Source organism: Panthera onca, chromosome B1 (genome assembly GCF_046562875.1).
Source record: "Panthera onca isolate mPanOnc1 chromosome B1, mPanOnc1 haplotype 2, whole genome shotgun sequence".
In the NCBI taxonomy this organism is placed as follows: Eukaryota; Metazoa; Chordata; class Mammalia; order Carnivora; family Felidae; genus Panthera; species Panthera onca.
This window is the reverse complement of record NC_138342.1, coordinates 112,928,819-113,072,997: the sequence shown is the minus strand read 5'-3', so window position 1 is coordinate 113,072,997 and position 144,179 is coordinate 112,928,819. Positions and strand designations below refer to the sequence as shown.

The window sequence follows — 144,179 nt, the reverse complement described above, 5'->3', positions numbered from 1 at the left end:
CCTGGAGTTTTTTTCTTTAGGCTGACCCTGTAAAAGGTAATTTAGTATTTTTCCTGAAAGAAAACTGGTTGGGAGAAATAGGCAGCATTGTAACTTTACAAATGCTAATCTTCACATGAATCTTAAGATTAGAGGTTAAAAGTAAGGTAAAATATGAATAATACTAATATTAAGCGTACAGACATTCTTTTCTCTCTTATGTCTTGCCCAAATGAAGATAGACAAATTCAATGAAAGTCTAAAGGAAAAAACGATTTATGTTGAGTTCATGTCATATACCAAAATCAGCATATTTTTTTAGAAGCCCAAATTCAAGGTTCAGTTTCAAGCGAATATTGTATCTTCAAGACTTTTTATGGGAAATATAAACACTTTTTAATTTAATTTTTTTCTTTTTCTTGATTGACCTAAAAATATCACTGTTATTATGAACAATTGAGGTAAAATTTCTTCTTTTCTTTTCTTTTACTTTGTGCTCTTTAAATCCCCAGTTCATGTCAATGACAAAGGCTATCAGCAAAGGCAATAGGAGGAAACATATTAAAAAATGTCTGCATGTTCAAAGACTAATGCAAATCACAAGAGAAACTTGTTCTAAGAAATATATGACTATAACCTGATTTAATCATCAGAAGTAAGTCATATCCCTAGGTAATATGCTTTTAAATATACAATATGGAAATACCAGAAAATAGCAGACATGATAAAACCAAAGACATGTAGGACTAATGAAAAAAACGGTGCTTCCCATGCTTTATAGGTAAATTCCATACTATAATGAAAATAAGTGATACCTTCTTTAAAAGTACATTTGAACATGCTACCATTCAGATAGTGTTATGACAGCTGAGGGTATTACTAAGCTTATTTTATAAAAATTGTAAATTATTACAGTTAAATGAAATAATAATTATGATAAAATAGTCTTCTGATTCACAGTTCAATGGCTGGAGAAGGGACTGTTAGAGCTAAAGTCTTAAGGGCTTGATTTCTAATGACAAAGAGCATTATCTGCCATCAGTACACAAGCTTCAGCAATTTGTACATGGTCTAGACCCTTCGAGGTAGCAAAAAAATATCTTAAGAAGTTTATAGTATATTCCAGATTGTGTTTAGCATATCTCCAAAGTGTAAATATTTTTGGCTTTCTATAAAGAGTAAATATTTTAGGGGCGCCTGGGTGGCTCAGTCGGTTGAGCGGCCGACTTCAGCTCAGGTCATGATCTCGCGGTCCGTGAGTTCGAGCCCCGCATCGGTCTCTGGGCTGATGGCTCAGAGCCTGGAGCCTGCTTCCGATTCTGTGTCTCCCTCTCTCTCTACCCCTCCCCCGTTCATGCTCTGTCTCTCTCTGTCTCAAAAATAAATAAACGTTAAAAAAAATAAAAATAAAAGAGTAAATATTTTAGGTTTTGCAGGCTCTGTGATCTTCTGTCTCAGCTACTCAACTGTAATAACGTGAGTAGAAATTCTTCTTAGACACTACATAGCTGAGTAAGTGTAGCTGTGTTCAAATTAAACTTCACTTAGCAAATGGTGAAATTTTTGAGATTTTTGTTCATTAGTGTACAGAAATACAAGTGCTTTTGGCATATTAATCTTGTATCTTGATGTCTTAATGAATTCAATGATTAGTCCTAGTAATTACATCGTAGACTCCTGATGATTTTATGTGGAAACAACATGCCATCTTCAAATAAATCTACTTCTTCTTCTCTTATCTTTGTGTCATTATTTCTTCCTTTATTTCTATTCTTGGCTTTCTGCAATGGCGAAGACCTCCATAGAATTGGTGAGAATGGGCATTTTTTTTCTTATTCCCAACTTGACAGAAAGCGTTCAAATCTTCAATAATAAGTTGGATGTCAGTCCCAGGTTTTTCATAAATGTCCTTTATAAGGTTGAGGACATTTCCTTCTACTACTAAATTGTTGCAAGTTTTAATTTTGAAGGAGTGTCAAATTTTATAAAATATTTTTTTCTCATATACTGAAATTTAATTGGTACTTTCTCTTCTTTTTTCTGTTAATATGGCAAACTATATCAATTGATTTTACGAAGTTAAAGCGATCCTGTATTCCTGTGACAAAACTTATTAGCTGTGATGCATTATCCTTTTTAAACATTACTGAATTCAATTTTCTAAATATTATAACTTAATTTTACATATAAGTTCATACAGGCATCTAAGTTTCTAGTATCACTACATTTTAATATATTTCTGTGTGTTTAGAAGTATTTTCTCCTTCTCTATATTGTGAAAAAGTTTATGTAAGATTGGTAATATTCTTCCATAAATGTTTGAAAGAATTTACCAGGGATACCACCTGGTCCTGAAGTTTTCTTGTTTGGAAGGTTTATGGAAATAGATTCAACTTATTTACTACACGCAGGATTATTCAGATTTTTGTCCTTTGTTCCACTTTAGCTTGGGCAAGTAGCATTTTCCAAGAAAGTTGCTCATCTCATGTAAGTTGTTGAAGTTGTTGGCAGAAAATTATTCATTATCGTGTCTTTTCCTGTATATGCTTGTACCACTTGTGATGATAACCATGCTTTCATTTCTGATATTGGAAAAAAAAAACAATGCAAATGAAAACCACAATTAAGCTACTCCACATCCACCCAAATGACTAAAATTAAAATAAACTGAGAACATGAAGTGTTGGCAAATACATAGAACAGGGAGAACTTCCATATATTCCTAATGGGATTCAAAAATACTAAACCATTTTGGAGCAAAATTGATAACTTTGTAACAAAATTACACATATATCTACCCTATGACTCAGCAGTTTTAATCCTAGGGAGTTGATCAGAAGAAATGAAAGCAAAAGTCATAAAAACTTGTATGAGAATGCTCATAGTCCTTTCATAATGCCAAATAACTCGAAACAGGCTCAATGTCCATTAATAGGAAATTTAACAAACTATATTATACAATTATAATTATATATCATATTCATACAATTATATCATACATTGTGTGTATGCTTTGTCTCTCTCTGTCTCAAAAATAAATAAACATTAAAAAAATAAAAATAAATACATACAATTATACAATTATACATTTATACAATTATATATCATATTCATACAATTATATATTTTTATTTGAGAGTAAAAAGAGAGTGACCTACCCATACACTCAACAATATGGAAGAATTTCAAAAATATTACGCTAAACGGAAGAAGCCAATAAAAAAATGTACATACTGCATGGTCATTCTACTTTCATGGACTTCTAGAACAAGATGATTGAACATATAGTGGAAAGTAACCATAATAGCATTTACCTCGGGGTGTGGCAAAGATTCAGTAGAAAAGGATAAGAAGCAACTTTTGGGTGATGATTATATTCTATATATTGTTCACATGCTGTGTTAAGTAGATGCATGGAAAAACTCAGCGAATGTGCATTAAAATGGGTGTAATTTGTTTTATATCAATTTTATATCATAAGAAAAACAAATTTCAAAACCTATTTAACAATATACATTCTGACACATTAAAGAGAAAGTATTTGCAATTTATTTTGAAATGCACCGGGAAAAACATGTTTGGTCAACGAGTGGGTAGAGGGAAGGATACATGGATCAATGAGTGACAAATCAAATATAATACAACAATAATGATAGAATTTAGGTGGTGGGTATACAGAGTACCTCTGAAAAATTATTTCAAATGTGAAAATATCTAAAATCAAATGGTAAAATGTAATAAAATATTATATGATTGACCATATCTTATGATTTCAGCTAGTTCTCACAGCCTGGGATTTTTTTGTTCTCCTTCAAGAATTGTTAGATTCAGTGGGTTGGAGGTAGAAGGTGTTGAATTACTAACATCAGAGTAATAGAAACTGCTGTGCAGTTTGCTCAAGCAAGGCATCTTGTAACTGGAGCTTATTTTTGTTTTTATGGCAGGATACACAGCATGAAGTCTCATTTTCACAAATGTAAAGTCAGTAGATATTTATTGTCCTGTGTAACAGAATCACTCCTGATTTGATGAAAATTGTATTACTCCTCTCGCCTATTGATATGTATTGGTATATGAAAGACAGGATGTATTTGAATATGCATTAGGGAGCTGCTACTGAAACAAATTGAATAAAATCATGATCTCTTTCTCTTTGACAATTAATTTTATCGGAACCTCTTTGAAAGTTTAGAGACTATTGTAAGTTTCATCTTCTGGCATGAAAATGTATCAAAGGTCCTCGAGGAAAATTTCCCCTAAAGGAAGCTGCCATCTGGGCTGATGATCTGCACTAACACCAAGGGCTTAAGGTTTTGTGGCTATCCGATCTCAGGCACAATAGAGGGACAAACCTGGAATCTCCAGGCTTAATTACCTGGCAAAATGCCCTGCTTTGAGGATAAGGTTAAGTATGTGAAGGTGAACTAAAATTGCTCTAACTTTGGAACATGGTGCAAAGTTGCAAATTATGAAATGAAACAGAGCTATGAAGGTTGTGTCAGGATTCTTGGGAAAGGGTTTTCCACAGCGATGCAGTGAAACAGCAGCCAAATGATATGTTCTGGCGGACCGACCACTAGTGATATTCATTTACCCGCCTCCTATCTGTTGTCAGGAAGATGGGCCAATACCTTTGACTTGACATTCATGCTCTTGGATCTCCAATCATTTAAGATGGGGTGGGAGGGACCTGTTATGCTCCTTGCTAATAAAAACACCTAGGACTCTAGCAATTATTTGGAAAATAAAAGTGATAGGGTTATATTTGCAACTTCAAGTGATAAAGCAGTTTGTCTCAGTCATAAAACAAATATTTAGTAGTTTTCTTCCTCTGGTCTTATGTTCTGCAGTTATCTATCTATTTAGTATCAAATCAAATCATTACTTTTAAGAATTAGGGAGTGAGAAATTTAAAAGAAAAAAAAACATTAATTCTGTGTATGCTTACATAATAAGCAATTATAATTTTGTAGCATACGATTTACTTCTTTGAATAGTTTCTTATACATTGCCATTTCAATAAGGTGCAGGATTAATGCACAAAGACAATCGTAACAGTAAAATGAGAGAATACTGAAGCACCTTTATTGGAATGAAGATTATCCCAGGAAAAGAAATGGAGTTTTATTTTGGAGCACCTGTTACCACCTACTGGAAAAGTAGTCTGGATTAAATTAGGTACCCTGTTGGAAACTCAGTTTTCTCATCTGTCATGTGAGAATAATAATGATTGCAATAAACTGTTAAAGTTAGAAGTAAATTTAATTTGAAATGCTCTTTAAATTTAAAAAATAGCACACATATGAGATAATTATGTAAAATGTGAAATAAAAAGAGGGTTGTTAAAAATTACTACATGATCATGAGCTCAGAATCAAATGTGATTTTTCACTTGTTTACACTCTAGAATGAATGGGATTCAGCGATGGGGGTATATTTTCTGTATCTAGAATCATACTATAGGAAGTTTTGGTAATAAAGATGTATTCTTCACAATGTATTTTGTTAAGATTTCATTTTTAAAAAGTCAAGAATTAGTTTAATTTTAATGTATTTTGTTTTCCTGAAATCCCTCAGGAGGTTCCAACATTACTACAGCCCCTTTGAATGTCACAGCAAAAGAAAAAAAAAAAGGCGGGGGGGGAGGGGAATCATTGTAGTCTACAGTAATATTTGAATGAAATCACAAAGGGGAGAAATTTTATAAAAATTTAAAGAAAAACCACTCCCCAAAATTAAATGCCTAAAAATAAATCTGCCTTGTTTTTAAAAAATAACATTATATTACATGACAAACCAAATATATGTTCTTGTTTCTTTTAACTTCACAAGTTAAGATTGTATCCCATGTGGTATAAAAGACCTAGGTATGAAAAAAAATTTTCAGACGTTTTCGTAGAAAAATTGGAATTAGAAGATGGGAGATAGGAGGCTTTATGAAGTCATCTCAGGAACATTTCAGTGCCTTTGCAATTGTTCCTTTATTATCACAGGACTTCCAGGCATTTTCCAACCCAGAAGTTAAATGTTCTACCTGGAAAAGTGTATAAAAATCTTTAACTTCCATATATAAAACATTCATTTCAAAGAGTTTATAGGGCTATGGACCAGATGCTGCAATAGAACTGTCCTTGATGGCTGTAGTTTCATTCCTCCTTGCTTGCTGTGGCTCACCTACTTGTCAACTGAGAGAGTTACCTGGTGCCAGTTTTGGAGTTTCATCCCACCTCTCTTATAGTCCCAAAAAGCTTTCATTTATTTCAAGAAATGATAGCCTCTTACTAAAATAAATACGAATAACGTAATTTCCAAATTCATCTAATAATTATAGATCAATACTATATTATCCATTTAGACCATTCCCTGATTTTATAGGTTACTTATTTTATCAAATATATATTTGCCTTTGAATTTCCTTTCTAACACAGAGAAGTTGAATGAGATAAAATGAGTTAAATGTCACAGTTTGAGTATAGAAATGGAAACGATAAAAGAGACTTTTACTTTTCTTTTAATATATTTCCCTTCTCTAAGAGGAATTCCTCCTGAGGTTTCAGAAGCTCCATATTGTCTGGTATTTGTAAACAAATGGGAATTAAATGCCAGCTCCATGCCACATTATATTAGCTGAAAGTAAAGTCAGTTTAATTTTTTTCCAATTGAGTTCAATCTTTGCGACCCTTTGTCCTTCAGTTTTAACAAGGAGAATGTAGTTTGTTTAGATCAGAAAAAAAAAAAAAATTTCAGAGAAACTTAAGAACACCAGAAAAGTAGCAGACCCCCCCTATTCATTGAGCTGATACACTAACTCAGAATGATCTAAACTGATAGCTTTCTAATAGCTTGCTTGCCTTATTACAACTAGAGAAAAGGAAAAAAAGAAAGAAAGAAAGAAAAGGCTATGTATCATATATCCTCACAGCTAAGAGAGCCAATTTATGTGAAATAGAGCTGTAATGTAGCTTTCTTGGAGATTGTGGAAACAATGGTCACAACCAAGACTTCAAATTTCAAATCCAAAAATGGTAACTTGTGCTTATCACAATTAAAAAGGAAAGATATAAAACATATTATGTGAAACTGAAAAGCCACACATTGATTGCAACCATATGGTACAAGTTTTATGACCTAATAACACTATGTTTACTTGAAAGGATACTGATTTTTAAAATAAAAGATCTTTAGTGGATTAATATCCCATCTCATTTCAAAAGTTGTAAAAGATAACATGTGATGTATGTTACAATTGTTAATGTCATTATATAATAATTGTGAATTTATAACGTGAGCATGAGAGGTTGAGTGGTGATTAAAAGGTGCTCTAGTAATAAAACTTATTAGAGATTCAAAAGTGATGTAATTGTACACAAATCAATTTTAAAAACTGTATCAAAACTAAAAAAAAAATTCCTAAATTATATTATATGGTTACAAATTTTAGCAACAACCCAACGCGTATAATAATTATGTTGGCCAAATCTTAATATGAACAGTGGTAAGGATTCTGACTTTCTCTTTCTTCAATAACTTAACTGCTGGAAATTTTGAGTAAGACTATCAAAAGCAGGAATATTTTCTAATAACTGGAATTCCCTGCAACATACAGTCTTATCACGCATAATCCCATACAGTGTCTAATATAAACATCTGGAATCTACTCTCATCACGTCCCAAATATTTACAATCTTGTTTCTTTGCATTAAAATGTCACTTACAGTTTTAAAAACCTCCTTTGCAAGAGTAGTAGTATAAGTATTTTACCTTTGAGGATGTAAAGGATAAGAAAGATTAAACAATTTTTAAAAGTCCCATGGTTACTAAGTTTCAGAATTGTAACTAAATTCAAGTTCAAATTCCCGGTGCCTGTTACACAGATGTCCTTACTCTGAACATCTATACCAGTTTGTTTCTACTTTTTTTGCCTTTGCTTAAAGAATGAGGACATTTTGGAAACAGTCTTGAATTTTGATATGTCTTGGCTCCAACTTTTTATTTTACATGAATTAACTGAGGGTTAAATGGCTGAGTGACTGACAGCTGTTAACGTCTCTTTCTTCTTTCATTGTATGTTCATTTTCTTACTTATTGAACAAAATCCCTTAATCGTAAACATTTTATAAGTAATAATAATAACTATCGAGCAAATAGAAAATTTGGCAAATTAAAAAAAAAACATGTTATAGAAATATTTCCAAGAGGTGATGCAATCTATAAAATAAGTGAAGAGATTAGATTTACTCATCAAAATATAGAAAGTTACATATCAGAAAAATTTTTATTGAATTTAATGGAATATGTATATGTATATACGGTATATGGTATATTATGGTCCATGGTTATGTGTGGTATATAGAAAATACATATGTAAAAGATGAAGATACAGCGAAGTTCAAAATAAGTAAATGGAAAATATACTTAGAATTACTAAAAAATTACTAAAAAAAAAAAATCAACCAGTTATAGTATTCAAGCAGTTAGCTCTTCAATCCTTTTCTGCTATTTACCCTAGCAAAACTACAGAAATCAGAAAGCACTTTATATATGAATAACTAGTAACCACACATACACAGACACACACACACACAACTCTGAGACATCCCTGGGGATACAGAAGACTGTTCTGATCTGGCCCGTGTGTGGCAGAGTGGGCTGTGGGAACTCGATGCAGCCTTTGTCAGCAGGAATACAGAGGCAGTCGTCACAGGATGGTTCAAAGAAATTTTGCTTTAATTTCTCCCTGTCATTGCACAGAGACAATTATTGCTTGTTTCTTTACCCCAGAAATCTGCAACTGTAGCCCACCTATTGGTGTTTGGGAAGAAACTTGTAGACTATATGGGAGTCTTGCTGGGAAAAGAAATTGAATAAAATAAGATCAGGTTGGAACAACACATTCTGAGCATCTTTGTTTTGCCCCCAACGTTGGTTTTCAACAACCGTATCTTTCCAACACTCTTTCTTATCTAAGAATTTAAATGTGAGAGATCATGACCTGAGCTGAAGTTGAACACTTCACCGACTGAGCCACCCAGGGGCTCGTGATCCACTAATATAGATCCTTAAAGTGTCTATATTTTTTCTCATCAATTCCCAAGGGTCTGGAAATTATGGTTATATTGGAATAAGAATGTTAATTTCAGGCAACCATAGGGCCAAATGTGGCACACAGCGGTGTTTGGAGAGTCCTCAGCACTTCAGACATTAGTTTAAACCTTGTTAGCCTCCACCACTCTTTAGTGTCTTGCACCTGTCTGTTCTTCTCCCCCTCCAGCCACTCCCCCCCCCCAACTGATGTATTAGTAATTGTCACTTGTATATATTTGACTTAATGACTTCTGCAAGATGGGATTGAATGGTGCCCCCACTGAAATTCATGTTTGCCTGGAACCTGTGAATGTGACCTTACTGGGAAAGAAGATCTTTGCAAATAGAATCAAGTTAAAATGAGCTCATACTAGATTAGGATGGGCCTAAACCAATGACTGATGTCCTCATAAGAAGAGGGAAATTTAGACACAGACATACATAGTGGGATAACAGTCATGTAAAGGAGGCAGAGATTGGGGTTATGTTACCACAAGCTAGGGAGGGCCAAGAACTTATCGCAGTCACCAAAAGCTAGAAAAGGGGCATGGAACAGATTTCTTTAGAACCTGCAGATGGAACCAACCTTGCTGACATTTTGACTTAGAACTCTAGCCTCCAGAACTGTGAGAGGATGAGCCTTTTGTTTTAAACCAGCATGTTTTGGTAATTTGATGTTGAAGCCCTAGGAAACTAATACAAAGGTATTTAATTTGATTGTCACTTGACAATCTTTAAATTTTTTTAATGATTATTTGTTTTTGAAGGAGAGATAGACAGAGTGTGAGTGGGGGAGGGGCAGAGAGAGAGACACACACACACAGAATCTGAAGCAGGAAATATAACTAATACAAAACAGAAAAATTGTTTATTAGTGATTCGTGAAAAGTAGGCATAAATCCAAAAAAAAAAACATTTTATTTACCTATTTACATTCTTCTTCTTTCTCAGCATATACAAGCAATATTTAAACTACTATATTTAACTTAATTGAGAAGGTTGATATTCGTTTTTTAAAATCACTGGGATAAACTTATTTTATAAAAATATTATATTTGGTTTATTTAAAACTATTTAAATAAATGGTATAACATATAAAGTTGACTTACATGATTTGATACCAATCATTTAACAGAAATATTAGATGTATAATTTTTTTTTTTTTTTAATTTTAATTTTTTTTTTTTTTCAACGTTTATTTATTTTTGGGACAGAGAGAGACAGAGCATGAACGGGGGAGGGACAGAGAGAGAGGGAGACACAGAATCGGAAACAGGCTCCAGGCTCTGAGCCATCAGCCCAGAGCCTGACGCGGGGCTCGAACTCACGGACCGTGAGATCGTGACCTGGCTGAAGTCGGACGCTTAACCGACTGCGCCACCCAGGCGCCCCTAGATGTATAATTTTTAAATTACCAAAAATATGTAAAAATTGAATAATATACATCCCAGTTAATTTCTACACCCATTCCTTCATTCATTTATTCATTTTCCTCTCACCAATTTCTTATTTAGTGCCTATAATGAGATGCACAGTTGTGAAATGAAAAGAGCATCTATATAAAGTCAGATAGATGCTTTCTATTTGAACTTCCTTCTGATCATCTGTAAGCATGGGAAAAGCTCACTCTTTGGCTTAAAAATGAAATGACTTATATCAAAGAATTTAGCAGAGTTCAAGGCATGTGGTAGGCATCTATGAAAATTTAGTAACTATTAGTCATTATTATATGTCTGTGCAAAGCCCCATGATCTCTTCTGGCCTAATGGATTTGCTTTATTTTTTATTTTTTTTTTTAAAAAACGTTTTATTTATTTTTGAGACAGAGAGAGACAGAGCTTGAACGGGAGAGGGGCAGAGAGAGAGGGAGACACAGAATCGGAAGCAGGCTCCAGGCTCTGAGCCATCAGCCCAGAGCCCGATGCGGGGCTCCAACCCACAAACCGGGAGATGGTGACCTGAGCCGAAGTCAGATGCTCAACCGACTGAGCCACCCAGGCACCCCTATCACTTGACAATCTTTAAAATAAGCAATTAGATGAAGTGTTCAATGTATTTAAAAGCATCGAGTTTGATGTGGATTAATGTGGATTGATCCACAAACCTTTTCTGAATTTCACTCTGTTACAATGTCATATTCCCCAAATTATAAGAATAAGAGTATATTTAGAACAAAATATATGGCTATTGCACAGAGAGGAGTAAGCATAAGAAATATTTTGCTGCCTAGATTTATGTATTTTTAAGTTAAAAACACCTATGAGTATTATCATTATCAGAGGTAGAGTTTAGCATTTGATGGTTTCTAAGATAACTGATTACTCTGTACCTTATTATTTTCTGACCAGATTGAATATGGATCTCTTCTAGTGCAAGCCGGTCTCTGTTCTGGTAACATTCGGGCTGTGGACAGCCATCCCACGGCCTACTCCCCATTAGCACCTTTAATGATTCCAAATTTGTGGTAGAGACTCTCAGTTTTTCCCTAATATACATCCTTAGATTCTTTCTTGGACAGTGAACCCTCAGTAACTAACCAGAACAAGGAGCCCTGAAGCGAAAGGTGGTCACATGACCACATTGTAGTGAGTGAGAAATAAGCAGAATTGTTGTCCATGAAATTTAGGAAGTGTTCTTGAAGTGAGCCACTGCCTTTTCTTCTCATTATCCTTCTCCTTTTTTTAAAAAAATCCTTCCTTCATGTTACTTTTTAAGAGATATTAGAGCAAGTGTTCAAAGAGTCTTGAATCATGAAGTAAAGTCATCTACTTTGAGATGCAACTGTTAGATTTTGGGGGACAAGAGTTTGAGCATGGTTTAGGCTGGTTCTCTGTTCAGGGTCACACAGGGTTGTAAATAAAGATGCCAGCCAGGACTGTGGTCTGTTCTGATGCCAGAGATCTTCAAAGCCCATGTTGTGTTGGCAAAATTCAGTTCCTAGTAGTTGCAGGACTGATGTACTCAGCCACTGGTGTCTGCCCACCTTCGTTACAAAATGGGCGTTTGCTCCTTTGAGGCTAAAAAGACAATGTCTCTGCTGCTTTAAGTCTCTAATTTAGGGAAAGCCTGACTTCTCTTTTAAAAGGTCCAACTGAATAAGTCAGGCCCACCAAAGATACGTTTCCTTTTACCCCTAACTCAAGATCTACTGATTAGGAACCTAAATGGCACCTGTAAAATCCCTTTATATTTTCCATATTCTGTGGGTTAGAATAATGTCACGATTTTTGTCTACTCAAGAGGATTATATACGGTGTGTAGAGTAGGGGGTAAAATTCTTGGGGGTCATGTTAGAATTCGGCCTACCATACTGGCAATTTTGTGAAACCACAAAATAAATTGTGAGAATAACCCCAAAGTGCTAAAACTCGCCTGTACTCTACACAAGAAAGAAATTGATGTCTTACTCATTCTGCTGCTATTTGTGTTTTGAACTTTTGCGGTCAAATCTAATTCTAATGAAGACAGCAACTATTCTCCCACACTTTGATAGAGAGAAAAGATAACAACACCATCTTTTGTCCCTTCCTACCACGTTCATCTCGAATTCTCCCTTCTGTGACTTTGCTAGCTGTTTGTGGGACAATCCATCTGAGTTAGATAATTCATATGTAGATTTTTTTTTCTGTTGGCTATGGAACTAATTATTATTTTGAAATTAGCTTCATGAAAATATTTTATAATTTGTCCCGTCTTGGCTATAAGTCATGAAAAATTGGCATTTTGCCCAAAATACTTGGGAAAAAAATATTTACATTACATTTTCCCTGTCCTCCTCCAGTTTTTTTTTCTTACTTTAGTTCCCATCAGTAAAGAACAAGATTGTTGGCCACAATATATGTAAAGCATGAGTCTAGAATATTATTTGGGGAAAGGGGAGTTCTAGTTTATCTCTTCTTTCAATACTTCTTTCAATACTTAGACTAATACATTATTTAAATCACAAAAAGTAAAATAAAGAAGGATTATAGGAGGTAGAATAAACCTGAAATTTCTTAATCTCCCAGAAGTTTTTTTTGAGTATCTTTCTTCTGCTTATGGTGGAGTAGGATAGGCAGTCTTCCTATTTCTTCTATCCCCATGGCCACTTCTAGGACCAACTGCTGATACTTTTTTAACTCCCTCAGTTTATCTAGAAGCTGAAGTGTGAACTGAATTTTCAGATATTTCAGGACTTGTCATTATGCATGCTATCTCTGAGAAATCCTCATTCATGGGCTTCAGTTTCTCTGAAATCCAGTTTATAAGAAGACATTTGCTTTAAATTTAAAAGTGTAAATAAAAATACTTGACTAAGACATATACACAAATTGACAGGTATACATACATCATTCTGTTGCATCTATAGCCTTCACAAGTCCCACATTTTGATAGCAAGATTCCCAGGAAATGGCCTAATGTATTCCATCACATCATGAAAAGAATAAGTAAGTATGATTTGGGAAAATTGGAATAATTGTTCCTACCCACAGACTCTTTGAGAAACATGAAACAATGCTTTTGGAAAATGAAGTTCTATATAATAAAAAATGCTCATTTGGGTTTTACAAACCAAGAGAAACTTGAACTCCTCAATGAATTACGTCACATGAGTTCTGACAGAACTCATTAGATACTATCTAATTATAGTAGTTTCAGTATTAATAAACTGCCCATAAATTTGTTTGTATTCAAAGTTTTTTTAATCTTCATTTAGCTTATTTGAATATCAATTCAAGTTTATTTCAAAATTTCCTTTAAGACATTGACTATCTAGGGGTGTTTTGGTGACTCAGTTGGTTGAGCATCTGACTCTTGATTTCTGCTCAGGTTGTGATCCCAGTGTCATGGGATTGAGCCCTGCATCGGGCTCTGCACCAAGCATGGAGCCTTTGGAGATTCTATCTCCCTCTGCTCCTCTCCCCAATCCATGCTCTCTCACTCTGTCTCTAAAATAAAATTTAAAAAAAAAGTTATTGAGTAGCAAAATTTAAACAGAATTTAAAAGGCAGGGCAAAGTCCAGGAAAGTGAGATGATATAAAACCTAGAGTACATGGATTTAATTCTACTTTCAAACTTAAATACACTTAGGAATTCTATAATTTTCTAATAAGTTCCTGGGATCCATAAAATTAAAAGTATGTATACATTTACTTTGTATTCAATTATTACATATATATTATCTATGAAACTGTAAAGTATGCCCACCCTTACACATACATTCACAAACTACGTCAGCTGGAGTTCCATCAAGAAAGTAGGGTCACAATGGGTATTAGAAAATAAGGAAATTATTATATAAATTAGATCTTACACAATTGTTGGAAAACTGAAGAATTAAAGGACAGGAAGAGATCTGAAACACAGTCACTAAATGGCCCTGATATAAATGAAAATGTCAGAGTTTGCAGAAAGCTACTAGAGTGGAACCACAAGTTGTCTAATCTACACAACTGGAATCTACTCCCAAACCACAAGTTTTTGGCTCTCTACTGCTCCTGTCTGTGTGTTGCCTCCTAAGCATCTAGTAGATGAGCAGGGCCAGAAACTGATGAGGAGAGCTGGTCACGGAGCAGAATGACAAAACACGGCAACTCTGTACTTGTCCCTTGCTGCCTAAGATGATGACAACTTTCAAAGTGCAATGGTTTTTGTCTCACTTTCTTCCCAGTCTCACACAAATATTGCTTGGGTTTCTTATGTGGAACTATAAAAGAAAGGAAATTCTTGGAAGTATTGTGTATTTAAATTGACATGATAAAAAAAAATTACCTACTCTCCCTGTAGCTGCCACATTTCAGGATTAAAGCTGCCTTGATTTCAATTGTATAAATTGTGAGCCTATGGAAATCAGCTAGTCTGACTCTCTGATTGGATAGATGAGGAAACAGAGGGCCTGGAAGAATAAGTTAATTTCCCAAGGACACACAGAGTTAATGTTTAAACAAGTTCATTATTTTAACTCCCAGTCCAAGGTCCTTCCTTTTGTAACACGACAATGATAACTTTCTTCACTTAGGAATAGGACTCTAGATTACATTCAGCGTCATTGTGAAACTGATGGAGAAAAAGACAGTAGTAAATAAGGTATTTTGCAGATTGTGGGCAATGTCAATTACACAGCTAATGTCTGTGTAAATTTTCCTATTAGCTTCTTTATCTTCTAGAAGACAATGTAAAATACCCTCTTTTCTTCTATCAAGCTTCCATTTATAACAGACCATTACTAGAATTTTCTTTTAAATCCTTTTAAGGTATCTCATCGTTTTATATTATCCTTGTCCATATTGTACTCTATGAATTATTAGAGATTAATGCATCTTTATTTTGAGTGACCAGCCATGCCCAATGGTTTCCAATATGAAGTCATTCTTTTCCCCTGGTATAATAATGAATTTACATTATAATTAACAGCAAAGAATTCCTTTTTATGCCATATAATGATGCCTTCTTTTAGCTTTGCTTTTCAGACAGTACACAATAAATCACAGGGGGAAAATCTTTATTTTTAATATTCACATTTATGTGTTTAATGGAAATTATTGAATTTTTCAAGTACTTGTTCGAATAGGAGAGAAATATTTGTGCACTATTATTTTATTTTGGTCTAATAGAATGCAGTGTTTGGCTGATATTGGAGTGTTAATAATTAGCACCTCTATTGGAAGTCAGCTCCTAGTTTTCAGCAGCTATGTTTCCCAAGTGAATGGAGAATTATACAGTTTTATTAAAGAAGAGCCTTTCCTTTGAATACGATTTTAAGAAAATCTTCAAAGGAACAAATTTAAAGCCTCAAATCAGAGCACAGCACTAATTAGTGTGTAACAATGATTTAGGCAGAGAGCACCAGGCCTTGTTAATTTTCCAGGCCCATTCTGTAGTCTCTTTGCTGTATATTTCTTTTGATGAGTCAATTTCATCTAGGTGCAGCTTTTTATATTTTAACGACTGTCATAACACTTCTAAAGTTTTAGAAAATGGTACATACTGATGCTGAAATCTGGCAATTATCTTCTAAGTCTGCATTCCAGCAACTAATTTTATGGCTCAGGTTAAAATGCTTAATTCAGTTTCAAGTATTTTGCATTTATAATAATGCTTTAAGTGGCATGTCTTTGAATAAAATAATGTAACTACCTATTTGTTTATGTAGCCTTCACACTTAGAAATAAAAATGTGCATCAGTCATCAATTATAAATCAAGTTACTTAAGATTCAAAGGTGTCAAGAACATAAGTTCTCTTGATCACATTTCATCTTGCAATGTCTTTTAGGAATTACAAAAGTTAAAATATCAGCTTCATAATTTTAAAATGTTGTGTACTACAAATGAGTTATCAGAATAAATTGTTTTCTTCATTTAGTAAATAGTGAAGTATTGATCTGAGAATGTCATGGGAAATTAGAAAATAGTAACACCAAAATGCCATATAGCTATGATTTATGATTTCAACAACATGAAGGAGGAATTGACTACTATTCAAGTAAATAGCAAGATTCATTGACTCAGATTTTCATAGTGACTAAGGCTAAATTGGGAATCAATGTTTGTATCAAGAAAACATATATCTTTCTATGGATAAAAATATGTCAATATATCCTGCCATCCTGTTATCACCTATTATGAGAATTCAATGTCTGTACCATGATAGATATTTTACAATTTAAAAGCCATCCACTGCAGCCTCTAACTCTCAGTCTTTGCATCGTTAATGATGGAGCACTAGATTATCTCAATCAAAAATTGGTATTTGTATCAAATAAAAATGAATCATAACTACGGTCTACTTCAGAACTGTTGAAGGACCCAAACTGCCTTCTATAGTACCCTCAAGAAGACCTCATTATAAAAACCACAGCACCAAGACAGAGAGTATTATGCTAAGCAAAAAAGTCAGTAAGAGAAAGACAAATACCACATGATTTCATTCGTATGTGATATATAAGAAACAAACAGATGAACATAGGGGGAAAAGAGAAAGGCAAACCAGGAAACAGACTCAACTATAAAGAACTGATGGGGTCAAATAGGTGATGGGGATTAAGGAGTGCATTTGTGGTGATGAGCACTGGGTGTTGTATGGAATTGTGGAATCATTATAGACCTGAAACTAATATTACACTGTATGCTAACTGAAATTTATTTATCTTTTTAATGGTTATTTATTTTTGAGAGAGTCAGAGACAGAATGCGAGTGGGTGAGGGGCAGAGAGAGGGAGACACAGAATCTGAAACAGACTCCAGGCTGTGAGCTGTCAGCACACAGCCTGACGCGGGGCTCGAACTCACAAGCTGTGAGAACATGACCTAAGCCGAAGTCAGACACTCAACCAACTGAGCCACCCACGTGCCCCATACTAACTGAAATTTAAATAAAACTTGCAAAAAAAAACCACAGCACCATTTCAAACAAATGTACACCCAACTTAGAAAGTAGGTGAGATCAATGGCTATATTACTAAATAAAGTAAGAAAATGTTGTCTAAGGAGTTAAGTACTAAAGAATTATGGGTGGGACATGTTAGAAAACATAATTTATACAATTTTTAACAATTATGTTAATTTATAGGCCAACTTACCTACATGTTTGATTCAAATTTTACACGATCCCACCCTCTTCATAACTTTTCCCAACTCCTCTTTGCCCAATTTCTTTGCTAGTTTTTGCTGGTTTGTTTTTCAATTCCATTTGTGATTGTTTCCATTTTAAATTGGATCAATATGCTTGTCTTTTATGGACTGGTCACATGACTTTCAAAAAGCATACTGTTAAACTATAGCTAGACTCAAATACTTTATGAAATGTTTATCGGGCACTTGTTATTGCAAGGCTCATAAATAAGACACTCAAAACAACACATGATGATGTTACAGTTGGCATACTAGAAACAAGAACAGTGGCAGCCACCACACAGAGAATCAACAGCATTTAGTGAGGATGCTTTGGGAACTACCAGGAATAGGAGAGAGGCAGTAAGGATACAGTTGAGTAATAAACATTAATGGTATCCTGTCTTTTGTCAACAGCGTACTGCTTTAAAGAAAATGTGAACACACGTCCTTGTGATAAAATAATGGTAACGTACAATGTTATTCCAAAATGCTGATCAGTACATTGTCCACATATAATTGATTCTTAAATGTATATATTTAGTGTCCTCACAAAACTAGTTGAACTACTGAGTTGAAAACAAATTCAATAAGATTGTGGTTTATTCTTGTTCATATCAAATACAAAACAGGAATAGGACTGAAGGGGCAAGAAAAATATTAGAATAGACTCTAGTGTTTGACGTAGTATTGAACTGCAAGATATATCTGCTTCAACACTAATATAAGTAAAGTTTGTTGTATTAAAGTTGTTTACAGAAACACAAAACAGAACCAACAAGATGTGTTTGCATGCATGTGTGTGTGTGTGTGTGTGTGTGTGTGTGTGTGATCTAGACAGAGAGAGACAGAGACGGAGAGATTTTGAAGAATTGGCTCATGTGACTATGGAGGCTTGGCAAGTCTAAAATCTAATAGGGTAGAACCACAGGCTGGAGACTCAGGGAAGAGTTGCAATTCAGGTTCAAAGGTAGTTTGCTGTCAGAATTCCTCCTTGCTCAGGGACAGAGGTCAGCGTTTTTCTATTAAAGTCTTCAGCTGGTTGGGTGAGGCCCACCTACATAATGGAGGGCAATCTATTTTATTAAAAGTCCACTGATTTAAATACTGATCTCATTCAAAAAAGACTCGCACAAAAATATCTAAAATAATGTTTGACCAAATATTTGGGAATTGTGGCCTAGCCAAGTTAACACAGAAAATTAACCATAGCTTACATGTCACTGAATTTATGCATTGTAAGGCACAATAAAACTCTTTTTAATGGTTCAATAAAAGCATTTAATTTGAAAAAGTAGCCATCATTATTTGATATGTCAAAGGTAAAAAATGGAAGATAAAATAAACCCACTAAAAATTTTGTGAATCAAATGTCATTAAGTATAAAATTTATGTATTTTTTTAGAATTAAAATATTTAGGGGCGCCTGGGTGGCTCAGTCGGTTAAGCGTCCGACTTCGGCTCAGGTCATGATCTCACGGCTGGTGAGTTCGAGCCCCACGTTGGGCTCTGTGCTGGCAGCTCGAGCCTGGAGACTGTTTCAGATTCTGTGTCTCCCTCTCTCTCTCTGCCCTTGCCCCATTCATCCTCTGTCTCTCTCTGTCTCAAAAGTAAATAAACGTTAAAAAAATAAATAAATAAAATAAAATATTTACCATGAAATTTATACAATATCATTAGACTATAATCTAAAGCTTATCATATAGACAGATATACATTTTTAACTATCTATTGAATTCATCAGACTTCATGTGGAAACAAGTTCTTGTTTTAAAAATGGTAGCTGAAATCTAAGAGTAATAATATTAAAAGTAACATGTATTTTCTTTTCTTATGAAATTCATTTAAATTTCAATTTTTTCCACGTGGCTAAATTATAAATTAAACGAATTAGAATTAGCCCAATGATAAGAAATAGGGAATAAAAGCAGAGCAGCACCAAAGTAGGCGTGCCCTATGCAGAGTCATAGGGCATCATATAGGATATAGCATAGGATAACCAGGGTTATAAGATACCATAAAATGTTTAGTGTCTCCAGTTCTTATTAAAATATAAAAAGTATTAAGTTGTGTTTTCATAATTTTATTCTGTCTTAATAAAATACAGTTTTAAATACAAAATGTTAAAGTATTTTAATTAACATCGTTTTCATTCACAATTAAAAATCCAACACTGTAAACAATTTATTCTGAAAGGTGACACGTGAGCCATATGTCCCAGACACAATCATTAATCCAAATACTCTTAAAGAGATCTACCAAATACGAGGTACTCTTCTAGGGACGAGGGAGAGGTGCCAGATAATTCAGAGCCAGTAGCCGCTCTTATCGGAAACACAGGCAATTAACAAATAACATACCACCACTTTATAATCACAAGTGTGCTAAGTAGCAGCGAAGAAAGGACACGCTTACTGGATTAAAGTAATTTACTGAGTTTAAGGACCCTCCAAACTTTGTGTGTCCATTCTGTATTCCACAAGAGGATGCAGCTTTGTGCCTTTGAAATGTCCCCTTCTAATTTCTTACTGTGCCGAAATAAGAGATGAGTTTCTTTCAAGCTTTTCAGGGGCCAGGAAATTACAGTTGTGTTTGTCAGGGTAAGCTATAGACTGGTAAATATACAAATTCATATAGCATTAAGACACCTTTTTTTTTTAATATTTAGGTAAAATTAGAGGCAAAAGATAGAAATAAGAAAACCCACTTTTAGGGATTGTTAGATTATGGATAGACTGGAGGAAAGAGTATGAGAAGGAGCAAAGCAATGTTAGTGAGTTATTTTCTCCCTAACATATAACGTAAAGAATATTTTTGCGGGGTGGCACATGAGACATATTTTGTGCAAGACACTCTGATAAAATTCATTATGGTTATGTTTGCAAATATTTCATCCCAAATAAAGACAACACGATAAAATTAGGCAACTCCGAAATTCAAGTCTTTTTCTGGTCAATTGATTTGCCTTTAGTTATTAAAGCTTTTTTTCCTACACATGAAACTTAGCAAGTTACTTGAGTTTTATTATAGTTTCTCAATAATTAGCTCAAGACTCCATGGAAAACCACATAAACTCTGGAATATTGCTCCAAATCCAGTATCATTAATCAATGTACTAGAGAATAATTTTCCAAGCAAAAAGTAGAAAAAAGCAAAGCAACACAAAATAGAAACAACTTCTACTCGATAAATAATAAAAGGATAAATACAAGATAGATGGGTGGATGGATAGGTAGGTATGTAAGTGGGTAGGTGGAAATGCTGATGATTTTCATTCATTAACAATGAGGTACTGACATACCTTTGTTCCCACATTTTACCTGGTTGTCTCTTCAAATATGTCCACTATTTTGTCATCTCCTACTCTCATCACTGTCCATTATTAATTCCTTACTTCCCTTTTACCCTGAGAGTGAATGATATCCCATTCATGTTCTTTTTCTATCCTTAAGAAACGATAAGAGGACAAAGCAACAAACTAAGGATCTGCCTGTGGTAAAGTCAAATTAGAATGATCATAGTACTGAGGTACCTGGGTGACTCAGTGGGTTAAGCATCTGGCTGTAGCTCAGGTCATAATCTCACTGTTCTCTTGAGTTCTAGCCCAGCACTGGCCTCTGCACCTCACTGATGACGCAGAGCCTGCATGCAATTCTCTCTCTCTCCCTTTCACTCTAATTCTCTCTCTGCCCCTCTCAATCTGATTCTTTCTCTCTCCTTGTCACTCTGTCCCTTCTGTGTATTCTCTCTCTCTCTCTCTCTCTCTCTCTCTCTCTCTCTCTCTTTCTCTGAAAAAAAAGAAAAAAACAATTTAAAAAGGAATGATCATAGCACAGCAGGTGGGAGATGTTAGTGTGAGCTCCCATTCGGGATGTTGGGAAGCACTTAGTTATTTTTAAGTCTTTCTCACTCAATCTTTGATGTAAAAAGGGCCTGTCAATTACTGTGAATGTTTCATTTTACTTCTACTGTTGGCACATGGTATCTTAATTTTTTGCCTAAGCATAATGACTCTCAGCACAGGAATTCCAAAAACACTCCAAGGGAGTGTTTATTGGTAAAAATTACAGTAGAAAAGCACTATCTTCTCATCCATTGATGCTACGTTCTGTGAATGGAAACTTTCATAATTTCTATTTCAGTACCAGGATTCCAAAAGGACAGCATGAGGCAAGGGATGATAATGCTATTTAATTTTGGGGTGATTATTACTAAATGAAACTACTGGTAAAGAAAATGCTATTACCCAGGATGAAGAAAAAGAACACTGTGAGTCTGAAATGATAGAACAAATCAGAAGAATTGGAACAAGTGCACCTACAATTACATTTGGAAAACTCACCTGCACAGAAGTCTGTAGCTTTGCTAGTAAATCTGCTCCCTCTTCAGTTCAATTTCACAAAATTTGAGACATAGGACTACCTGATGGTGCCTTTACACTAAAATATGTCACAAGATGTATAGGACAGCAATATGTCGATAGGCCATACAAATGCAGAAGCATTCCATAGTTAACCTCATTTTATTTCTTAGAGAACGTTTGCCGTGGCAGAGAAATTCTCAGTATGCTTTGAACACAGAGGCACGGGAATTGCATGCAGCATTTGTCCCTCCCACCCAAGATTCAGAGCTGCAAGAATCCTTGGAGAAGAACTCTCTAAAATCCAATATAAATTTAGACTCTAAACTGTAGCACAATATGTCATTGTAAATTATTTAAAACTTCTAGTAAATTCAGTGCAGTGTGCATTCACATCTGTCTTTATAAATAACGTGTTTTTTCTTCATGTACTGGATTATGAAAGCCATAACCAGTTCATCATGAGCAACCCCGTCCTTCTTTCTGACATATTATTCAGCTATATTATTTTGCAAAGATCAGCTTACATATCACCCAGAAATATTCAGGCCCTGGAGATAATATTAGCAAGAAAACATTCCATTAGCAAATCCTGCCCATTCGCATGCAGACATTCTACATTCAACATGTTAAAACTTGTTTACATCAGAATATATTCTCATCTTTCCTAAAACAGTAATTCTTGCACAGTTTTCCAAAACATTTAGATTGCTGACCTGGAAGTGCTCCTCAGCATAAGATTCGTCGATGGTAAAATAATTCTGTATTTGTGTCCTGGCCATGCTTCAAGGATGACGATTAATTAGGTTGTATGATCAGTTTAGTGACAGTCTTAGGACAAAACAAAAGTCTAGAAAATTGTCTTGATTTTAAACTTTTCTCATTGGGCCCAGTTCTGAAAATGTGTTGTCTTTGTAGAGAAAATAAATATTTCAACCTGTTGTCTGATGTGTGAACTTTGAATGTTAGCCAGACACTAAAGCACATAACGAAGCGAGTGACCTTTTCATTCTTCAATGATAGCTGCGTATAATCCCAGATCTCCAGGGTACATGTTTGGTACAGAGAGTTGTAGATAATCACCTTGCTTACCACGTGTCAGCGTGTGACTGGTTTGGGAAAAGCAGCAACCTTTTTTAAATCTAATCCACTAATCAGTGAAATATAGATCTGTGTTGAAAAGTGATTCATATTCTTAGTAAAATGAAATGAATTCAATAAAATGTAAATTCATACTGGTCTCAATTATATGGTACCTCACTTGCATGGCTGTATGTCTATGAGTCACCCCTATGATGTAAATAATGCATATGGCCTGTGCATTTTCAGACTTCCTAATTTTTTCTGGAAGATACTTTCTATTACTAATATTACGGTCAGATAAGCATTATAGTTGCATACCGTAAGTATTTTATGTTTCCTGTTTTTCTCAAAGCAGAGTTACTAATGAGTGATTTTCTGTCATTGTTTGAGTCTTTCTTAAACTTTCCAAAATTTAAACTATGACATATAACAGACTTTCATTTTATTAAGAAATATTTTCCCTCAAACTTCTAATTTATGTTCCTGCAATTTTAAGACACAGTAGCAATATATACTTAAGATAATAGTAAAATGTTAGCGAGAATTACCTCATATCACTGGTTATGATTATGTTATTTGAATGATTCAATCTAACCATTTTTCTAAATTAAAAACTGAAACATGTAATCAAAGATCAATAAATATAATTCAAATTTAATTCTGCTGTCACTGAATTACATTCAAGCCTTGTCTATAGTGTTAAATTATAAAGTTATCTAATGGATTCTTCTAGGCAGGCATTAACTGTATTAAAAATATGTCTTATGTGTGTATCACTTCTTTACTAATGAAAATCCCAGTGTAAGTAGACAACTCTTATCATTGCTAAGAAATGAAAATTGGTGTTACTCCAAGTTGTTTACTCCTTGGGCTATTTACTACTGACACATATTCTATATTTTCATATGGAAATGTGCTTATTTGCATGGTATATTGGAATAATTTGATAACAATTAGGGATTGATCATAAAGTAAATCTGTCCTGAAATATTATTATAGTGTTATAATAATAGCAGAAGAATCTAGTGGGAAATTCTCTGGTAGAATACTATAGTCAAAGAAAAATTTCCTGCATATTATATGAGATCTAAAGATATAATTATGTGCATATGTGATAGTCTCCTACATTCTGAGGATGATTCTTTATGTTTCTTTGTTATTGAGTAGTCTGCATATGCTTTTGAGTATGATATCTATTGGTACTCATAATAGCAGCATGTGGCAATTGGGGAAGCATTATTTGTCTTTTCCAGATTGGGAGAAAAAAATGGGCTAAGATAATAAAGGGACATGTTCCATGTGACAGAATTAATAATTTGTGAAGCCGGAGTAGGACATGGACCACCAGACTCCGATAAGAAAACTTTTCTACCAAACACTTTTGGGTTTTTTTGGGGTGTTTATTCACTTTTGAGAGAGAAAGACAGACAGACAGGGAGAAGGGAGGGGCAGAGAGAGACAGAGACACAGAATCTGAAGCAGGCTCCAGGCTCTGAGCCATCAGGACAGACCCCAATGTGGGACTCGAGCCCATGAACTGGGAGATCAAAACCTGACCCTAACTCAGACGCTTAACCAACTGAGCCACCAAGGTGCCCCTCTACCAAAGACTTCTGCTGTCCTGATGTACATCCACAGAAAACTGCCAAACCTGAAATTCAATCTTTATTTCACTTTGCTGTTAACCATTGACAACTACCTTGTGATTTACCCATTTGAGGAGGTTATGTCTGGCTCAAGCTAATAGCTGCTGCAAGGTAACATACAGCAATCTCTAAGATATGACATCTCTACATGAGACTCCATGAAACTCCAAATGCCAGTTTGAAAAGTGCTAGTATCTACATGACAGTTGCATAAACACACACACACACGCACATACATATCATTCATTTGTTAAGCAAACAGTCATAAAGACAAGAAATGCATTTTCCTTTAATGAAATACCTAAAGGAAGAAAGTATATGATTGCATAAATAAATTGCCAGGAATAGACCCAAAGTGGAAGAAAAAAAAAAAAAATCAAGAGTAGAAATGATCAGATAGACAAAGACATCAACTGCAGGAAAAGATTCAACTCTTATTCTTCACATTCCGTTTCTCTTCCTTTTGTTTCCTTTCTTCCTATCTTTAAGAAGAATTATACCAGACTCTTTGCTTCTCTTCTGTCAGCTTTGAAAGTTTTGACTTGTCTTCTCTTGTTGTCAAAGGTATCTCAGTTTTCCTTTGCATTACTCCTCTAGTTTCTCAGAATTGGACTCTTCATGTCCCTGAATCTTGTACTGATTTACTTCCTTTTTCAACTAGCCTCCTTCCTTAAACTGCAAAGAAGAGAATGAGAGAATCTGAGAGAATCAATGCAAGTTATCCCTTGCACAACTAGGAATTTCTAATACCACCATATGCAGACTCATGCTGCAACAAAAGCTTTAATCGTGAGTAATAAATGATGAGACAAGGTGGTTCTATCCCCAACAGGACAATTCTCAAGTTAGAAAAATAGTAATAAAACTCAGCAGCCTCATAGACAGTAGATTTATGCTTTATAGCTGTTAAAGCCCCACACTTAACCAGCCGGTGGGGCAGAATCATTCCCATGGATCATAAATCACTGGCTTTTCTACAGTACTCGGTGTTCACCTTCATGTTACTACTAAGACAAATGCTACCTTGCAGTTCAAGGAAATTTGCATCATGTGGTAGAATTATATGAATTGCCAATCCAGTTCTCCTGAGTGCCTGCAGATTGTCATAAAATAACAAAAGCAATACGATATTATGGAATAGCTGCTCACAGCACTACTCTTGATGGTGAGCCAAAGTACTGGAGAGCTTTAGAGTTAGGTCCTAAAAACACATTTGAGCAAGATACGGCTATTTGAAAAGCTTGTGTTCATTTTTCTACAGAACAAATGAAGCATAAAATTTGTGGAAACAACATCAAGCAGTGTTTTCCACCTAGTTCCCAGGAATTTCTAGTAGTCAGACTACAGAAAAATCACCAAAATTATAAGAGACCACTGGCTTTAGGAAAGAAATCATTACCAAATCTCTTCTCCTTAGAAAAAAAAAGTAGAACTAAAATCTGCTTGTTATAGATATCAGCAACCCAGAATAAGTGCGGTAAAATGAGAAGAGTGAGAAACAGAGGTCCACCCTCCCCTGCGTTTTGCTACAACGTCCGTTCAAGGATAGTCTTATGAGAATCAGTCTCTACCCCCATGTTGCCCCAAGAATCCATTGTATAACTAGAATGGTTCCACAGTCTATGAATGAAGACACTAACACTTTTTTCTGATACATGTAAGCAGCTCATTTTACATAAAATGTGATAAGATGAAGTAAACCAAAACTATCAATAAGCATTTAAAAATGTTGCTGCTAAATACACACCATGCTTTCATTAGAGTGAGCGATATTGGGATAATGCTAAAATATTGAGACACAGAAATTATTGACCATTTGCACTTAAAGTGAACATGCATAAAATTCTAATAGATTTTAATATTCAGAAAGAATTACACAGAAAACAGTAGGTCGAGTACCTCTAAGTCTGAGATAGAAAGCCTCATTTGTCATATAGTCTTTAGTAGCATTTACTATTTCGATCATTCGAAAGGTAAGTGAAGGCAGTTTAAATGCAAAAGGCAAAATATGGTCTCCTAGAAAGTGAATAAATAGAAATAAAAGGAAATATAGAATGAAAAGAAGTGATCACAAAAAAAAAAAAAAAAAAAAATGCCCCAAGTCTGAAAATAAAAGAATTTGGCCTGAGAAAGCCCTCTAATTGCCAAGCAGAGAAAAACGAAAAAAAGTAAAAGAGCAAAGAGTACCTATTAATAAAAATCTGTTCCTTTGAGAGCAGGTAGCCACAGGGCTCTGAGAATAGCATCTAAAAATAATAAGGGGCAGTTGGGTGGCTCAGTCTGTTAAGCTTCTGACTCTTCATCTTGGCTCAGGTCATGATCTCACCAGTTCCTGAGACTGAGCCCCGCATCAGGCTCCACGCTGACAATGCAGAGCCTGCCTGAGATTCTCTGTCTCCCTCTCTCTCTGTCCCTCCCCTGCTCATGCTCTCTCTCTCAAAAATAAAATAAACAGTAAAAAAACAAAATAATAATGGGTACATGATACAGTGTATGATAACATTTGTGACAAATGAAAGGAAAATGCTCCTGTATTAGTAAAAAGGGAAGAAAAGGATTTCTCCCATAAAAACTTAAGTGACTGCTATGTTAGGCATCATTCGAAACACTAGAGCTATCCCTGTGCATAAAAGACAAAAAGCCATTTCTTTATGACACCTTGTCACTTGTATTCTAAGTGAAGGAAAAGGGACCTGAACCAAAAAATATATAATTCAAGGTGATAAAAGGAATCAAGAAAATAAATCTGCAGAGACGGATAAGGATTGATAAGGGTACAGTAATTGGAGAGGAGAGTTCATAATTCCAGAATTGGGAAACTTAGAAAAAAATCTGCAGAGCAAAATCACTGCTCCAAGTGTGAAGCAAGTTCAACATGGCATGATGGTGGATTGTCAGAACCCTAAGTTCATCATCTGAGCAACAAATGTGCGTTTATAAAGCAGTCACACGTAGAGGCAATTCCAATAGAAAAAAAAAAAGTGCTTTTTGTGGTGGCATTGATATTACTGTGTGATAGTGGGAAAACAGTTCCCTTAATTGTAAAGGGGGATTTGGATTTTACTATCTGAAGTGCGGTCTATCTAAAAATTCTGTGCTATTGCTAAAAACTCAAGTTTAAAAAGCCCTTAAGTTGAACCACATAAAATCGTGTAAAATATGGCTATCTGCATATAGACATGTTCATTAAAACACCATTTGTAATTACAGAAAAAATGAAAAAATATGCACTCCCAATACACTGGATTGTTTAAAAAATGTTGTTTCCAGTTAATGACATATTTAAGCAGTCTTAGAAAGACTGAGAAACATTCCACACTGTATGTTTAAATAAAACAAAAATCAATTAAAATGTAATATAATACTATCTTATACTGGAAATACAGAAAAGTATTAGTAGTAGTCCAAGAGAAGTTTGCATGTTGTATAAGGTTTATATGGCTTATTTAATTTTCTTCACCATGTGCAATTGTTAGTTTTGAAACTTTTTTAAATAATTGAAAAATGGAATTGTGTGTACTAAAATAAAAGACACCAAGGCGTCTTAAATTTTTTTAAAAGTTTGATAAAAATATGAGAATATTATTTCAATTGTAGGAAATGACAAGGAAAACCATGCAGTTTATACTGGGAATATACAGACAAAACTATTGGTTGCAAAGATCTCTGAAGACGATTTTCTAATCAGGCTTAGAGAAAAAAGAAAGACATATGAAAAAGAATATTAGCTTTTTATCTTATTTCTGTACTTTAACTGTTATTTAATGAGAATATAATGTTTCTATAAAATAATAGTAAGTGGAGAATATATATGTATGCTTATACATGTATGAATAATTGGAATATATATATACATACATATATATATACACGTACATATATAAGTATACATAGATATATTTGACATTTTAAGAGCATTTAATTCTGCATTAGGAAGTTAAGCATATTGAGGGCACATGGGGGGGCTCAGTCAGTTAACCGTCCGACTTTGGCTCAGGTCATGATCTCACAGTTTGTGGTTTTGAGCCCGCATCAGGCTCTGTGCTGACAGCTGAAAGCCTGGAGCCTGCTTTGGATTCTGTGTCCTTCTCTCTCTCTGCCCCTTCCTCTCTCACACCGTGTCTCTCTCTGGCTCACAAAAATGAATAAAAAACACTTAATTAAAAAAAAATAAGCATACTGGCATTTTACCCCTTAATTTATAGTGAATCTGTGTTTGATCCATTTGTAAGGAGGATATATTGCATAACAAATAGTTTAATAGAAATATCTATGGGTAATATAAATCTGGTTAGCCATCTCCAAATAAGCTAGGTAAAAATGTTCAGACACTTAAGTTTCTTAGAAAAACCCAGTATCTATCAGTAATTTGGGGGGAACTTTTCACATATTTGCATGAGTGAGTGTTCTTCACTGCAGTTTATTATGCTATAGATTATTGTAGCTGAAGAATGCTAAAATTTTAATTTATCTTAGCACTGGTCTGTTCAGCCTACAATGTCATCTCTAAAATACATGGACAGATACTGAGAATCAATTTAAACTATTATAAAATGAGGTAGATATGCAAAAATACACGTGAGAGGAAAAGGTAGCCAGTCCATTGGTCTCCAAAACTGAGGGCGTGTATTGAGAAAGGTAGACACTATGCAGAGCAGTGACCTTCTTCCCCTCTGAATGCGAAATGATGATGAAATACATTTTTGGTTATTTGGGTCACTGTATTTCGGACCCCTTTCATAGAGTAGATTTGCTGACAGTTTTGCTAATAAATCCGTAAGCAAAGGCATAGTTGCCAGTGTTATCAGAAAAGAGGAGAGGGACAGCATGTTTCCTGAACTAAGGCCTAAACTGGGATAATTCAGAAATAAAGAGATATTTTTACTAAGATTTTAACCTTCGGTTTGAAAAGCAATGTCCACATCAACTAAGAAGTTGAATTTCTCCTTGTTCTTGGTCTTCCATACATTCTTTCAAAACTTTTACCCAAATTTAATGTGATACAGAAAACACTTAATTCAAACTAATTGCTTATGAAATCCAGAAAGCACGACTCTGACACAATAAACTTGAAAAATTAGCAACTGGTCATGCATGGGCTCCAAAGAATTGCATATTTTTCTCTGGTTCTTTAGTAATGATATTTAAAAGTAATACAATGTATTAATCTTTTACACACAATTCAGTGCACTTCCTTGTTCACTTTAATGACAAATATGACATTAGCTAAAATTATAAAATTTTACTAATTTAAAGTTGTTCATGATGCATACAGACTCAAAGAAATCTCCTGAAGTAGAAATACAAATCACTTTACATTGGTTGGTAATAGTAGTAAAATTTTCCATTTAAAAATATTTAGCTGATGATTCATGTACCATTCCATACTCCAAGGTTCATTTTGTATTTTCTAACTTCTGTTTCTGAGCAAAAATTGAATGAGAAAATTATCTAACGTTTAAATTTTCACACAAAAAAATATGTTTTGCTGTGTAAAACTCAGGGCAAATGTCTATAGGTATGTGCTAGAAAAATTGGTAATTTGTAAGTGAAAACTAAAATAGAGTCTATACAATCAAGACAATTAGTGCCAACTGATGATCAATTATATAAGACAACCAAGCAGCGACTGGGTGGCTCAGTCGGTTAAGTGTTGGACTTCAGCTCAGGTCATGATTTCACAGTGAGTTCAAGCCCCCCAGTGATAGGTGGTGGGGATAAGCTAAGAAGATCCCAGGCTTCAGGAAATCACCTCTGTAGGACCCACAGGCGTCTTGCACCTGCCAGCCACCATCATCTCTTACCTGAACTAGTTTAACAGTAGTCTAACTGATCTCCTCTTCGGTTTTGTCCACCTAGAGCTATAACAGCATTTCTACCTACCAAGGGAAATAATTCTTATGAAGCAGAATTGAAGCTTTTTAAAGCATAAAACCAAAGTCTTCCTAAGGCTTCTCATTGCAACTCAAATAACATCCTAACCCTATAGGTCAGTCCAAATGTTCCCACTTTATAAGGCCCGGCCATCATTTCTGACTTCATCTAATTCTATAATGTCCTGCCACCCCCAAATCACTGTTTCTCATTCTCCAAAACATGTGAAACTCATTCCTTTTACAGGGCTTCTTATAGTTGCTAATCTAATCTGTTTCAGAGTCCACATGACCACCCCTTTCTGTATATATAAAATAATATATAGTCCACTTTACACACACACACACACACACACACACACACACACATATATATTTAATTCCAATGTCATTCACAATGTTGTGATTCCAGCCACACCATTCTAAACACTATCTTTCTTTATCACATTATGAGTTTTATCTTTTAATTTAATACTTATGTGTACCTGAATTATCTAATTTATTTTTCAATGATTATTATACATCTGCTCTAAAGAAGGGTCTCCCTTATTATCATTGACATAATTCATTGATGGGAAGAAAGTAGACACACGTATTTGTGAACTGGCTGGCTGATGAATGTCATCTCTGCTTTCTCTGTATCTCCTATCTGAAACTCCTATTAGACCAATGAATATTGGAATTGTTGGATATTTCCACTATTCCTCTTAACTTGTCCTTTCTACTTCCTACCTATCTCTCTTTAACTCTCTGTGCTAGGGAAATTTTCTTATTATCTTCCAGCTCACAAATTTGACCTTAATTAGGGTCTTTTTTCCTATTTAACTTATTAATATGCTTTGTTAAGGGGAGGGAGATTATATTTTACTTTTAAAGGAACAGGTACGGTAGACTGTGAATGTTGTTTTTCCAGCTTATCCATCTAATAAGCACTCATTCTGAATCAGGAACTCACCATCACTGGCTGTGGTTTCTTGTGGTACCTTTCAGCAGACCAGGTGCCCTAGCAGCATAGAAAGATTGCCAAGGAATGGGATTTAGCTTGATGACTCTCCCATTCTCACCTTGATTTTTCCTTCATTGTCCTGGTCCTCTTTCTCTGCTTTCATGCCATCTCCACCAACCACTTAACACTGATCTTGATGTTTGAGTTTGACACATGATCTAGTATTTCTTGGCTCTTAACCTCAGCTTTACTGTGGGTACCTTTATTTATCCCCTTGACTTGGTACATTTTTGAGAACTCTTAGCTAAACTGGTTCTGGAAACATTTCCTCTTTCTATTTGTCCATATTGTCAACTCTTAATATCCAGATATGGTAGAAGATGCAAAGAGAACACCACTGATGAGCCCTCAAAGAGCTTGTGGTGTAGGGGGGACATGAGCCACATGCCTGACCATCACTGCAAAGTCAAGAGAATTCTGTGTGACAGGAGAGGTATAGGTAAAGGGCTATAGGGAACAGAAATCCAACCCATGTTAATTCCCCTTCAGAATAAATTTGGTTATGAATAAATTTTTAAAAAGTATAAAAGAACAGGCATGACTTCTTTTTCACAGCATCCATTTCTGTTTAATAGATAGATACCATTTCCACTATTTATAATCTTTATAAACTTTATAGTAAATTTATCACATTACTATTAAATTCTTTTCTATTTGCTTTTTGAGTCCTATTTCTTTGGATACCAGATTGTGCTGTTGCATTTAGTGTCTCCTAAATGTTTGCTGATTCTTTAGATTACTGGCTTGACTGGTTTATTCAGTTTTTTATCATAATTATTATTAATTTACTTAAGTAATTAAGGTGGCATTAAATATATCAATGACAAACAATTTAGAAGTTAAAGAGTCAGATAGACATGTTTTCAGGGAGAGTTCCATATTTTCAGTAAGACAGTGAATAAATAACCCATTACATGAGAGGAAATATAAATGAGAGTTTCCAAAAAATACTCAGTTTAAAATAGATACCTTGTGGTTGTCCCAATCATTTCATGTAATATGAATGAAATGCTTGCTACATGAAGGCCGTGGAGTCTGATGTTTGATAAGGAAAATAACTTCATAAAACAGATGATCTGATCTATTCATTATGGGTCTGCCCATGAAATTAGCAGATATAAAAGTAAATTTTTGTTTATGATGTACTGTATTCCAAGAACATTGCCCAGCAAAAACAAAAAAAAAAATTAACTTGTCATGTTCCTCTATTATTTTACTTTACACTTCATTTGTTTCTGTTACATAGCCTTGTACTTTATTATTACTCATTGTTACTAACAGGCACATTCAATTTGGTTCCAATAAGAGTTTCTGTCATCTATTAAACTATGAAACTAATGACTGTAACATGTAACAGGTTTAATTACCTATATTGATTCTAAAGTGTTTATCTCCTTGTTTGTTCCTTAAAAATAATCCAGTTAACTCTATTTATAATTTATTGATGAGTTAATCGAGTTAATCTTGCAAAAGGAAATCTTTCTATGTCTACAAGTGACCTGTTAAATATCATTCATGTTACTTTAACTTTCAATGCACATAACATTATTTCACATTTAAAACAACATTCAACCTCATTCTCTCTGTTGACCTTCAGCATTCTTATAACAGTGAATAACAAAATATTAGCTAGATATCTTATTAAACCTCCTCAAAATTTGTGTGGCGATTTCTACAATAATCACTTAAGGCATATTATCAATTACTCTTTCTATTTCTCTTTCTCTCTGTCACACATACACACATACACACACACACACACACACACACACACACACACACACACACTTAAGTAAAGTATGGCTTTTGTTACTTTCCCATTCCTCAATGTATCTATTTTAATCATCTGAATATTCCAGGTGAAATTCTTATTAGACTTTACTAGATCTCACTGTCTTTAATCATACACCTGAAAAGGCAGTTTGGTTTTACTTTTTAGAGAGGGTGCATTTGATAACAAATAAGTATTTACTTAATGAATTGACTGCTTGAAAGCTTATCATCAATCTGTGCCCACTTAAAGCAGAAAAGCTTCTTCATGTCATTCCCAATTCACTTTAAAACCACATGTGTTTTTCCTTCCATCTTTTACTTGATTTACTAGCTCTACATAGTTGTGCTTTAGATCAGTGGAATATTGGTAAACTGATTAAATTAACTCTCTGAACACACACACATCCGTCCTTACAACTTCTGCTTCCCTCCATGTTTACTACCAGTACCTTATGCCAGGTCCCCATTTTGTCTCCTGGGTTTTTGCCATAGCCTCAAATATCTGAGTAGTCTCTCCATCAGGCCTTGCTTACTGCTAATACCAGTAACATTGTATCTCTTTACTGGATCTACACAAGGGAGTATTCTCCATTGGAAAACTTTACCTCATTTGACCTTTTTAACCTCTTCAATTTTATCTGGTGCCATTCTTCCCCTCTTTCTCAATGTTTACACTGAAGGCCCACTGACCTTCTTTCCCTTTTTCTTAGGAGCTCTTTCTCTCTCTGCTTTCTTTCCTCAACCACACTCAGAGTTTTCAGGTATGGTCTTCCCTGGTATTCCTTCTGGCTTCTCATCCCACCAACCCTTCCTCAAATTAAATGTTACTTCCTTGAAAATGCCTTTTATTGACTCCATACAAAATTAGATCTTCTACTGTAATGTCTTATAACACTTTTAGTTTTGTTTCAGAGCAGATAATTTGTAATCTTTGCAATCATGCATTTGTTAAAGAGTATTTGTCATTTTTGTTCATTAATTTGCAAGTTTCCTGAGGTCACAGAGCATGTATGTTTGATTAAATCATTGATACAGGGCTTGGTGTAGATCTTCTGTCATACAGGCACAATGAATATTTTATTCTAAATGAACAAATTTTCTCTTCTAAATTAAATAAGGATATAATATAATATCAATATACATATATAAATATAAATAAATATAAATATATGTATATATATATGGTATATCAAATTTTAAATACGTATCACATTTTAATACCCTTTCCATTTACTTTGGGTAAATATTCCAGAAATTCTGGTACTGAACCCTCTCCATAGATGCTTTTAGATATTTATCCCCAAACTGAAACTATATATTCCTTTTGTGGACAAAGTAATATTGTGTTTTTTTTATATTTTGAATCTAAATGCAGTTAGGCAATTGACCCTGATTTAAACAGAATACAAACTGAAAAAAAATTGTGTTTCATTGTTTCCCAAGTTTTCCTTATATGGAGATATATTTTTAAATATCATTTTAAATGATGTTCAATGAAAAACTGAGTGAGCAGAAAAAGGAAAACTTTTTTTTCTTATACTAGAAAAAAGGGGTATTTGTTTTTCCTATCAGTTTTGAAATAAAAATAAAAATCTCTGGAAAATAATGCATATTTTATTTATCATCTTGACTGGTCCCATATTTACTAAATATAATTGCAGGGTAATATCTCTTGTTAATTTTTATTATTCATGTAAACATATTAAAGTGTGATGATGAGACTAATTTCAAGTTTTGTCAAAAGACAATGTCCACTTAGGGCTCTTATTTTATCTAACCTGGGAAATCCAAAAATATATAAATCAAAATATTAACATTGTATCAATATCATCTAAATTGTTAGTAGCTAGTAACTGGCAATATGTCAAAGTTATCAAAAACCCCTGATTCCATAGCTGATCAATAGTTCAGTAAACCTAAATAAACTTCTCCATTCTGGGGCTTATAAAAAACTGGGTTCTTCAGCCATGATTGTGGAAAACCAACGGGCTGATATCACTCTCATTAGCATAGTTACTTGACTCACTATATCTCAGAGTCTAATTTAAAATGATTGTTATGGATTTCTGCCACTACCCATTTCAGAATTTAGGTATCACTGTATGCGATCGCTAAGTCTGAAACACTATACGTGTACATAAAAACAAAATTTAATCCCAAATTTAAAATAAAATATGGGTAACATTCTTAAATTTACATGCACATTCTGAAGAGAAAGTAATAAATATACAAAGCAAATATTGAATTGTCTTGAGAGTAGGTAACCTTTTACTTTGTAACTCCCCAGCGTGTAGTCCATTGATGTTGATAGTAATCAGTTACTTGTTTCTTAACTTTTAGTGTGTAATGAAGGCATGATTCCTCGCAGTGTGCCAAGACTACAGATCTTGTAAAATCTGCTGCTCAGATGAGATTTGTCTTTGGGGTAATTTTTGAACCAAATAGTTATAAAATGTAAAAATGTAGTTTTAATATTTGTTTAGCTATGACTGCTGATTAGAGATGATAATCATTCTTATCCTTGACTAAAAAAAAAAAAAAAAAAACTGTGGTCAGAGTACTGAAGGAATAGGAGCCTTCAGAGGACCACAGAATTATTTGGAAATTGTAACCATATGCATAAAATGAATATTGAAGTATTCTTTTAAATGTATTATGTAACACAATAGAACACTTTATCAATGTAATTATTTTTAAATGTTTATTTATTTATTTTGAGAGAAAGATGGAGTGGGGGAGGGGCAGAGAGAGAGAGAGAGAGAGAGAGAGAAGGGGAATCCTAAGCAGGCTTCACAACCTCAGTGCAGAGTCTGAGGTGGGGCTCTGTCTCATGCACAGATCATGAGAGCTGAAATCAAGAGTTGAACCCTTAACCAACTCAACCACCCAGGAGTCCCTCAAGGTAATTCTTTCTCAATGTGGGAAATGTTCTATGTATAATGAAACATATTTATAGCAATAAACCAAATGTCTTTCTGTTAGTTTTTTAGGATATGTTGATTTTGTAAATAAAGAAATAAAGAATTTCAGGGGTGTTTTTGTCTGAAAATATGCATAAAAACTCAGAGGAAAAAAAGTTATTTAATCGGGAGCTGGTAAGAATTTTCCTTTCATTTTTTTTTAGAAAATATGCTTACATGAGCAGAAGATTAGTTTATCATACAAAATGTGTTATCCAACAGTTATATGTATGACAACATTAACTTTGCACTTCTAGTTACTGATTTGTATTTTTTACCACAATTTTAGGTATTTGTTTTAATTTACATTATTTTTTCATACACTTTTAAATGAAGAACACGGAATTCTAACCATTATAAGACAATGATGAGTACACTTACTTTCATTTTGAATAGCTTCAGGAGACAACATATATCGTGAAACTTATATATTATAAATATTAAATTATTATAAATACTAATGTTTCATTATTAAGTATAAGAGAATAATATTGGGTTTACTATGCTTAAAAAACGTTTACAGTTCACAATTTTGTAAAAATGCCTTTCAATTCAGAGTTAACCACATTGGCAATAAAATATTGAGTGTTCAAATTTTGCACGAATAACAAGGAATCACCAAAATTGAAGTCTCTGTAATATTCTTGATTAATACTGACTTATACTCTTAGAAATGTCATTCCTAAATTATTCAAAACATTATTCAATACATTTCAATTTTCAGAAGTCTTTGAATCGTTTCTCGTCTTGGTCATTCATATTCATTCAGATCACTGACATTTTATGAGAACTCACTATGTTTCAGATACTGTCTGGGTGCTGGGGAAACTGAAGAAACAGAGAAGAGAATCGAAATACCCACCTCGTCAAAGAGGAGACAGAAAATTAGCAGATAAATAGATACATGTAAAAGGAAATATCAGTTACAGATTTAAAAATATAAGTTAAACATATCCAAAGTGACTGGGCTTTGCATTTTAGATAGTATAGTATCTTCAGGAAAGGTTTTAAGAACAGATGATAGTTGAGCTGAAACCAGTATGAAGAAGGCAGTGGACAAAGGGGACAGTGATTGTGGAGGTCTAGATATAGGTGTGTACTTGACGTGTTCAAGAAACTGAGAGGGGGTCAGTGTGCCCAAAGCGTGAGGAAATGGAGAGGGATATTGGTAAGAAAGAAGGTCTAAGGTGAGCCAGGATTCAGGTTATGGAATTTATAGAACAGAATAAGGAATCTGAATCCTATTCTACACGGAGATGGAGAAGGATGGAGAGCATTGTATGATAACATAATTCTGTTTCCATTTAAAAACTGAAATCGGGTAAACAGGAAGCCGGAAGACCAACCAGTTGATTGGTATTGAGGTGCCTTGGCAAGAGACAGTGGTGGCTTTAACTTGGTGCTTGCTAATAGTGAAGGTGGTGCTAAAAATTATGTTGACATAGATTTGAAAAGTAGAACAACAGAACTAACTGATGGATTAGGCATAGGGTTACAGGGAAAAAAGAGGCATCAAAGATTTTTTTTTCAGCCTGCTCATTCAAACATTTCATAGTAAAATGTATCCTATTGTTCCCTTCAAGTATAAAAAATTGTTAGTTTATGAAGGTATGTGGAATAAAACAATTGATATATTTACAGTATTTGCATTTCTCCATTAATTTGCACATTCATAAAATATATTCTATTTCAGCCAAAAACTGCTTCACCTGACAGAAAGCAAAAGGATAAAGTCTGCCAACAGACCACCAGCGCCATAGCAGAGTGAGAAATCACTAGTTCCTGTTCTCATGAGACATCAACAGGCATTTTTAGTTTGCGAAGCTTTTTCAGTCTCCCATACAAAAATAAATACAAGAGATGAAACGAGGCTTGAATACTTTCATTGGGAATTTCCAGCATATTAAAATGTAAATATTTTTCTTGTGTCAACATTTTTCTTTTAATGCTCACACAGGTTTATTCGTTATTATAAGCTGACAAAAATTTATGAAAATTCTCAGTCGCTCTGGTCAAATCCAATTGCCTCCCGTCGCTAATTCAGCTGGCCCTCTGCACAATTGGTCTTAATACTGCCAACTTCAATCATGGCAAGGAGAAAAAGAATATATTAAAGTTGTAGACAGGGTGAGCTATTTTAATAAGAAGATGCTATCTCAGCCTTTTCACTTATTAATACCTCCGCCTAATAGAATTTCCATCATGATTGTTCAAAGTGATATTTATTTTTTTCTAGATAATCCCTTTCAAAATTTAAAATTACAAAAATAAGAAGGAAACTGATTAGTGCATGATTATGAAAGGTAATTTTTCAACTAAAAGAGCTCTCTAAAGCTAACAAAGATTCAAATAAACTTGTACCAGAGATTGACCAAGCAGGCACTCCCACATACCATTTATTTGATTTATTTTGTCATGAAAATGGAAAGGTAGTCCTTGCTAAGCTTAATTGAATAACATAGATCAGAATAGTATATCCTTGATACATTTATGATTTTTGTAGAGCCAACCGATTTTACATATAACTCCTCTACATGAAATATGACATAAGTAGCATCACAGTGACTGTTTTAGGTCACAAATTTGAAATGTCTTTCCATTATATCATTTCTAAGCCATTTCTCTCTGTGTCTGTGTTTGATTGGGTGAAAGTCACATCAGAATGTTTGGCTATAAAACTAAACCTAACTCCACTAGTGTCTTTCAGAGTAGTGTCATCAATCTTTTAAAAGGTGAATATGACCTGATGATAATGTATCATGCTAAAGACAAGATTTTAAGCCTTACATGGTCTACTTCAGCAAGAAATGACTTATTAACTGGCACTGCAATTGAGATTATTCATCAGCATCTTTAATTCAAACAGCGACTAGTTTTTCTCAAAGTTAAGAGTTGGAGAAATTAACTGTAGACTACCATTGACAAAATTAAAAAAAAAAGTGGGATAAAAAATATGTTGTTTGGTTTTTGGATTTTTTTTTTGCGTTTTTTTGGAGGGGTCGTTTGTTTATGTTTGTTTGTTTTTTATAGAAAACAACATTTTCCTAAGTTTTGAGTACTGGAAATTAAGTTTATTTCTAAAAATAATTCAATTTTAGTATCTTTAAGCTATTCAACAACAACAAAAACCAGAATAATTCTGTTTATTTCAGTGTAAAATATTCTGTTGCTTAATTTAGTTATAAAGGAAATAAAAGATGAGCAGATTATATATACTGCATATTAGAAGAGAAATATCTATTACTCATACATGAAATACTTATAAACTTAGCACATAATACTTTATCAAATGCCAAATGAGCACCACTTTTTTTTAAATTACATTTATTTATTTTTGAGAGACAGGATGAGACAGAGCACGAACAGGCGAGGGGCAGAGAGAGAAGGAGACACAGAATCTGAAGCACGCTCCAGGCTCTGAGCAAGAGTTCAGCACAGAGCCCAACGTGGGGTTCGAACCCACCAACTGTGAGATCATGACCTGAACCAAAGTCAGACACTTAACTGACTGAGCCACCCAGGCACCCCAAATGAACACTGCTTTTTTATGTAGAAGTCTTTCTTCACCAGATTATCTCTCAAGAGTTTAAGGTTATTTTTAACTCAGAACTCTCTGCCACCTAATTCATAGAATCAATCACTCTTTGACTTGATACTTTGCTTTATTCCAGGTGATACAGGTAGGGTACTCTAGTACCTCTCTGACAAGAAAAACACTGATGTTCATATATTAAGATATAATATTTCCCATATTACTATTGGTGATATTGTGGGTTTTAGTTCCCATTATAATACAATGAAAAATCAAACTGGCTACTATTTATATTCAGCAAGAGCCACAACACCTTTAAAAAGCAAACAAACTAGAATGTAAGGTTTTCAGAAGGAGGTGGTGTCAGGAACATATGAGGAAGTTACTTGCTTTGATCTAAATATGCCTCCAATATAATTCATATCAGTATCAGTTTTCTCCTTCTCTTGTTTGGATTTTCCTTGTAATAAACTATCCAAACATCTATGGATTTTCCATAGATGAGAAGAAAACTCAGACAAGCACTAAAAGGAAATAAATAAGACCTTTCTTCAAGCACTAGGATTTCAAAAGTTTGAGATATTTTTATTGGTATCCTGACTTAACTGTTTATAGTACTAATTCCAAATTATAGTAATAAATTCCAAAATTTAATTAGGAATGCAAAAAAAATAGCTAAGATTTTATTCTTCTCATCGATATTTATTTCCTCAATCATTTCAATATTAATCTTTTTTTCTGTGAAACTGACGATGAAAGTATATATAGTTTTTTGAAGTTTGTCTCCTGTACCAAGTTGCAAAGTAGAATGTTGCTGTGGGCAAAAAAAAAAAAAAAAAGTGTTAGTTTTGATATTTGCTTGATGTACTGGTTACTACAAGGAAGTAATATTCCAAAATATTATCTTATTGTTTTATTTCTTTAGACATAAAACAAAAGTTAATATTGCTATTGAAGAATATACTTTCTTTACTTAAAGACTGAGCACAGGGTACCTGGGTGGCTCAGTCGGTCAAGTGTCCAACTCTTGATTTTGGCTCAGGTCATGATCTCATGGTTTTCAAGATCAAGCCCCACCTTAGGATTCTCATTCTCTCTCTCTCTATCTTTCTCTCTCTCTCTTTGCCCATCCCCCATGCGCTCTCTCTCTCTCTCTCTCTCTCTCAAAATAAGTATATACATTTTTAAAAAGAAACTGAGCACACACAATAAAATCAAGTATTCTGAAGTATTAACATTTGCAGGTATTAATTAGTTATCTATATTTATTCACATGATAATAATTCTTAGGTTAACCCTGAAAAAATACCAAAACGAAGGTAAATATGTCCAACTTTATAAGCTTGATCAATTTTTTATCACATTTTCTTTGATTTTGTCTTTTTCTACCCTCAAAACATCATTTTAACATTTAACTTGCCAACTAATGCGCATATTTGCATAAACCTATACTTAACATTTATTCTATAGGTCCCTAGACAAAAATCTAGGTTAGCTTAAAAGGTCAAAAATGTAAGATTTGTAAATGTTACGATAGTAATCCTGCTGGTTCACAGGAATGATATATTAGACTACAGTAATTGTGCTATAGACAGGAAATGTCCCCTCCCTGAAAGTAATAAAATAAGTCAGGGTCTAGCCGCTTTGATAATAGGAATTTAAGCCACTAAAATATGTTTTGTGGTATCAAGAAAACCTAATCTTTCTTTTAAAATCATTCTTAGTTTCACACTGATGTTGTCTGTTACAGGAAGCTATGCTTCCATTTCCTCTCGATGAGAATATTTGTGTATGCTTTAAGTAATTTTAAATAAGACACCCTCTTAAAAAAAGTGATAGTTTATACTAAATTAATAAGAAAAGTGATTTTTTTTTCCATATAGAAGTATGGAGATGAACCGATGTCAAACTTCCTACATCTATGATTTTTAAAATTTGGGTTTATAGCTTTTTTTTTTAGATATTTATTACTGAAATTTTACTTTTGATTCATATATTGTATTATACATTTTGGCTTCTGTATTACTAATTTATGTACTGTATTTAATTTTAATATTGATTACTAAATGCTCAATTGCATTTGTTTTTCCTATTTCTGCTTCTGCCAATGATGAATTTGAATTCTAAACTGAATATTGTATGAAAACCAACTAAATGAAAGTGCTAAAGGTGAATGTATCCACATGTTCTTTGGTGGGGAGTATTCATTCATTCAGAAGAGGAAAGGGATGCTATACGAAGGAAGTTCCTTATGTGTGTGTGTGTGTGTGTGTTTGTGTGTGTGTGTGTCTGTTGATCTGGGACCAAGTGCAGTTGGAGCTGTGAGAAAGCAGTCAGAGGCAAAGCTGGAAAGAACAGTCTTTCTGGTTGAGGGAACCTGAAAACTGAAGGTAAAAAAACTATGGTTTCTGGAAGAACCTGTTAGCATCCTGTAGGGAAAAAAAAAAAAAAAAAAAGATCCAGGGAAAGGATAGTTACATTTTGTCTAGTAAAATTTCTGACTGACTCCTGGGCCAAGTATAAACACAAAAGAATGAAACCATGTGAGGCATTATAGCTCAATAAACAGAGTTTATAGGAGAAGGTCCACCAAGATAATTGTTACTGAAACAAAAGAAATACACACATTGAAAAAAATAACAAAATAAAAATCTCCACACTTCATAATATTCAGGATAAAATTCCAAACTTCTCACACGTTACAAGAATTGTTAAGATGAAATTTATTTTGAAAAGAAAAGAAATCAACTGAGATCAAACTTAACACGGCCCAGATGTTGGTACTGGCCATCAAGGATTTTAAAGGGGTTATTATACTTTGCCTCACTGGAGCCAAACAAAATATATTTGCAATGATGGTAAAGATCAGAGGTATCATTAGAGAAAAAGAGATAATAAAGTGAACTAAATGCAAATTCTAGAACTTAAAATCACAAATTCCAAAATTAAAAACAAAATGTATTAGATTTAATAACTACAAGGAATTGATAGAGAAATTAGTAAATGAAATGGAAGACAAGCCAGTAGAAATCATCCAATGAAAAATGAAATGACTAGACATTCAGGAACCTGTGGAATAACATGAAAAAGTTGATATATATGTAACTGTAATTGTAACATGTAATCTAGAAGGGGAGGAGAAAGAGAATGCTAAAGAAAAATATTTGAAACAAGAAGGTGCCAAAATATCCAAAACTTGGTGGATGAAATACAATGAACATCAAACTGAAAAACATTAGGAAAAAATGCTATGCTGCAGCACAATATAATCAGATGTTAGAAGCCAGGGATACAAAGTAAGCCTTGAAAGTAATAGGAGAAAAACACATTAAATACTGGTAGCAACGATCTAATTAACAGCTGACTTCTCAGCAGAAACAATAGAGACCAAAACCAAAATCAAAACCAAGAGTTGAAGAACTCTCTTAACTTGCTAAAAGAAAAAAAAAATCCTGTAAATCTAAAATTTTGAAACTAGTGAAAATACCCTTTCAGAATAATGGCTAAATAAAGGCATTTTCAAATGAAAGAAAACAGAATTTTTGCCAGCCAAACTGTACATCAAGAAAAGAGAAAATAAATTCTTCAGAAAGAAGGGAATTGATGCCAAATGAAAACCTGAATCTTTGGGAAAAGATGAAATGAATCAAAATTGGTAAGTATTAAGGTAAAGGCAAACGACTTTTTTGTCTTTAATTGCTTTATAATTCATGTAACTTATCAAAACAAAATAATATATTGTCTTCTACAGTGCATGTTGCATGAAGTCGTGATACGTATACCTATAGTTTAAAGGTTGAGGTTGTGATACAAGCATTTATGGTGACAGTATTTCTCTATTTTACATTAAATAGTACAATACTAACTGGACATTGATTGCAAAAAAAGTACAAATAAGAAGAGCTAAAAACCCACAGAAAACTGAACCTGAATTGCTCCCAAACGTTCAAATAAAGAAAAATCAGGAAAGAAGAAATAAAAAAAACAAAATCAGAGGAAGAGACATGGTAAGCAAAGAGTAAAAAGATTCAAATTCAACTATAAGAGTAGTTACATTAAACATTGTAAAAGAAAGATATTGTTAGAATAGACCAATACTAAAGAAAAACACAAACAAAACAGCAACAACTCTGTGTGGCCTACAAGAGATAAACGTTAAAGATAAATTTAGACACAGAAAGGCTAAAATTATATGGATAGAGCAAGATAGGACATGCAAAACTAATGATCATACTGTGGGGATGGTAATATTAGTATACGTAAAAGAGACTCAAAGCAAGTTTGGTACCAGCATGAAGAAGGAAGGATAGCTATGATGACAGGAAGTCATTTAATTAGACACCAACCATAAATCTGTATGCTCCTATAATAGAACTTCAGAATACATGAAGCAAAAATGGACAAAATTAAAGAGAGGAATGAACAAGTTTTTAATAATAAGTAGGATTTTAACATTCTTCCTGAGCAGTTTGTAGAAAAACAAGAATAAAGCAAGACAGAAAATTCAAACACCACCACCAAGGAACTTGACTTAGTTGATATTTATAGAATGTTGTGTCTAACAAGAGCATAATCATTACCCTTTGAGGAGCAAATGTTATATTACCAATATAGATCATGCAGGGACCATATATCTGGTTTTAATAAATTCTAAAAATTAAATAACTTCTCCTACTCTCTTTTCCTTTATCTTTCATGACCACTCCCCTCAATAAATCTTTTGCATAGCTAACCCCATTCAAGAGAGGCAATACCTTCAGTCCTGCAAGAAAGCAAGAGGTAAGATAGAAGTTTGGGATTTGGCTCTCTCTCTCTGTCTGGCAGGCAAAGAGTACCCATACAAAATTTTATTGTACTATTGCAGTTTCTGGCACTGATGGCCAGATTGCTGAAGATTTCACAGGGTTTGGCTTGGAGAAATGTGCTGAATGCCCTTGCTGATGCAGTGATTTGGACATTTAAAAGTTACGGGAAAAACACTGCTTACATAAACGGTAAAGTTGTAATTGGCACCTTCTGTAATGAGAAATGGAGTGCACTGAACAGATAATTAAGAGGCAGTTTGTAAGGTGAACTTTATCTCCTGCAGTGGGAAAGCAGACACAATTCAATAGACCACCAAAACTCTGATAGAACTGTAGAGACCCAGACATTAAAATCCTCAGACTAGTCTATTATGCTAAGGTCAGGGCCCTGAGTAGGAAAAGCAGACAGCATGACATATAGGGTGGGGACACCTAGGCAAATGTCTCCAAAGATTTTGGTTCTGTAAGACTCTCTTGAGCCCTGTGACTTTCATGGGTGGCCCTTCTCTCCCTAGTTAGAACTATCGCTCCTTCTCTTCTAGATAGCAACAGCTGTTCCTTCACAAACTTCCATATCCTCCTCTGGCTTATTTGCCAATTTCAATGGTTAGATCCTGTTATAACCACTGGAATATGCTAAAGTCTGTTAAGAGAGAAAAGAAATTTTACACCTTAGACGTGCTACAGAAATTAACTAACATGTACCGGTAGGAGTTTAAGATGTATTCCTGGGGGTTGAATAAGAGTATGATTGATTCAAGGGGCTACATAAAAGGTTGGATGATAACTAAGAAATTTTGTTACTTGGGAGTCCTTTCTCAGGTTATATAAATTAACTTCCTGTCAAGGACACTGAGGTATAGGATATACTCCTTGTTAGGGTAGCTCTTAGAATGCAATGCTTCATGCTGAGTGATGTGACTGGCAATTGCTTTGACAGGCAATAAAGGAAAGGTAGGGAAGCTGAGGAAAATGGACATATTGGAATTTCCAATTGTAAAGGAAGAATGGAAGAGCAGGAGATTAAAATTGGTTGCCTTGATAAGAAGTCACCATCTCTTGCTCAATTCCAGGACCCAGCCCAGTTTTCTGATTTGGAACCCATTGACTGAAATGGTTGCAGGGTCCCTAGAAGAATTATTCACTGTGGTATACACTGTGATGTTTCCCCAGTATTATATCCTGTCTTGTTTCCCCAGTTCTTCTCCCAAAGTACTAGTGGTCATTTACCTAGGTGAATACACACCAGGAAAAAGAAATATCCAAACATTTTGGTCACTAAAGGGCACAAATACTAGTTGATATTAAAACTAGGAGAACTGAAGTATCCTCATGGCTCTACTTTTAGGGGGAGGGCTTGTTGAGGCCATGTAATAAATGGAGTCTTGGCTAGAGTTCAGCTTACCGCAGCTTCACTGTGTTTGCAAACCCACCCAGGGGTCATTTCCCTAGTCTCTGAATCTATAATTGGGATTGCATAACAACCACGTTGGGTCCTTTACCTGTTGGATAAAAGCTAATGTGGAGAGGAGGAGAGGCTGGGTGACTCAGTCCGTTGAGCATTAGACTCAGGCTCAGGTCATGATCTCATGGCTCATGAGTTCAAGCCCCACATCAGGGTTTTTACTGTCAGTGAGGAGCATGCTTTAGATACTCTGCCCCCCTCTCTCTCTACCCCTTCCCTGCTCACACTCTTTCTCTCAAGAATAAATATACATTAATTTTTTTTAAAGCTAACATGGAGGGAAAAGACAAATGGAAGCCTCTGATATTGCCCTTCTGTTCAAGATGGTAAATAATGTAAACATTTAATAAAACATTAATTATGTATTCATAAACATATATCTCCCACGATGAGGAGAATGGTAGAACTGATTTCTGCCATCTCCTGAATGGAGCCAAAGGATGCAGGGTTGAAGATCGCTACATGTTTACATTTAAAATTCCCCTTCACACACACACACACACACACACACACACACACACCACACACACAACAATGAATTTTAGAGAATACTGTAGACTGCTAAAGCAGATTAATATGTCCCCGGTACATTATATGCAGTTGCTCATTTCTCTAATGTGTTTGTTCTTTTCTATTCATAAGAAAAAATAGAACCAGAGAGAATTAGCATTAGAACTAAAAATAATATTATTTACAGTTTGCCCTATATGGCCAGACTGGTTGGTTTGGGGTCTAGAAGGAACAGGGTGGTAAGAATGAAGACAAGGAGATGTGGGCTAAAGGCATGTAGACAGATATTTATACGAACCAGAAAGCATCCACCATGAAAGAGGCACTAAACATCCAAAATGACTTGCACAGCTGACCCTGCTCTTCCTTGGTTATTAGCCACCACAGAACAAGACAATGGACATATAAATGGTCTTGCCACAGTGCAAAGATGGAATCTACATATGTAGTGAACTACATAGACTTTCACTTACGAAGGTTTGCCTATGTAGCTTACCTACCTACTTACCTTTCCAGATACTGGTGCCTCAGAATGTCCAACTTGCCAGTAACAGAGACCTGCACTGAGTCCTAAGACACCAACAAGCCCATTGGTAGCAAACTGCTAAATTGGGACCCTTTCATCCTATACGGTCAGTGAATTTTCCTCACAAGGAAAGATACATACTCTGGGTATAGATTTTCTAGGCTATGTGCAGAACCTCAGCAAGTACCAACATACTGATGCTGACAAAAGACCTGATCTACAGGTATGAAATCCCACATAATATAGCACCCAGTGAGGACCAAATTCATAGATAAGGAGGTGTGGAATTGGTCCCATGACCATGCGCTCTGCAGAATAATCAACCTTTTTGAACACTGGAATAGCCTAGTAAGGGCACAGCTAAAGGAACAATTTAGAAGAAATGCTCTGAGAGAATGTGTATCATTCTCCAGTATGTAGAATATATAAAAATCAGAGACCTCTATATGGAGCTGTTTCCCCAAAGGAAGAATACATGGGATTAAGTACTAATCAGTGGAAACAAGAGTGGCCCCAGATGCATCCCTCCCACTGAACCATGGAGGACTTTTTGCTTCTTGACCCAAAACTCAGGGGTTGGCTATTTTATTCCACAAAGAGGTCACATTCTTTAAGGGAATGCCATAAGGATTTCTTTGAACTCAAAGATATCACCACTGCAGGAACATTTGGACTTCTAGTTTTCCAGAAACAGCAGGTGAAAAATAATCACCATCTTAGGGAGAGTAATTGGCCCTGATCAAAAGACGAAGATTGTACTGTTTTTTTGTAAACGGCAACTAAGAGAAATATAAAACACAAGTTATCTATTTGGATGCCCCTTGGTCTACCTTTGCCTGTTTATAATGGTAAATAAATGGGCATGCACGATAACCAGGCCCAAGAAAGCAGTATGATAACCAAAGGGAACAGGGATCTGAGTCATGCTTTCTAGGAAGCTACAAAGACCTGCCAGCATGATAGATAAAGATGAAGAGGTACCAGAATGCATTAGGAACTAGAGAATGAGCTATTTGCTGTCACCTCAAGAGTGAGTAGTATAGGGGCTGTAATTTATTCTACAAACTTCACTTTGCTCAGCTTCTCCTCAGGGAGAGAGACTCACAGGGTCTATGGAAGAGCTTCTCACAGAACCTGCATGAATTACTTGTATCTTTTTCATGAAAACTATAGACTCTGATACCCATGGAGTGTTCTACTCACATCTCTTTCAAGAGAACCTTGATGTGAAGAGTATCCTTGACCGATGGTCTTGGCTCCATTGGTGTTCACTCAGGGACCGCTCAAAGACAAGGCACAGCCAGGGTAGCAGTCCTGGCCCATTCCTAACACAGGATTACTCTGATGGGGAAACCCTTTGCTATGACTGAAGCTTTCTCAGAACCATGCTGTGTCAGAGGGTCTTCCTATCCCATTCTTTCTCTTTTTTCTCTTTTCACAGCTGTCAAAGTTGCACTGTGGTCTGGAGATTTTCCCAGCCGATTTCTGTCCCCTCCTCATCTTTTATCCTTCACAGACAATTCCATAGCAAATCCTTTGTGCAACAAATCCCATCTTGGTGTCTGGTTTTAGGAGGACCCAAACTGACATAATCCATATAATTGAAATGCTTTCTGGCCATACTGTTTGAGAAAATACAAAACACAAATGACCGATATCAGAAATGAAAGTGGAAGTCACTACAGATCATAAAGACTTCAAAAGGATAGTAATGGAATATTTTGTGTGTTTTTCCAAGAAAGAGGGAAGTTTACTGATTAAAAAAAAATCTGACTTTGACTCAGGCAGTCCTACAGGTGGCAAAGATATAGTAATAATTCCTAGCACAAAGGGGTTAATGAATTGGGTCTTAAATAAAGATAATATAATTTTGCTATTTCCATATGAACAGATAGATTTGGAATTTTTTTTTTAAATATAGGAAGTGTGGGGGCGCCTGGGTGGCTCAGTCGTTGAGCGGCCGACTTCGGCTCAGGTCATGATCTTGCGTCAGTGAGTTCGAGCCCCGCGTCGGGCTCTGTGCTGACAGCTCAGAGCCTGGAGCCTGTTTCAGATTCTGTGTCTCCCTCTCTCTGACCCTCCCCCGTTCATGCTCTGTCTCTCTCTGTCTCAAAAATGAATAAATGTTAAAAAAAAATTAAAAAAAAAAAAAGTTTTAAATATAGGAAGTGTGAAAATATAATATTTCAAAATAATTTTTGAGAAGAGCCATGTCATCTTAATAACTTTATTTATTTTTTAAAGTTATCTTTAATTAAAAAAGGAATCACTCAGAAATGTTTTCAAAATCTCTGTTAACCCCATGTGATTTGTCATTTTTCAGATTGTACTTAATCTCAAAACCCTCCACTCTGGCATCATGGATGTAGGGTAAGAAAAATAAATTAATATTGGAAATTAAATAATAATCAGAGAACTTAGTAACTGAGATTACCTCTTCAATTATGATTAGGAATAAAATCAGACGTTAAATTGCTTAGTGATCTTTCTAAAAGCAGGATATATGGGTTTAGCCAAATTTCTATGAACTAGAGGATTTTTTTTTCTTAATATGGAAGAAGTGCCTCCACAGGTGATTTAATGAAATAATGTATCTTTTTTATGAGTGCCAGAAAAGTGATTTGAGCAGGAGTATGTCCATATTTGTAAGAATGTCCATATATTTCCTTGATTCAATAAAGTAATATTGAGAAATCGGGAAAGTGATTACTATTATGGTCAAATAAACACTTGAATATAGACAAACAGTTATTTAAATATTTATAGAAGTTTAATTTTTGCAATTTCAAGTCCTCCAAAATTTCTGCCTAGATTCATCTTTGTTTAAGAAAAAAAAAAATCTCTTTAAAGGTTAGATTTAGAAATGCATATTAGATTCTTGTGCTTTTAAAACACTACTATTTCTCCTCTACTAGGTTCTTGCCCCAGGCAAAAACCAACGCCTAACACAAATATTGAAAAAGAAGAAGAAAAAAAGAAACCTCAAGAGACACAATAAGATATCTTAGGATTTTAACAATCAAAAAGGCAAAGGTCATATGGGTTATTTGAAAACTCCTTTGAGGGAAAAATTGATCCATTCCTTTAATGTTCTCCACAACAAGGATTAATTCTCTTTGAGTACTTTAAATAATATAAGGGAAAACCCATTAAGGAAAGGAGACTCAATTCACTGCTCTGACCCCCTGATCCATCTGAGAACTTTCAAAACCAATCCCAGACTAATATATTCTCTATTGATTTTGATTTTTATATTATCTTAAACCCAGAGAGAATTTATTTCCTTCTAAAAATATAGTTTAAAATGATCAAATAATACTCTATCCCCAAAGTTGCTACCAAGAAACACTCCAAACACTAGCAAAAAGTTCAAAGTAGAGGCAGGATGCATACAGTAGGGAATAAGAGGAATATAAATTGAAATTTTACCAATTCACTAGTCATAATTTATTATTTCAAGGTGATTAATATTAAACAAGTTAGACTTTAATAAATTTGCAAATAATAAAACATCTGGTTTTATAACATTATAGTTTATATGTAACATAATATAAATATATATCATATATTGATAAAGCACTTTGTAGCTTGCAAATGACATTATCAAATATAATCCACACAGCAATGATGTGATTAGGCTTTGCTGTTAAATTGCACTTAATAGTTTGTAAAAGCAGTCTGTGGGCGAGCGGGAAACCTCGGGGGTTACCACTGGGAGGCGGGGCTGGGGCAGTGGGCCAGCCTCCTTATGGCTCTGTTGAGCCCCCTCTGGACTCCGGTATTGGAGGCACTGACAATGACTGGTAGCCTCCAGCCTTGCAAAGGTGTGTTCTAGGTCATTGGTTTCTAAGTGTTCAGTTGGATTCATTGGACTGGGCAATAAAGGGGAAAAATGACAAAAATCCCATGAAATGACTATCCTACTCATTATTTATGATGTGTTCCCTGATGCATGCAAAGAGCTTTAAGATGCAGGTGAGCAGTTAGTGTCTTCCCCAGCAGATGTAGCTGAAAGAATTGACACAATTATTACAATGTTGCCTACGAGTGTCAATGCGATAGAAGATTATTCTGGAGCAAATGAAATTCTAAAAAAAAAGTGAAGAAAGGCTCACTTTCAATAGATTGCAGTACTATCGATGCCACAGTTTCAAGAGAATTGGCCAAAGAAGTTGAGAAAATGGGAGCAGTTTTCATGGACGTCCCTATTCCTGGTAGTGTGGGGGCTGCTCTGTCTGGAAACCTCCTATTTTTGGTGGAGAAGTCAAAGATGAATTTGCTGCTACAAAGAGTTGCTGCGGTGCACGGACTCCAATATGGAGTACTGTGGAGCTGTTAGGACTGGGCAGGCTGCAAAGATCTGCAACAACATGATCGCTATTATATGATTTCAACTGATGAAGCTATGAAACTTGGAATCAGGTTAGGGCTTGACCCAAGACTACTGGTTAAAATCCTAAATATGAGCTTATGATGGGGTTGGTCAGGCAACATAATCCTCTACCTGGGATGATGGATGGAGTTCCGTCTGCCAATAAGTATCAGGGTGGATTTGGAGCAACACTCCTAGCTAAGGATCTGGGGTTAGCACAAGACTGCCACCAGCACAAAGAGCCCCATCCTTCTGGGTAGTCAAACCCATCCAAACTAGAGGATGATGTGTGCCAAGCATTACTCAAGAAAAGACTATTCAGACCTTTCTAGTTTCTATCAGAGGAGACCTTCTGAGTTTGCCCTTTGGCTGTGGGTACTGTTGGCAACAAAACTCTATCTTGGGCCCTCCTTATAGCTCACCCCACAAGTGAATGGGTTTAGTCAAAGGTCACCTGTCTGCCTTTGATTATCTAGGTCCCAGTAAACCCTAGAATTTTTCACCCATTTTTAACTGCTTGTTCTTTTTTATCTATTTTAGCAAATGTGTATTATCTGATTTTTTTTTTTTTTTTTTTTTTTGTTCTGCAAGCCGCTGATGGTCTCTGTTAACAAGCTGACTGACCTTTTTCAAAAGTTTGATCCCTGAGCATCTTCAACTAAATCGTGTCATGCTTTAATCAGGATGTTATTTACCTCACTTTACAAATAAGAGCAAATATTTTTTTTAACAGGATGAAATCTATCTTTTTAAAATTTATTTAAGTTTTTTGGGGCGCCTGGGTGGCTCGGTCGGTTAAGCGTCCGACTTGGGCTCAGGTCATGATCTCACAGTCCGTGAGTTCGAGCCCCGCGTCGGGCTCTGTGCTGACAGCTCAGGGCCTGGAGCCTGTTTCAGATTCTGTGTCTCCCTCTCTCTCTGCCCCTCCCCTGTTCATGCTCTGTCTCTCTCTGTCTCAAAAATAAATAAACGTTAAAAAAAAAATTTATTTAAGTTTTTTCATTTATTTTGAGAGACAGAACCAGCCGGGGAGGGACGGAAGAGAGAAGGGGACAGAGGATCTGAAATGGGCTGTGTGTTGACAGCAGAGAGCCCAATGTGGGGCTTGAACTCATGAACCATGAGATCATGACCTGGGCCGACGTCTGACCTTAAATGACCCAGGAGTCCCCAGGATGAAACCGATCTAAAAGAAAGTGGTGTGAAGAAAGGAGTCAGAAAAAGGGGAAGTATAGTGAATTAAAACCGGTGCTCCTCAGGAAATTTGTCCTATCGACCAAGTGGTGGTATTCTTGCATTATATGATGTCTTCAAGATCATTCATCTTGTAGCATGTTAACATCACTCCATTCTTTTTTATTGCTAACCAATATCTAATTCTATTAATGTATATTATGTTTATTCATCAGTTGATGGGCATTTGTTTTTACTTTTTGACTATCAAAAATAATCCTGCTATCATATCCGTGAATAAGTGTTTGAGTGAACATATGTTTTTAGCTGATTCAGTGTTTTCAATGTTTTTCAATGTGTTTGTCAGATTTTGATATCAGAGTAGTGCTGAACTTATAAAAATTAGTTAAGAAGTATTTTTCTTCTTCTGTTTTCGGAAATAGATGGTGTGGAATTGGTATTATATCTTCCTTAAATGGTAGAAGTCACTAATGAAACTGTGCAGAATTAGAATTTTCTGTGTTGGGATACTTTAAACTATGAATTCAGTTTTGGTTGATTATGTCAAGCAATTGGTTATAGAGTTGTTAGTGTTTCTTTCTTATCTTCTTAACATCCCTGGGATCTGTAGGGAAATCCCCTGTTTGATTCCTGACATGAATAATTTGTGTTTTCTCTCTTTTTTTAATAAGTCTACCTAGAGGTATTTCAATTTATCAATTATTTTGAACAACTAATTTTGGTTCTATTATTTTTCCTCTATTTTTTTCTCCTCAATCTCATTGATTTCTTTTCTTACTGTCTTTCTTCTTGTTTTTCACTTAATGTCTTTTTTTTCTAGTTTCTTAAGGTGGAAGCTTAAATGATGGATTTGATACCTTTTTTCTTCTCTAAAATAAGCATTTAATGCCATACAGTAGTCCCTTCTTATCCACAGGGGGACATATTCCAAGACTTTCAGTGGAGGCCTTAAACCATGGATAGTACCAAATCCTATTATTTGCTGTTTGTTTGTTTGTTTGTTTTTTTCACTATAAATACATACTGATCAAAGTTTCATTTATAAATTAGTCACAGTACTCTGAGTTTCCTGGATCTGTGGTTTGTTTTCTACTATTAACATTGGAAAATTCTCAGCCATTTTACCTTAAATATATTGTTTGTTTGTTTCTTCTCTATCTGGTATTCCCATTTTGCATATGCTATACCCTTTGAAATTGTCCAACATTTTTTGGATATTCTGTTACACATCCCCCCTTTTTTCATTATTTCTTTTTTCTTTCCTTTTTAATTTGGAATGTTTTCATTAACATATATTCAACCTTAATTACTCTTTCCTTCACTCTTTGCAGTCTCTTCACAATCCCACAAAAAGCATTCTTCATTTCTGTTACAATATTTTTATTTCTACCATTTCTTTTTTATTCTTTCTTAGAGTCGCTTATACTACCTGTCTCTTTTTTTTCCATGTTTTCCACTTTTTACATTAGAGTCCTTAGCATATTACTCAGAGTTATTTTAAATCCCCAGCTGACAATTTCAAAATCCTTGTCATATCTGATTCTGTTGCTTGCTTTGTCTATTCAGATTGTGATTTTTGCCTTCAGCATGCCTTGTGAGTTTTGTTGAAAGCTGGTCATGATGTATCAGGTGAGAGAACTGAGGTAAATAGCCCCTATTGATGAAATGTGGGGAAAAGAGGAAGCATTCTAGAATTCTGAGCAGGACTCAGCCCAATAGTGAGCCTGTGCTCCTGGGCTGTGTGCTTCACAAATGCTTCTCAGCTTTATTTAGACTTAAGTAAGAACAGAGGATGAGTGATGGCTAGAATTAGATATTTCCATTATTCTAAGGTTGGTTAGGTAAAATAGTTTCTCCTTTCTTGAAGGGTCTAAAAAATTCTGGGCAATTACAAAATGGTTAGTTTTCATTTGGCTATGCCAGAGCAAGAAAGAAGCTTTCTCTTAGCTTCACCTTGAGAATATGGTAAGACTGCTTGAGGTAAAACTCACAAAAATGTGAGGCATCCCCTAAGGCTCAGCCTCTAGGAACTTTTATCTCTCAAGCTACTATATGGCTAGTCTCCAGCAGTTAGTTAACCTTTGAATGTTTCTTTCAGTTCTGGTTCTAGAAATGTTTTCTGTTCCTGGTAAGTTACGATTCTCTGTATCTGCCTGTCCCTCCAGTTTTGGGGACAGCCATTTGTTTCGTGGTGGCAATCTTCTGATGGAACTAAGAGTCACTGATTTCAGTTTGTTCCCTATTCTTCTGGTGAGAACAGGAGTGAAGACTTCGGCTCTTCACATGTCAGACCTGAGACTGGTTCTATACTTTAACAAAAAAAAAATGTTACAAATCCCTGAATGATGCAATGTGAAGAGTTCTTTCTTTGTTAGCAATTTGCAGGTGATTCACATAGTTGAGTAACCAAAAGCTGTGTGTTTAAGGCCACCAGAGAGTTTCCTTGTTTTACGATGAATCTCAATATTGTACAGAGTGTACATTTGTTTCTGGTCAGTACAGAGCATCAACTGCAAATTTCTCAGGATTCTTTTTCTTCACACGAAAATAGTGTGTCTTTATGTTTTTTAATTATTCTCAGCTCCTTCGTTACTCTGGGATATGAGTGCCAGAGCCTACTCACATACCATTTGTAATCAATTCTTTTCCTATAAATAAGGGGGTTTTACCTTTACCTTTGGGTTAACTCTGATATGAAACTCCAGGTGACCAATCAATTTCATCCTATACCCGGCTTGACCATCATTTGACTTGATGGGTCTCCATCATACACTTGGACTTTTAGATATGCTGAGTTTGTGTTTTAGGGTTCTTTCCTTTTTTTTAGAGGAAAATTTTAAAAAGAGGCAAAAGTCCTCTTTCTCTAAAGTTCTACACCAACATAAATATTATTTCTTAGTTTAGACTCACAAGTATCAAGACTCTTGTTACTGCATGGCCATCTCTGTATCAACTATATATTACAGTATTATTGTATTATGATGAACATAGGCTGATACAACTACAAAAGGTAAGTCCAGACATCTGTGTGTAGGAGAGAAAGTATTAATTGAAAATGAAGTCTTTTCAGTGGGAAATACGAAATTAGGGGCCTTCTGAGACATGATAACTATCTTTAGTCCAGAGAGAAAAGAAAAAAAAACAAAACAAAACACCTATGATCTCTAAAATAAAAGATAAGTGAGATGTGATTCAAAACCTGTATATATATATATATATATATATATATATATGTATCTTTATTTTTCTTCAATATTATATATATATATATCTTTATTTTTCTGCAATATTTAAACTTATATGGAAAGTTCTAGTATGTTTCATATGTGCTAAACAACTTAAATGAGCCAGGATTTGGATGTTGGTTTTCCCAGAGCACTGTTGAACATGTTTATGCATCTTTGAATGCCACATTTGATGTCAGTGGCAAGGGAACATGTAATTCTGTGCCATAGAATGAAGGTCACTTGATCAGTTGCCTTCTTCTCACTCACATCCTCAGAGCTGCACCTTACAGCATGGAACATTTGACAGCCCAGACACTTTCCCAAACTAAAAAACAAAACAAAACAACAAAAACTTGTAATACTTCACAAAACATGGTTCACAAATTGTTTTTGTTCATATCATATGGATGGTTTTAAAAATGTCCATTTCCACATCCTACTTAAGATATATTGCATAAGAGTCTTTGGTCTTTGAGAAACTGCATTTGAAAAAGTTCTAATTTAGAATGAATCCTAAAGTACTTTTTCTTCTAAGAACAATGTCAAGTTTAGGGATAATTCTGCAGCAGTCATCCTCCCTCGATATTGAGTATTATTCTTTCATGGGTAATACTGTGGAATGTTTTGGTACAACCTCTTGCCTTAACAAAATTATCTTTAGTATATTTACATTATTTATGAACTATTGTGGAATATTTTTAAAAATTTCACAGGAGGATGCTATATGTAACTTTAGGTATTTTTTCCCCATCTAGAACAACTTGTCTACATGGTAAGCAATCTATGCTTATTTTTAACTCTGAAGTAGAAGCTTTTAATTCTTTAATGCATGAGCTAAATCTATGAAATCAGTTCCTTCTTTAAGATGTATTGCAGTTCATAAATCTAAATAGTATGAACTTTGTTAAGATTTACACATACTCTAAGTTATTATTCCATCATATTGAATGCTTGGATAATTAAGTATTTATTTGGGGGACAAGGAAGAGAAGATTTAACTGGAGAGAAGGAAATAGGGCAACTCCATTATAACTTGATAAAAAAAATGTATTTTATTAAGAAAGATGCATACTAATAGATATTTTGGGTGATTATTTTTGTTCTTATGACACTATGCCAAACTCTATCATATGTAGGTTCACTCTCATTTACCTATAGATGTGGTATGTATAGATGATGGTAATTGTCTGGGTCCCCAACATTATAAGTTAGCAGTAAAAGGAGCCGAAGAAATAAACACCATAACAAGAAAACTTAAGTGAATCAATCATGTATAATATTCTGCAATATCAGGTTGTAAATTACATCAGCACACTTCTAGCCCACATGTGAACCAATATCAATGATCTTGACAGCTTTTATATTGTTTGCTGGAAATATACTGGAATATTGAATGACTAAACGCCTACAGATCAGGTGACGAATCTAGTGACCTCTGGAATTTTATGAATGCTTTAATTCGGTGAGGATGTGTCCTCCAGTTATCTTCTTTTGCTAAGACACAATGCTGTTGTCATTTTTTTTTAATATGGAGGGGAGAGAAGATATGAATTCAATGGAAATGGACTGACAAACATGTACAAACTTCTGAGCAGGCTTCCATAGGTAAATAATTCATTACATGTAGAAATACAGAATTTATTTGTTTATTTATTTATTTATTTATTATCTTTTAAAGTTTATTTATTTATTTTGAGAGAGACAGCACAGGAAGGGCAGAGACTTGGAGAGAGTCCCAAGCAGGTTCCATGAAGTCAGCACAGAGCCCGATGGTGGGGCTCAAACTAATGAACCATGAGGTGGTGCCCTGAGCCAAAGTCAAGAGCCAGACACTTAACTGACTGAGCCAACCAGGCACCCCCAGAATTTATTTTTTGCACACTTAATACCCATATACTTTCCTCAGAGCATATGTCTTTGCAACATATACCTAGATGGAAATATAGCGAACATTTTTCTATGAGAAGTAGACTTATCTGTATGTTGACCTTTTTCTCCATGGTATTTCAAGGGAAGGTCAGTGGTCTTCGACCAAGGACACAGGAGAAGCAGAAAACCGCTTGAGCAACATGGGATAGGTAAGCTATGTAAGTTTAATCATTCCACTGGTAACACTTGACACATAAATATATATAAATATGATGAACTGAGGGCCACGAGGGTGGCTCAGTCATTTAAGCATCAGACTCTTGAATTTGGCTCCGATCATGATCTCCTGTTTGGTGACATCAAGTCCCGCATCAGGCTCTGCACTGAGAGCACTGGAGCCTGCTCTCTTCCTGTCCCTTACCCACTTATGTCTGTGCCCTCTCTCTCTCTCTCTCTCTTTCTCAAAATAAATAAATAAACATTAAATCTGTTCCAACATCTATGTTTTCCATAGTCAAGTTCCAAATGAATATGATATTATTTTTATTGTATAGAATTAAATGATATTTTTGGTATTTAATTTGGATACAATGTATTCTGTAATGAAGTAATAAAAGTATAAGAAATACATGCTTATATCAGTGAGTAAAACCCTCATTCTGAGGTATTTAAAGTAAAAAATTAAAGGTAAAATTTTACTGACAAAGAGGTAACATATCTCTCATTCTTATTTGTTCTCAACTTAATATCTATCAGTTCATATGATTATGTTGATTTGAATTTTTATTTCAGTGCTGTATTGAAAGTCATTGGATAGTGGTGCCTGGGTGGCTCAGTTGGTTAAGCATCCGACTTCGGCTCAGCTCATGATCTCACCGTCCGTGAGTTCAAGCCTCTCGTCCAGCAATGTGCTGACAGCTCAGTGCTTGGAGCCTGCTTCAAATTCTATGTCTCCTCCTCTCTCTTCCCCTTCCATGCTCATGCTCTGTTCTCTCTGTCTCTCAGTAATAAATAAATGTTAAAATAATTTTTTAAAAAAGAAAGTCATTGGATATATTATATCCATATATATACATATATAAATAATATCCAAAATATTATATATTTTTATAATACTTTAAAAATTGGTAATGGAATTTAGAATTGTTAATAAGTAAATCAGCTGGCAACTTACTTTCTTCTTTTCCAAATACATAAAATCTTAATGAATAGAACCTGGTTCCTGAATGTCTTTCAGTTGCTTTTAGCCTTGCCACTTCTTTATCTGATAAATTATCCTATTTAAATAAGCGTTCATTGAATTAAGTTAAAATATACTTTGTTCTGTATTTTAAAAGTCTTCCCAAGTACGGCTTCCTGGTAACTGCTTAAGGTTTCTTTTGGAATATTGAAAAGACTCAGCTTGTTCCTGCTTAGAAAAGGTTTGCTAAAAAATATAATTCAAAAGAGGCGTTCTAATAGTTCATTGATATTGATACAGCTTGTGCTTCAGCAATACTGCATAGAAATGAAATTAAAATCATAAAAGCAGAAAAAGACATGCAGATGCGTTACGAACGGCAACGTACAGGAAGCAGAGCGACCCACAATCAACTTTCATTACTTTCTCATTTTTCTCTTTTATGCACAGTCAACAGTGCTTTCCTTCTCTTTTATTTATTCTGCCATTTACTTCAATGTTAACCCAAATCTCCCTTGAGTACTTTCCCCTTACTTTTTATTTCATATTCTCAATTCTTCTGAAGTTATTTACAATTATGAAAGTATATGAAGCAGTCTTTCCGGCACATATTTTTTTGTTTGTTTGGACTGTTATATATGAAGAAAATGGAGGCTTTTTTTTTTCTGTGTGTGTGTATGTGTGTGTGTGTGTGTGTGTGTGTGTGTGTTTTAATAAATATCTTGGATCTAGCAACTGAATCAAAACTATATGCAATTTTACATTAATGGATATGGAGGGTTAGAACAGAGAAACAATGCACGAATACACAATTTATACAAAGTGTAATAGGAGATATATGAACTGAGTAATGTAGTCACAGCAGTGCCTAGAATATTGCCTAAAAGGAAGAAGGTGCTTTATTAATATGTGTTACAAAGTTAAGTTGTGAACTAGTTCTTAGATGTTTCCTTTTAGTAAGATATTTTATTATAATTAATATACATAAAATTATTATATCCTTATCCCGTTTCCTCTTTTGAATGATCCATGTGCATTTGAAAAGAAGTTGTATTGTCATCCAAATGCAGAGTCATAATGCATCCATAGAATTTACCTTATTGATCATATTCTTTATATATTAAAAGATTATAAACTATTACTTACAATTTAACAACTTGATTTATCTTAGGCTAAGATTGATATATTGAATTAACCTATTTTTATTGTTCTTCTGTTAACTTCTTGTCAATTTTATCCGTGGTGTTTTTCGAAGATGGTGATTGTCTTATGGTTAATGGATATTTATCCATGCCATATCCTCACTTTGGAAATTGTGCTAATATATTATGAAGGGTCTTTTGTCTTGATTTTGTTGCGGAGAATTTTACCTTTTTAGGTACCGATACCTATTTCATTTTCAGGTCCTGATCCCTATTTCATTTTGGATTGTATTCATCTGGTATACCTTTTTGTCTTTCCTTCATTTTAGTATCTTTTTATTTTAGGTATATACCTTCTAGAAACATACACAAGGATTTTCCTTTGCAAGTCATTCTGAAATTATTTGTCTTTGAAAAGAGAAAAAATCCCATTTACATTTGGGGGCAGAATCTTTTATTCAGTCTCATATCTGCCATCACTTTATTTCATTATTCTTTGTGTCACACTTAATATGATATTTTTCACATACTGGTCTATTTCTATTGACATTTTTTGTCTGTTTTGTTTTGGTAGTTTGGAAACTTTACAATTTTTTTTTTCTAGCGTTCACCTTTTTCCTAATTGCCTGGAGACAATTCTTCATGGAGTTTCTGCAAGTCTGCATAAGCTTTTGTTAACTACTTTTTCAGGACATTTGTATTGCAAACAGCCTTGGAAGACTGAGATAGTGACTATCTCCAGGAAAGAGAACATATTTGTTTTCTGAGCAAGAAAATAAAGATGATGTCTCCAGCTGCGGCCAAGTTTAGGCAAATTTTCTACCAGCCCACATTAAAAGATGTAAGCTTCTTAAATTTGGGGTTCCTCAGCTGTGACACGAACCTACTGTAAGAGCAACATCCACCTGTGCCCTTCTCAACATCACCCCCTTGGGACCTGGCAGTAGGGAAGTGAAGGGAATGAGAATAGTGTCCTATTCTCTCCGTCAGGGGTGGCTTGTCTACTGCTAGCTCCTATGAAACTGGCAGCCTGACTTGTTAGCTTGCAGGTAGGATAAAATTTCAAGTGTACATAGTTTTTGACGTTAATACATATATTTCCTTTCATCTACCTTTACGTTACTTCCGTTCAGATGACCATCTCCTCAATGTCTTTTGCCTGCTATCTATTAGCCATAGGCAATCATAAGCTGCTTCTACTTTCTTCTTTTTCTTTTCTGTTTTTCTCCAGTTTATATCATTACTTTTTTGTCAAAGCAAATGACATTTTATAACAGTCTTCCATCTTTAGCCCCTTCCTGTATTAGTAATAAATTTATAAGCAGACCTGTTCAACTTTCACCAAGTGTACTTTTGCCCAAATGTGACTAAGTGAGCTCATGTAATGTTGATGAAGAACAAATGGGGAACATAACTAAAGCCACATGTAGCCTGAGGATGATTTGGGGACTTTCTGAAATAAGAATATTGGCAAATGTGCCATGGAATTCTTTAAACTGATGAGACTGGAAAGCAGGTTGTAAACTAATATATTTTTTAAGTTTATTTTAGTTTTTTGAGAGAGAGAGAGAGAGAGTAAAAGAGAGAGAAGGGGAAAGAGAGAAAACAGGGAAAGGGCAGACAGAGGGAGACACAGAATCTGAAGCAGGCTCCAGGCTCTGAGCTGTCAGCACAGAGCCTGACATGGAGCTGGAACCCATGAACCCTGAGATCATGACCTGAGCCGAAGTCGGATGCTTAACTGACTAAGCCACCCAGGTGCCCCTAAAGTAATATTTTTGATTTAAGTCAAGACGGAGTACAATATCCTTCTTTTCTACCACTTATATCCCTGAATCACAGCTTGTCTCGAGTCATAGAACAATGATGATATACCTAAAGAGTCAGAGGTTTAAAAACTGAATTCTTTCATGGCTGTGGATCCAAAATAAGTTTAAGAAGCTAGCACTGTAGATGAGGGCAAGACCATAAGATATGTTACAAGTTTTTTCATGCTGTCATTCAATTTCTTCCTAATACTTGCATTGTTACATGAAATGTACGGTGTCCTCATAATTTTAAATTTGAATTAAAAGGTATCCTGTAATAGCTTTATGTTTAAAGAATCACATTCTAAAAAGTATAAATGTGTACTTAAATAAGAAAACTGAGGGGCGCCTGGGTGGCGCAGTCGGTTAAGCGTCCGACTTCAGCCAGGTCACGATCTCACGGTCCGTGAGTTCGAGCCCCGCGTCAGGCTCTGGGCTGATGGCTCAGAGCCTGGAGCCTGTTTCCGATTCTGTGTCTCCCTCTCTCTCTGTCCCTCCCCCGTTCATGCTCTGTCTCTCTCTGTCGCAAAAATAAATAAACGTTGAAAAAAAAAAAAATTTAAAAAAAAAAAAAAAAAAAAAGAAAACTGATTCCATTTTTTGAAGTTATATAGAATGTTATTTATTAATCCTGGCAATGTTTATTCTATCCCTTTTTCTTTTCTCTCCAACTACTCTGTCTTCTTTTGACAGATTAGAGGGAACCCAATTATAAGACAGAGGGCTTTATTCTTTGATGGGATAAGTATGATTATTGAGAAAATGAACTGTAGTAAAAGGTACTTCTTTTAAATAAGGCCATGAAAATTACCAAGACTGTGTGGATGATTGGCCATTCTACACTGTAGCAGAATGAATGAAATATAAACTATATTTCCTGGGAAACGGAAACTATACTTGCTTTCTTTAGCCAACAACAAACATCTCTGAAATTAGAACATTTGAAATTCAACCATATATGTTTCCATTTGATTTGCCAGTTTGTTTTTCTTTTTTAAATTTTTATTTATTTATTTTGAGAGAGACAGAGACAGCATGAGGGAAAGGGGCAGAGAGAGGGGGAGAGAGAGAATCCCAAGCAGGCTCCATGCCTGCCCAAAGTGGGTTTGGAACTCAGGAACTGTGAGATCATGACCTGAGCCGAAATCAAGAGTTGGGTGATTAGCCTACTGAACCACCCAGGCGACCCTGATTTGCCACCTTAAACCTACAAGAAATAAATTATTGTGTTTTATTTACCTAATTTATTAACTTCGCTACTGAGCAAGGAAATGGGAATCTGTACATACTCAGGATCTATTTGTTCATCGCCACAGACTGAAACACTGTGACTTTTAGTCACACTTGAGAGTGCTTGCTCAGGGCCCAAGCTTGCTGTTTCCCTTTAATAGAGAAGGAGGTGTCATTCATCATTATGTGAGGTGGAGCTGGGGTCAAAAGATTTCCAAATAAATCCCGAATGGCAGTCAATTAGTCATTACTTTCACAGCTTGTCCATACATCTCTTGTTAAGTGAATGTTTATACACTTACCCTCCCTAAAGGCCTACCAGTAACTTTATGAAACATGGTGACATAGAGCTGTGACACAGCCCTGTTACAAACTCTGTCTCCAAAAGCAGTTAATCACAGGATGCCATGAGCTCAACAAAACCTCAGCACAATACCGTGAAGATCTGCTGTGATTGTTTCCGCTATAAATCTTGTGAATGTCTTTTACTTTACCAAACAAACTATTAATAAATTCAACTTGCAGTAAGGAAAACACATATGAAACAGTGTATTTCATGATGGCTTTTGAGTAGTGTCTTAAATCAGACTCTGAAGTAATAATTACTATTTTTTTTAAATCTTACATTTGCGAGTAGAATATCATGTTTGCCCACTGTTTGTTAGAAGCCCAGCATTACATAAATGTCAGCCATCTGATACCAGAAACAAACATTGTTAGAACTCCCAAAGCATCAGAGAAATAAGGAGTAAGTATATAACTTTCTTCTGCTATTAAGTAGCAATTACTCGAGTCTCTCTGGAACAGAGTAAGAATGGATTCCTGGCTGTGGCTACAAACTAAAACCAATTAATTATTTCACTTCTTTTGGTGTTAATTTTACTGTATTGAATATATGCATTTTCATAAATAATAGTTATACACTTTGGAGAAGTTACTTTAATATATTTTATGTTACCTGAATGAAGTTCAAAAAAATACTTAGTCACTTTCAAAAACTTACATCTCATTTTGTAGTAAAGAAAGTAAAATAAATTCGACTCAGATATTTCTAAAAATTCTACAGGGAAATAATTACATTAGTCATTGTAAATGCTAATTGCAAGCAGGTGTCACTCTATAATATAAATAAAGTACTGTTATAGTTATCATAATAGCCTATGCCACACATCCTAGAATGAATATTTTGTAGTAGGTAGTGACAACCATGATAAAAGGATCAGATAATATTCATAAGGGACATGTCATAGAAAAAGAAAAAAAAACAAACTAAAGTTTCAGCTAAATTGATTTGCTTCTCTTTGTCTTTCTCTGTTTCCTTTTCTATTTTTAGGAATATTTGGAAGCATATTTGTTTTTGTCTAGAGATGTGAATCATTTGGATTTCACATCTCTGTGCTGAGTTTGATGGCTTCTTAATAGTTCACAAGTACATATAAACCTAATACATAATTCACAAAATAAAAGCAATCAGTAGTTTAATGGTATATGTTATTGGAATTGACAAGCTTTGGTTTTGCCTGTATAGAACTAAATACATGATTCTCATCATTCTCTTTCTTGAACCCTTGAATTCTTGTTTTTATAAATATGAATGAAATTACTGCTCACTAATTTACTCTGGAAATAAAAGAACTTGCAGCAAAGGAGAACCAGCCACTGCACAGGTTGACTTCCAATGCATTCAAAATGACTACATTTAAGGACTACCAGATAGATCACTCCGTATCTACATGTGTGGAAGCATTCTTCAATTAGATAAATGCTAATTTTGTCACCAGATATAATTTTGATGCAAAAGTTAGTATTGTCGTTGAAACAGGAATACTATGTTATGTAATTTATTTCTAAGAAATTTATTTTTTTAATTTATTTATTTTGAGAGAGAGAGCACATGAGCAGGGAAGGGGCACAGAGAGAGAGAAGCCCAAGCCTACTCCTTGTTGACAGCACAGAGCCCAGTGCAGGGCTCGATCTCACGAGCCATGAGATCAGGACCTGAGGCAAAACCAAGAGTTGGACACTTACCCGACTGAGTCACTCAGGCACCCCTATCCCGAATAAATTTAAATCAAACCTAGTACAATATAGCAGTTTAATAAATGTCTAGTAATAATAGATGAATTATGTTTGTACCAGCTGTGGTTCTGTTGTCTCTGAAAATGTATCCAAATAATATAAGTGGAAAGACTCACTAGAAATTCTTCATTTAATATATTATATTATATATTATTACTTTGAAGTGATTTGAGGATTGTTTCCACCTGTTTATGAGCTTATGTACAGCATCATATATGTTTTCAAAGTTAATATTTTCAATCCTTTATTTTATTTTTTTGTTATGTTATTGTTTTGATCACAAACATTTATGGATATGTGTGTAAATTAATGTTTATATCCAAGTTAGTGCTAAAACAAATATTTTAAATAGCTTTTCTTGTGTGTGTAGAAAGTGTAAGAAAGCAAAAATCTAAGTAATATATATAGATACAAATGGAAATGTGAGTAATATAGACATCCTATCACTCACATCCCAACTTCTTTTAATGCTAGCCTTCACTTACTTAAAAATGCATATGAGAAAGCTATAAATATGAGGGAATGTATTATCTGCTAATTTTTTATTATTGTGGTTGGAATGACAAATAGTAAAGTTATTTTCCTCGGAAATAATTTGTGCAAAATATATCATTAAAGAAATCTCCTTTAGACCAATGAACTATTTAAAAAGATTCTGCTCATTCATACATTTTTATTTAAAGAATTTCTCCTTGGATTATACCAGAATATGAAAAATTGACAAATTAAATAATATCTTTTAGAATGTGGTATAGTCATTATTAAGGTCATATATATATATATATATATATATATATATATATGTGTGTGTGTATATATATATATATATATATAAAATCATCAGTAAGGTCATTAGTAATGTCATATATAGAGTCATTAGTAAGGCTATATGTGTGTGTGTGTATATATATATATGTGTGTGTGTGTGTGTGTATTTTTAGATTAATTAGGCCTTGTGGTACTGTTTCTCAGAGAAATTTAGTTTTATGTGTTTTTTTCTTACAAAATAGTATTTCTGAACATGATTAAACTAAACTGTTAAAATATGTTCACTGATAGCTTAGTCAGCTTAAATAATATGAATAATATATTTTTATCTGCTATACTTATTTTGTAATGGGACTAAATGTTTACATACCATAATTGGGCTTCCTATGCAACTAAGGAAGAATCATGGCAGAAACCATTAGTTATCCCCTAATATTTTCTTACTTTCTATTATAAAAACAGAAAATTTAACTGGATACACTGTTATTCAGTATAAGGACAACTACTTTCCTTGCAGCTAGATATACTCCCATGAGTAAATTCTGACAAAACAGATATAAACGTAAGTGTTTTACAGAAGCTTTCTTGAACACTTCTTTAGATTATACATCTGATGCTGTCACTTTCACATCTTTTTGTTTCTCCTTCATCCACCTCAGGACACAGCTTCCACCTTGAACCAAGAGAATGAGAGTAGACTGGTAAATTTAAAGGAGTCTGGATCCATCAGACTTGGATTTGTGCCTCCGAAGTTTACATGAGGGAAATAAATTTCTATCTTTGGTATGCCTCCCTTATTTTAGATTTTTCTATTATCCATAGCCAAATCCTATGTAATACAGGAAAGAAAGGACCAGGTTATAAATACACTTGAAAGAGTGAGGAGACATCTCTTGTCATTGCAATTCTCTTAAAGAATTATGTAATTACTTAAGAGCTACACATTGAAGATAGATCTGACAGAAGCCTACTTTTGTTTGGCGCATGAGGTAACAATATTACTTATATTTTAAAATGTTGTAGAAAAGAAAAACAAAATCAAAGAGAATACTTGAGAGAGACTGTATGTGGCCTGGAAAATCTACTAGCCTATCTGGTCCTTTGCAGTAAAATTAGGCACCCCAAATATTGATTTTCCTCTAATTCTCTATGACTTTCACCTTTATATTTATTATTTCCTTTTATTGAGCAGCCTTGAACCAACACATTTCGTATTTCCTATTCCAATCATTACATATGTTATGTTGACTATTTGGCATTAAATGAAAAATGTCTTTATATTTTGAATGTCTGTCTACAGATTCATAGAGTTAGACTATTTAGTTGTCATTCACATATTTAGACATCTAGACATTGTGGTTAAATATGATCTCCTAAATAGAAATTTGAAACTCTTTCATCCGACTTTTAGTGTTGTTATCTTGGATTAGGTGCTGTGATAATGACTGACTTCACCCATTGTAGATCATTACATTAGTTAAACCTTTGAAATCCGTGGTGCCTCTGTCTTTTCATCACATGATTAACACCTCCATGTCCAATACTAGCCTATTTTTTTACCATTAAGGTTAAACTTTGAAGGCAAAATAATGGTATTCTTGTAAAGGAAGATCTTGACAAATAATGTTAAAACAGTGTTTTATTGATTAGGGCCAAAAAACACAGTTTAGAGTTGTCATATTAGACTTCCAGCAGCTGTATTTTGAAAGGAAATAAAAACTATACAAGCACATGAGAGAACAAACAGGATATTTATCATAAGTGATGGTTGACTTTATGTATAGACTTTGTTAGACTATGGTGACCAGTAGTTTGGTCATACATTTGTCTCGATATTTCTGTATTTTTTAGATGTGATTAATTTTAAAAATCAGATGAGTTTAAGCAAAGGAGATTACCCTCCATAATCTGCATGAGTCTCATTCAATCAGCTGCAGATATACAGTGCAAAGTCAGATTTTTCAAAGAAGGAATTCTGCCTCCAGACTACAACATAGAAATTTTGCCTGTTTCCAACCTTTTGTTTCAAAAATATAACATCAAATCTTACCTGAATCTCCAGCCTGCCAGCTTGCCTGCCAGATTTCAGATTTGTCAACCCACACAATGGCATGAACCAATTCCTTAAAATAAAGCTCTCTCTCTCTCTCCTCGCTATTATATATATATATATATATATATATATATATATATATATATCTTTCTAGCTCATATATATATTTGGTTCTATTCCTCTGGAGGAACAGATGTACATTATAATAGCAAATATGAACAAAATTATGAAAAATAATAAGCACTGACTGACATGGTTAAGTGGAGGATGGAGTCATTAAAAAAATTGCTACTTCTTACAAGAGTTGATATGCTAGATTGAAGAAGGTGGACACTACCTTTTAAGCTAAGTGATTGACTAATGGATCTTAAGTAAATGAGATTCCATTTAGACAGATACCTGTAGTTCTTATGCGAAGAGACTTGATAAACAGAAGTCTTTAGAAAAGGGAATTAGTTGACATGTTCTTGCAAACAGTGCCAGCAAAGGGTGATGAGTACCTGTGCTACGTCAGTGATAATACAGATGAAAAGAGGACATGGAAATGAGTCATATTTCCTAATAAAATTGATAGAAGCTATAATACAGAGAGTAAACAATGAACAGTAAGGCAATAAGTTCATATTTATAAATATATTCTTAACTGTAAATAGGCTAAATTCTCACTCAAAAAACATAGTGACTGAATGTATGTTAAAAAAAATAAGACCCACTTATATGCTGCCTACGAGAGACCTATTTTAGTTGTGAGATCGCACACAGACTGAAAGTGAAGAATGGAAAAAAGATATTGCATGCCAATGAAATCCAAAAGAGAGCTGGAGGAGCTATACTTAATGCCAGACAAAATAGCCTTTGAAACAGGTTGTATAAGAGACAAAGATTAGTGTTACATAATACTAAAGGGGTAAATCCAATGAGAGGATATTACCAGTTATAGATATTTATGTACTCACCACAGAAGCATCTAAAATATGTAAAGAAAATGTTAACAGATATAAAAGGAGAAAAAGACAGCAGTGCAATAATAACAGGAAATTTTTAAGGACGATTCTTATATCAATGGATAGATCATCCAGAGATAAAATTAATAAGGAGACACTGGCCTTAAATAACAGATTAGGTTGGATAGAGTTAACAGACATATACAGACTATGCCATTCGGTATGTGTGCTGCCAAAGCAAGCACATAGAATATTCCATTCAAAGGCAACACAATACACATTCTTCTCAAGTGCAGATGAAACATTTTCCAGGTTAGATCATATGTTAGACAACAAAATAAGTTAATAAGTTTAAAAGGACGAAAATTTTATTAAACATTCTTTCCAATCACAATGATACGAAATCACAAATTAATTACCTGAAGAAAACTGGAAAGTTCAAAAATATGTGGAGATTAAACAACATGTTACTGAACAACCAATGATTCAAGGAAGAAGTCAAAAGAGAAATTAAAAAAAAAAATGCCTTGAGAAAAATGAAAATGGAAACATACCCTTCCAAAACTTGGAATGCAAGATAAACATTTCTAAGAGGGACGTTCATAACAATAAATGCCTACCTCAAGAATAAGGGGAAGTCTGAAATAAACAACTTAATTTGCACCTTAAGGAACTAGACAGAAAAGAACAAACAAAGCTCAAAGTTAGTAGAAGAAAAGAAATAACAAAGAATAGATGAGAAATAAATAAAATAGAGACTAAAACGGCAATAAAAAAGATCAAAGAGGCTAATAGCTCATTCTTTAAAAACATAAACAGGGACACCTGGGTGACTCAGAGGGTTAAGCACCTGACTCTTTGTTTCGGCCCAGGTCATGATCTCATGGTTCACGAGTTTGAGCCCACACCAGGCTCTGTGCTGATGGTGTGGAGTATGCTGTGGATTCTCTCTCTCCCTCTCTCTCTGTCCCTCCCCTGCTCATGGTCTCTCTCTCTCTCTCAAAATAAATAAATAAACTTAAAAAAATAAAAATAATACATAAATAAATAAAAACATAAACAAAAATAAAAAACATAAAAAGTAAAAATGAAAAAGCTTCTGAACAACAAAGGAAACCATAAGCAAAATGAAAAGGTAACCTATGAAATGTGAGAAATTATTTCTTACCATTTATATATCTGATAAGGGACTAATACCCAAAACATACAAATCAACAGAAAAAAAAAAATCCAATTTAAAAACGGGCAGAGGATCTAAACATTTTCCCAAAGAAAACATACAGATGACCAAAAGGTACATGAAAAGATGTTCAACATCATTAATCATCAGGGAAATGCAGATCAAAGCCATAATGAAATACCACTTCACATGGAATAGAATGGCTATTATCAAGACAAGAAGTAAAAAGTGTTGGTGTGGTGTGAAGAAAAGGGAATGCTTATGCACTGCTGGTGGGAATGTCAATTGGTGCAGCAACAATGCATAACACTATGAAACTTCCTCAAAAAATGAAAAATAGAATTGCCATATGATCCAGTAATTCCACGTCTCAGGATTTATCCAAAGAAAATAAAACCATGAACTCAAAAAGACATTCACTCCCCAGTTCTCATTGCAGCATTATTTACAATCGATAAGATAGGGAAACAACCTAAGTGTGCATTTGCCCATTTACGGACGGATGAATAAATTGCAGTATATATACATGGTAGATGTGAATATATATTATACACACAAATACATAAAATGGAATCTTTTAAGCCATAAAAAATGAAATCTTGATATTTATAACAACATGAATAGACCTCGAGGGCATTATGCAAAGTGAAATAAACCAGACAGACAAAGACAAATACAATTTCTCTTACATATGTGAAATCTAAAAAAAATAAATAAATAAACACAAAACCAAAAACAAATGTAAAAACCAGCTCTCACACAACAGAAAACAGATTGGTGGTTGCCAGAGTCAGGAAGTAGGAGGGTGAGAGAAATCTGGGAAGGAGGTCAAAAGAGAGAGAGAGACAGAGGAGAGGAGAGAGAGGTAGAAAGGCAGTGAATTTAGACAACTGTTTCACAAAGTTTAGTGAAAGGAGAAGAAAATGTGACATTTACTAGACTTCCCTGAGTCTGTTTTCTCATCTACAAAATATGTCTATAACACAAAATGCAGTTCTATTCTATCCATGAAGCTATTATCATCAATATCATAATTGTTCTGGCTCAGTCTGCAATAGAAGTGAACCACCCAACCACTCAATACTTGCTCAGAGACAGTGCGCTTCTCTTTCAGAATTTACTGCCTTGGTAACAACTTCTGCTCTGTAAGTCATATGTTGTTAATCCAGGGTCAGAAAGAAAGTGGCCATGACATTTTCTATTACTTTTTCTTACTTTTTTTTTACTTCACATAATAAAGATACTCTCTTCACCGAAGGAAGGAAAGAAGAAAGAAAGAAAGAAAGAAAGAAAGAAAGAAAGAAAGAGGAGAGAAGAATGAAGGGAGGGAGGGAGGAGGGGAGGAAGGAAAAAGAAAAGTGGCAGTGAAGGAATTGAATACTCATTTAGCACAAAGCAGTCTAGGCATGTTAACTTCAAAAGATTCATAGCCATTCAGATAATATTATTTCAGAAGAAAAAAATCACTCATACCATTATATTCATACTGTTGTTTTTAATGATATCATTTTATAATTTTTCTTTATAATTAATTTTCCATCTATTTTGATTAGATAAATAATAGCTGTAAACAATAGGGTTTATACTCACTGGTGTTTCTACATAGTTAAGAAAACAATTTGAATCAACTCTAGGGTATAAGAGAAATGCATTCCTTTATAAGAGATCTAAATACTGTACAAGTTTGAGGAACATTGGACTAGGCCAAGTCATTCCTCACTATCCTGCCATGAAAAAAAAAAAAATGGCAAGTCTGGTAACTTAGAAGTTGCATTAGGTAAGACAAAAAGAGGGATTATTCTATTCTAGTGTTACCGGGTGGACTGGGGAGACCCCTGTCCCAAGGCTTTTTCCCAGCCAGTCCCAAAGATGTTACAGAAGGCTCTTGTCTCTTCAGGAGAAAGAATTTGAGGACAGACACAACACAGCATATGAGGAACATAAGCAGGGGTTTATTAAAGTGAATGTACATTCTTGAGATGTGTTAGTAGGTGAGCTCTGAGAAAGAGAGAGGGAGAGAGAGAGAAAGAGGGAGACAGAGAAAGAGCTAGGAAGAGAGAGCTCTGCCCAGGGGTCCTTATCTTTTATTAACAGTTGTTAACTAGGAGGTGGAATATTCATTGTTTAAGGTGGGGATATCTTGGAAGCAAGGTTTCAAGCCTTTTCTGCCTTACTTGGTCACATTCTGGCCTGTCTGGTTTGATCCAGATTCTTGTGGTTTGTTTCTGGAGTGCTGGCAAGACAAGTTTTTAACTTTCCCAATAGCTAATCCTGACTCTCCCTTTGTTGGTTGGCCTCTAGGCATCCTATTAAAACCTAACTAACTGCCTCCTCTAACACTAGCACTGGCACAGGACTGGATAATGTGTCTCCAAATAAAAGGAAGAGAAAATTGGGGTGCCTGGGTGGTTCAGTCAGTTAAGCATCCAACTTCTGCTTAGGTCATGATTTTGCAGTTCGTGGGTTCGAGCCCTGCATGGGGCTCTGTGATGACAGCTCAGAGCCCGGAGCCTGCTTCAGATTCTGTGTCTCCCTCTTTCTCTGTTCCTCCCCTGCTCATACTCTGTCTCTCTCTTTCTCAAAAATAAATAAAGATTTAATTTTTTTTAAAGAGAAAATTTAGAAAAGAACATGACAACTTTATTTTTCGTTCAGTGTTTAGATGTCATTAGAAATTAGAGATAGAGAATACAAATACAGTAAACATTTAAATACATTAAACATTTAAATACAATAAACATTTAAAAGAATACAGTAAACATTTAAAAGATTATGGCAACAAGATTTAGCAAATAGTTTTAGTGTATGGGTTAAAAGAGGGGCAAGTCAAAATGTCCATGATTGTTTAGATAACTGGTGTGTTATCAACTGAGATAAAGAACACAAATGGAGGAATAGATTTATTTATTAATTTTTTTAGGAATAGATTTAATAAGAGAAGATGAGTTCAAATTTGAAAATTTTCAATTTGAGTTTTTTTGTGGAATATTTATCGAGAAGATATATAATAGATACTTAAGTCAGGAAGAAGTTTGGACTAAATAATAGAAATATCTTAGTCTTTCCTTTATCAGTCAGTAGTGAGACAAAAGAGAGTGAAATATCCCTTGTTTATGTCCCTGTAAACAAGAACAATGGGATCACAATAGTCACCTGAGAATGGAGGGTAAATGGAGGGTTTCTTTTTAAGTTTATTTAGAGAGAGAGAGAGAGAGAGAGAGAGAGAGAGAGAGAGAATTCCAAGCAGTCTCCACATTCTCAGCTGGGAGTCCGATGCAGTGCTCTAACTCTGAAACCCTGAGATCATGACCTGAGCTGAAGTTAAAGGTCAGATGCTTAACCCCCAGCCACCAGGACCCAGGAGAATGGAATTTTTTGAAGGAAGAAGACGAAGAAGACAAAGAAGGAGGAGGAGGAGGAGGAGGATGAGAAGGAGGAGGAGGAGGAGTAGAAGGAGAAGAAGAAGAAGAAGAAGAAGAAGAAGAAGAAGAAGAAGAAGAAGAAGAAGAAAACAGAGAAGGTATAGGTGGAGTAAAAGGAGATAATAGAAGGAATAGCAATAAATGTATAGGGAAAAAAGAGTGTTAAGAAAAGCGGGAAAGAGGAGAGTAATCACTGATACCTATGGCAAGAAAAAGGTAGATAAACATTGAATGTGGCAACAGACATCAGCCTCAGAGAGAAAAGTCAGAGTAGCTTTTTGTCAATGAAAACCCTGTTCCATTTTTTGTGAGAAGTGAATTTAGACAATTCTTTCAAGAAATTTAGTAAAGAAGATGGAGAGAGATGTCAGACAGTAGCTGTTAGGAGACATGGAATGAAATGAGGCTTTTGGTTTTATTTCATTTGTTCAGAGTGAAGTCCTGTATAAAAGAAGATAAGTGGAAGAGACAGAAGATTAATGCCCAGTTAGATGTACTGGCCTTGAAACAGAGAATATTACCTCATTTTAGGAATGGATAAAAAAAATAAAGATGAATGGTGGTGCAAATAAATTTGAAGGTATATTGATTTTTTTAGAATGCATGTATCAAATGATTTCAAATTTCTCAAAGAAGTATTTATATGAGCCATCCAATCTAAGGTTTTCAGGCATTTAAAAATGCCCAGGAGAAATAATGAAGATATAAATTTGGAAAGTATATAACTTATTTTTAATAACCATTAGTCATCCATATTTAGTAACATACTAGATTATATTGTACTAGTGAATGAAAGAGTGTTAAGAAAATGTGGCTTGTTTGCTGTAGTGAAAGGGGGGACGAAGGAAAGGCAAGCATGAAAATTGACTCTTGCTGCAAAAACCGAGTAGCTGATGGAAGAAAAGAATCCGTTGTTCTCCCCACATGGTTTTGTTTTATTGACATTCACCCCAGAAATCATTGACAAAATAGTAGTGTCCCTTGAGCCTTGACATTAAATCAAGGAAACCATAAATAGAATACATTTACAATTTTAAAAAGCCATTGTAGCATATACATTCATCCTTTAAGTTTTAGATAACGTTTGTATCGCTGAGGTAGAGTATAGTGAAGTATACCCCAAGAAAATACAGTTTGGGAAACTTGAAGATTACTCAAGCTTGAGAGGTTCTTGCCTGTGAAAACGTGTGTCCATGGACGAGACAGGGAATACAAAGCACACCTACATTCGTTAAGTTTTCCAAGTAAAGGAAAAACAGCAATGCCTGAGTAACAGATATTGATATTGTAGGCATTTAATTGACATGCAATGACTTTGCATATTATTGAATACCAGAATTGGCTCTTACCCTAAATAAATATGTGAAGCCCCTAAAACTTTTATGTTTATCCCTTCATGTTTATCTCCATGATCTTCAAGAGCCAACACTTCCTATTTCATAGACAGTAATAATGAGCTTCGGTTACTGCTAAATTGACTGTGGCAACCATGGACATGTTCCACATGGATATCCCTGCAAAAGGAAACTGCTATAAGGATTGTAATCAGCTGGCAATCGCAGTGACAATACTTTTAGAATCTGCCACAGTCTTTTAGCCCAAGAACACACTCCTCCTGGAGAGTTTGAGCTAATGACTGGGTGAGGTGCTGTGCTAAGGCCCTTGTTTCTGCTCAACACAGAGCTTCTCCAATAGACCATCTTCTCTGGGGTTCCCTCTTGGCATGAGTGAGAATTTCTCAAAATTGCATCAGTAGCTCTTCCTACTCAATATTTCTTGTGTACCTCTGTATTTTCATAGATATCAAACCTGCATCACAGATTTGTAGATTCTTCCTACTAGGACTCCCTTTCTCCTTTGTCTTCACAGACTTTATGCCCAATGAATCTCTTCCACTTCTAACTTAATCTTAGTGTCTGCTTCTCAGTAGAATTGGACTGATACATTGACTCTCATTTTATAAATGGTAAAAGTTGACACAGTTTGAAATGCAGTCTTTTCTGTTTGTACATTATCAAAGGTAAATGTGGAGAGCGATAATCACACAAATAAGTACATCAATGTATCATTGCTGCGGTAACATATTACCAGAAAACCTTAGTGACACAAACAACACAGATTTATTCTCTTAAAATTCTGGAGGTAAGAAGTCCAAACAGAGTTTTCTGGAGTTAATATTAATGTATAAGCAGGGATGTTTTCTTCTGGGGGGTTCCAGGGAAGAATCTATTTCCTTGTCTTTTTTAACTTCTATCGGCCATCCCTATTGGCTTATAGTAATTTCTTCTGTCTTCAGTGCACATGGCTCCAATTTCTGCTTCCTTGCCTTTACCATTATAGTCAAATCTCCCTCTTCCTCCCTCTCACAAGGACATCGGTCTGTAATTACACATAGAGCCAACCTAGATAATCCACCCTAATCTCCCCATCGCAAAATCCTTAATTTAATCATGTATTCAAAGTCCCTTTAGCCACATAAGGTATGTTCACAAGTTTCCAGGATTAAGATGTTAATATGTGGAGGTGGGTGGGGAACATTACTCAGTTTATCATGCCAAAGAAGTTATTTTCCTAGGAAGATTTAGTTTAGTAAATTTGAAATTTTAGGATTAGGCCCCAATTAAAGATAATTTATACTTCTGAGGTTCTTATCTATGACTATGAGCATCCATGGATAAGAAAGATAGTGAAGCATAGCTACTTTGCTAAGATCTCAAATGGAGGAGAAAAGCAATTCAGATGCAATGAGTGTTAACGTTGTAGACATTTGAGCAATGGTATACAAACTACAATTTTGAAAAGTGTCCTCTACTGGTGTAACTTTATTTACTTTTTTTTACTATTTCAAAAATTAACTATTAAATTAAAAATTGTGAAAATTTCTTAAAGCAATTATAAAGCTCTTTGCTATTTACACAATGTTGTTCGAATACTTACAAATAACTGTATTTTAACTGAAATTTTGTGAAAGTTAAGTTTCTCATGACTGGCAGTACCTACAAAATAAATGTAAAGCAGAGGAAAGTCCATGACACGAAGAACTGAGGTAAAAAACAAATAATTTCAGGGGTGCCTGGGTAGCTCATTTGGTTAAACGTCTGACTCTTGATTTTGGTTCAAGTCATGATCTCACGATTCATGAGTTCAAGTCCCATGTCAGGCTCTGCACTGAAAGCACACAGCTTTCTTGGGATACTGTCTCTCTCTCCCCCTTCCACTTCCCCACTTGTACTCTCTCTCTGAAAATAAATAAATAAACTTAAAAAAAAAGAAGCAAATGATTTTAGGTATGAACATTTTGAAATTTACCTGTTTAGCAGTTAATTTATATATTCATATACATAAATCTCCAGGAAATTATTTTGACATATTCATAATTATTGGCAGCAGAGGGATTGGTAGTGATAATTACAGCTTCTTTCCTCTCCCACCCTCTCACTGGAATATCATCACTTTTCCCCTGATTTCAACTGAAAATAAGCTAGACTAAATAGCTAGATATTAGCATCTGTTCTGATTAAATGATTTTCAAGAAGACCCTACAGAAGTTATTGAAATCATGTGCAGTTGAAATCAAGGATTCAATAATATGTTCATCTTTGTGAAGAAAACAAACAGACTAACAAAAACTATTCTTTCATATCCAATGCCTGGATTTTGAATAGGGACCCAAACTGAGTTTTTCAAATAAGCTTAGCCAGATGCTTCAAGGATTAGAACAGACCACTTTCTTGTTTTGTTTTGTTTTGTTTTATTGGTTGACATTTACTAACATAAAATGACTACTGAATTAACAGGTATGTGAACATTGTATGGAGACATGAAATCTGCTTGTTGTTTCACAGACTAATCCCTTTTCTCGTGTGCTCAGTAACATAATAGGCCATAGTTCATAGGTATGCAATACCAGCTAGCATTGTATAGATGGAATCAATAGTATAATCCTATTAAATTCTACAAAACCGTTTACTTTATGGTATAAAAGGGAATCGTGATTGATTTCTAAAATAAATAGTAGTTTTATATTCAACTCAGACCAGAATAAACTTTAAAGCTGCAACTTTCTCTTTGTGAGACCATTGTTTTTCTTTTATTTTTCTAGCTTTTAGAAATAAATGTTACCTATGTAGCCTAACTAAAAGACATTGAATTCTGCTTGTCTGTCCGCTTAAAATTGCCTTGGCTTTGCACCAACTCCTAGAGAAGTGAATGTTTGCTTTTAAGTTAGCCACTTACTTTAGAACATCCCCGGTTAAAAACAATAACATTTAGAAAATGGCAGTGTTTCACTTTTTCTAACATTTTTTTCCCTTAAGTCCAGAATTATTATACATTTTTATAAATTCAAAATTAATCATCAGCCAGTACGCATTGTTGTAGGAATACCTGTATTTGCGTTCAGCTGCTTTTCTGATTACTCAATTTCCCGTGTTAAATAGTTGATTCCGTGCCACATGCAATTTTAAATATTTTTATTGTTCCCCTGCCTACAAATGCATTTACTATGGATGCCATATTCCTAACATTTACCAGCTTCTTTCCCATGTGATTAAAATCTCAAGCTGATTTTAACACATCACTTGGAAGGATATGATAGTATCCTTAAACATCCCTTAAATATCATGAAATTCTGGAAGCATTAAATGCAAATTTCTCCAAGTAGAATTGCATGCAGTGAAATAAGCCCATTCATTCATACTATGGAGAAATCTAGTTGTGTCCATAGCAAAATAGACACAATAGTTTATAATCTTAACATTCTGTCTACTGTCTCATGATCCAAAGAAGTTTTTCCAATTGTATTTTCAGCTTAAACTTGATGCCTTCAGAGCTCAACCTGAAGGACATGAAGTTCATTTAATTCAATTTCGTCAAAGACAGTTCAAATGCATGGAAAGAGACAGCAATCTGTGTTGGCTCAAACTGGTAGGCTAAGTATACGTATTTTCTTTCTTGTTAGAAATGAAAAGGATGGGGGCGCCTGGGTGGCTCAATTGGTTGAGCATCCGACTTCAGCTCAGGTCACGATCTCACGGTTCGTGAGTTCAAGCCCCGCGTCAGGCTCTGGGCTGATGGCTCAGAGCTCAGAGCCTGGAGCCTGCTTCCCATTCTGTGTCTCCCTCTCTCTCTCCCCTCCCCCATTCATGCTCTGTCTCTCTCTGTCTCAAAAATAAATAAACATTAAAAAAAATTAAAAAAAAAAGAAATGAAAAGGATGATTTAGGAGCACATTAAAAAAATAAATAAAAGTGCTGAAGAAGAGGTTATGTGATAGACCAGGAATTATAAAGAAATGTTTGCAAGGCAAAGGCAGATAGATTTAAACCAAGAGAAGAAATCTCATGGCACAGAAATACCATCTGCAAAAGATGGGAACAGGTCTCGAAGTATACCAACACTAGACAGGAATAATGAAAACATTAGAACTAAAAGTATAACCCAATGCCATGTTATATACCAGGCACATTCTTAAAAAAAAAAAAAAAAGTGGAATGGGAATGTTAAAGGTCATGCAAATATACACTAACTCAATAAACTATCAGAAGCTAAATTGTATAGTATCTAAGTATATAAAATATTTTTAAGTAAAAAGGAAAACAAAACAGAAGGAACATACCTGTAGGAAATGATCATAATTCTATGTCCATGAGAGATAAAACGGTTAAATACAACATCATAAAATATTTTGGAAGTGTAAAAATATAAAATATTTGATAAATTTAATAAAGCTGATATATACCGTTTTAGTGCATGTGATATGCTAATAAAACATCAAAAAGAAAAAAAAACTGAAGAATTTACAAAATAAAAAGCAATATCATCTATAATATTAACACAATGAAATAAAGGTAAAAATTAAAATATTTTTCTAAACTACTTAATAAAAACATTCTTATTTATAACATAATTAGAAATAGAGAAAATAGCATAATACACAACACAATTGTTAGGTTCAAAACTTAGTACAACTTAAAAAGTATAAACATTATCAATGTCAAAGAAGAAAAACATATTTTCTTTATAAAGGCAAGAAATTAGAACAAAAAAAGGAAATCTAATCTAAGGTTCAAATGCTATTCATTCAATATTCATTCATAATTCTTCAAATAAATCATGTACACAGTATATGATCAAATGTAGGTGCATATACACATTGACTAGAATTAAAAAAGAAGTTCCATACGGTGATTGGTAATGAAATGAATATCAAACTTATGAGTATATTTACATAAAGTGTAGTAGTTTTTTTTTTTTTTTTAATCTAAATAAACTAATAGTTTAGGCAATTTGGAGTTTGCCACTCTAGATCTATTTGACTGGAAATAAGATGAAAGTGATAGATTGTAACCACATCGAGGGCAGGGTCTGTTTGTTTCACTGCTCCAGGAGATAGATTTCTATGGTAACCTATGGGAATGAGTATGTCTTGCCCAACTCTGGAGTGCCATTCACAAAAATTGTAAGGTGGACATCTGGATCAGGGCCACGTAGCTGCCGTGGATACCACAGGGTATCCACAGCAGCCAAGAATCCATGTAATTGTATCCAAACAAGATCACTTCAAACAATGTAGCCTGCGCCTCCACTCTTCAGTGGATTCCACAAGTGATTCCCCACTTCTATGTCACTGTCAAATTTGGGTGTATTAGAACATTATAAGAGAACTTTAGCACCTGTATTTTATTTCCATTCAGTAAACAAGCAGGTAATTTTTCTGTATGCACAAGTAATACCTCCAAAGAACCTCGAGTATTTACTGTGGTAGAGGACTGTGACAGGTCACATCACCCCCTTGGACTTCCTTTCACATTTGCCAGATAAGATATTAACTAAACTTTAAAGTTTTCTATTCAGATTCTTTAAGCTGTATGGGTATGTAAGGAACCATATAGGAAGCTAACCAGTTAGCCATCCCGACTTCTTGCTAGTCCCCCTTATCCAACCTCAGCTACCATGACCTCCACTGAACACACCCTGGGTGACTCAGAAACCATCAGACAGCCTGGACTCTCCAAATATTCTGTTAATATACTTGTTGTGTCAATAAAGATTTTGACATGTTTTCTCAATAGACATGTTTTGCTCTTTAGTTAGTTAGCTACTTATTTATTTAGCTATTTAGTTAGTTAATAAATTTTTCTTATATTTAGTATATTATTTTATTTATTTTTTTTAGAGAGAGAGACCAAGAGGGGGGTGGGGCATGCGTGAGCAAGGGAGGGGAAGAGGAGGAGAGAGAGAAAATCTTAAGCATGTGGAGCATGACACGGGCTAGATCTTATGACACGTGAGATCAGTACCTAAGCTGAAATCCCACTGAACCATCCAAGTGCCATTATATTTAGTATTTTAAATGGAAAAGACAGTTTTCCTCTTTTACAACTAAAAACACAGGTTTAATAGCATGGAATAATTCAATTTTTATTTTTATGTTAAAAGCGGGAACCCGTTTAATCCTAAGTAATATTGAAAGCTATGTTTTCAATTGCCTTTTCAAATTATCCTAAGGCACTCAGTCTATTCAAATTTTCAACTTGTTTCTTGTGTATCCATCAAATACATTGTTCAGTTAGGGGTTAGTTCAGGAATGCAAGAGTGGCTTCAGGAAGTCTATTAACACACTCCAACACATCTTAGGAGTCATTCAATAATGGTTTTGAAAAAAAATTTTATAAAATTCAACAAATATTCATAATAGACTTTTTATAATTTACAAAGACTTTACAAAAATATTTTATTAAATGTGAAAGCACTAAAACAAATTCAATTAACATCAGGAAATAAACAGGATGTCTGCGTCTCACCATTATTTTTATACTTTTATTTTAAATATAATTCCATATATACAGAAAAATCACAAGATAATTGCAAAGGATTTCCATTAATGCTCACAGAGATTCATCATTTGTTCACATTTTGCTACATTTACTTTGTCACCCTCTCTCTATATATATTTGTGAGTAAAATACAAGGAAGCTACTTCAGTATTACGTTACATACAATCTATGTTCAAATGTTGCCACATTTTCCAATAATATCTTCTATAGCAATTTTTTCTGTCATTTATTCCACTCAGATCATGCATTCATCACTTTAATCTGTAGGAATTCTCTGGTCTTTTTTGTCTTTATGGTACTGACATTGAACAGGGTATCAGAGTTCAAGCATTGCTGTGCAGTATGTCCCATAATTTGGGTTCACTATTATTGTTCAATACATTTAATGCAGTACTCAATGCAGTGAGAAAATTAAATTAAGAATATGCATATATATTTGAAAAGATGGTACTTTTGCTCATGACTTGTTATATACTTAAAAACAAAATTTTAAACACTAGTAGAATAAAGAAAGTTGATGGGATTGCTAGATAAGAAGAACGTTTAAAATCCAAACTTTATTGTACCAATAAACATCTAAGGTGAAAGAGAAAATATTTTATTCAAAATGTCAACAAGACATAAAATGATTAGGAGTTTAACAAGAGAGACAACCAAATTTATGTTTTTAATTTCAAGTATAAAACATTTGAATAAATGAAAAAATAATATATTATTGCATGAGAAGACATACTATGTTAGTAAATTCTTAGTAAAATTATTGTCCCTACAGAATTTGTTTTGGAATTTGATTAAACATTTTCAAGGCTAAGTGAAAAACTGTGTATTGAAATATATTAAAGATTACATATTTAAATATACTAAAAGATGAAGGAGAAGAATGGTGTAGACTAATTTGTTTCAATATAAGTTCAAATCAATATAAAAACTGGAGTGAATTTACTGCATTATTTCAAAGTATAGTTATAGAGCTATTGATAAGAAAATAATGTATTTAAATGGTGCTTAAATAACTAGCTAGCTAAAGAAAAGTATAGCGTACTTATATTTAAAATATATGTTAAATAGTTTAAAGGCTTAAAATGGTAAAAGCAAAAACAAATATTTTAAAATAAAATCTGGAAACCTTACACAAATAACCAAATGAAAAGATTTCTTTAATTTAGACTGGAAATTAATAAATATTAAAAAATAAACATTTATCTATGAAAAACATTCTAGCAAAGATACATTATGCAAGTAGACAAATCATAAATTTCAGAAAATTCCAATGCACATGGCTAAAAGTCATATATGTGTTACACAAACTGCTCCTTCAAGCAAACAAGAAAATGGTATGCAATTTGAATGAAAATGGGTAAACACTATGAATATCCAGTTGAAAGAAAATCAAATCCAAATGGCTAAATAAATAAATAAATAATAAATAAATAAATAAATAAATAAGCAAAGAAGCACTGTCTGGAACTCTTTGGTAAGGATCACCTTAAGTTTCCCAAACTTCAGAAAGGTAACATAATTTCACCTAAAACTCAAAAAAGGGACCACATAGGTTTATTTGAATAAAGATAATAAACAGTCTCATTATCACCAGATTTTCATAGTTTTTCACAAACTTTGTTTTGCACATACCATTTGTCCTTCATTCAATATATTGCAGTTTTTTTAATTCTTTTTTTTTTTTTTTTTTTGAGATTGATAGAGAGACCGTGTGAGCAGGGGAGGGACAGAGAAAGAGGCAGACACAGAATCTGAAGCAGGCTCCAGGCTCTGAGCTGTCAGCACAGAGCCCGATGCGGAGCTCGAACCTCCCAAACATGAGATCGTGACCTGAGCCCACATTGGACGCTTAACCAACCGACTGAGCCACCCAGGTTCCCCTTTAATTCATTCTTAAAAGCAAATTAATCCTAATGTACTCATATTCCAACAATAAATCTAGCATAAAACTATTTGATTCACTATCAATCAAATTTCTCTCATCTTGTTTGAAGAAAGTATCTTGACTATAAAAAGGATAATTAAATAACAGAATACCCCATGTCTGCAATCTATTATCAAGTAAGAAAAAATAATGGTAAGTATAGTCATTTATAAAGTTATATACATGGAAGGGTGAAAGAGGGAGAGAGGGAGAGGAAGCACTCATACTGGGGGAAAATGTTAATGATTGAGTGAGTGTCAGTAATGGGTATATAGACATTCTTTGAATGATTTCTGAAGTTCCTCCGTAAGGTTGAAGTCAATCATTTCTAAATGAGAAATTAAAACAAACAAAAAAAGAATGTTCCTGTCAATATTTGTTCACTTTTCTGTATCTATGGAATATGCATAACTAAATATTTTATGTATTCAGCTATGTTTGGTCATCCAAAAATTAAAAATAGGCCTATAGTAGATTTATTGTTAATTGTGCTGAATTGCATCTTCTATGACAAAATTAATATCAGTTTATTTATTATTAGATCATTTTAACTTTTATTTTTTTCATTTTGCCATATCCGTATATGTCAGTGGGAACATTTTATATCAATGAAACCATTTATTTTTATAGTAAACTGAAAGCCAAGGCAAATCACAGACAACACTCTGGCAATTTAATTAGAGACATAACAATTGTATTATCTTTTAGAGTCAAAAGCAGCATTTCCTTCCTGAGAAGAAAGCGAGCTTACGAAACTAAATTTCATAGACATAAGCTTGATCAAGCAATCTCTGAATATTTGTGTTCAGTAATAAATTTCCAAAATTATCATCACAAGTGTGTTACACAGTTATTCCACATAACAGATCTCTCAGATGTTTGTTTGAATGTTTTCCCATGGCAATTTCCTCTGATTCTTTCCAAGACATCATCTAAAGAGACATTTCTTTGCAAGCGTGAACTATCACTTCATATTCACCGTCTATTTGCCCTTGATGGAACATTGAAGCTCTTCATTATGCTCCAGGCTTAGAAAGAAAAACTAGACCACATAGCTTTATTTGGATAAAAATCATAAACAACCTCATTATCATTAGAACTTCATAAAGTGACTATAGGTGTTGAAATAACGGATTTTGTTATGTTCCCTTTCAGAAGTCACTTGAAAAAAATGTTATTTCCTTTCTCTTCAGAATGAAGTAACTGATGAAATATTGAAAAGTACTTCAATTTCATCTCAACTCTGTAGAAGATGGCTCAAAAATTATTTTGAATATTATTGAGCTTTGTCAAGTTAATGAGCAAAACTAATTTTATTTATGTACGGACAGAACTTTGTAGTATTTAAGCATATTTTCAAATGATCTGCACACTATTTTTCTAACACTGGCAAGGCGAATATTTCTTGCAATACCTAACAATTTATAATCCAAAGTAAAATTTCAAGAGCAGTATTTTGAAATATCTAACTAGTTCAGCTATGCAGCACATTTGACATAGGTAATCATTTCTTAAATTCAAGTTTCTTTGTTTTAAGTTTATTTATTTATTTTGAGCGAGAGGAAGAAAGAGAGAGAGAGAGAGAGAGAGAGAGACAGAGAGAGAGAGTGGGGGAGGAGCAGAGAGAGAGGGAGAGAGAGAGAATCTCAGTGCAGGCTCTGCACTGTCAGCATGGAATCCAATGCAGGCTTGAACTCACAAACCTCAAGATCATGACCTGAGCTGAAATCAGATGCTTAACCAACTGAGCCACCTAGGTGCCCTTTAAATTCAAATTTCAAATAAAACTCTCTGTCATTATTTTAAGTAATATAGGCAAAATGAAAAATCAAACTACCCTTCATACTACCATTTCCATTTCTATAAATTTATTCTGAAGATATATTGCACTTTTAAGAAATTGTTTACATTCAATTTAATTCATTTTGTGTTATTTATAAGAGAAAATTAATTGAAATGAGGTAAATAATTACCAGTGGCCTGGTTATTAAATAAGACCTATCTGTTCCATGGAATATTGTTTCACATCTAATAAAACAATGGATATCAAAACTAATATAAAATTATTTCCACTGTATACTATTAGATTCAACAAGTAAGACACAGATTTGTGTGTAAAGTATGTTAGCTTCCTAATAACTGTATAAAATGAAGGGAAGAAATATATATGGATATATTATTTTTTCATCTATTGTTTGTATATGTGTATATATGTACATAAATATAAGGCAATAAATATGTAATATATTGATAGTATGTATAGCCTTGTAGAGTCCTGAAATACCAAAGGAAGAATCATGAATAATTGTCATCTATGGGTAGGAGACTTGAGTGAGGGAAGGATGGGAGGAAGGTATGGGAGAAAGACCCTTCACCTGTTATATCTTAAATAGTATAGATGAATTGCTCAATCAAGAAAGAAGTTATGAATATATATGTGTAAAATAGATACAGTTAAAAAAATTGTCTCTTATTTTATTCTTTTTCCTATTTCTATAGAAAGGGAGAGAGTCTTACAGATAGAAATATTATTGCATCACGAAATTACTCATGTATGAAATTGCCAACATATTACTTACTTATGAGCATGACGAATATGGTCTTTGCTGTCTAATGGGCCCAAGTTCTAAGAAATATTACCATATACTCAAAAGTCATCGTGAAATATACAAATAATGAATGTGATGAAATTAATTTGACACAGTGGATACGCAAATATCTATAAAATAAATATAAAATACTTATACACACAGTACATTTTGGGTTTTGTTTAATGTTTAATATAATTAAACATATTTTCAAAGTTGAAGCTTAATACATGGTTATTTAAGATACCTCACTGCTGAAGAACTGATCAGGCATTGATTTTGATAAATAAGAGAAATAAAAGGAAATTACTCTTTAATGCATCCTAAATTGTATATGAACTTACAGTAAATATATTTTCCATAGTACTATGCAGAATTAGAGGATATACAGTGATTTCTTTTATGTCTGGAGAACTTAGATCCTTAAGGTCTCGGGGTTGTCTCAGTGTGGGGGAATATCTGGAGTAAATTTGTTATATTCCTGTTCATTGATTCTATCTCCCAAAATCACGCATTTGAAATCAATCTTTCTCCCCAACCAGTGCTGGTCTATTACCAGAAAGATGCTTATCAGTAAAGTCAGTTATACAATCTTGAAAAACATGTAAGATTATTATTTTTAAAAATACATAGATCTATTTTACTCATTTAACTATTTTTGCTTACAATATTTGGAATATCCCACTTTGCTTTTTGTTGTTGTTGTTTTGTCCATGAAAATAATATTTATAGGTAATGTAGAGCCTCTGTGTTTACCTCTGTGTTTGATTTTTATTTTCTTAAGATTTTTATAAAAATCACTTAAAAATTTAGTGTTAAATGTGCGTGTCTATGTGTTATTGAATAAAATATCAGAAAGCATTTTAGTATTTTTTGCACTATCTTATAAAAATAAGATATTTTTCTTTTGCTTCACCTCTTTTTTACCTGTCTTTTATTCTCAAACTTTATTTTTTTTTCCACTTTCAGTCTCCATCCAAAAAGAGTCACAGAGGTCTATAAGGGGCTCCCTTCTCTTTCCTGTCGGCATACCTCATGTCACCTGTCTCTGTGCAACCTCAATCAATCTCATGGATTTATGTAACATCTATATATTGAGAACTTTCACATGTATAGATCTTCAACACAGGTATTCACCAGGAACTTCCTAGATGCGCATATTACCATCTTTGGAAAGCTATTGGCGTCCCAAACTTAGTACCTCTAACTCTGAACTTTGTTTTCTCTAAAATCTCATGCTGTCCCTACCAGCCTGCATCATCAAAATAAGACACCAACACTCATTTAAGTAAAAAATCTAAGTTTTCATCTTAATTATTATAAGAGAAAAATTGCCTTGGGCCAATTTTATGGGCATGGGAGACTTTATTCAAGACTATTGGAACAGAGAGATTGAACTAAATCCTATTGAAACAAATGATGAGACAGGTTTTAAGCACTGGGATGAGTTAGTGGAAAGGTGTTGGACGAAGTTGATGGGAAGTTGGTCAATATGTTTTGGCCATCTGTGTTTGCTACTTAGTGCTTATCAAACTTAAGCTCCTACCCTCCCACAAACGCTGGAAAATAAGCACGCTATCCTTCCTCATATTTATATTTCAAAGATTCCAGATTGCTGAATTCTCTAAGTCCCTCCTTCAAATGTTTAGTCCAAATACCATCATTCTACATTGGTGCGATAACCTCCAGTTCTAGTTCTTGTCCCTTTTGTTCTACTCTAACAATCCATATTAATACGTACTCCATTTTAGCATCATGTATCTGATCAGGTCATCCTCCTAGGCAACACACTTCAGTCCCATCAGCCACAAAGTAGAGATCAATTACTTTGCCATGACTTTCAATGCTCAGCATGCTCTGGCCCAGCTTTACCACTCCAGCTTCAACTCACTTCTCACCCTTTGCTCGAACCCTCAAGCCTTTCTAGTCATAAACACACAAACTCATATCTGTCTTAAGATCTTACTTCTAGTTATTCCTACTTCCTAGAACTCTCCTTCCTTTTATCTTGGCAAGTGTAGTTGGTTCCTCTTTGTCAGTCAGATCTCAGGTTGAATGTTGCTTTCTTAGAAGGTCTTCTCTGACCTTCCAATATTTATTGGCTAATTAGTATTTTGGATTTTGTGAATCAAAAAGTAATATTTGAATAATCCACACAGCATTATGTTCATCAATGTTTTTCCTCAAAACTATACATTTAAAAAATATATATATTGATATAAATATATACATATAAATAAATATAAATATATATAAATATATATATGTATTTAATGTTCTGTTTTTCCTCAATAGAATAGAATTTTAAGAAGAGCAGGATTCTTGTCTATCTTGCCCATTGCCAAATCCTCATGACAAAACAAAAGCAAACAAAAGTATATGCCATGTTAGCTACAATTAAATATTTGTTTAAAAATGAATAAAAATAAATACATATAATATTTTAGGAATAATTTTGTTCAGATCTCACCTTTAACAAAATAAAACAAGGAGGAATGGGGTTAGTGTTATACTCTAGGTCAACCACATAGCGGAGCCAGTGTGAAGAGAGTCTTCTGCTGGCCAGTCCAGGATTATGTATTTATATGTGGTATTTTTCTGTGGCCTATTTTGATGATTAAAAGCCACTAAATAAAACAAAAACAAAAACAAAACAAAACAAAACAAAACAAAACAAAACAAAAACTTCTTTCCTCTTGAAGTGAAACTCAACTTTTGGAAAGACTTCACATGTAATTAGATATTATTCTCTCAGTAGAGATAAGAGAGAAGAGATAATGATTTACCTTCTTAATACATTAGCAGGGACTGATTTATCCAATTAACCCACAGCAAAAAGCCTAAAGGAAAAAGAGTCAGGGAAGTTTTGTTGATATAATATTTCCTAGGAGATAAAATGCTGTGGTAAGGGCTACATGTTTCTCAGGAAATCTGAGGTTCTAAATCTGAAAAGAAACGTCTCCAGATAATACTGATAGGAAGATAGGGGCAAATTATTCTCTTATTCGATGTACTTCTGGATATGGTTGTGGTATCTGGTATAAAAGGTCACATCTAATATAATAGTAAGTAGTAATAATTATGGTAATAACTACCATTTTCAAGCATCTCTTAGTAGCTAGTCTTTATGCAATTAGTGCAGTTTGTTAAATGTGTGCTTTTAGCTACATAGCAAGAAACCTAATGTTATTTTAAATATAAGAAATAGGAGAATGAATCCAGAGAGAGTAAATAAGAGTATAAAATAATGCAATTACTTGAGTGATGGATTTGGATTTTGATCCAAAGTCTTTCTGGCTTAATACTGCTTTCTATAAAAGTATATATTACTTTAATTAAAATATATTATTTATCATAATTTTAAGACAATATTTGGATTAATTCTTGGTGTCTGGATGACCTAAGAAAGTAGAGCTTAGTTCTGTGATATCCATGTGAACTTTCAAGAATGTGAAATAGGACAGCCCCAGATTCATACTGACATCTAAACTCACACCTACTATGGTTTTAAGCTATTTCAATTCTCTTTTCTTCATTAATACTATAAAATTTGATAAAAGCCTGCACATGAAAAGACTTTTCCAAGAACTGAGTGAAAATTACTTAGGTAGAGACCACATGTGTTCAATAATTGATAGTATTATTGTTAAAATTGCTTGTAATAAAAACCCAGGTTATGTTATATAATATACCAGACACATAAAATATACTGGGTATCACGTGAGTTCAGAATATTGATTTTGTAACATTTTTTTCACAAATCCTTTTAGAGTTGATACAAAATAGAGTACTTTATGAAATAATGAAATTTGAAAGTCAGAAAAGTATAATAGAAAAAGTGTTCTTGTTTTAATCACAATTTCCAAACAGTTATTAAGTGGTGCTGTTCAGTTGTTATGCAATCATAAAACATATTGGTTCTTTATACAGAAAGTGTACATTTTGGAGCAATTCCTGTACTGTTATGATTGCAAAATTTTGGAGACTACTCCTGTTACAATTAATAAGTTGCATGATTTTTTACAAGGTACTTATTTTCAACTTTCTTATAGAAACGGTGAAATAAACTGAGGCAGTAAAGTGTAATGAAATTAACAAAAACTTGATTTTTTTATATTTCAAATCCTAGTTTTTCTAGGTTTTAAAATGCAATTTTATCCATATTACCCATGAAATTTGTGAATATTACTAAACCACTCATTTTCTTCATCTGTATAGGATGCATGAAAAGTTCCAGGAACTAAATGTAATAAGATATGTAAAAACCTTGCATATTGGTTCACAAAAAACTAAGTATAATAAATATAAATTATTATTAAATAATAATTAAATTGTTACCAAGTATCATATTTTCAGAATTCTATGTGTCCATATCAGTTTACTTTCCAGAAGAGATGCATTAGATTTTTAAAAATTTGCCTTGCAAGTAAAATGCAACTGATTACTATCTATGTTCATGAAAAATATTTACCATTTGTACTGGACAATAAATACAATAAATTAAACCTTGTTGATTTATTAATATATTTATATTTATATTTATATTTATATTTATATTTATATTTCTCCCCACTTACACAAAATATAGGAAAGATAAACTAAATTTGGAAAACTTAACCTCTATGATATTTAAGTGTATTTTTGAAATCTTAGAACTGGATTTCCATATAAATCAACTGAGTATGTAGGACTATGTTAAATATATGATCTTATAAAAGCATACAACTTTATCACATTTGTTTATCTAAATATACACTTTTATATGTGTACATATATATTTACAAATTTGGACATAACAATTAAACATGAATAAATTGTATTAGCATTAAAATAATTTGGGGCAAATTAAATCTTTCCTATTGAAACAGCAGGTACAGAGTCAATTATAATTCTTCATAAATATAGCATTAACAAAGAATAAGCTTCTAAAGATAATACGTTTGTCATAGAAAAAAAGATTGAAAAATTGTATTAATATAAGCAAAACAGCATGAAGAAAGCCATGTTATATTAAAAATCATTTACATAACTGATGTATTTTAAATATGAGGAACAGTTTTGGTGTATAGTAAGAGGTACAAAGTTTTCCATCAAGATTTGTATAAAATCATCTTTGCAGCCGTGCAGATTTGAATGTTTAGAACTGAGACACATGTTTGATCTGCTAATTCTATTTTCAAATACACTTTTTAAGTAAGTTTAAAATAGCTCTGTCCCTGTTACTTGAACATAGAAATTATTATCATAGGCATGTATTGACAATATCCGATGTAACTGGATTCTTATCTTTTATTTTTAGAAGATCTAATTACAACATTGGCTGACAGCCTCTTCTAATCACAAGTTCATATAATTGAACAAAGCTAATTGAAGGTACCACACCATGTCAGTATGCTGGCTAATATAAAGAGGTTGAGACCCCATAAAAATTAAGTTGACTAATTCAAAGTGTCACTATGTTATTAATCAAAATCCAGATGATTTCCTTACAAGTATAAAATTAAGCTACTTTTGTTTCTTTTTAATCTCATAAAAAATATGCCTCAAAATAATGTTTGTAGAATGTAGTAGAATTAACTTTCAGATCTCTTTACTTTCTGCATAATCAATAAAGTAATTTGATTATTGCTGGTATTCAACAACAAATTGTTTATGATTGATGAATAAAACAATGCTGTGCACATTTGCAATCTAAATGATACATTGTTGGCATGATTTTCCCCCCAATATACAAATGTGAATTGCTTTTTATATATATTTCTCAAAAAGAGTATTTTTAAAATAGTATTCAAGAGCTGTTATTACACAAACCTACTAACTTTTTGTTAAATTTCTGTAATGAGTTCCTAACTGCATACAAATAATTAGTGGGAGCTCTCTTGACTGAGCCTTAACATCTAATCCTAGTATTCTTTCATTTTCAATGAGAAATCTCAGATTACTCAGACTGAAATGTGAATTTGGTCTTAGAGGAAGGAAGTACATTTCTGCATTAGAAAATCTTTCTCCAGTAAGTCATTATTTTTCCATAGGTCTGTTTAATATAGTCATTATCCATGTTGGTTACAAATAGACTCTTTCCAATTAATAAATCTCATAGATTTTAAATTGCCCTAACAAATTCTATGGAATTATTTTTTTTAATTTTTCAGGAGGGAAAGAAATCTTTGAAGAGATGAAGCTTATTTCATTTTATACTTCATGGACAGAAAACTGCAAATCATTCACATTATGTATGTGTCAGATAAGTTTTAAATTGTCTCTGTCCTTTTTGAAGTTTTCTAGAGAGATCTGAATTGGATTTTGAATAGAATAACACGTGATTTTAAGAATAATGTGTGTGTTTATTGACTGACTCATTTCACTTAGCATAATACTCTTTAGTTCCATCCATGTTATGGCAAATGGCAAGATTTCATTGAGTTACTCAATGTTAATTGCTTCATTTAACTACTTGCTAAAAAAATTTTTTGTTTTAGGAAAACGTCTCTCAGGTTATCCTGAAGATTATTTGTCTTCAAAAATGTTTAAATATAGCATTTTGAAAGAAGGAGAAGAAAGTTTATCTTGTATGGAGCCTTAATCTGGTAAAAGCTTTCTAAGGCAGACCTCAGCAAACTGGGCAGAGTTTGAGTCAGAATTCTAGTTTTACCAAAAAAAAAAAAAAATGTATTGCTATTTAAGAACTAAGATAGAAGCGTAGTTAAAAAGTCACATAAAACTATGGAAAAATAAGAAGAAATATTACACACAGTTAACATGTCAATAAGTACAGTATACTTAGACACAAATGGACACTAAATCTATTTTTATAGAACTCCAAATTAGTTAGTATATCAAAAGACATGACAAGTAATATAATTCCAGTTCACTGGAGATTGGTTAGAAAAAGATTTTTTGTATTTGCTTATAATGAAAAAATGAAAAAGAATGAGTTGTTTTGTATATACCATAAATGATTACTAATTCTAGATGTCCAAAGAATTCCAATTAATTTGTTATTATAAAGATTAAATAGTTGTATGACAAATAGGCTCTCTGTTTCTTAAATAAGTTTACAACAAACTCTGATAACATTTGATAAGTATTTTTTAATATCTACAATGAGATTAAAAAAATAAACAAACCTGCCATAAAGCTCCTGATGGATCTCCTAATACAGCTCAGTAACAGAGACTGTTACGGGTTGAACTGTATCCCACAAAATTCATTTGTTGAAATCTCAATACTAGTAGCTCAGAGCGTAACCTCATTTGGAGATAGGGTCTTTACAGAGGTATTAAAATTAAGATGAGGTCGTTAGGGTGGATAATAATCCAATATGACTAGTGTCTTTATAAAAAGATGAAATTTAGAGACAGGTAGGCATTCAAGGAGAACACTATGTGAACATGAAGATGGACATCAACAAGCCAAAGTGAGACACTTGGAATAGATCCTTCCCTTTACAGACCATCAGAAAGAACCAACCATGCTAACACCTTGATTTTGAACTTCTAGTCTCCAGAACTAGAGGACAATTGATTTCTATTGTTTAAGCCAACACAAGTTGTTTGTGGTACTTTGTTACAATAACACTATCAAACTAATACAGAAATAGAATCTTAAAATACAAAACAGTAAAATACTTAGTATATCAGATGGTCATGATTTAATATAGAATGTATCACTCAGCATATCTTGATGCTTATCTTATAAATTTCTCTCCACCTCTTGAGGACAGAGCAGTTATCAGATTGCTCCTCAAATTGCTCTAAATTTTTTTGCCATTCTTTTCCCCCTCTACTAGTTGTACTTCTATAATGGTCCTCATTCTTATTTCAATAGTCATGTTTCTATATCTTTTTTTTATTAATTTTTTTTAACGTTTATTTATTTTTTGAGAGACAGAGCATGAGCTGGGAAGGGGACAGAGAGAGAGGGGGAGTCACAGATTCCGAAGCAGGCTTCAGACTCCAAGCTGTCAGCACAGAGCCCGATGTGCGGCTTGAGCCCATGAACTGTGAGATCATGACCTGAGCCGAAGTCGGCTGCCCAACCAAATGAGCCACCCAGGCACCCCTCTATATCTTTTTTTTAACAGAAATTTGTGAATGGCTGAAGACATATACTATGTGTAATGTTACCTTTTAATCTTTTTTTGAGCTTAGTAGGCTCTATTACCATAATATATATTTAACATTTGTATAATAAATTTATTTGTTCCTACAAAACCAGCAGACCTCTTTTTTCAGCTACACCCCCATCTCATCATATGAAATCATGCCTCCATTTATATAATTTTTTTAAATCTTACAATATAAAGTTAATTTAAATACTATTTAATATACCCTCAAAATGCTAAATCATGATTTCAATAAAATGCACAAAGCTTAGATTTTTATTTATAGGAATAATAAATTATCTTCCAAGTCCATTAATATACTTCTAATTACTCTAATATCATGATTTACATATGATTAAATTTAAAAGTAGGTGATTCAAAGTCACTCTTTAGGCATTTTAACCAATATTTGGATGGTAGACGTCGTCTACTTAAATGTACAGTTCATCCTTCTCTTTTTCCTCCAAAAAAGCTCTGAATTTGGTTCAAGAATTCAGGCAATACCTCTGCAATCCACTATAGGGAATATTTATCTGAGATAACCATATTCCACTACTTTTATAGAGATTCTTGGATTTGTTCAGCAATTTACCCAACAAGTACTTGTTGTACCCTTAACTGTGTGCTTGGCACAGGGATACAGCAAATAACCCCAGCCTCATGGAGCTTACATTCAGATGGGAGAGAAGACAATAAACAAAACAAGCAAGTATCTTACTCATCATTAATACATGAGGATATCTTCTACTAAAAAATAAATAAAGCAGAATATTAGGATAGGAAATGTAGGTGGAACCAGCTGTTTTGCAACTGTAGATGAGTCATGAATGGCCAGGGAAGGCCTCTGTAAGAAGGGAACATTTGAATAAGACCTGAAGAGGTGAGGTACAAATCATGTGGATAATAAGAGGCCAATGACTCTAGACAGATAGCATTCCTAGGCAGAGCTTTCCTTACATGTTCAAGAAAGAACATGGTGGCAGAAGTGAGGGTCAGAGTGGTAAAAGATGCGGCCCTAGGGTAATGTTGGGCAAAGAAGCAAGCGGTATTTGAGTAGGGCTTTGCAAAACCTCTTAAAAACTTTGTTTTGCAGATGAACATAGGGAAAGGCAGGAAAAAGAGAGGGGGGCAAACTATAGAGAACAAACTGAGGATTGCTGGAGGAGAGGTGGTCAGGGGATGGGCTAAATGAGTGATGGAGGGCACTTGTTTTGTTGAGCAGTGGGTGTTATGTGTAAGCAATGATTTCTACTCATGAAACCAATATTACACCATATGTTAACTAACTAAAATGTAAGTAAAAACTTGAAACTAAATAATGAATAAATGAATGGATGAATGGATGAAAGGATGAATGAATGAATGAATGAATAGCTTTGTTTTATTGTTTTTTGTTTTAAATGTGTCAGGAATCCTCTGGAGGGCATGGAGCAGAGGACCTATGTGGCCTGCTTTTGGTTTTTAACAAGTTCACTCTGGCTGCTGTGTTAATGATAGACTAAAGAGGTAGAGAATAGAAGCAGAGAAACCAGGTGAAGATATTAATGGTTAGGATGGGAGCAACAACATAAGAAGTGAGGAAAAATGGTAAATTCTGGACTTTTTAAAAGGTTAGTATCAATGTGATTTGCCAAAGGAGCAGAAGTGGATAGTGACTGAAAAAGATGTATCACTGATAACTCTGAATTATTTTACATCTACAGCTAGAAAAATGAAGTTGGAATTCATTGAGATAGAAATAGGAAATTAGCTGATATTGTGGTGAATCAGGTAATCAATTGGAAAAATAAAGTTTGATACGATTATCAGCCATAGAAGTGGAGATGTCTAGTAGGAAACTGGTATGCAAATCTAGATTAGAGGAAGAGTCAAAATTTGAAAGTCATTGGTGTATGGAAGTATATTTAAAACCATGATGCTAGGTAACTTTACCTATTGAGTGTGCGTAGAGAGAAAATAAAAAACATCCAAGAGCTGAGTTCTTGACACTCTTATTAGAAGTCAAAGAGATGAAGAAAAAACAGCAAAGACTAAGAAAGAATGGCTTCAGTGACAGAAGGAAAACCAGGAGAGTGTGGTATATTAGAAGTCAGGGGGAGAAAATTCTTTCATGGTGAAGGAGTCACTAAACATTGTTTCGTATATCCCTTAGCATAGAAATATCCCAATTCTCTAGATGTAGCTTTGCCAAGATCATTAATGTCAAAATAGAAATGGTTTCATGGTCGGGTAAGAGACTGACTATAATGGCTTCAAGGGTAGTTGATAGGAGTAACATCAGAGACAGTGTTAATACAGATGACTACTTTAGGAAATTTATGTAAGGAGAAAATGTGGTAGTTAGAGATATTTAGGGAGTTGAAAAAAGAAGGAAGAAGCGTTTTGTTTTGTTTTGTTTTGTTTTTTGCTTTGTTTTCAGATGTGAAAAGCAATTGCTATTGGGAAAGATCTAGAGAACCTACAAGGATGATGGAGGAAAACAGGCAATGCCATATGGGATCATGTCACTGTGTAGGTGAAAAAGGTTAAGATCTAGTATATACATAAAGGACTTGTCCTTAGTTAGGAGTAGAGATGATTCAACCATAATACAAATATTAAAGACATATTATACCAGTACAGGTGGTCAATGTGGGAGAAAAGTTTGCATACCTCTTTATCAAATAGAAAATATATATTGATCTCTGTTCCTGGTTCCTGGTATGGAACTCCTAAAACTGTTGTAAATTTCTAAGTGATAAGAGCACTAGGAGCATCTTCTGTTCTAATGAGTAAACTCTGGATGGCTCCTAGGTAGGGGCTGATCACCAGAAAGAGCTATAAATAAAACTTCATAATTTTCACTCCCACTCTACTGTCTCCACTTCTCAAAGAGGGGAGAGGAGCTGGAAATGGAATTAGAAATTGACCACGTCCACATAAAAAAGTTTCCATAAAAATCCCAACAGTACGGGGTTAGGAGAGGTCCCAGAGATAGAATATGACTACATACTGAAAGGGTGATGCACTTCAAATTCTGCTCTTGGGAATCTCTGAGAACTTACCCTGTGTATCTTTTCATTTGGCTGTTCATCTGTATCTTTTACCATATTATGTAATAAACTGGGAAATGTAAGTAAGTGTTTCCCTGCATTCTGTGAGCTGCTCTAATAATTATCAGATACAATAGGGAGGGGGTCATAAGAATCTCTGACTTGTAGCCATGTTGGACAGAAGCTGTGGGTAACCTGAGGACCTACTACTTACAACTGGCATATGAAGTGGACAAACTGATGTTTTAATCTATGGACTCTGACACTGTCTTTACATAGGCAGTGTTAGAATGATGTTAAATTATAGGACACCCAGTTGTTATTGCAGAATTTCTTGGTTTATGGGGAAAAAAACCCAGACATGTGGTAAAAAATAAGGGTTCGGTGTAAAAATAAAAGAGAAACACAAGAGGAAAACTGCATTGAGTTTTCTCTCTTACACTTTTTTGGCTTTCTCATTGAAGATGGAGCAGGATCGTCAGCTAGGGGAGTAAATTATGACTGCTGAGGAGCTTTAACTAAAGAGTTAAAGCTAAAAGAGTAAAGAGATTTTATTCAAGTAATATTTAGTTCAAAGTTACATTTTTAGTGTTATTTGGGTTTTATCTAGCCACATCCTCTTACCAGATACAAGGGTAAAGAGTAGGTTGAAAAATGGTCTTTAACAAGACCTATGTTATGTTCAAGAAAATAAAAGAGATAGAAAGGCAACAGGTAAGAACATAACACAGAATTAAGAGTTTGCTTGGAACATGAGATTGGAAAGGAGATAAGGAAGAATATGTAGGAAGTGATAGACAATGGAAAACGGCAGGATTAATGGATGGAATGTTCTTTGAGGAGGTGCTAGTGAGACTGAAGTAATATTTGTGTTAGAATACTAGGGCAAACAAGCTTAAACCGTTGGAGGTAATGGTCAGAAATTGAAATATTCTACACTGGAATGATGAAAATGACAAGTTGAAGGTTAAGATGATGGCAGTCTATAGACAACATGGGTATCTAGGAAACATGGTGGTGTGGTCAGAGCCCCTATTATCAAAGCATAGTTTAAAATAGCCAAAGCTAGGGGTGCCTGGGTGGCTCAGTCAGTTGAGCATCCAAATCTTGGTTTCGGCTCAGGTCATGATCTCCTGGTTCGTGAGTTTGAGCCCCAGCACTGAGCCTGTTTTGGATTCTCTCCTTGCCCCTCCCCTACTTGCTTTCTCTCCTTCTCTCAAAATAAATAAATAAACATTAAAAAAGTAAACAAATAAAAAATAATATAGCCAAAGCTAGAAGTACACCAACCACAAAAAATATGTCAAATATTAAAATTTTGTGATAAAGTTGTTCATAAAGCCCTCATCTTAACTTTTTGTGGTCTGTAGAATTTTTAACTGTTCATATTTTCATCTGTGAGATAGAAATCACTTTCTTTTTTTCTTCTAGTTCAGTATAATCATGATTTATCAATTTTACTTGTTTTGGGGAAAAAAACAACATCTTTCTAGTTCTCTTTGCTGTACAGTATTTTATTAACTATGCAATTTTCTATTTTATTTTCTTTCTTCTAATTTCTCCATGTAAAATTTGCCAAACTTTTTCCACTTTCTTGAGGAAAATATTTAATTTTTAATAGGTTTCAGAAGAATTATTAAGGCACAGCCTTTTAAGATTTTCTGTTTCGTAAAATAGATAAATGGAATATTTTGTTAAAAGCTATGCTTTTACACATTTTTAAATATTTTGAATATTTTCTTAAATTGGCCTGCCAAAGGGACAATGCTTTTCATGTGTCTTAAAAGTACCATGTGAATCTACTGAAAAAAATAAAAATATATGCCAGTCTGATAAACCCAAATGGAATCTTATCTTTAATTTATTTGCTTGCTTTCAGGTTCAATATTTATTATATTACTGCAATTGTATATCTTCTTGTAAAATATTTTCTTTTCCTTTGCACCATTATCCTTTGAGTTGTTCATTATTTTACTGATTTGGAAGGCATTTTTATGTGTAAGAAAATTATTTTCTTTTCTTTTTTATAATTGTTTTTAATTTTTATTTATTTTTGAGAGAGACAGAGACAGAGTGTGAACAGGGGAGGGGCAGAGAGAGAGGGAGACACAGAATCCAAAGCAGGCTCCAGGCTCTTTGCTGTCAGACCAGAGCCCAGCTCGGGACTCGAACCCACCATCAGTGAAATCACAACCTGAGCCAAAGGCAGTTGCCTAACCAAGTAAGCCTCCTAGGTGCCCCTCATTTTATTTTTTATCAAGTAACCTAAAATTTAGATATTATTTATCTTTTCAGTTATTCTTAGAGATAACTTGTCTATACTCTAAATTATATAAATAGGAACCTATAGGTTTATGATAAAATTTTATAGATTTTAAAACATTTAAATTTTTAATTTGATTATGTGTTATGTCAATTACATGGTTGTATTGTCCCAATTAAATGTCCCATTTTTTTATGGATGTTCCTTTTCTGGTAAATGGAGTGAAAAGTTGGAAGATGGTTATTAATTTGGAGAGAAGGCAGATGAAGAAAAACTATCTTTCTAAAAGTTAAAACTTCTATGAGTGTTCTGCCTTGTTCAGATCTGGAATCAGTGTTATATATTATTGTATCTGTATCTCTGTTATGGACACAATTCATTGACTAGTATTATGTATTTACTATTACTCTCTGAGAATAAAAATAATAACAGTAAAACCTGAACACAATCATTTATTATTTATAAGCTGGGAACTGTAGATACTACAGTTTAAAATGAAAGTTCAGAAATTAATGAATGACAAATATCTTAGTCAATGCTAATTTTAAAAAGTATAAGGTCTATGTGATTTGATTAAATTTTTGCTGGTTTGTTTTTTTGTTTTTATAAAATCTACCTTCTAAATGTTTAACCGAATTTATTTTTAAGTATATTAATTTAATATATACTTAGACTATTATATAATTGTTTACTACCTAAATTATTTTTATATGTTCTTCAGGTTGTCTGCTAGGGCATTATTAAGTTACTCCACATTTATGGGCAACTCACACTATTGAATTATACAAGGGGGAAAAAAAACATATGAAACAAACAGCTGAGATAATCTTATTTTAAAAAAGGAGACTGTATTTGTTTAGGGCAGACTAGACTTTCAAAACTCTGAGTTTTATCAATTGCATTGTCTGCAATTTGTGAAAATCATATTATAACAAAAGCAGGAACAATTTTTTTCAGACAAGTACTGTGCATTGAAAACTTTTTCATGAATCTAAGGGTCAGTTGGTAATCCCCAAACTAAGCAGAGAACGATCTTCATGTATAAATTTAAAATTGTCCCTATATTACATATATTATTTTACTGCATTCCATATGCACCAATTAAATTGCAAATAACTTTTGCATAACTTTGCAATAATCTCAACATGAAAAAAATGTGGGACTGGGTCTAAATCTTAAGTAACAAGAATGAATTTTTTTTTTAATTTTTTTTTTTAACATTTGTTTATTTTTGAGACAGAGAGAGACAGAGCATGAACGGGGGAGGGTCAGAGAGAGAGGGAGACACAGAATCGGAAGCAGGCTCCAGGCTCTGAGCTGTCAGCACAGAGCCCGATGCGGGGCTCGAACCCATGAACCATGAAATCATGACCTGAACTGAAGTCAGATGCTTAACCGACTGAGCCACCCAGATGCCCTCTCCCATCCTTTTAATGATTATTTTGAGCTGGTTCATTGTTTCCTTCCCTCACCATAGTCAATAACACAGAAAATGGTCATACAAATTTAATATCACACATTCCAAACTCCAAGTCTTCCCATTACGTTAAGTTGCCATAGTAAACAGTTACCATATCTATCTCCTTCTCTGTCACAGTTGCCATCGCACTAATACAGGTCATTCATTCTCTCAAAACCCAGATAGTGAGTACCAGCTACGTACTGGATACTTCTTAAGTGTTTTAGGCCTATCACTGACCCATGTAGACAAAAATCCTCACACCTCTAGAATTTATATTTTAGCAGGAGAAAAGACGATAAACAATACATAGAATAATAATGGGTAAAATATATTACATAGAAGAGATGGCTTGCCTGTGAATCAGGAATGAATGACAAGGAGTTACAGTTATAAGTTTAGCAGTCAGGATAGGCCACAGTGGGGTGACTGACACTTGAGAAAAGACTTGGAAGATATGAGGAAGTTAATATGGAGATACCTGATGGAAGTGCATTCCAAGCATTAGGAAGAGCATTCCCAGCCACAAGACTGAAGAGTCTCTGATACGCTGAAGAAAAAAATAGAGGTCAATGTTCTTAGAATGGAATGCACAGAAGTGGTCAGGGTTTGGGATTAATTATGTAGGACCTAGAAGGCCATTGCCAAACCTTGAATTTTACTGTGCTGTGAGAATACAATATGGAAGGTCAGAGATGGAGGCAGGTAGACCAATAAGGGAGAATCTTCAAATAATCAAAATGAGTTTCTGTTGCTCAGAGGGCGTCAGCAGTAGAATGTAAAATGCCATCAGATTCTGGATGTATCTTGAACATAAGTTCAAAGGATATGTAATTGTGAGAAAAAAGAAGATCTAAATTATTATTATTAAAAAAGAAAGAAAGAAAGAAAGAAAGAAAGAAAGAAAGAAAAGAGGTTAGAGTGGGAGAGAGAGCCAAAGCCTAAGAGACTCTTAAAAACTGAGAACAAACTGAGGGTTGATGGGGGTGGGAGGGAGGGGAGGGGAGGTGATGGGCATTGAAGAGGGCATCTTTTGGGATGAGCACTGGGTGTTGTATGGAAACTAATTTGACAATAAATTTCATATAATAAAAAAAAGATCTATTCAAATGCAAAAATTAAAAAAAATAATTTTTTTTTTTGAGCAACAAGATGGATTCAGTATCAACTCCAATGGAAAACTGCATCTGCAGAAGATTTTAACCAGACTGTGGACAGACCATACCAGAGCTCAGATTTTGACATGTTGAGTATTAGATAGGTCGGCAGGTGGATATAGAAGTCTGAAGTTCAGGACAAATGTCTGGACAGATGTGATTTAAGATCAGACAAGATCACTTTGAAAGTGAAAGTAGACAGAAAAAGAAAAAGAGAAGAGGAATAAGGCTTGTGCCCAGGGCGTTTCCTCATTATTTTCCACTCAAATTGTTGGGAAACTCCTAACTCTTGTGCATAACTTAAATTCTGATATTATGTAGTATGATACCTCTACTTCTATTATAGTTATTTTTCTACAACTCAAGTATTATTTCACATCTCCCACTCTGAAAGAAGAAAAATACAAAAGTTTTACCTTGATACACAGGTGCTTAAGAATTTGAGTCATAATCGAGCACCTAGGTGGCTCAATCAGTTAAGCGTCCTACTTTAGCTCAGGTCACAATACTGCGGTTCTTGTGTTTGAGGCCCACTGTCAGGCTCTGTGCTGACAGCTCAGAGCCTAGAGCCTCCTTCAGGTTCTGTGTGTGTGTCTCTCTCTCTCTTTGCCTCTCCCCGGCCCGCACTCTGTCCCTGTCTCTGTGTCTCTCAGAAAATGAATAAACATTAAGAAAAAAAGAAGAGGGGTGCCTCGGTGGCTCAGTCAGGTAGGCCTCCGACTCTTGGTTTTGGCTCAGGTCATGATCCCACAATTTCATGAGTCTGAGCCCTGCATCAGACTCTGCTGGAGGCATGGAGCCTGCTTGGGATTCTCTCTCTCTCCTTCCCTCTCTCTCTGACCCTGCCTCATTCACACTGCCTCTGTCTCTCTCAAAAATACATAAACTGAAAAAAAAAAAAAAAAAACATTAAATAAAGTAAAAAAAAGAATTTGAGCGATACTATTCGATCTTCTTCTTCCTTTTTCATACCATGCCCTATATCTCGGTCATATCACACTGCCCGTCAACCACATCACCAAATGTTTTCCTAATCTTACTTCTTCTTTTTATTCTCTTTGAAATGTTCTTTGTATGGGTTCACACTTCTTAATTATAATTTAAGACTTACCACTCTTATATAGGTTTTCCTGATCATGGCATAGAAATGTGTGCTTACCTCCTCTATACTCCTATATTACTTAGATGCAGTATCTTAGGAAAAAGTTGTATGTCTATGTTCATCATTACCCTGAGGATTTCTTGAAGACAAACTGTACAGCCCATTTTAATCGAAAATAGTGCACTTAATAGAATGCGCATGGACTGAATGAGTAAAAGAATGGCATGGGTCAATAAGAAAACATTAAATTACTTGGGTATGTATCAACAGTCAGTTTTAAAATTGCACATAAATTGGTTACAAATATATCTACTTATTTTGGGTACATGGTGTGATAGAAAATATCACAAATACTTATTACTAGATATGTGTTCATTTTATTGAATACTCCCTTTATACAATATATTTTATTAGATCTCTGTGTAGTGAATCAGCCAAAAGTAATGTGAAGATGTGCTTATGCTGGAAGAATTATTTGATAAGAGATATAACATATAAGAGAAACTGATAGAGTGAAGAACACATTTTTTAAATATCAAAATTAAAAGGAACATAGAGAAATTCAAATTAATGGAAGGATTCAATATAAAAAGCAACATAACATCAGTCTATGTCAACAAGAGTCATTAATATAAAGTTATTTTCATCTAGGCTGTTTCTAAAATGATAAAATGAAATTTATCATTTGAAAAACAATGGCATAAACAATAATTTCTTTCTGACTGGGGATATTGTTTTCAAATTGTTTCTGATTAACCATGGTGGGATCGTTTGAACAGACCAAAACAATCAATTCATTTGACAAGACCTATGAGTACCATACAGTATTGGGAATGCATTCTGATATTCTCAAAATGTAAAAGGATATAGTAGTGTTGCAAGGCCTTGAGACGAGTTGTTTCCTGTTTAACATTTTTATGTGCTGTGTCCTACAAAAACATAAAATAATTTATCAAGAAAAAGTGGCAGTGATATATTACACTCAGGGACCACAAGTGCCTTTCAAAATATTTTGGGTTTTTTTTTCCTTTTTTGAGAATTATGACTGAGTTGTTATTGCATCAAATTTATTGCATTGCATAAAGTTAATGTTTGAGTTTTAATAAGTGGCAGAATATTGGTTGATTATTTTTTAGAAGTCTTAGGCAGATCTTATCACTTTCCTTCCTTTCTCTCTATTCTCTCTCTTTCATTGCTCCCTCCTCCTTCCTTCCATGACTCATTTCACCAAATACATACTGAATATATAATTTAGTATGCTGTTGGATAGTTATATGAGTGAAATAGATAACACAGTCCTGCTTTGGTTAGTTTATAATATGGTGAAGATAAGGCATAAATATAAATAGCATAAAATAAAGATTTAAAAATAAAATAAATTTAAAACTTAAAATAAGATAAAAGTCATATGGGTAGTTACATAGCAAAGGACACAGGACAAAATATTTAAATTGCTATCAATTTCTGAGAATGGAGAGATCAACGAAGAATTAAATAGCCAGGAAAGTCTATGGGGTGCCTGGGTGGGTCAGTCAGTTAAGCGTCAGACTTTGGCTCAGGGCATGATCTCACCGTCTGTGAGTTCAAGCCCCATGCCAGGCTCTGTGCCAAGAGCTCAGAGCCTGGAGACTGCTTCAAATTCTGTATCTACCTCTCTCTGCCCCTTCCCCACTCACGCTCTGTCTCTCTCTGTCAAAAATAAAATAAAAACATTAAAAAATTTTAAATAGTCAAGAAAGTCTTCGTGAATGATGTAAGAATTGTAAAGGCACTTGAATAATCATGGTTTCTGTATGAAAAGAAAGTATATCAGATAAAAAGCGGTTTAGGTATATGTAATCTTAATACAGTGATATTAGGGATTAATAAAGAGGGCTTTACTAAAATTCCTTCATTAGACTGCAGCAATAATTCAAGTATAAAGTGACAGTAGACTTTCTGTAGAGATTAAAAAAAAAGTCAGATTATTCACGGTAAGTAAGTTAATGAAAGGCAACAGGTTTAAACAATTTTGGCTTATGGGTGAGGGCAAAAGTGTCCAATAAAAGTTTTCTTTTCTTTTGTAAGTGAATCAAATCAATTAAGTTTTGAAGAAAGGGAGACAAACTTTATATATTTCAGTTGAAAATAAGATATGTTACAGAAGAATAAAGTAAATAAGAGACCAAGGGTTTTCTTTGTTATTGTTGTGTATATTTTAAAATAGTTCAATAAAATATAGAGTCTAAAACAGCATTCAAAATGGGTATTCCAAAGAAGAAATTAGAGAAAGATTAATTCAGTAAAATATCCCTGCCTAGTATAAAGATGTTTTCCTATTTCATGACATTTTAAAGTTTTATTTAATTACATCTAAGACTTTGAAACTGTGTTTCCTAATTTGGCCTGTCATGTTTTGATGTGCTCTAAATCTATTTATTTGTATGTCCCATTGCCTAAAATATCTAGCACTTAAGTTAACCTAACTTAACTGATCCCTAACATATGCTTAATTGGAGTTGTAGTGTCTAATGTGCTATTGCTTTGGTATTACTGCTTGCAGTTCAATTTTTCTTAACGTTTATTTAATTATTTTGAGACAGATACAGAGAGAATGAGTGGGAGAGAGGCAGAGAGAAAGGGAGGGAGAGAATTCCAAACATTCCTGCAGAGCCTGATGCAGGGCTCAAACTCACAAAATGTGAGATCATGACCTGAGCTAAAATCAAGAGTTGGACATTGAACCTACTGAGCCACCCAGGCACCTCAGCTTGCAATTCAATTAAGTTTATTGGTCATTTAAGTTAATCTCAAAATGAAAAAAATATATATATCACAACAGAAACCAATTTCTAATATATAGGATATACTTCACAATGGTGATTAAGGCAGATTTCTAAAAGCTCAGAGCAGAATCTCAATTGTCAGGAAATTGATGTTCTACTTAGGAAACTAAAGAAGCAAAAACCAGGAACATGTGTATGATCATACAGTATAACTATATACATCTGTAATTATTTTAATCTTCTCTTTAAATATTCATTTGGAAAATTCCAATATGTTTGTCTTTTGTGATCCATTGATAATATATGCTTATGAATGAGGTATATATCCCAAAATATATCTTTTCATATTTTCTTTTTTTAATGTTTACTTATTTATTTTTGAGAGAGAGAGAGAGAGAGAGTATAAGTGTGAATGAGTGGAGGAGAGGCAGAAAGAGACAGAGAGAGAGAGAGAGAAAGAGAGAGAGAGAGAGAGAGAGAGAGAGAGAGAGAAAATCCCAAGCAAGCTCTGTGCTATGAGTGTGGAGCCAGATGTGGGTGTCAATCCCACAAACCCTGAGATCATGTCCCCAGCTGAAATCGAGAGTTGGAGACTCAACTGACTGAGCCACCCAGGCTCCCCCATCTCAGATTTTCAAAGTGATTTCAGACAGAAGAATTCTACCTACAGTAGATATATTTGTGACAAAGAAATTTGTCTTAGTTACTTGAATAGTTATTCCCAAGATTCAGATTCCTTTTCCAAACTATTTCTGTGCAAATTGCTTAATAATATATTATGCATCGTTCTTTCCTATAGAGCCTAATATTTTTGAAGGAGATCATCCAAATAAATCCAAACTCAATAATAAAATCCATCCAAAATCCATTGTACCTGTTATTGGTTGTCCAAAAATGTTGTGTTGATAATTCATTAAAATATTGCACTTTGTCCTTCTTTTCATCATATGTTCAGTGAATTTAGTTGGTTTGTAGCATAATGAATACCTGTTTTTTTCTATATGTATTTTATGTAATGTAAACATTTCACAAACTTTGCTATTGTGCATTAACTTGCAGCTACACTTGATGTCCACTAAGTAAAACACTTGATGCTAAATTTCAAGAGACATAGTGATCCTTTTTCACAAATCTTCTCTTAGATTCCTTTAATAAAGTCATATTCAGTATTTTTATGAAAAAATATAAAAAGTATTCTACCATATATTTTTGATACCCAAATATTTTGCATTACTTGAAAAGTTAAATTTTTTTAATTTAAATATATACAGATAAAATAGCAGTAATTGGCTGAGACTTTTAAGCAATTTTAAACTCATTTAATCATACTATATTCTATATATCCTCATTAGAAAGGTACTCAATAAAACAATTATCAATATAATATTCCATCTATGACTTACAACTTAATACCTAATCAGAAGTTGGAGTGTTGATTTTCTAAACAATAAAAAACGAAACATTTCATTATTACTTACAAAACTAATTTTTTCTCTGAAACGAATACTCTATTGTATTAATACAAAAATCTGTATTAAGATTTTTGACACTGAAATATAAGGCTTACTCCTGCTCCCAGTCCAAGTCCCAAGTCCCTATCATACTCTTAGAAAACTGGTAGCCAATGGGGTGCCTGGGTGGATCAGTTGGTTGAGCTTCCAACTTCAGCTCAGGTCATGATCTTACGGTTTGTAAGTTCAAGCCCTGCGTCGGTCTCTGTGCTGACAGCTCAGAGCCTGGAGCCTGCTTCGGATTCTGTCTCCTTCTCTCTGCCCCTCCCCACTTCTGCTCTGTTTCTCTGTCTCTCAAAAATAAATAAATGTAAATAAGAAAAAAAAAAAAAGAAAGAAAGCTGGTAGCCAAGCAGATATTTATCCCAATATGATTAGATGATTTTTTTCTCTGAAGGAATTGTCAAAGGAAAAAAAAAAAAAAAAAAAAATTTAAACTGATCTTTAGAAATCTCCAAATAAAATCTCACTCCATGTTGGGTCCTCTTTTATGGACCAAATATTTATGTCGCCTCCAAATTTATATGTAAAAACCCCAATCCCCTGGATGGCTATATTCAGAGATGAGGAAGTAATTAAGGTTGAATAAAATAAAGGTGGGTCTTTATCCAATAGAATTAGTATCATTATAAAAAAAAGACACCAGAGAGCGCTCTTTCTCTCTCTCCACAGGTGTGCAGTAGGGAGAGGCCATGTGAGGACATCGCAAAAAGGAACCATCTGCAAGTGTAGAAGAAAGTTTACACCAGAAATCAAATCAGTAAAATCTTGATCTTGAACTTACACCTTCCAGAACTCTGAGAAAATACATTTCTGTCATTTGAGCCATCCAGTTTATTGGAGCTTTTTATGGCAGCCTGAGCTGCCTAATATATCCATTCTCTAAAGGTATGCTACCCTGTTTGAGAATCCATGGTACATGGGAAAAAAAAACAAAAAACAAAAACAAAGTAACAAAAAAATACATCTGTGTGTTTTTTTTTTTTTTTTAAGCATCCTCTGTAAATGCAAATCAGGATTCACCAGCCATGTGAAAGATCCTCTGAAATGAAAGACACTAAAGGAACCTATAAAAATAATGTTACAGAAAGAGAGCAATGTAGGGGACAAAAATGAAAACATAATATAAAAATTAAATAATAATTGCTATCTTCAGAGAGATAAAAAGATGAGATATAAATGGTACAATAAGAAACATGCAACAAATAAGAGAAATGCACTTGGAACTTAAAAAAACATAATAAAATTAATGTAAAAATGGAAAGATTGGAAGGTAAATTTCAGGTGACACCCAAGGTAAAACAAAAAGACAAACATCTAAAAATTAAGAAAACTATGTAAGAATGTTTGAGAATGATCATCTGAGTAATAGGCAAAGAAGTAGAAAAAGTAGAAGGAAGGAGAAGGGGATGTGGAGGGGGAAGGAAGAGAAAACCCTCGAAATTGGAGAGGAGAACATTACGTTAGGAGTAATAAAAGAAAATTTCCAAAATTAAGAGAGAAGCCTTTACACAACAAATTACAAACTTGTATGCAGCTTCCTGAATGGCTAATGAAAAATAAGCCATCGCTTCATGAAATTTTCAACACTCCTGAGTAGAGTGCAGAGTATAAACAGAGAGAAAGCAAGAGAGAGAGAGAGAGCCTACACAAATGTATCAAGCATCAAAATCCCATTAACTTTCATATAACTAAGACAACTGAGACAGTGCGTTAATTCCCTCATTCTTCTGAGGAAAAATGATTCCTAAAATAGTATTCTAATTCCAACCAAAATGTCATTTGAGAAACGGAAAAATTAATCTTTGAAGTGATTACTTTCAAAATATTTACCTGTTTTGCATGCTTTCTTGGGAAGCACAGGAAGGTATTTTTGATCAAACTAAGAGAATGAACTAAGAAAAAGGAGAATAGGGAGTTTAAGAAACAGGTCAATTGCAGAGGAGAGGCAGACATAGTTCTTGGTATGACAGTGAGAGAAAAAGCTGCAACTGCCATTTCCATGGCAAGTGTGGTAGTCCATACTTGAGTAGAGAAAGGGTGGGTTCCAGGAGAGTTACATATAATGGTGAGCTGGTGAATGTTGGTCAACCAGCATTCAAGAAAAATAAAGAAAAGTCCCATCCTGTAGCATTTGCTATTTTTTCTGTTGTAAATACTCCTACCAGGGTTGAAAACGTGACATGACTGACCACTGATCTGGGAAGAGATTCACACGATCAATTCTCAAGAACTGGTTCACAACAGCTTCAGTACACTGCTTGTATTCACAGAAAAAAATAATGCTGAGCAAATAATTTATCTTGTATCCTGGATAGTTAAATAAAGTGTTTTATATTCCATCAGACTATTTGAAAATTAATTAATTATGGACATATAGGAAACTAAACAAAAGGGAAAATAGGGCAGCTGCAATCTCCAGGAAGGCCAACAAATATATTAACAACCCAAGGGAGGAAATGAAATATAGTTATTGATTTAAACAAAAACTGTGACGATTGTGTAAGTGGGAATGCAAAAAGAAAGTTAAGACTGAAGAATGTAAATATTTTAAATCTTTATCTTTCTAGTCAAAAATCAATGGATAATACCTAAAATAAAAAATAATGGAAATATTTAAAAACATAAAAAGGCATTATAAGAAACAGCCCAAATAATGAGAAGTAGTCAACTCTAGGGAATAAAAGGCAGGACAAGAAATGTGTTTCTCTCTTATAATCCTGTGGTGCGGTTTGTTTGAGCTTTTAATCTACGTATATATATGATTCAATTAAACTTAAATTTAAAATTGGATAAACACCACTCTATCTTGTGTTTTAAAAATATGACTCTGCTCTGTGTTAAATAATGTTCTTTCACTTCAAAGTATTAATCCGATTCGTTTTAATGTATAAAAATATGGAATCAAGAATTTAATAGAGGTGGCCATGTTCCTTAATACTAGTGAAATGGTACTGTCTAATACATTCCTAATATGATGATAATACTATGCAGACTTTCTCTGCAGTACTTTTGTAACATCTGGCCCTGTCTGTTCCAACTGTTACTGATCTGTAGCTGGGGAAACAGTCTCCAGTTGAATGGCCAATGCTAATTTTGCCTTTCTGCCTTCTCTTGACTCCTGCTCTCACTCCCTTTCCTTTCAATGGGTAAGTAGAGTTCTTCTAGATTTCTAGCTATTTTCTACTCTGTTTTTTTAAGAAGGAAATTTATAAACTGTCTCTCAATGTCATTCTTATTTGGGCTCTTTGGCAATTTATCCAGTATAATTCCTTTAATTGTGAGCATTTGAAACTCATTTTTTGCTAGTTTCCTGATCCAGTACATTTTATATATATATATATATATATATATATATATATATATATATATATATATATATATATAATTTTTTAATGTTTATTTTTGAGAGAGAGAGGGAGAGAGTGTGAGTGGGGGTGGGGTAAGGGCAGAGAAGGACTGAGACAGAATCTGAAGCAGGCTTCAGTCTCTGAACTGGCAGCACAGAGCTGGCCTCAGGGCTCGAACCCACGAACTGTGAGATCATGACCTGGGCCTAATTTGGAGGCTTAACCCCACTGAGTCACCCAGGTACCCCTGTTTTTTAATATTTCTTTGTACATTTCAATTAGTAACTGAGGATAGTTTTGGGAATGAAGGGACAGTTATTCTATCATAATTTCTGTTGCTTTTACATTGGTTCATAATAAAATAGAAAAACCAACAAATTAAAAAAATAATAAAATAAAATATTCAAATAAAAATCTTTTGTCTCTACAAGCCATATATTATAATAATGTGAATTACTTTGTGACTAAATTAGAACCATATTTTAGTACCCTAGTCTATAGTAGACAAGAAATGTTGGCTTATATTTTGATACAGTAAAAATTGTGTCTCAAGAAAACCTGCAACAATAAAGCAAAATCACTTGATAGTCTTTCTTTCCTATAATTTTACTTGTGTACAACTTTATTGCCCTTTTTAATATTGACTGTGTGCCATAGATAACATTATCTTTTATTTATACTCAATTTATTCCATAATTCTTATGATTTTACATATTTTCACTTATTTATGAGCAAATTGTATTTTTTCTTTTTAAGAAAGTCACTTTCAATGCCATATTTCGTTAATATGTTCATCTAATCCCCTAATATTTTAATCATATGCCATTTTGGTTATAATATATAGGTTAAACATTTGACATAACATTTTATATTTGAAAGTTTCAGGGAAAAAATCTTTTACATAAATTGTTAAAAATTCAGCAAAATTCATCTTTAAAAAATACTGATATCATAGAAGTTAAGTTGATTTATTCATTTATCAACAAACATCACTCAAGTAGCTCCAATATGCCTATATCATTCCAGGAATTTGCAATAGAGTAGCGAACGAAATAGGTAAAGGCCTTATTCTCAGTAAGCTCACAGTTAATACTGTATTGATAAAACATATGTATCATATTTGGGTTGCATTAATGTACCTTAAATTATTTTTTCCCATTTATCCCACTTAAAAAAAAATAGTTGATTTGTAATTCTGTGAGGTCTCACTAATTATAAAGTTTTGTTTGTAGCTCAATGCTAAGAACTACTCAACCTGTCTAATATTAATTATCACTTGAGGTAATGTAATTCAGACATGTTTACTTTTCAGTATATGACAATTGGCATTGGTTTCAGTGTTCTAGTTAACTCAGAGGACATTTATTATATATTTTACTTCATTGGATGAATCCCAGTTATGTCTCATATACATAATGTAAAAGAAAGTTTAACCCAGGGGGATTTTTTTTTAATTACTTTAGCCTCCTACACAGTGTGACCAATGGCATTCTGCAATAACTATATTTTTTTTAAACCTGGACCTCAATTATAAAAAAGAACATTTGACAAAGTCAAGATTTATATTTGCCATAGATATTATTCAAGATTTTAAGAAAATAACTCAGGGATTTCAAGGAAGTTCTAACTTCGTTATTGTTACATAGCACAATGGTTTACTGCGTGATGCACAAATTTGGCTAAATTTATCTAGAACTATGTATTTTGCCAAAATAATGACATGATATCTGAGCAGCTGTCTATGTTCTATAGGGAACTTTTCCCTGTGGACGTAAATTGTTGCTTTATATTATATGTAACATATAAATAAATGTAATAGGAGTCACAATGACTTAGTAGCCAGCAGAACACAAAAAGGTGCTAGATCTGATATCAGAAATATAGTTCCACTGACCTTGCCCAGTAACTCAGCTTGAGTTGTCATAGAATTTATGGAATGAGATGCCTGGTTAAAAAATCTCTGAAGTAATCATGATTGACTCTAAGAGTCTAAGATTATATATTACAGATAGACCTGGATATACATATGACTAAAGCATTAGGAGTATAATCTGAAATAGCAATGTCTCTTCTAAGATTTTAATTAAAGTATCAAAAGTTATAGTTGTCAGAACTGAACTTCTCCATGCCTTGGGAGCAATATAATGTTGTAGGTAAAAGAAAATATCTCTGGAATTAGATGTTTATTTATTAGCTAGCACAATCCGGCTGATGTCAATAACTACATCATAAGGTTGCTGTATTGTTTGAATGAGTTAATACATGCAGAGGCCATTGAACTATACCTGGCACACAATAAGCACGAATAAATGCTAGCTCAGGTTTTATTTCCACCAACATCGTTGTTAAATAAAGCTTCAGAAAGTCCTTGCAAAATTGTACATTTTTTAGACATTTAATGTATTCTCACAACTGACAGGTTACAACTCTGTTAACCATGAGGTAGAATCTGCCTTCTTATCTACAAAAATATTGTTTACTTATTTACAATAATTGAAATAAGAAGATGTGATAGCTTTGTTATATGGAACGTCTTTCCTGAGTAATAAGTTTGGTTTATAATTGTTACCACCAATTGTTACTATAATTGTATATACTATACACATATATATGCAGATTCACATATCAAAACTGAGTGATTCAAGGTCTTTAAGATGTGTGGACTTTTCTGTATTCTTATCATACTTCAATAAAACTTTTGCTCAAAAACTGTTCTTTTCTTACTAAAATACAGTATAAACTCAACATTAATAGAAATTGTAAAGCCCTGATGGAAAGCAGGTATAGCAGTAAGAGGTAGAGAAGATTATTTCTTTCATAGAACAAAATAAATTGAGTTTTGTATATGTTAATTCTCAAGTGAAAAATGTCAGTGGCAGTGAAATTTGCATGCCATTACCTCAGCCTTCAGATAGTAAAATCTCTGGAAAATTATATATTTAAGTGCTTTCTTGCAGGGCTACATTCTATGTGGCAATCCCGGAGGGCCATTCACTTTTCTTAAGTACATGCTCTTCATTTTCATGGTAGAACATCCTGTGAAAAATGCTCATGTGGAAATAGAATGGATATACGTATAACATGTGGTAGAAATATGAATATAGTTAGCCCTGGTTCTGAGTTATTTACGTACATGTCCTAAAAAGACTTTTCTCAGGAAAAAATTGTGTGGATTTTTATGTGAGTTTTTAACCATACAGATTCTTATATTTATGTAACTGTGTTGAAGGAAAATATCTTGTTAATGTAGGTTTATATATAATATATATAGTTATGTAGGTTTATATGTTATTAACAAATAATAGACCATAAAACAGAATATATAATATAGCATATTATATACATAATATTTAATCCTGTAATGGGCATATTAAATTCAGAAATACAATACACACACCCACAACCTACATACCCCTATAATAATTAATGTCTAAAAGAAGGAAATCATGATATGTCTTGAAATATTAAGGTTTTATTACTTAAAACTCGTTAAAATCTAAGATACTAATGTTCTATTGTACTTTTTACATCATTCTGTCAAGTGACTATCATGTAGTCAGCTCACAAGAATGATGAGAGAAATAGAAATGTTCTTTTTCATAATATATGTATTATATCATTAATTCTACACCACAGGTGTTATATATATCAACTCTTTTCAGTACAATAGAAGCTATAGGTGCTTTTATTTTTGTAGGTGCCTTTTGGTCAAGATATAAATTCAAACAAAGTTATACAAATTAGAGTAACAAATTGGTTAATTGCTTTGGTTTTGCTCTAATATTAATCCATCCAATTCAAATCAGATAATTCTGTTTTTTCCCAAACAATATTATCTGTCTAATGTTAATTTTCCTAAAGCAGTTCAACTAATAGTGTAATAGCTAGATACACAGTTTCACAGGGAAGCTAAATACAATTTTACATTTGTATGATATCTTTATGTACACAAACTCATTTAATATTATCATGTCTACTTACAGCAATGCTGGCATGAATATCTGTCGGGCGAAAAGTGAACTTATATGGTGAAGCTATTGTAAAAAGTGTGACTACGTAGAGGATGGAGAAACTTATTTTCCTGGAAAATTCTTTTCCTAGTTGGTAACCAAAAAGCACATAGCATTCAGATGAAGTTAGATTTTTATTCTTCAAGGACCATGCACTAACAATTTGACCTTGATCAAGTAGACATTGTTCCCAATGTCAGTTTTGCCACTGACTACCCATGTGCCTTGATGTTTAGAAATTGAGTTTCTTCAACAAAAAGTGGAATAAAATATATAACTTTTAATATTGTAGAGATTGTGAATTATAATAAAATATTTAGCTCACTATGATGTATTTACCAATAATTATAAATCTCGTTATTTCTCTTGAAGTTATCTAAGGGTATATATGATGAATAGTATATACATAGCTTTCACTAATACATCTTTTAAGAATTATCATGTCAGAGAGTGGAAAAAGGAAAAAAAAATATAGTTCCAATTTCATGTGTTTATGTAGATAATAGTATGTTAGGAAAAACAGACAACAAATATGTAAAGAAACCAATAATTATATACTTTGAACAAATGTTAAGTACTGTGGACGTAACAAGCAAGACTCCTGATGGACATAAATTAGTCAGAGTGGGCAATAGCCTTTGATCAGATCATCAAGACTTCTAAGTTATTAACATTGAAGTAGTTATAAAGACAGAAAGCCACCCATGCAAAAAAAAAAAAAAAAAGACAATATTTTGTCCAGAATATAGAGAAATTGGAACCCTCATGCACTATTGGAGGGAAAGTAAAACAGTGTAACAACTATAGAAAACAGTATAGTGATTCCTCAAAAAGCTAAAATAGAATTACCATGTGGTCCAGAAATTCCACTTCTAGGTATCCAAAAGAATATCCAAAAGTATTAAAAGTAGGAACTGCAGAAGATGTTTGCATACCCATGTTCATGGAAGCATTATTCAGAAAAGTCAAAAAATGGAATCAATCCAATTGATCATGGATAATGAATGGATAAAATATGGTATATACATACAATGAAATATCATTCAGCCTTTAAGAAAGAGGGAAATTCTGGTACATGCTACAACATGGATGAACCTGGAAGACATTATGAGAATTATAATAATTCAGTCACAAGATAAGGTAAATATGATTCCATTTGTATGAAGCTTTTAGAGTATTCAAATTCATGGAAACAGAAAGAAGTGTGGTCGCCAGGACTGGAGGCATGGGGAAATGAGAACTTGTTCTTTAATGGGATAGAATTTCAGTCTTACAACATGAAAAAGTTCTGAAGATCTGTTTGCTAAAATTGTGTGAATTATACCTTTAAAAATGGTTCAGGTGCTAAATTTTATGTGTGTATTTTACCATAGCTTTAAGAAAAAGTGTCATGATGATCATGTTTAAAACAGAACAGCATTAGTCAATATGTAGAAGGGTTGGTTGAAAACAAAATAACTTGGTATTTTCTAGAAACTAACATCCCGAAGTTTAAGGAGCTTGAATTGTTAAAGATTGTCCAAGGTTTTGTGGGCCGTTGTTAAGAGTTTTAATGTCATGTAATGTTAAATAAGAATGTATTTAAGTGTTTCAGATCAAGCAACAAGTTGAAAAGATGTCATTTGTTTCTTACTGGCATCTTAACTAGCACAAACTGCTGCTAGATATTTGAAGATGGTCTATTTTTTTGATATGCAAATATTAAGTATCAAGTGTAGAACTGCAGAAAATACATCATGAGTTTAATGAAAATAAGGATGATCTCCATTGGCTATATTTATAGGGTTTAAAAGGAGACCAAATAGATCTATCTATACCTATATCTATATCATCCATATCTATATTTACCTATATCAATATCTATGTATCTATATATCTATATCTATATATACATCTATATATGTATGTATCTTCACATATCTCCTCATCACCACCATCCTTCACTCTATTCTAGGACAGGCTTTGTTAGGAGTCTTAGGAACAAAGATATTTATAAAGATGAATAAAACTTGGGAGTAAGTAAGAAAAGGAAGGCAAAGGAATGCATAGAATGAGGGCAGAGAGGAGGAAGAGAGTAATATCATATAGCAACAAAGCAGGAAGCAGAATATTTAGGGAAATTTGGTGAGGATAGTAAATAGCCTTTTTAGGAAAAGTATGTTTAATTTTCACTTTTACATTGTTTGCATTGCTTCTTGGTAAATGTTCTCCAGTTTCTTAAATCTTCAGTTAATCTGCCACATGCACCAATGGCTTGTGTAAGTGTTTCAGAGAATAAAATCAAGGATTGGGTTGGGTTCCTTGCCTGGTTCAATGAGGTACTAAGAAACTATAACAGCCAGATGAGTGAGATATATTTGAGGAAGGGAGTTCATCAAAAGCTTAAACTTCCAACTGCAGAGAATGAAACCCATCAGGAAGTTACAACACTTTCATGAAAAGCACTGGATTATTCACATGGTGAGGGTTCCTGAGTCAATCTATATCTCAGAGGACGGTGTGACTTAAGCTGACATCTGAATTTAAAATAAATGTAAATACAAATTAAGTCTTGAGTACTTCCTGAAGTTTTATTTTTGCATTAGCTTATGGACCTTTCAAGAGCACATGTATTTAGTTCACCAGTGTTTACTCAGGGTTTGTGTTCAACAATATTTGTTCAATAAATAACAATACCAATACCAGTGTATTCCCAAATAATGCCACTTTCTCCATGGCCTTCTCCATTTGAAAACATTTATTTTTTTAATATTTATTTATCTATTTTGAGAGAGAGCAAGAGCACACGTGCAAGCTGGACAGGGGTAGAGAGAAGAGAAAATCCCAAGCAGAATCCCACGACCCTGGGATTCATGGCCCGACAGGGAATCAATAGTCGTACACGTAATAGACTGAGCCACCCCAGGCGCCCCAACATTTGAAAACATTTATTAATGAAATTTGCACCCACTACAACATCCCACTTCAAAATCATACCCTGCGGGAAGAGATGCTGTTTATTATTCTCATGATAAAATCATAGTTTCAACTCCTCTCCACCTTACAAGTTTTTCAGGTACCTTATCCTTCTCATTCATCCAGATTTCCTATCTCCTCTACCCTGAATTTTATTTCCTTAATAATTGCTTCTCCTAAATCATCACCTAAATTCTCCTTATTATTGTGTTTTTCTACTGCTTTCCATAAGGACATGTGTGAAAGCATCCGTTGAATAAGTGATAAACAAGATGTCTCTGAATTTTGTTAAGTTTTTTGGCTATATACTTACTCTGGCCCTTTATTATCAAATGTTTTGATAGAAAATACTACCTAACAATCATCTTCTAAATATTTTGTATAAACTGCTTATGTTTTATACCTCATTATTTCAGTAAAGAGCATTAAAATAACCCAGTAGATAGTCTTCTTTTTTTTTTTAATGTTTATTTATTTTTGAAGGAGACAGAGTGTAAATGGGGGAGGGGCAGAGAGAGAGGGAGACACAGAATCTGAAGCAGGGCCAGGCTCCAGACTCTGAGCTGTCAGCACAGAGCCCGATGCGGGGCTCGAACTCACAAATCAGGAGATCATGACCCGAGCCAAAGTCGGATGCTCAACTGACTCAGCCACCCAGGTGCCCCATAACTTAGTACATAGGCTTTCAACAATGGACCTCAATCACCATAGAAAGTTCAACAATATTCAAGATGTTTTCATAAGAGGTTATTAATGTACTTTTACATTTGATTAAATATGTCTACTTAGTAGAGTTTCTGTGAAAATCTATTGTATAACTGTAGAACTCTGCTCATCCTCAGTCCAGTCAACTGGCACATCATTAATAAAAGATACCTTGACATTTATAGTACTGGTGTAAGCTCAGGTAAGTTTTGCTCTGACTTTTTCTCATCTAAATCAGTTAAACTATATCTACTTTATAAGGTTTTAAATGAAGTTCTATATACAAATCATCATGCATGGAACTGATAGTCAATGCATATTTTTATCAATTCATTGATTCAATTTGTTTCTCAATTTAAGCTTCGGACTGTAGCCTTTTCCTTTTCACAAATTTCTCTTTTCAGGAAATTTTAAAAAACATGTTTTAGATTTAGAAATAGGCAAAGGAGTCTGAAACCCATAGGTAGATGGTAATTTTCAGAACAGAAACATTTGGGGGGATGTTTAAGGATATCTTTTATATACATAGTTTCCAAACTGCAGTAGAGAAGCCCTGATATATTATTTAGATGTAATGGAAAAGACTCACTTAAGTAGTTTAAAACAATTAAGTAGGAGAGGCTCACTCTAAGGATGTTGCTGATTTATAGATTGAAGGCAACGGGACGCTGAGACAGAAATATTGCAACCTAGGGTCTCTTTAGAATAAGGCATCTCAGAGTGTCTCAGCTGCAGTATTTTGTCGCTCTTCCCCCTAGTGGCTGCCATGACAATTACATGATTGGTCTGACTAGCACAACAGCCTAGATTAAAGGTTACAGTTACTTGCTGGTTTCCTTAGGGCCCACACTGATCCGTACCTGTATTGTTTTAGAAGCAGAGCATGAATGCCTTTGGGCTAAAACAATTACTAAAAATCAGTGTACGATGTTGGAGAAGGTAAGAACTATATTACATTAATTGTGGTACACAATTCACAGAAGAAATGAAAGGCTTAAGAATCAGAACGTATTTGTTAGTTTTAGCTTTACTACCCAAGCTCTATCATTTTCCTTACAGCATTTTATCTTATTTTATTAATTTACAACTTTTTTAAAAGTTTATTTACTTATTTTGAGACAGACAGGCAGAGACGGGGGAGACAAAATCCCAAGAAGACTGGGCACAGACAACGCAGAGCCCGACGCGGGGCTCGGGCTAACAAACTGTGAGATCATGACCTAGGCCAAAATTAAGAGTTACCTGCTTAATTGACTGAGCCACCCAGGCACCCCTTTACCTACAGCATTTGAAAAATTGCTTTTCTAAACTAACCTCAAGTGAGGAAGGTAAAAAGTAATATAAGGCTAATATGCATTATTAGGTAATAATGTGATGTGATCCTTTGCTTACTAATTATAAATTTAAACTTTAGAGTTATCAGTTATTTCCTTTTCTTCCTAAATTTTGTCCTACATATTTGAAAAACACATTTTCAAATGTGAGTTTGAAATGTGAAAAACACATCTGAAGTAATATTTATATATACAAGACTCGGACATTTTTCATTGTAAAATTAAGAATCATGTGCTAAATCAATCCTAAGAATATTGGAAATATTAATCATATGAAAAATGGGTAAACCATGTTCTACCTGCAAGTGACTCTAACATGCATGCATTTAACCTACAGCAAACACTTAAAATGAGTCAAATAAATCATGAAGTTAGAAATAATTTTAATGACTGGAATGATTCTGTATTCAAATACATTTTAAAGTATGCATTTCTTAAAGTACAAATATGGATTTATGAAATATTTATTTTTTTGTAAAAGTAATACTGTTTGCTAATTTTAACAAAGGATTTTCTTTGTTCAAAAGAAGAGAATTCAGAAAAATCTGAGGTTATTCTCAATACTTAGAGAATCATAATAGTGTATTCTTTTCAACAAATATATACTACTTTCACACACACACATCCACACATATATATGCAGCTATATGTGATTTTAAAAGATGACATCATATAAAAACATTGCAAAGCTTGGTTTTTCACTTAATATATTAATGAACACTTTCTGTTTTCTAAATATTCTTCTCGGTTGTAGTTTAGAATGCCTGCATATGATATTATCACATGCAGATACTATACTTTAGTTAATCTCTTCTGTTAGACATTTGAGTTTGTATCAATCCTTCACAAAATTATGCATTAAAACTTCTGTTTAAGAAATAATCAAAAATCTATAAGTGCCACCAGAAACATGATCGATTAAAAATGATAAACTGAACTTCATCAAAACTAAAACGCTTTGTTCTTGGAAAGATACCACTAATATGATAAAATATGTGCATGCTAAAGATTGAGAGAAAATGCAAATCACATACCTGAGGATCTAGAATACACAAGCACTCTTTTTTTTTTTTTTTTTAACATTTTATTTAGTTTTGAGACAGGGAGAGACAGAGCAGGAACAGGGGAGGGGAAGAGAGAGAGGGAGACACAGAATCTGAAACAGGCTCCAGGCTCTGAGCTGTTAGCCCAGAGCCCGACGCGGGGCTCGAACTCACGGACCGCGAAATCATGACCTGAGCCGCCACCCAGGCACCCCGACACAAGCACTCTTAAAAACAGCAATATGAAAACAACCCAACAAAGCATTAAGTAAAAGATATGAGAAAACACATTATCATAAGGAGATTAAGGTGTCAACGCCATAAAAACATGTTCAACATCATTAGCCACTGGGCAAATAAAAATTAAAAACATGATGAGCTCCCACTACATACTATTAGAATGTCTGAATAAAGAAACATTCTGACAACACCAAGTGCTAATGATGTGGGGAACTGGATCACTTACATATTGCTGGTTGGAATAAAAAAATAATGATATAGCCATGCTCAACAATTGTTTCACCGTTTCTTGAAAATTAAACATACACTGACTTTAAACCCAGGAATTTCGGTCCAGAATATCTACTCTACAGGTAGATGTTCTTACTTTCACACAAGAACCTGCAAGTAAAGTGTTTAGAGCAGCTTTGTTCAAAATTGCTAAAAACTGGAAATAGCCCAAATGTCCTTGACTAAGTGAATAGATTACCAAATGGTGGTATATCCAAAAATATTATAATACTCACCAGTAAAAAGGGGCAAACTTTTGATATAGATAATAATTTGGATAAATTCCTAAGCCTTATGCTGAGGGAAAGAAGGATGCCCTAAAAAGTGACTTACTCAATACTTCAGTTACTTGACATTGTGGAAGAAATAAAATTATAGTGTTGGAGAACACGTTAGTAGTTGCCAGAGGTAATGGGTGGAGGGAAGGAGTGGATGTAAAAGGATAGCATGAAGGAGTTTTGGGAATGCTGGAATTATTCTGTATCCTGGTTAGGGTGGTGGTTACGGGTGTTATGCCTGTGTTAACATTTTCAGATCTTCATTCGTTAAGGGAAAAAGTCAATTTTGTTCTTTGAATATTAAAAAAAAATTCTTTAAGTCACAACATATTTACTAGTACTTTAAAACACTATGACCTAGGGTAGGTCTATTTTTAATTTTTTGAGGAACCTCCACACTGTTTTCCAGAGTGGCTGCACCAATTTGCATCTTAAAAACTGAGAACAAACTGAGGGTTGATGGGGGGTGGGAGGGAGGGGAGGGTGGGTGATGGGTATTGAGGAGGGCACCTTTGGGGATGAGCGCTGGGTGTTGTATGGAAACCAATTTGACAATAAACTGCATATATTGAAAAAAATAAAATAAAATAAAACAGTATGACATTAAATTACATTAAATTATTACACATTAATTATTATATTAATTATATTAATTATATATATATAATTATTTTATATATTATTATATATATAATATATATATTAATTATAATCACATTAAATTATTAAATTAAATGTATATATATAAATGTATATACATGTGTATGTATATAAATGTATATATATATGTATGTACATATATATTTGCATCTCTTAATATTAATATTGCCTATTTGCCCTTGGATAATTGAAGCGGAATCAGTGAGCCAAAAAAATTATAATTTTTTAATAAAAACATATTTGTTGGGAATCTACACTTACCTTAAAGTATCTGAGATTGTCTGTTTCCTGTACTTTCACCAACACTAAATCTTAGTCTGTCATTTTTGCTCTATTTCAGGCAAAGTCAAACTATAAATAAATTTATACTTACTTGATATTTGATTTAATATTCTAGTCTATTTGTATTATTCCCACTATTTTCTGTTCTTCTGTGACATGTTATTAGGAGCATTTGCACCCTACAAGGATTTGATATAACCTATTCGTTTGGCATTGCTTTTGCCTCCAGTGGTCAGGAAATTTTAATTTGTTTTGAACCATTCACTAAATGAAGATGCACAATTAGGCTGCTACTTCGAAGACATAACTTCCTGCATGTTATTAGTCATTTATGTCTCTCTCATCTGCTTAGCCTTGAATAACAGTGCTGTGAGCTGTCAGTGACTACTGCACACGCTGGGAAATTACACCGCGAAGCAAATTTGATTGTACTGAAAAGACTTTCCACAGGACAAAAGCATAGATCTCTCTTCACACAATTTTGGACTCGTGCTAATGACTCATACAGTTGCGGGGCAGCCGCCAAGGAATGGTGTAAGAGGCCTAATGAATAGAAAAGCTAGACTGCCTGAGCTCTGCTCCAGAGCATTTTAGCACCTGGGTCGTAGGGTGGCGTGTAAAATCAGAAGTCTGACTAAATTGGTTTGCTCTTGTACTTTGGGACCCAGCACAAGTTCTTTTATTCCATAACGTGAACAGGTTATTAGAAAGTTTTATTCAGTTCATTAAAACAGGTTTCATTTTTCTGTTTAGGAAAGAATTGAAAATTTTCTTGAGTGGCACTTTGAAAATTTGGACGTGCCCTCAAACATTATCTGTAGGTTTAACTTATTCTAACAGAACTGTTGTTGAATATATGTTTGTGTACTTAGGTGTGCCCTGAGGGCCAAAAAAGGACATCAAATATCGGAAATGAAGGTAGACATCTTCCTGAAGTACTCTTGGTACTGGGTACCCTAGATCTGATTTGAAGGTGTATGTCTTAACAGATGCAGATGATATAATGGTATAATATTATGCAGCCTATTACATTTAGACATGCTAAAGTTATTGATGTTTTTCCGAGGTCTTTGTGAAAAGCAAAAGAGCTATTTCAGTGTTCGTGGTGACAATTTAAAGTAAAAATTCCTTTCAAGGGAGCACTTCTATGGAAATGGTTTAATTTATTAGTTTCAGCAAAAGTTTAACATATTTTCCACTTACTGTTTGTAACACTTGACATCTTTGGTTGCCAAGGCAACAGGTATGATTGTCATATAAATAAAAAGAGGTAGAAATAAAAATTGTATGTATAGACAAAACTAGTCTCATGACTGGCATTTCTCTTAAGAAAAACAGAAAATTATATGGGTAATCAAGAAGAATAAATTACAAGTATGCCCATTATTATTTAGTTATGACTCCTTTAAAATAATTTCTGGAAGATCAATAATTTATTATTTTCCAAATAACATGGGTAAACTGATACCAAAAACTCCCTAAACTGTTTCTTTAAGTTCGGTAAGTTGCATCCACCGGAGCAAAATACATGGGAGAAAAAGATTATGTCTGCCTGCCTTTGGCATGGCCTCTTATACTCACCCTCTTCTCCTTTCTCTTCTAGACATCCACCTCGGGTGTTCCACTGAGTGGAGCCCCCTCTCCAACACCTGGTTGGAGTTGCTAGTTCCTTTATCAACAATACCACCAAAACATCTCTTCAGTCTTTACTGCCATGCTGTGACTTCCCAATGGACAGTCTTAGCTTCACAGTTTGTCCTCTATGGTAACAATGTATTCAACCGCAAAATCATGTAACCTGTATTATTTGAAGTTTACTTTCCTGAAGGCAGTAATCCTACCTTGTTGTTATGGAAGTTGATATCCCTCTTATACAAAATCTATATAAAACAGATATCCTGCCACATGTGGGTATGGGTTTTCTTTTTTTTATTAAAAAAATAATTTTTTAACATTTATTTATTATTGAGAAACAGAGAGAGACAGAGCATGAGCATGGGAGGGACAGAGAGAAGGCGAGACACAGAATCCGAAGCAGGCTCCAGGCTCTGAGCTGTCAGCACAGAGTCCGACGCGGGGCTCGAACTCACAGACCGCGAGATTATGACCTGAGCCCAAGTCGGACACTTGACCAACTGAGCCACTCAGGCACTCCATGGGTATGGATTTTCAACATGAGTTGGCATTCACAGTACATCTAGCCCTACAATAAAACCCAAGCTATTGCTTATATTTAATAAAATGATCAATGATAATGAGTAGTGCTATTACTGTATTCAGAAGATTCCAAAGTTCAGTAAAAAAGATATTATAGTTAATATACAAGTTTTTAGTTAATATACAAAATATGGAAAAGAAAAAAGTTAATAAATTATATAAATGTTAAAATGGATAAGCTCATTAAAAACCCATTACTTCTATTGCAATATCAGTAAAAGCTTAATAGGTTGTGATTATGGGCCAATTTTCCAGCTGAGGCTTCTAGTTCATACAAAATGTAAACAGGAAGAAAAAGCAGTATGATATCAAAATTGTGGTACAAATAGATTTCATTTTACTTTTAAAAGATAAGCCAAGTCTGGCAGACTTTTTCATTTTTTTAATGCATAATCTATTTTTTGAACTTCTAATCTTTTACATGTAATATACATGCAAGATTTTATGTATACAAGGTGTATGGGTGGAGTCATATATATGTGGCCACATATTCTTATAGGAGATACGTAGCTTCTTTAATGATGATCTTCATGTGGTGGAATGATTATAATATGGACACTCTCTTCTACTGATTTTTCAACCATTACTATTTCAGGAGTGTTTATCAAACTGCTTGCTGGACAAACGTTTGACAACACACATTGATTAAAACAACCACCAAAATACGAACAACAAAATAAAGATTTAATTTCTTATAACTGCGTGGCACATTCAGCTGCTGTTATTTCTCAGACAATTCAAATGGAACCAAATTTGTGGAACCTAATTCATCGAGTCCTCAAAACACTTCTGTTTTCCTAACTTTGGATTATTTTCCAATATCATATTTGTAATAAAAAGAATGGCACTTTGGTGACAGTGTTCTATGATTTTTTATTAGCTATCTTGCCACTTAAAGTTTAGAAAAATGCATAGGTTGCATGGAATATATGTTAAGTGTGTCAAATACGACATTTATGACAGAGCTTCACTACTTTGAACATCTTCATCTTATCTAATACATGAAACCAAGCTTCCTGGTCACTTTCCAAAGAACATATGATTTTAAATACTTACTTTTTGTAACCCTGAAAAAAATGCCACAATATTTTCAAGCTGTTCCTATCAACGCTATTATCAAAACAAGTGGTAAGGGAGATGGTGTGATAACTTAGTATAGATCTCTGTTCTCTACTGTTTAAAAATCCTTGGGAGAATATTTTCAGTATTCTTGAAGTCCAGCATAAATTTAGGCTGCTATTTGATGAAAAGCACGTTTTTTTTGTTTCTTTGTTTTTTTTTTGTTGTTGTTGTTGTTTTCCTGAGCTGCGGCTACAGAGAAGATGTAACAAACCAAGCAGGAGATGAATACTACTTAAACACCTTGCAGACATTAACAACTGTTACCAGAAAAGAACTCTCCGAAGTAAATCTGAATATCACAACGTTTGAAAATATTCTAAGGTTAATCAAAGTTTATTTCGAAAGATTAGAGAACATCGTAGATATTCCGCTGTTGTAATTAAATTTATCCAAGTTTCTGTGGATGAATGTGTTACTAAAGTATACATAGAATAAAAGGGTTGATTAGGAACATGTGATTTTGAGGACTCAGCTAATATGAAACTTATGGGGGGGAAACCAGTAAGAAGCCTCTGGGGGAAAAAATTTACTGCATAGTCTTCACTCTGACTCTGAACATAGCATATGATATTCTAAGGAAACGAGAATTTAAAGCTGAATCTGGCATGTTCTTTGTTCATGAAACATGCTACGTATGGGTCAATATAATAGGTATAATTACACTAAATGTTTTATCCCCAAATGCAAATCTTGAGACATTTTGCTACTGAGGTTAGAAAATAGAGCTTCACTGGTTCACAATGCAATAGACTTATCTGGGATCCTACAGAGAAATGGATCATTATTAAAATGAGTAACTGTAATAATACATGAAAAACTCTAACCATACTGCATTAATTAGAGACATAACTAAAGCAAAACAACACAGAAAGATTAAAAGTATTAAATGGAAAGCAGTGGACCACGAATATGTCTACAAATAGAAATTAAGTTATGGTCATTTCAATGAGACAACAGAGTATTCAAAGAGCTCTCTACAAAAGAAAAAGGAGATTTTTATATTAAGAGATACAAACAACCAAGAGGATATAATGGCTTATTATGCATATTGCAACAAAGCATTGAATATGTTAAAATTATTTTAAATGATGGCAAAACTTTCAGTTTTTTAAAATTTTCAAGTTGAAAAATGTTAAATATTGAAAATCTATAATCATAGTGAAAGAAATTAATAGTCTTTTAAATGGGCAGGTCAAGTAAACAGATCATAAAGTAGGATTTGGAAGGTATCAATTAGAAGATGAGGATTATTTTTGTTTTTATATACACAAACACAACTTTGAACATATATGGAATGTATAATGTTTAAATGCTCACAGAATATTCACAAAATTAGACAAAAGAAAATTTTTTATATTCCAAAAGATAGAAATCATTCCAGGCATGTTCTTTACTACAAAGCAATAATATTTTGAACTTCGCAAAAGAACCAACAAGGATAATCTATAACCATGAAAGTGTTTAAAATATTTCAAAAGAAATGATCAAATTAGAGATCAAAACTCATGACTGCTGTTAAATATTCAGAGTGTGGAAGGTCAATAAGTGGTATAACTCATGCTCACGTTTGAGCAACCCTGGGTTTGACTTCCAAATCTGTCCTTACTAAATGTGTAACCTTGGGTAATAACCTTGGGTAATTTACTCCACCTTATGTAAACACTGAAAGTACTTAACGTAATGTCTGTACAAAGGTACTCGGGAAATATGTAAATATTAACACATTTATCAGAAGAAAAGATATACCTTTAAGCAAATTAATTAAAAAGTAAAAAAGACTGAAAAATATAAAAATAAACAAAAGTAAGAAAAACTGGAACTAAATATTCAATTTGAGTACATTTAAAGAAAAAATGCATTAAAAAACAGAAGGGAATTAATAAAGATGGAGAAAATAATGAAAAAGATGACCAAAGGACCCATTGATCTTATCAGTAACATCCAAAGTTCTTTCTGTGGAAAGACCAATAAAATAGGCAACTAAGAAACTCTCAAATGTAAGAACAGAATCCACTAAGGAAATATTAGAGGTGAATATACAAAAATGCCTTAGCTCTCTTATATGTCAATAGTAACATAACGGAGGGTATGATGGCACTAAAAGAACATAGTCACAAGAGCAAGAATAACTATAAAATATTGATGATTAACCTTAACAAACACCTGCCAAACAAAATATAAGAACATAAAACTTTGTAGACAAGAACTGATGATACGGAAATGCACATTAAATTTCAAGATGTGAATTTGAATTTTTTAAAATATTTTATTTTATTTTTTTATTTTTTTTTAAATTAATATTTATTTATTATTGAGAGAGAAAGACAGAACATGAGCAGGGGAGGGGCAGAGAGAGGGAGACACAGAATCTGAAACAGGCTCCAGGCTCCGAGCTGTCAGCACAGAGCCAGACGCAGGGCTCGAACTCACAAACTGTGAGATCACGACCTGAGCCGAAGTCGGTCACTCAACCAACTGATCCCCCAAGGTTCCCCTAAATTTTTAAAATATTTTAATTATAGGCTAAATGTTTTATTTCATTCAACGCAACCTCAATAAAATATTTAGTAGAACTAAGTAAAAGGAGTTTAAAAATCACAAGAAAAGAGAAATGTTCAATAACAACACCGCTTTGAACTTAAATACAAACTATAAAGGAGAACTTGTTCTACCACATTTGAAATATGAAATTATTATATCCAGTGATAGGAGGATATCCTATCCTATAGTTTTAAACTAAGTATAGGATCTTCTAAGAGTGTGACAAAACTCATGAAGCTGACCTTGACTCTATTTATTTTGTAGTAAGTGACTGAAATACAATTTGAGTTTTAATCACTTTTCTTTATGTGTAACGTATTTTGCAATAAAAAAAATATATTTTGAAAACACTGAGGTAGTTATCCAGGCAAATTAAATGAAATCACTTATAATAGAAGACAAAGTAGAACTTTGTGTTCTAAAGATCTGTATCCTTTTCCAACTATCAAATGAATATCTACATTTCACTTTATTTTTTTCTGTGTAAATACTTTGCTTGCAAGGATAAAACCAAAGGCAGAGAAGCCTTTAAGCCATCCTCATGCCAAGTTTCTTGAAGGATATGGTGGGATGTCATCCTAGGAGATGTTTTTCTATAAAGCCCAGCAAAAAAAAAAATGTATTTGTGATGGAGAAGAAGAGAAAGAATAGAGTAAGAACATGAAAAATATTTCCTAGCAACTCATTTCTTGGCATTATGTCCAGTCAGTAACATTTACTAAAATGCTGAATGCACAAATATATGTTTTCAAATTTGTACTTAATTGTGATAACATAGAAATAATGCTTTGATATATGACCTGACCTCTTTTTAATATTTGTTAAAAACTTCTTGCAAGAAGTATCAGGTGTGTAGATCAGAGAAGTGATAATTAGCAAGGTTTCTACTCTACTGAATCTTACACCTCTCTTGCATAAAATTAGGTATTAGCTTTCTAAATTTATCAAAATGAACATCAGTCTTGGTTACAGGATGAAAAAAAAGAAAATACCATGAAGAAGCTGGTGAATTGTGTCAAATTTCACTGATGATGATAATTATATATATATATATATATATATATATATATATATATATATATATGTATGTGTATATATATATAATATGTTATATATAATATGCTATTCAGTTTTGTTTTATTAATCTCTTTCATGCAGCAGCCAGTTTGGAAGGAGAAGCATATGGATTAATGAATTTACATGCCTTGATTTCTCCCAGATACATTGTTCATATAACACAAACTAAACCATTGTTTATGGCTTGAAAAAACTGCCAGATAATCATCGAACAATGACATATTTTTGAAATAATAGAAGACTAAATTTAAAAAAGGTTAAGATAGGTTCAATATCATGTGTGTTTAAAGGACCAAATATTGAGTCAATTTCATCCCATGGAAGGCATCCTCCTATCTGTATGATTTCAAACTTGCTAATCCCTAAACTGTTTAGGACTCTATATAATAAAGAAAAATCTGACCAAAACAATCATGTATTTCTGGAGTTCTGCACTAGAGATAAAAGTTGTGGGAAAAAATGGGAATTAAGATGTTATGCATTTAAATGTTACAATGTTACACATCCTTTCCACTTATGTTTGAAAGTGAGTTCCTCCTACTCATCCAATTGTTCATTCATTCAACAGACATTTTTAAGCACCTATTAAAAAGTATAGATGAATCTGATAGCATTTGAAGATAACGACCATTACAAGGATGTAGAAAAAATGTAAATAATACCAGTAGTAGAAATAGCTTGTTCTTTACTGAAAATTTAATATATACTGGTGTTTTGCCAAATATTTACATACACAATTTAAAGTAAATGGATGAGGGGCGCCTGGGTGGCTCAGTATGCTAAGCGTCCAACTTGGGCTCAAGTCATGATCTTGCGGTTTGTGAGTTCAAGCCCCGTGTCAGGCTCTGTGCCGACAGCTCAGAGCCTGGAAACTGCTTCAGATTCTGTCTCTCTATCTCTCTGTCTCTCTCTCTTCCCCTCCCCTACTCATGCTCTGTCTCTCTCTGTCTCTCAAAAATAAACATCAAAAAATTAAAAAAAAAATAAAGTAAATGAATCTACAACCTCCTTAGATGTGGTAGAGGGAAAAAAGCACCCCCCCCCCATTCTTGGCCAATATCACCAAGCATAACCTACAGAAGAATTCAAATCTTCTCACTCCAGATAGTGCTTTAACCATCACATTAGATTGCCATGCCAAAGTAAGATAGCTCTCATCTAAAGGGCATTATGACTGTGGCAGACTTTTTGCTTACCTGCCTTTGAGCTAAGAGATGACATAATCTGGATGATTAAGCATGATTCACATTCTTACCCATGCTCCCCTACAGCACCAGTGACCTTCATTAAGCCAGGTAAATTCTAATCACCTCACTTTTCTCAAAATTACGATATGTAAATATGTCTCCTTTTGTTTCCTTCTTAGCATGAAAAGCAAGCCTTTACAAAATAGATGATCATCAAATCTGAAATGTCTGTTGCCAGTTACACTAATAAATTGTTTCCAGATTATATCGCCATATAGCCATTTTGTTATTTAACTACAAAGCAATTGTCAGCCCTCCTCTTCCTTTCTAGGTGTTGTTAAACACCATTTCTCCCATAGTGCGTTTTCAGTTCACACTTCTCTCAAGAAACCATTCAAATATTGCTTTATATTACTGTCTAATTGCTTTATTATGCTGTATTGACTCTTTCTGCCCTCAAATCATTATTGATCAGCACTACCATAATTGTTCTACTTTTTCATGATACCGTATTTGACCATGAAGTCATATGTTGTTAACAAATAATGAAACAGCAGGCTTTAAAATCATAGTTATAATGTTCTTTTTTTTCTTTCATTAGAGCTTAATTGCATTTCATTTCAGTATCTTATTTTCTTCCACTACTGCAGACATCACTCTGACTTTAACACTCTCTATAAAATTTCTTTCTTAAGGAGGGCAGAAGTAAAAGAAGAGAAAGGATTAAATCGTTTGACAATTTCTTACCACTTACGAAAGGGCAAACACATGGCAACATCTTATTGGGGACAAATGACTGGTCTTCCATTCTTGGGTTCTCAGTAATAATAGTTGTGTTTAACTTTGTTAGTTAATACTTAGCAACACTTAAACTATGTCACTGATCTGCAAACAGAAATCGCGTGTGCAGTCTGTGCTATGTATGCTCCCCTTTTTTATGGAGCAGGAAAGAAAGTTTCAAGGATGCTGAGAGTGACCTAAATCCATGTCATATGTGATATTGGACCCATCTCTTCTAAAGGTAAACTGACCACAGGCTTATTCTTCACTCACCCCCAAAGCCACATTTCTTGCCCCCTCTTTCCTTCAAAGTCTGCATTCTTCATACGAGCTTTACATAAGCTTCCTTAAAATTTGATCAAGGTAAAATAATAATACAATCTTGGGTTCTAATCCAAACTTTTTACCTAATTTAGGCAGATTATAAACTCTTTTGATACTCGGTTTGTTCAGTTATAATAACTGAAGGAAATATACATAGAAAGCACTTCTCATACATTCTTAAAAGTCACGTTTATGTATGATAGTATGATAATCAGTTTTGTTTTCAATTAATTAACTGTGAGATAAGTTATTTAGATTTCAGTAACATAAATTACTTTTCATGGCATTCTTTTTTTTTTTTTTAATTTTAACGTTTATTCGTTTTTGAGAGACAGAAAGAGACAGAGTGTGAGTGGGGGAAGGGCAGAGAGAGAGGGAGACACAGAATCCAAAGTAGGCTCCAGGCTGCAAGCTGTCAGCACTGAGCCTGACGCAGGGTTCAAACTCACTGTGAGATCATGACCTGAGCCAAAGTCAGACACTTAACTGACTGAGCCACTAGGTGCCCCCTTTTCAAGGCATTCTTAAAGAGACTTTTATGAAATCTCCTATAATGTTCATCGAATGCAGGAATCGAACTACTTACATTAAAGAAAATTCACCACTCTTAAGGCTACCAATTCTATAACTGTTAAAGGTTTACATAAAACCCTACATCATCTCACATCATTTTGGTATTAGTCACAAATGTTTGGTCTAGCGCTCCAGATTTCATTCTGTGGGATCACAGCTCAGTGGGAGAAAGCAGCTCTAAGCTTTCAATTTTTAGAACTATGTTACTTTTGGCTTCTTTATAGACATCTGGTATTTGTCTCTATCCATGGAAACAATACAAAAAAAAAGGGAAACAGGGTTGTTATCTATTTACCTCAAACACAGAACACCATAAGTATCATTTCCAATCTATTCAAATGAATTGGATGGATTTTCTTTTATTTTCTTTTTAAAATACCTAGAACTACTCTAGTAAGGTTTTTTTCCCCCCAAGTTCAAAACAAAGCTGTCACTTTGGTATACATAAAAATATCAACATGCTACAAAGTATCTACATATCCCTTTCAAATAATGGTTTACTTTATTCTAAACCAAAGAGAATTAAGGACAGTTATTTCCATCTAAATTGTAAATTAATATTTCAATAAATACAAAATTACTCAAGAGAACTTCTTGAAAGGTTAGTCTTACAACAGTATATTAGAATCAAACCAAATTATTCTCAATTGATCTCATATCATTCAAAGTAAAAAAATATGTAAATCCATTAAACATTCAGCATTAAAGGAAAGGAAAGGAGAGAATAAAGGAAGAGTAAAGGAAAACAAGTATGAAACAAAGAACGATGCATTCATTTATGTGCAAGTATTTACAGTGTGTGAATCTGGAAAAAGTATGTTGTCCTGATCATTTTTTAAGTTTATTTAATTATTTTGAGAGAGACAGAGACAGCATGAGTGAGGGAGGAAAAGAGAGACAGAGAGAGAGAGAGAGAGAGAGAGAGAATCCCAAGCAGGCTCCAGGTTGCCAGCACAGAGTCTGAATTGGTGCTTGAACACACGAAATCATGAGATCATGATCTGAGCCGAAACCGAGAGTCGGATGCTTAACCAACTGAGCTACCCAGACACCCCTGTCCCTGGGCATTTAGCCAGGGAGTTGTGCTGGAGTGTCAATCTCGAGAGAGAGAGAGAGAGAGAGAGAGAGAGAGGAAGAGAGAGAGAGGGAGAGCGAGAGGGAGTCCAATGGGATAGACTTAAACCTCAAGCACATTGTCAGACTAAGGTGAAATGTTTTGATCACTGTAGAAGTAGTAATTACTACTGTATTTATTAAACCAATATGTACTCCACAGTGTTTCATAACATGACAATGTATACTTACAATAGCTTGTAATTCCATATTTCCTATTATAACATGAATAGAATCAACCGTCATTTTCGGTATTATTCAGATGCTACAGAGACACAGAAAGTGTCTCTGAAAGTGAAAGTGAAACAGCATGCATTATCCTGAATAGTTTATAGCAGGACTTCTGCAGAACCCAAATTTTCAGTGATCCTGCTGAATTAAGAAAGTACTTGCAGTTTTATCAAAGATTGATGTGATTCCAAAAAGAAACTCCAATTTTTTAAGTTAATTTAGAGAGAGAGAGATAGAGAGAGACCTGTGCAAGTGGGGGAGGAGCAGAGAGAGAGAGAGAGAGAGAGAGAGAGAGAGAGAGAGAATCCCAAGCAGGCTCCATGCTTTCAGTGCAAAGCCCAACACAGGGCTTGAACTCACAAACCCTGAGATCATGACCTGAGCCAAAACCAAGAGTCAGACGTTCAGCTGACTGAGTCACCCTAGCACCCAAAGAAACTCCAGTTTATATTGAAATGATGCTTCCTGAAGCACTCAGTAATTTCTAAAAGACATAGAAAATAGATGCGTCAAGAGTCAGAGACAATCAAATGTCTTCTTGATTTTTAAAACATGATGCTCCTAAAGTAACAGTAAGATGACAAATCTTTGAAAAACTCTCCAATTGATGATGTATTTTGAGGAAGGAGTTTGTGAGAGTTCTTTCCCTTTTCCCACCTGCCAGAATGTGGTACAAGGGTGCACTTCTAGAATGATGATGTAAGGATCTCTGCACAAACTCCCCAGCAAAACAACCATTAATGGTGAAAGTTATTTTTAAAAATTATTAGGGCATTTAGCAAATGAATAAACTTTATTCAACAGAATCTACGGGGGTGCCTGGATGGCTCCGTCAGTCAAGTGCCCAACTTCAGCTCGGGTCATGATCTAACGTTCGAGTTTGAGCTGCACATCGGGCTCTGTGCTGACAGTACAGAGCCCACTTTGTATCCTCTGTCCCCCTCGCTCTCTGCCCCTCCCCCACTCGTTCTCACTCTCTTTCTTTCTCTCTGTGTCTCTCTCTCTCCCTCCCTCTCAAAATAAATAAATAAATAAAAACTTAAAAAAAAATAAAAGGAAAAGGAAATCTATAAATCCCAGTAAGGGAAGAGAATCTGGGGCATTTGAGCAAAAGCCTGTTCTCTTTGCCCCACCTGGCTTCGTTTATCCGAGAAGACAAGGCTCTGCCCCCTGCTTTCAGTTTATGACTGCAGAGATCTCCCTGGGAAGGACTTACGAGAAGCATTTCTTATGGCTCCCACCTCTGTACTGGCTGAGGCAAATTTCGAGCAAGTGCAACCAAAATTTTGAGAGCTTCCTTCCTCCCCACAACCCATACTTGGGGCACAGTCTCTATTCCAGGTGTGGTTAGGTAAGAATTCTGAGGCCCGATTTAAAAAAAAAAAAAAAAAAAAAAAAGCTACAGCAGGTAGCTAGCTACTAATCTCAGGCTCCAACATCTAATCTGCAGCTGCAGTCAATCCATGCTAAATTTAGTCCATCCCCTTTAGGATTGTTCAAGTCCAATTACTGTTCCTAACAAACATGAATGAAGGCGGTTGTGAGAGCAACTCCCCTAGTCATTTCTTCAGAATCTTCCTCCTTGTCACATTAGTTCCCTGCTGTGACATCCTGGTTCCTGCCTGGTTCTCAGTCAGACATGGAAGTGTCCTCTTTGTCCCTGATGGTTGCACAACATCTCATTTTTGTCCTTAAAAAAAAAAAAACAGGGAGAGTGGTATAAGGAAGTGATCAGTAGTGACACAAATTCGGATCTAAAGCCGAATTGAGTAAGTGATTCTGGACAGGTTGCTTAACCTGTTTCTCCCCCCAATGTTCTGTTCTGTAAAATAATGATAATAATAGAAAATATGCCATAAGATTGTTGTATTTAACATATAAAAATTACTTCAAATAGTGTCTGGATCTAGATGCATTTGTTGGATCGATGCCTGATACAATATTAAAACTCTATCTTTAATACACGTACAATTTTTCTTTTTTTTTTTTAATTTTTTTAACGTTTATTTATTTTTGAGACAGAGACAGAGCATGAACAGGGGGAGGGGCAGAGAGAGAGGGAGACACAGAATCGGAAGCAGGCTCCAGGCTCTGAGCCATCAGCCCAGAGCCCGACGCGGGGCTCGAACTCACGGACCGTGAGATCGTGACCTGAGCTGAAGTCGGACGCTTAACCGACTGAGCCACCCAGGCGCCCACACGTACAATTTTTCAAATATGATCTTTACAACTACTATATTGTGAGCCAGTATTATATTTTTTAACAAAAGAGAAAACTGAGGGCCAAGGATATTAAATTCTATAACTAAATATCACCCTGAAGATATCAAAGTCAAGAATTGAACCCGGATCTGCTGAGATTTCAAAACATAAGTCTCTCACTTAAGTCATTGTTATTGTTGTATACAGTCCTCAACAATAATTCACAGATTCACAGAGAGAGAATGATAAGCAAGCTCCATGCTCAGCATGGGGCCCGACATGGGGCTCCAGCCACGACACCAGGAATCATGACCTGAGCCGAAATCTAGAGTCAGACATTCACCTGACTGAGCCACCCAGGCGCCCCATACACCATTTTAAAATAGAATGATCAAAGCATCAATCACTCTATAATGATCCCAAAACCTCTGTCAAGAAAACACCTATTTAAAACGAATTCTATTTTATAAGGATGTGAGTCACTGGCTTGGTGAATGATTCAGTTTTTTATAACTATTCTAAGTGCTTTATTTTCATTAGCTTTTATAAGAGGGGAGGTATCCACCTTCTTAGCATGGGGCAAGAGAAATTTTCCTCATTATTATTCAGTCTTTATTCTATTGAGTATAAAGGGGACCTGTCAAAGATCCAAAGAAATACATGAAGAAACTTTTTTTCTAACTTTTTCCTATAAATACACTTTCTCTCTCTCTCTTTCTTTGTCACACGTATATACACATACATTCATATATATGCACATATCCACACACATGTACACATACATATACATAGCTGTACATACACATACATGTGCACGTGGATAAAAATCACATATGGGAAATTAAAATTTCAAAAAAACTTAAAGAAGAAAATTTTCATACTTTTCACGTTGTACTGATTTTATAGCACAATTTTCAAGTCTTTACAATGACAATCCTATTCTTTGTTCATCTATAACATTTTTAATTTTTTTTAAGTTTTATTTATTTTTGAGAGACAGAGAGAGACAGAGCATGATTAGGGGAGGGGCAAAGAGAGAGGGAGACACAGAATCCGAAGCGGGTTCCAGGCTCTGAGCTGTCAGCACAGAGCCTGACGCGGGGCTTGAACACACGGACTGGGAGATTTTGACCTGAGCCGAACTGGGAAGCTCAACCTGCTGAGCCCCCCAGGCATGCCTATGAGATTTTTAAATACAAAAATATATCCTTACCAACAGAATGCTCTTGAAATAGACTGTTGCTCTAACCTGGGTTGAAACCAGACTGTACTAATTAGTTTTGCATTACTTACCCTCCTTGGGTAATTTTTAGTGCCTTAATTTATAAAGTAGATATCATGACATTAGTAACTACCTCAGAGTCTGATGAGAATTAAATTAGTTTCTGCAAAGTTATTAGAACAGGACATGGCACATGACATTTGTTTCTCTCAACTATTCTGTTTTCCTTAGATTTGACTTGCTGAGGCTCTGTTATTTAACTTCACTCTGTGCGAGTTCATTATCATTTCTACGTCTTTTGTTTTTTTCACCAATAGTTTAGAAATATTTCAGTTAGGTTTCTTTGCCATCTCATGACTACTACAATCACCCTCACATTATTTTGACTTTGATCTATCATGGATATAAATTGTACTGTAAGGATAGCTCTTCCTTTTTTCTCCCTACTGCTCACTTTTTGTCTCAGTGTATTGTTGTTTGTATACTTTGGTCTCTGTATTTTCACCTCTTCTTTTGTTTCTTTCTTTGAGTATTTCATATTGCTTCACCTTCCCTAAGGATGCTGAATCTCTTATATCATCTCCATGATCAATCTCTTTTTTTTAAATTTTTTTTAATGTTTCTTTATTTTTGAGACAGAGAGAGACAGAGCATGAACGGGGGAAGGTCAGAGAGAGAGGGAGACACAGAATCCGAAGCAGGCTCCAGGCTCCGAGCTGTCAGCACAGAGCCCGACGCGGGGCTCGAACTCACCGACCGCGAGATCATGACCTGAGCCGAAGTCAGACGCTTAACCGACTGAGCCACCCAGGGGCCCCAATCTCTTTTTTTTTTGACTGGAGAAGAATTTTCTGACCCCATCTTTGCCAACAGATAGTAGACATGGATTTTTCCTTGGGCTCTCTCATTTCTATGAGGGGCCTAAGAAAATAGAGATATGAAATAAGCAAAACAAGGGCACCTGGGTGGCTTAGTCGGTTAGGCATCTGACTCTTGATATGACTCAGGTCATGATCTCCTGGTTCATTAGTTGGAGCTCTGCGCTGACAGGGCAGAGCCTTCTTGGGATTCTGCTTCTTCCTCTCGCTCTCTGCCCCTCCCCCCCCCCCCCCACACACAATCTCTCTCTCTCTCTCAAAGTAAATAAATAAACTTAAAAAAAATCAAAATTAAAAAATGAAGAAAAACAGAAAGGTTTTCATGTTTAAAGCTGGAGGACTATTGATCCACACTTTTGAATCTATATTTTGTGCCTACAAGTCACAGAGACGACCTTGGATGGTAGAGGACCTGCTCTTATTCCTGATTATTTATTTTATTCTTAGGAAGGGATACACTAAAATTTACCACACCTAATATGTCTTTTCTCTACCATGAGAGCTTTAGTTATGAAGACCTCACTGGACTCTCCTCCCATCAAACTGTAAGGAAGGTTCTCCAAATGGTCCAAGACTTTTCTACTTCAAAAGGCAACTTTGTCGGGGCACCTGAATGGCTCAGTGGGTTGAGCCTCCGACTTCAGCTCAGGTCATCATCTGGAAGTCAGTGAGTTCGAGCCCCGCATCAGGCTCTGTGCCGACAGCTGGGAGCCTGGAGCCTGCTTCAAATTCTGTCTCTCCCTCTCTCTGCCCCTCCCCCACTCATGCGCACGCTCTCTCTCTCTCTCTCTCTCTCTCTCTCTCTGTGTTAAAAATAAATAAAAACATTTAAAAATTGTAAAAAATAAAAAAAAAAAGCAACTTGGTTGTAAAAGTATGATAACCAGGAATTTTCACCGGTAGAAACTCTGATATCTAAGACAGTGGGTAACGTTATGAGAATCTTCCAGCATTCCCAAGGTCGGCAGGTATTTCCTCTTTTTCACATAGCGCCATATGCCTAAATCACTAAACAGTAAACAGGCTTCTCCATGCAAACCAATAGGCTTTATGTTATATGACCATTCCCTTCCTATTTTAACAACAGCTGTAGCATTAGTTTTCTTGTTAGAACTTGCAGGATTATATTTTTTGCTGTTTTATTCTTGAATATTTCTTTGGGCAACTGAATAAATTTTATCCTTTTGCAGGTTGGTTTATCTATTGGAATGCTCAAGTTCTATGCTATTGATCAGGTGATGGATTCATGCCCCTCTCTTCCCTTAGTAATTGCACTATTTTGAATAAATTATATTTCTGGAAATTTCAGTCTTTTCCCCCACCTTGAAAAAATTATTTAGACACAGCAATCGTAAAGGGGTAAAGGTGTTTCATGAAAATTGTGGCTTATTTGGTTCAACTTTTAACGTCCTAGGAAGATGTTTTTTAAAATTGTGTTCACTTTTGCATTTTGTAAACTTCTAAAATAAGTTTTGAGATATATGTGTTGTTTTGCTTCCTTTTGAGTTTTAAGTCCTCAGAAAAATGACGAATCTTGCGGTCTAGAAAGATTTCAATTCTGGAATGTGATAAAGAGATGAAAAGCTGAAAAATGGAATATATGACTTGCAGTGGGGAAAGGACTGTATTTATTTTTATCACATTCTTTAAGACGACAACTACTATGTGAAGGTAGAAAATCTTCTCAAGGACAAAAGAGAGGAGTCTGATTCAATTGATGTTCAAAAGTCATATATTTTTTATAACTTCTATATAAATCCTAAGATGCTATTTTAGACACTAATAAAAGTGTTTTCTTTAAAACAAACAATGCAACTGGGCTTTAAGAATGTCTTTTCTGAGAAGGTAACTCTGAATCTTTAAATAACTTACCTTTCAGTAAAAGGTAGCCATGGGATATGTTCACAAATGAACACATCATTTATAGCATGTAAAAGCCAAAGTTGGTGTTTTATTCATTGAAAATCATGAAACTGTCATGAAATTGCCTTAAAAGCTTTTTCAGAAACACAGTCTCTTGTTTATTTACTAAAGAACAACTGATATAAAGAACTGTATTTGAGAAGTGAACCACAAATGTATCTCTCAAAGACCTCTATAATCTTTTAGCTTTTCCCTTGAAAACCACAACACTCCCAAAATATTCTGGTAATTTCATATAAAAATGTTCAGTTGAACTACCAACTATAAAGCTGAACTCCAATACAGCAGCCACAGTGATTTAGAAATAAAACTGTTTTTCCCTTCAGAATGAGACAAGCATTATGGTTGTAAAATTGTATTTTATATAATATAAGACACGATCTCCATACTAGATTTAGGAAAATCCTCTTTTGTGTCATATGTACCTCAGCATCCTCATGACAAATGCTACAAAAAATTTTTAGGGCTTGTCCTATCACCCTCCTCTTAATTCCTCATTATAAAAGGACTGGTAACAATGAGAAACAAAATAAAAACTTTAAATCCAGGAATTGCATTTCAATGCTTGTAGTTTGGCTAAATCATAACATCTATCATCTATCACAGAATTCTGTTCATGAAAAACAAATGTTGAGATGAGAAAGAAGGTCTTTTCTTTATTTATTGACTATTGTTGTGTCCTTCCCAGAATAAAAGGAGTCTAATGAGAAAAGAATTACTACTACACACAACATACACACACACACACACACACACACACACACTATGTGGTACAGGTTAAAAAAAAAAGTCTAGCTATGATTTTCTTGGTACTGCAACCACGTAAATGGTCTTATTAATTGGGTTAATATAATACAATAGGCATTTTTATCCTGAAGGTATGTTGTGATATGAACTCTGTGGCTGGAGTTATGGTTGTTAATAGTTGTTTTAGTATTTAATTGTCATTTTCAGTGATTTCACCAACCCCTACTCGCTACTTTTGGATATAGAACAGATCACTGGTTAAAGGGAGAAATTATTGCATGACTAAGACATGTCCTGGAAAAAAGGCATTCACCAGATGAGAAGTTTTTAGATATGAGGTAGCAGCAACCCAGAGAAGTATTGCAAGGTACACAGGAAGATCAAATTCTATAAAAGGACATGGTTGGATGTCCCTCATGTCCCAGCAATGCGGTGCTATGAGAAATAGTTACGAACATATTGAACGTGTATATACATACAGGGATGCAAAGAATGCTTCAGACTCCAAAAGACAACTCGCGAAGCCTACAGTGGCAATGCCTGAATTTGGAAAAGGAAAGGTGTCAATGCAGGTTGAAAACTTCTTTGGGAAGTGCAGGACTGACTTTCAACAGCAATCATGGAGACCAAAGAGACCAGCGTACGCGATACTGAGTGACCCATCAATCATTTGCATCGGGCTTGTCACCTAAGTCAGAGCTCTGGAAGAAGAACCTGGGAACATTTTTTGAATGTTTATTTATTGTGGGGGGAGGGGGGACAGAAAGAGTTGGAGACACAGAATCCAAAGCAGGCTCCAGGCTTTGAGCTGTTAGCACAGAGCCCAACGCGGGGCTCAAACTCACAAGCCGACCTGAGATGAAGATGGATGCTTAACTGACTGAGCCACCCAGGCACCCCAAACCTGGGAATTTTCAATAAGCAATCCAAATTATGTGGCTCAGTCAGTTAAGCATCCGACTTAGGCTCAGGTCATGATCTCACGGTTCATGACTTGGAGCCTCACATCAGGCTCTGTGCTGGCAGCTCAGAGCCTGGATCCTGCTTCGGATTCTGTGTCTTCCCCTCTCTCTGCCCCTCCTCTGTTCACACTCTGTCTCTGTCTCTGTCTCTGTCTCTCTCTCTCTCAAAAATAAACATTAAACTAACAAAAAAAATCCAAATTAACCTCATATATGCTGAGATTTGAAAACTATTAGATTATACTTCCCCGTCCCCTCTATACTTGAGCAGGATGAGTTTGGGCAAATAAGAAGAAAGGAAATTTAAAAGGAAGCATACTTTATTCTGTGTAAATAAGACTAACAGACACTGAACGGTTGCTTGGTAAAAAAAAAAAAAAAAAAAAAAAAAAAAAAAAAGTTGATGCTTTATTTATATGCTTAAGTTTGTGGAGCAAATCTATGCAGTTCATATCCATTTATTATCAAGCATGTCTTCTCACTGCTTCACAGAGTTGCCATTTAAAGCACTATTTAATCTTGTTTGCAGTGAGAGGTTATATATCTATATGTTTATAGATCGATAGATACATAGATGGATAGATAGATAGATAGATAGAGATACAGATATTTGCTTTCATCTATGAAGAAATCTTCTCCAATTATACAGATTCAAACCCTATCTATCTCTCAGGATGCAACCCAATTTCAACTCCTCCATGAAGCTGTCAACTAGAGGGAAGATTTACTTCTTTTGAACTCCGATATCATATTACCTAGTCCTTTCATGTGGTTTCATAAGCTGTTACCAGAACTTATCGGTCACAACACATTCTTAAAGCAAGCGAGACCCCACCGAAAATAAACAGTATATGGAAGATGGACAAAAGTTTGGACACACGGGAAACTCCTTTTCAGGTCATTTTTCAAAGGCCTTTATTAATCACGCGTGAGAAACTAACCAAAGGCCAGGCAAATGTAATTGCCTGAGTGATTAGTATCAGGTTCTAAAATCAAGGATGTGGAGGAGACAAACCGGAGAGGATGGTGTATATACCAGAGATGCGAGGGAGAAGTCCCAAAAGATATGTTATGGTGAGTCTGTTTATCAAGATCATAAATAACTTTTTGGCAATTAAGTTGTATGATATTTTCACATTCTTGAGAACCATAGAAGTAAAGTATTTCTAACTAATTTTTGTTAACTTAGAATGCCTCAAATCTAGATTCCAATGTTTCAAGATCATAAATCAGGAGGCTTCACAGGACAAGATGATTTGAAATTAGAATTTGATGAGAGGAAGTTCTTATCACTTTTTGTCTTTTCTCAGTAACTACATTGTAAATCCCTTAAAATTATCATTTATTCATTTTTTTAAATTAATTTATTTATTTTGAGAGAGAGAGAAAGCACACAATTGTGCAGAGGAGGGGGAGAGAGAGAAGGAGAGAGAGAATCCCAGACAGGCTCTGCAAGTGATCTCACAAACCATGAGCTGAAATCAAGAGTCAGCTGCATCACCGACTGAGCCACCAGGTGCCCTGATTTGCTTCTGATTGAACCCCCTAATACTATCCCCAATGATTTTAGTGCTACGCATTTCACAACCAAGGGTCTAAAATATATTTTAAATTAATGATTGAACAACAGTATTTTCTGAAATAAAACTCTAAAAATACTTCTCAGTTATACAGAAATCAAGTCACAGTGATATAACATGAAGACTTACGCACTATTTCTTATCACCCCTTACTTAGAAATCAAATACTATAAAAATTTTTATAGAAAATGCCATCTTTACGACTATTGATAATTATATATGAAGATACATGTTTAAATGTATATGGATATAGATATTCCTTCTATTAATAGCCCTTGCATTAATGTTTAGTACATTACAATACAATTCTGTATACCCATGTTCTATAAAAGTTGTCTGCTTTATTATCAATAAAAATATTACTTATAAGATAGGGAATGGGGTGGCAATAATTTCTTCTTTCTACAGAAGAGTTGGATTCCTTTCCATGTAATTGCATGATTTTTAAGATAAGCTCTTCACCATGAGTGAAAAAGCAGATAGTATTCAACTTGCAGGTGGAGCTGTGTTCCAAGAGCCCAATGTGAGTCAATTATTTAGAACTAAGGAAGCGTATAATTGCAGAAACGATTATGTACTGGTGCAAACTCACAAAATCTTTTTAATACCCAATAAATAGTAATAGTATGAATTAATGTATACCTGAACGAGTTTCTAAAATTGTCTCCACGGACATTCAGGGAGAAGACAATTTAATGATATCATTTGACTGTTTGGAAGAGATCGTCCCACCCTCTCCCCTTCCCAGGTGGCGGTTTTCCCAGCAGGGACAATAGAAAAGAAATTCACTTTTTGGTTAAATACTTCTGGTCACCAGTGATTTACTAACTCTTTTATTGTCATAACAGCAACCAAAAGTGGTTCCCTAAATTTCCATATACATCTGCAAAAGAAAGGATGTCTTTCTGTCAATCTCCGCTCCATGTTTCACAAACAGTAGTTGACAATCATTTTAAATTAATTACAACC

General features: G+C 34.2%; 1 pseudogene; it reads left to right on the top strand.

The window, feature by feature from the left end:
• The first annotated feature begins 51,142 nt into the window (after nucleotides 1-51,142).
• On the top strand, nucleotides 51,143-126,249 carry LOC132693008 (3-hydroxyisobutyrate dehydrogenase, mitochondrial-like; annotated as a pseudogene).
• Nucleotides 126,250-144,179: the final 17,930 nt, after the last annotated feature.